The sequence below is a fragment of the Drosophila navojoa genome, chromosome 4 (assembly GCF_054131105.1).
Source record: "Drosophila navojoa isolate 15081-1374.11 chromosome 4, UAZ_NAV_1.0, whole genome shotgun sequence".
In the NCBI taxonomy this organism is placed as follows: domain Eukaryota; kingdom Metazoa; phylum Arthropoda; class Insecta; order Diptera; family Drosophilidae; genus Drosophila; species Drosophila navojoa.
Genome location: NC_142892.1, coordinates 10,979,278 through 11,092,733, shown reverse-complemented (window position 1 = coordinate 11,092,733; position 113,456 = coordinate 10,979,278). Strand labels below are relative to the sequence as shown.

General features: G+C 44.9%; 3 protein-coding genes and 1 long non-coding RNA gene across 9 annotated transcripts; 3 read left to right on the top strand and 1 right to left on the bottom strand.

Annotated features, from left to right (window-relative positions):
• Positions 1 to 274: 274 nt before the first annotated feature.
• Positions 275 to 32,339, top strand: zormin (spectrin and immunoglobulin domain-containing protein zormin). 4 transcript variants are annotated; one of them, XM_030384316.2, is made up of 18 exons: positions 280 to 1,026; positions 8,599 to 8,721; positions 8,786 to 10,093; positions 10,157 to 10,498; positions 11,841 to 12,017; positions 12,088 to 12,861; positions 13,762 to 13,956; positions 14,012 to 15,491; positions 15,558 to 15,718; positions 17,345 to 19,142; positions 20,020 to 20,226; positions 20,290 to 20,453; positions 20,877 to 22,505; positions 22,877 to 24,353; positions 24,647 to 25,090; positions 26,207 to 26,289; positions 26,404 to 26,584; positions 26,718 to 27,060. In XM_030384316.2, exons 1-18 carry the CDS (start codon positions 751 to 753, stop codon positions 26,819 to 26,821), a joined length of 10,923 nt encoding a protein of 3,640 aa, XP_030240176.1. In that variant the 5' UTR covers positions 280 to 750; the 3' UTR covers positions 26,822 to 27,060. The 4 variants fall into 4 exon arrangements, with proteins under 4 accessions (XP_089116256.1, XP_030240176.1, XP_030240178.1 ...); XM_030384317.2 differs by lacking the exon at positions 20,877 to 22,505 and having other exon boundaries at positions 282 to 1,026; XM_030384318.2 differs by lacking the exons at positions 20,877 to 22,505; positions 24,647 to 25,090 and having other exon boundaries at positions 281 to 1,026.
• On the bottom strand, positions 2,441 to 2,983 carry LOC149091394 (uncharacterized). The gene is made up of 2 exons (XR_016196795.1): positions 2,801 to 2,983; positions 2,441 to 2,713 (listed from the first exon to the last, which is right to left on the bottom strand). It is a non-coding gene; the product is annotated as an uncharacterized LOC149091394 (long non-coding RNA).
• A 3,372-nt stretch (positions 32,340 to 35,711) lies between the features above and the next one.
• sls (sallimus) lies at positions 35,712 to 113,065 on the top strand. 3 transcript variants are annotated; one of them, XM_089260128.1, is made up of 35 exons: positions 35,712 to 36,068; positions 38,013 to 39,594; positions 39,659 to 39,888; positions 39,954 to 41,318; positions 41,379 to 44,177; positions 44,235 to 49,793; positions 49,855 to 50,142; positions 50,211 to 50,442; positions 50,507 to 50,678; positions 50,734 to 50,920; positions 51,777 to 52,125; positions 52,195 to 53,506; positions 53,598 to 53,727; positions 57,589 to 62,646; positions 62,869 to 64,104; positions 64,462 to 64,529; positions 64,608 to 64,911; positions 65,257 to 65,331; positions 74,387 to 74,451; positions 78,715 to 80,727; positions 85,414 to 90,787; positions 91,085 to 91,309; positions 91,862 to 99,934; positions 100,550 to 105,910; positions 106,179 to 106,220; positions 106,282 to 106,533; positions 106,648 to 107,616; positions 107,709 to 109,376; positions 109,442 to 109,583; positions 109,643 to 110,658; positions 110,731 to 111,036; positions 111,239 to 111,343; positions 111,410 to 111,604; positions 111,666 to 111,968; positions 112,054 to 113,065. In XM_089260128.1, the coding sequence occupies exons 1-35, from the start codon at positions 35,885 to 35,887 to the stop codon at positions 112,236 to 112,238; spliced, it is 47,424 nt and encodes a 15,807-aa protein (XP_089116254.1). In that variant the 5' UTR covers positions 35,712 to 35,884; the 3' UTR covers positions 112,239 to 113,065. The 3 variants fall into 3 exon arrangements, with proteins under 3 accessions (XP_089116254.1, XP_089116253.1, XP_089116255.1); XM_089260127.1 differs by lacking the exons at positions 74,387 to 74,451; positions 78,715 to 80,727; positions 85,414 to 90,787 and adding an exon at positions 68,564 to 74,230; XM_089260129.1 differs by lacking the exons at positions 74,387 to 74,451; positions 78,715 to 80,727; positions 85,414 to 90,787; positions 91,085 to 91,309; positions 91,862 to 99,934.
• LOC149091393 (titin-like) lies at positions 74,623 to 78,437 on the top strand. The gene is made up of 6 exons (XM_089259223.1): positions 74,623 to 74,688; positions 76,042 to 76,197; positions 76,255 to 76,392; positions 76,438 to 77,823; positions 78,038 to 78,096; positions 78,434 to 78,437. Exons 1-6 carry the CDS (start codon positions 74,623 to 74,625, stop codon positions 78,435 to 78,437), a joined length of 1,809 nt encoding a protein of 602 aa, XP_089115349.1.
• Positions 113,066 to 113,456: the final 391 nt, after the last annotated feature.

Here is a 113,456-nt window from a genome sequence, read left to right as displayed (position 1 = left end):
TCCGCCAAATGTGGGCTATTCAAACAGAGGAAGGCAGCAGAAGCAGCAGCAGCAGCAGCATCTGAGAATTACTCAATATGCGCGTAGTTCTACGTTTTAGTTTGATTTTCAAAAATAGCGCAAATTGAGCATTGTCATCGGGCCGAGCAAAGATCGTTGCGGCGCACGCATCAAAGGCAGCGCTAGAAATTCGCTCGGGCGCATATGCAAAATACAGCTGTATAGGTGTACTCTTATATATTGTATATATATATATTATATATATATAGACATTGTTGTGCTTAGCACACAATAATAAACAGGCAGCGCGAGGCATGAAGTCATAGTCGATCTATTTGCCGTAGTTCTTCGCTCAGAGCGTATTCAGTGTGTTGGGGGGCCGTCAGACGATCGCCAGCATTGATAGCGAGCGCGACAAACGAACAACTCGAGGAAATTCGCGAAAACGAACAACGAAGCAACAAACCAAACCAAACTAAGCTAAACTAAGCCAAACTAACTTAAGCTAAACAAATTTCTTTAAGGGCAATACAATAAATACAAAACGAAAACAAAATGCACAACAACTAAGCGAAAGACGCGCGCTATAATAAATACTTATATATATATCAAATAGAAAACAAAAGAAAACTAAACGGGAAAGATTAAACAACGCCCACGCCTACACAACACAAAACAACTCGAACACGTAGCCACTAAGCCGACAACAACACTCAACACACACACACACACAGAGAGATAGGCCACAACATGGAACGTCGTCAAACGTTAGACTCATCGATGTCTTCACTGTACTCGGCCAGCTCCTCGAATCGCCAGCTCCAGCTACAGCCACAGTCGCAGTCGCAGTCGCAGTCGCACTCGCAGTCACAGTCGCAGCTAGACGCCTTCAATTATTCAGCAACAATGTCATCATCGTCGCCAACGCCGAGCCAGGCCACGACGTCCTCCTCTCTGCGTGCCACCACAATTGGCACCGTTGTCGTACGCTGCGGACCCATACAGCTGGTGATAGCGCTCTTGCAAGTGAGTTGTTGTTCTTGTTGTTGTTGTTCTCGTAGTTGTTGGTGTTGCTGCTGCAACATGAACATTGTTGCAGATACCAATAGATAACTATGTCTTCAAGTAGCAAACGCTGCAATTTATGCAGCTACACTTGGCCGCTAAGTCAAAAGGGCAAATATGTAGATGTTTGTCCTGGCCGTGCCAGGGAGATCTCAGTGGGCTATATAAATAAGATATCAGCATAGTTTATTGCCCCTCCAGGCGATTCTCCTGACCCCAAACAGCGTGAAGATTTTCATGTTCATGTTCTGTCATGTGTTTGTATTTAAGCGAGATGTTTGCTATAGCAGAGCTGATATGATTTTTGCACATCTTTGTTTTAAAGCCTCTTAACTTTTGCTAACATCTATTCTTTTATCTCTCAGTTTGGCAAATGGAACTTTATATATATGACTACGTTTCTTTACTCTTAATTAATTTATTAAATCTGTTTCTGTTTCTCTCCTTTGGAAGCCTTTTATTTATGTATCTCTCTTATTTTAGTCGATTTTTCCATGATGTAGAACTGATGTAATTCCTTTTTTCTCTGTATTTCCCTCTCACTCAAACCTCTCTCCATTAAACTTGTATAGCCCTTAACCTTTCTTTCTTTCTGTTATGTCTCATTAAAGCATTACCTTTTATTCTCTTCCCCTCTCACACTCTCCTTGCCCGATTTGCACCTTATTTTGGTATTCATATTGATAATTTTACATATCACATCGCTAAGCATGCCTCCCTTGCCGAGGCCTATAAGAAACAACTCCGCCACAGCTCCGAAACAATCAAAAGGCAATTCAAATATTTGAGTTTTATTTCGACTAATACCAAAAACTGGTTGCTAAATTGGTTTCAAACCGGCTTCAATATAATTTCCGTGCCAATTAGCACATTGAGCGCCCCACAACGAAAGCAAAAGTTGTTGATAGCACTCGTATGAGCAGAGTGTGTATTTATTTACTTATTATGTCTGTCTCCCTCTCTGTCGCTCTCCCTCTCACACTCAGCTTGTATTTGAAACTAAAACAAAGGGTTCAAGGTTGTCTGACATCAGCGGAGCGAGTGTGCGCGTTCTAACGTGACAAAAGAAATGTATCTGCAAGATACTTTGGCAATTAGGCGCAGCTGCTACCTGCACGAGAACATACAAAATTATATATATGTATATGTATATACATATATATCTGCATGAATAAAAAACAAAAACTTGCTACCCAGAGTGAAAGGGGAGCAGAAGACCAACAACAACCGCAAGAAATCAATGGGAAACTTTAGGGCCTCACATGCGTAGCGAAAACTGAGCCAAAATAAATCTGCGGCCTGAACTTGAGCTGAGTTTCGGAGAGTTTTACGACCCAGGCCAGACAACGCTCGATAATTATGGAAGACGCCAAAGTTTTATGCCACGGGCGTATTTATTTTTTTCGCTGTTCATTCAACTCGTTTAGCCAAAAAGTCATTGAATTTTTTTCATTTTTTTGGCCACTTTGTGCCACTTTTTCGACAACAATTTGAATGGGCTGCTCAAAGCAAACGCTCTGCATGTGTTTAGCATTTGATTTGATTTACACAATTCGATGTGAGTCAGTGGAGGAGCGAGCAGTTTGCTAAGCGCTTTTCAGCACGTTTTCATATTTTGGCAAATACATCCCAAAAAGAATTCTGCGAACTGAAAACAATATGTAAAATCCTAGACCAACACCCACACACGGGCGCTGGCAACAGTTAAATTGAAATTGATTTGTCGAGGACTTACCTGTTGCAGCGCTCGCCAAGTGTTGAAAAAAGAATAAATGGAATAAAAATAAAGAAACGAAAAATGAATTTCTGTTCAGCGGGCAGGTAAACAAATTAGCTGACTTCGAGAACAAAGTCAAAATAAAATTCCAGAAAAAAAAAAAAAACAGATGTGTGTAGTTAGCATAGATCTGTATGTACATGAATAACAAAAGGCGTGGCAGATAGCTTAAAGATACTTTTCGATGAGCTCAGTATTTTTGTTGTTGTTATGTTTGTTATTGTTATGCTGAAAGGAAGCGAGTGTGAGAGAGCCCATGCTGGGGGAGGCGGAAGCACATCCAAAGTTATGGATAGCCTGGGCAACAATAACTATGTTAATAAGTTCGAGTACTTGCGCATATGTCAAAGTTTCAGTTACAGATAAATATTTAACTCTTTCTTCTCGAAGTTTGCGTAAGTTTGATTGCGTTTGCTCAGCAGCAAAGTTTCTGTTGCTGTTGCTGTTGAAGAGCAGCTGTGCTCGACTGAATATTTGAAAAGGCAATTTCTGTCATACAAACACTGTGATGGCAATTGCTAAGATAATAGCAGCTGCTTCCCCTGCCAGCCATCATTCTTGCTGAAATGCTTCCATTGGCCATTTTTGGCCATTTCGAAAATCAGCTGGACTCTCGTATAGTCTCGTATCTCATCGACATGATTTACATTTTATGCTCTGCTCCGTCTAAATCAGCATCTTTTGCTGCGTATCTGCCATCTGAATGATGGCCCAACCCCTGGCCAATGGAGCTCATTTGCTCGAAACACATGTAACTCTTGGGCAACGCATCAATCTCAATGGCTTTAAGAAATTTACGCAAAGGTTTATTATCTTGGTGGGCACTGTTTGTTGTTCTTGCTCTTGTTGTTGTAGTTTTCATGCTCCAAATGAAAACATTTCTATAAAAAAATATTTACAATTGATACAAATTGTTTGCTCTAGGTTTGTTTAGTTTAGTTTCCCAAGTAAATTCCATGGGCCGGTCAGAGATGGACGGCAGCCAATTAGAGGCAGTCGAAACAAAGCAAACAGACCGACCAAGAAACCAACTTCAAAGGGGAACCCAAAGATTTACGTATTCCGCTTAGACTCACTCTAAATAAATAGTTCTCTGAAGCGTGCCGAGCGTGCAGACGCCTCCAGTTGCTCCATAATTGGAACTAATGCGCGAAATTAATTTGGCATTAGCATTGGCTAAGACCATTTGATGGCTATAAACATAGATATATATATGGTATGTGAGAGGAATTGGTGCGCAAAGGCGACCTGCTTTGGGCGCCTGAAGATACTCGAGATCCATTGTGGATTCGCTCTGATTTGCAATTGAAGCGCAGCCATGGACCAGGGCAGCGCCACTAATTGAATTTATGGCAATTTCATTTGTAAAAGTCGCAGCTTTTCACTCATAAATTGCGCCGACATATGAGCAGCGCACACACACACACACACACACATATGCACACATCTATGTCTGTAGCTAAGTTATGTGCCGTCGCTTTGGGCTGGCGTGGGTGAAACGCTGCAGCTGCGCAAAGCACGGACACTCAACCAGAGTCAGAGTCGGAGCTGAAGCTAGAGCTGGAGCTGCAGCTGAAGTCGGGTCTGGCAAAAGAAAGCCGTGTGCCAAGTTAGAGAAATGTTTACGACGCTTGGCAGGCACATAAATTTACGCATGAAAAGCTGCGCATTCCACTCGCACTTGCGACGAGGGCTGGGCTAACCGAAAATCGCGACCAGAGTCACGATTGTCACTGTGATTTATGGCACACCGATCATCACACACCGTGATTTGCCGCCTGATTATGCGCTCAAAACTAAAACCCATAAAAGTCACAGCATGCCACAAAACTCTCTAAGGCGAGCTGTAAAAATTTGCAATTATTGGAAAAAGCAAATATTGCCGAAGATTAAAGTTTATATATATGTATATAGACATTATAGATGAGCAAGAAAATGCCTAATGGAGCTTGCAGTATTACTGTAGTCTAACTGCGGATCGACTTTTGGGCAAGTTCTTATTTTTATCTGTCTGCAGTTTGAATGGTCTATAGCTGGTATTCCTTGTCTTTAATCTATATGGATTTTCCTTTACAAGCAGCAACAGTTTCCATAGTCCTATAGTCTAGCTAGCTATTTATATATATTTAGACATAGTTATTAGCTTTTATTTTATTCTGCTTAAACATTTTGCACGCTTCATTTAACTCGATTAGAGCAGAGAACTGTGTGTGCAGCCCTCGTCTGGCGCAAGAGGTGGCGCTGGACAATGTCAACATGTCCAGTGTTAAAAAGCAGGAGATGTTAAATAATGCAGACACTGCCATTGCCAGCTGGCAGAGACCGGCTTCGCCTCGGCAGCTGCTGGCCATCCCGCCGTCTATTGGCGGAGCTAATGCAGCTAGCTCCTACTTAGCGCAGCTGACAAAACAGTTTTGGCACGCACTGATTGATAATCGAAGGCAGCGGCATAAATTCACCGGCAGCAGCAGCAGCAGTTGGAGCAGGCGAAGCAATCGTGGCATCCCAGCCAATATGCGAGCCCGATCCCTGCATCTGCCAGCCAAGTTATCTGCGGAGCAGAGCAGCTGCCGCAATTACCAGGCACGTTTTCTGCTTTTCGGGTAGATGCGAAATGTATTGCATGTTTACATGAAAACTGATATTTGCCGATAAACGTTCAATGAAAGTCGACGCTCGACGCTCGGCGATGGCTGCTGCAACTGCGGCTTTTGGCTGCTGCTGCGAGTCGTGGTTAGCAATTTGTACAAACAATTATAGAAATTATCTCTCGCCTGGTTGCGAATTAAATTGAAATTTAAATTGCATTCGATTGGAGCGATGCGATTGCAGCGAGAGCCACTCTCTCTCTCACTAGCTCTCTTTTTGTCTCTCTCTCTTTGTGGCTGCTGCTGCCTGGGAACGGGCCAAGTGCGAGAAACAAACACAGCACAGAAATAACTGAAACATATTTGATGTTTATTTTGTTTATTGTGCGCGTATTAATAGAACTCAAAAGTCTGACATCACACGCCAGCGAGGCGAGCTAACCTTTGTTAGATCATTAAGGCTGACACAATGCAAATTAATGGAAAAGGCAAAAAAATAACATAAAACAATGCTTTATGACACAAATCTAGCCTAGCTGAGCGGGTATAGCTGAGGGCGCAATGCTCTGCACATGAACAGCAGTCGATGTTGCAATGTAGAGTATTTACTCTATTAGTTTCAATAGTAAAGTTATGCACTATGGGATACCCTTTCACTGAGTTGACAGCAACTGCGAAGTTTAGCTAAAATCAATCAGAGCTAAAATTCATCAAGTTTACCCTCAGATTTGCCTAGTTTTTTAATGCCAATCAGAATGAATTTGTAAGCAACCAATATACCTCTTCGCTGCCCATTAAAATGATTATTTAAATAAACAATAACAATGTCGCACAAATCATTTGCATATGCGTATTTGCTAAATTTCCGAATTTCTGACAATTCTCACACAGACAATACGCTAATGCTAATGCCCAGGCTAATGCTAATGCGGTTTCTATTTGTTCAAACTCTTATTGCTCTATGCTCTGCAATGGGCAGTGTGTGTGCGGGTCACTGAATGATTGATTTATGGATTTTTAATGGACTCAATTCGATTGATATGCAGCGCATATGCTGGCCAAGTAGAGCAGTCAAGTATTCCACAGAATTGAAGTAGCTCTCCCTATATATATATATATATATATATACTATATTGTTTATCACAATTTAACTTTAGCTTGGGGTTAGATAGTCCATCGGACTCTTTGCAATTTGTGGCTAGTCGCGTGTCGCGAATCGGCAATTGTTTAAATTACAAACGCTTTCCAATGAGAATCCGGCAACGCCCACGCTGCAACGCGTGCAGAGCTGGTTCGAGATGCTCAATCAAATCATCAAAAAGCCGGCCTCTGCGCACTAATAAAAGAGAGAGAGAGAGAGAGAGAGGGACAACAAATAAAAATAAAAGCGCGCAATGATTTCATACAAACGATAACCACGTCAAGGTAATTTTATATCGAAATCGTGTTCTACCCGCTGACACAAAGTATTAATTTGAAAGCCAAAAACGTGTTTGGGGCTAAGCGCCTCAGAAGTGGGCTTAGACGGACGGACAGACTGGACTGGACATACCCGGCTGCCCATGGGAGCTCTTGGGCATTATATCATCGCTGTATCCTATTGACATGATCGTCTTAGACTTCCGTCTCGTTACCGGAGCTCACTTTATAAATGGCCAAAATGCACACACACACACACACACGTACGCAATTTGAATGGCCCGCTGCGTGTGGCACGCTGAAATATGATTCAACCGAAAATGTTGCAATGAATGAAGCGCCGTGCGCAGAGTCGCATACTCGTCTCTCTCTATATGAATATAGTTATGGTCTATGGCTGCCTATAGTGATGTCATGCCATATATGGTTCACATTTCAGTTAGACGACTCTGACGTGATTCGTTGCCCGTTACATCAGCTTGAATTATCCGGCGGAGCCAACAATTTTGCATATTGAAAACTCACTCACGTCCAACTAGCCGAGCTGGAGCTAGAGCTGGAGACAGAGCCCGCGACAGTCGGCCGACTGCCCCTGGGCGCCAATGTTGTAATTTCAGTGTAATAGCACGGTTATTAGTTTTCATTGTAATTGATTGATTACGGTCATTAGTGAGATGGTTGATCTTGAGAGTATGCATTGGGGAACGGCAGCTGTGCGCGCTGTGGGCCCACAGCAAACAAATTAAAGTTCAATTTAATCGACAGCTAAACGATGCGTTCCGCGCCAGATATGGTTAAGCGAGGCAGACACAAAAAAAAAAAAAAAAAACAATAACAATAACAATAACGTCAGACGGCGAGCCCTAGGGGAAAGCGGGCATCAAAACATTTGAGATTGTCGTGAATGTCAAACGAATTGACACCCACGCACGGGGGCTGCTTAAGCATTTGATGGGGCAGACGCTACTGCTAAGACATGCCAGCGAGTGGCTCTCACTGGGCGTAGCAGGAGGGGGCGGTCGGGCGACAGCTGAAATGCTCTCCATGCTCCGCGTCATGTGGCACTTTTTCTTCCAGCAAACTGGAACCGCATAGCTCAGGCCAAATATGTGTGAGCAGCAGCAGCAGCAGCAGGAGGCGGGCAGGCAGCCAGGCTGACTGGCAGGGTATTCCAGCAAGCATATACATATCAACACATGCGCATCCCAACAGGAAAAACTAACGGATGCCATTACCATATAGAGCCACGGCTGACCTTCATTGCAATCACACACACAGACTCCAATAGAGTTGGCTACTGTTGTTATTCTCCCAGTTGTCGCTGCTGTTGTTGTTGTTGTGCATCGATAACTCGACGACTACCAAAATTAGAAGCTGCTGTGCAGCATTGCCGTCGCCTGAGCAGGTTTCGATGTCAACGACTAGTTTCATGAATGAGAACGCAGCATTGGCTGCCACTGAGCGGCAGAAGGCCGTGAACGTGACTCTGAATAATATTTCCAAGAGCCACATTTATGAGGCTAAGGGTTAAGGTTTATATAAATAAAAGCCGAACTCTCATTCGTGAGCTTCTCTTCAATGGCTTTGAATATTCTATGGAAAAGGTCGGCACAGTTCTCTTAAAGACAGCGCGCCCTTCTGAGCGCCTTTCTCTGTGATTTTCATATAGTCAAGGTCTACTTCTACAATGTCGAATAGCTGGCTTGGCTTGCTCTTATAGCTTTTATTTATTTAATAACCAATTCACAGAGTCCCGAAAAGATTTACATCAAGGTTGTGGAACTGGAACCAAAGATCACGGCGCTCGGCGACAATCTGGACGAGTCGCTGCACATGCAAAGAGAGCACGATGAGACGCTGCGCAATCTACAGGTAGCTAGCAAAGCCCAATAAATTAACCCAAATGTATAACAAAGTGTTTCCCATTCTCTCTTAGAACCTGCCTGGGCCCATGGACGAGTTCGTGCAGAAGGCCGACAAACTGCTGGCCAGCAAACGCATCAGCTCGGAGCTAGTCAATGCCATGGCCGACACACTGAACATCATTTGGCAGGACATACTGAATCTGCTGCAGGATCGCCAGCACATTCTGCACCTGTGCACGCAGTTCCACGACAAGATGACGCAGTGCTTCAGGCGCATGGACCAGCTGGAGGGGGCCTGCCACGAGGCAGCGCTGCCCGCTGAGGTGGCTGGCGTCCAGGAGTTCCTCAACAAATTCAAGCAGCTGCGCATCGACATGCTGACCGGCGTCATGGCGGCGCTGAAGGATGGCAACGAGCTGCTGGCCCAGCTGCAGGAGCTGGAGAAGCTGGAGACCCTGGACACACGACCCGAGCACATCAAGCGGGATGCAACGCGCGCCGTGCATCAGGTGCAGCAGTGGCTGGAGGCGCTGCACGATCGTCGCAACGCCCTGGAGCTGGCCTGGCAGACGCGCAAGACCCAGCTGGAGCAGTGCCTGGCCCTGAAGCTGCTGGGCCGAGAGCTGCTCGAGCTGGAGTCGGCCCTGCAGCAGGCCAAGCACGAGCTGAACACCATGTACAGCCTGGGCGAGTGCGAGCACACGGCCAACCAGACGCTGCTCAAGTACCAGGAGTGGAAGCAGCAGGCCCTGCTCCTGCGCGATCGTGCGCTCAAGATCACCCGCGCCAAGGAGAAGGTCCAGGCGCCGGGCTACTTTGCTGGCGATGAGGATTGCGCTCGCGCCTACGCCGTGCTGAGCATCTGCACGGAGCACCTCGATCTGGTGGATCAGCGCGAGCATTGGCTCCAGCAGTCGCGCGACTTCTTTGCCAAGGCGGAGCACACGCTCAGCGTGCTGGAGAAGCTCGAGCTGGAGCTGGCCAGCGTCAAGCTGCCGCCCAACTCGCCCGAAAGCTATGCCATGTTCGCCAAGGTCTCCCGCGACGTGAGCACCTTCACCGAGGAGCCGCTGCGTCTGGGCTATGGCATCCTGGACGAGGTGGGACGCACGCAGCCCGAGACGCAGGGCATCAAGCGCGTGCTGGACGAGCTGGAGAACCGCAAGGCGTACGTCGAGGGCATCTGCGCGAACAGCAGCGAGGATCACCAGCGCGTGCAGCGCGCTCTGAACGAATTCCTGGCGCAGCACAACGAGCTGCTCGCCTGGCTGCGCGCCTCCGGCCAGCTGCAGCTGCAGCAGAGCGTCAACATGGGCCGCAATCTGCATCAGGCCAAACAGTTTCTGCTGCAGCATCACGAGCTGATGCAGGATCTGGAGGTAACTCGAAAAGAAGAAGAAGCTGGAAGAAGCCTTTGCTAATCAATGTCTCTGCTCACACAGATCAAGGGCGAGCTGATTAATCTGCTGCTGGAGTCCATCAAGCAGCACCTGGAGTCGCTCAGCCCACAGCAGCGCTTCGACGTGGACTCGAAGGCCGAGGCGCTGCACAAGCACTGGATTGAGCTGAAGGATCTGGTGCTGAAGCGCGTCGACTACGTCTCCCTGCTCATCGAGTTCTTCGAGCAGGCCAACGAGCTCTCTAGTCAGCTGGACCATCTGCAGCGCCAGCTGCAGCAAACCCCCGACGAGCACAAGCTGCAGTTTCTAGAGGCCACCTGGGCCAACATCGCCGCCAGCTACGCGGAGCTCAAGTCGGCCGGCCAGCGATTCGTCAACCTTAAAGTCTGTATTGCCATCGCCATAAGATTTGCTTATTATTAATATCCATATATATAGTTGGTCGTTTTTGGAATTCTCTAATGTCAGGGCAGGCCTTTGCATGAGTTTCTCTTTCTTCCTCTTGACTAACCGCTGATGTCAGCTGCTGGCAGCTGGCGCGCATTCAGACACTCTGTCACATCCAGAGCAGACAGAGCACATAATATGCTCCAACATGCTGCAGCGCTGGCTATTTTTAGTGCGCACTGCGAATTCGCTAAACAGAAAGCAAAGTACATTGCTCGCTTGCTTTGTTTATGCTGCTGCCCTAACTAAGTAGGCATCAGAGCTATCTCACTTGAGATGAATAACCAAAGAGAAAAAACTAGAGATTATTTCTTGAGTTGGAGAGAAAAGAAATACCAGCAAATAGCAAATAAATAATTTAACTTGCCAAAAGAAAAAATCTGTAAAAATCATGTTAAAAGAAAAGTAATAAATATTTAATATATTATACTTTAGATTCCTAGCATAAATCATATATTTACAGCCCATACAGCATTAGCCTAGATATCTGCAGCGTGGCATAATTCTATTATAAATCTCCCTCGCACCTCTTTAAGATCTCCATCAACAGTTTAATAAGAGTATCTTCCATGGATAGCTAAGAAAATATATAATTCAAGTGCTGATTGCATCTTAGCCGAGTTGTGCAGCAAATGCTTTGTACCTGCCAGCTAGGGCACATAAATTTCCAACAATATGATTTCGGCTGGCTATAGCCACACCATAAACATATATTTTAGAAACGACAAGCCATTTTCCCTCTTACATGCAGTCGATGGAGCCGTGGAGGGGGTGGGGGGAGACGAGGGTAGGCGTGGCATGGTGGTGTTATAGCGCCAGAGTGCGGCAGTCGCATACAAAGATTTGAAATTAGAAAATTCGCTTGGCTGCCAACGCCTCGAGTCGAGTTGAGTCCATAAATAAAAACAGGCAATTTGCGCAGCTCGTCTATAGATAGAGAGGGAAAGAGAGAGAGAGAGGAGAGAGAGGGAGAGAGGGTGAAGGAGGGGCATCGTGGTTCGGGTCTGGTTTGGCCTGGACTCTGGTGCGCCAGAACGCGTCAGACCCTGATCACAGGCAGATGCGTGCCACGTGCCACGCGCTTTCCACGAATTTTCCAACTTGTCAGCCAAGACACTTGAGCAAGAAATTATAGATAGAAAAGGCAAACGCAAAACTAAAATAAAAAGCCAAAAGAAAACGAAAAAAAAAACAAGAATAAGAAGAAGAAGAGTAAAGAAATAGAAACAAACTGAAACTGATTTCATTTTATGCTATTTTTAACGACATCGCTGCGTAGATTGTGGATCCATATCTCGAGACGAAGCCCTCGGTGCAGGCAGTGGAGGAGACACTGAACGGCTTCAGTAAGCGGCAAGTCGACGTGACGAGCAGTCTGGAAAATTGGACAACGACCATTGCGGAAAAGCGCGAAGTAGAATATCTGCTAGAGAAAGTCATGAGCGACAACGAGGAGGTAATGAGGAGACGAACAACAAATGGAAATGAGTTTCTCATTTTTAATGTTTTGCACATTTTCTCATTAGACCGTGGCCAAGAGCACGCAGGTGGACACACAGCTGTATCCGGTGTTCAGCACACCCAGCTTGGACTCCAAGCAGCTGCTGACGAGCACGCGCGAGAAGCTGGGCCTGGTCACCCAGGACATTGAGCGCGCCCAGGAGGAGATCCAGCAGCGCATACAGACCACGCTCAGCATACAGACCAAGGACCAGCAGTCGCTGGCCAAGATCGAGCAGGTGATCAACAACCTGCGCATGCTGAAGGCGAAGCTCGATGGCATCAAGTACGACTATCGCACGCTGCTGGAGAGCGTGCTGCAGTTCCTCGAGAACATCGTGCAGCTGCGCCGCGAGATCGATGCGTATTTCGCCAGCCGACAGCAGTCGGCCGCAACGGGCCCGGCCTCGGCCTCGGGCGTGGAGCGCACCATAGCCGAGCACGAGAAATTCCGCGATCAGTGCATGGATAAATTTAGATCGTTAATCACACAATCCGAACTGCTGATCGATCGTGTGCGCGTATTGGAGCCGCCGGGCGCTCGCGAAATCGACACTGATCGCATTTTGAAGTTGTTGGAGAATCTGCGCATTCACTTCGAGTCGAACAGCAGCGCCACCATGTCCACTCTGGAGCGTCTCGAGAAGATCGAGCAGTTTCGCAGCGACCTGGAGGATATCGATCGCAGTCTGGACAGCGTCAGCAAGCAGCTGCACGATATTAATGGACAGAGTGTGGATAGTCTGGCGGCTGCCAAGACCACGTCGCTGGCATTCGAGTACTTTGAACGTACCATAGAGGTGAGTGAACTCGAGGCGTGTTGTGCGTGAGGAGCTCTCGCCTTCTCCTTCTCGTTCTCCACCTTCATCTTCTTCTTCTACTTGGCTAACAGACAGATTCAGCTGAAAGGTATTTAATACTAACCTCAATCTTATAGTGTTCAATGCCCAGATTTGTGAAATCGACGCCTCATCAGCGACGCTGGGGGCAGACAGCGCATACGTTAGAGGTAGCCATTGCGAAGACCCAGTTGTAAACCATCTGAATGCATGTGGCAAGAGTTTTCCTCACCCATTTCCCCTTTCCCTTTGCCTTTGGTTTTTGCATTTGCTGTCGCCTCATTTTGGGTGGCCAGAGCTCAAAATGCTTTCCGTATGGAAGCAGCCCCGGCACATTCATCAAATTTCCAAATGCGTTGAGACATTTTCGAAAATAAGTACAAATTCAAATACAGCTTTCAAAATGTTGTTGTCGCTGTCAGCGCAGCGTTGAATGGACAGCAGCAGCTGTCGTTAGTTTGTAATTAAAAACTTGAGAAATACATCTTGCAACTAGTGCGGCAGCAATAGATACAGATACAACTACAGCTACAGATACAGATACAGCCACAGCTACACACACATACAGCTAGAGATATGAGTATTTGAATGCTTGGCACTTGGCTGTTTTGAAATTCACTCCTCTTAGCTGCACATTTGCCGTTATAAATTGCTTTTGACGTTCTGATTTTTATGGACTTTCGGCCTGGGCAGCCCATGCAAAAGTATCTATATCGCTGAAGCCCATTTCGGCCTTTCGCCCAGACACTTGTGTTAGCTGCGGCCGCTTAATGGGTTAATTAGAGAATGAACTGTTGTAATGAATGCTATTTGGCAGCCTTTTAAAACGAATTTCCCTCGCCTCTTCTTCCGTTACGCCAGCTGCTCGAGAAGCGCATCGAGAAGTTCACGGAGACCACGCGGCAGCAGCTGCTCATTAGCAATCCCGAGAGCGAATCGTATGTGAAGGACGAGCTGCGCAAGCTCAACGACAAATGGCAAAGCTTCAAGGATCAAGTGAGGCAGAAGCGCAAGAGCCTCAATCAGGCCAACGACTTCTTCGAGGCAGTTGAGAAGGTAAGTCGCCAATCACCCACTCAGATCTCCACTCACGTAATTCTCACATGTGCAGATCGATGCGGAGTACCGGGAGATCAGCTACTTCTACAATAGCGTCTCCAACAAGGTGCCCTATTTGCGCGACGCCGTCGAGGCCTCGAATCTGGTGAATGACATTGAGAAGTATGTGACCAGTCGAGAGCCGGCGCTGCGTGCCAAGCTGGACAGCGCTTCGCAGTGCGCGCACGACATGAACAAGGTATCGACGCTCTACAACGACGTGATGAACATCTTCCAGTCGTTCATCAAGCTGAAGACGGACATCAACACCGTGCAGGAGCGACTCAAGCAGGAGCAGCGTCAGCGCGAGCAGCGGGAGCAGGAGGCGCGCGACCAGGCCGAGCGCGAGAAGGCGATTCGTGAGGCAGAGGCCAGAGAGCGCTTGGCGCGCGAGGAGCAGGCGCGCCTGGAGGCGCAACGTCAGCAGGCGGCCATTGAGCAGGCGCAGCGCGAGCTGGCGGCAAGGCAACTGTCGCTGCGCGAGCAGGCGGTGCGCGAGGAGGAGGCGCGACTGCAGGCAGTGCGCGAGCAGGCGGCCAGGGAGCAGCTGGCCAGGGAGCAAGCAGCGCGCGAGGAGGAGCAACGCATCCAAACGCTGCGCGAGATAGCCAAGCGGGAGGAGGAGCTGCGCTTGCAGGCGCTGCGCGATGAGGAGGCGCGTCTGCATAACAAACGCGAGGAGGAGTTGAGAGTGAAGCGGGAGGAGGAGATCCGCCTGCGGCGCGAAGAGGAAACCAGGCAGCAGCGCGAGGAGGAGGACAGGCAGAGGCGCGAGAACGAGTCGCGCATTCAGCGTGAGGAGATCACGCGGCTGCAGACGCTGCGCGATCAGGTCGACCAGCAGCGCATCGTGACGGAGAACATACGCAAGGATATCCAGGTGAACCAGATCTTCACGGAGCTGCGCTACGCCTCGCCGCTGTTCGTGCGCCCGCTGAAGGATGCGCTGGCCCGCGAGGGCGAGCGCTTCGTCTTCGAGTGCGAGGTCACGGGCACGCCGGAGCCGAGCGTCGAGTGGTTCAAGGACGGCATCAGCATTCAGAGCAATGCGGACTACAAGACCAGCTTCGACAAGGGCATCTGCCGGCTGGTCATCGAGGAGACCTTTGCCGCGGACACGGCTCGCTTCAGCTGCCGCGCCTCCAACCTGGTGGGCACCTGCGACACCAATGCCACGCTGACGGTGCGCGAGAACGCCGCCGAGCTGCAGCTGGTGCCGCCGCGCATCCTGCGCTTCCTGGAGAGCGGCAAGGCCACCGAGGGCACCGCCTTCCAGTTCTCCTGCGTGGTCAGCGGCGTCCCCCTGCCCACCGTGCAGTGGTTCAAGAACGACAAGTGCATCGACGACTCGCCGGACTACGTGATCAGCTACAACAATGGCGAGGCCACGTTGCGGTTCGACGAGGTGTTCCTCGAGGACGACGCCGTCTACACCTGTAGCGCCTCGAACCCCGCCGGCATCGAGCACTGCTCGGCCAGTTTGATCGTAGAACGTAAGTGGGGAACATAGTAAACATCTACAGCTCGGCTCAAATGAACTCACAATCTCGTTTTCGCAGCACTCGAACCCACTGAGCTGCCCTGCTTCAAGATGCCGCTGCAGAACGCCATGGCGCGTGTCGGACAGAAGATCAAGATGGAGGCCCTGGTCACGGGCATACCGCAGCCCGAAATCCGCTGGCTCCACAATGGCAAACCATATCAGCCACGCGACTCAAAAGTGAGTACAAATCGCTGACGACATTTGGGGAAAATTCTACTAGTCAGAAGGGAAAATTTTCACGAAATTCCCATAGCGAAACTTTAAATACTCTCACCAAAAATATTGACAGCTGCCGAGGTGGCTGCTGTTGCAATAACTTCTAGGTCATCTCGTAGTCTATGTGGCTGGCTCTCTCTCCTGGGATGAAATTTTCTTCTTTGGAAATTCCATGCCCAACTGTTACCCTCATTCTGTCTGCCGTCAAATAAATATATGCATATATTTGTGTATTGCGAAAAGAAATGGCACAGCGAACAATTCCCCAATGGCGCGATCCCACAAATTATATTTATATATATATATGGCTTTATGTATAGTATAAACAAACTTTGCTGGAATTGCGAAAATGAGAAAAAAGGCAAAAAATCAGTCTGAAATTTTGCGGTGGGCGAAAATATATGTATAGATGTGAATGAATATGTGATAGTTCCATAGAATATGAAATGAACATGTTTAATTTCTTGATTCGCTTTCGCTGCTGACGTCAGCGTTTAGTTGTGCTGGAGGCCCCCTCACCCCTCACCCCTCACGCCGTTTACTGCAAAAAGCAGAGCAAATCTGTATATGCAGAGATAAACTACAAGATTCAAGGCAAATGTTTTAAAAATAAGCCGACGCATAGTATACACTGCATAGCTATAAATTACAGGCTAAGAAGTCGCTAGCCATATAGCTGCAATAATTTGTTTGGTTTTTTGCTTTTGTCAGTCTGAGATTTTGGCAGCTTCGCGTCGCAGTTGCAACGAGCCGTGTGCTGCGGCGCGAATCCAATTCACCACAGTCGCCTTTCGTGGGCGCTGTCAGCCAATTTGTTTATTGTGGGCGCCGTTATTCGGCACAGCACACGCACACACACACACACACACACACACACACGTCAGGCGTATATACTGCGTGCCTGTTTATATGTATGCTTTAAAAGTTTTCATTTAATTTTTATAGAGATCAACGCTTTTGGCCGAATGCAAAATGATTTCATTGCTTTTAATTGCCTTTTTGACAAACCAAACATGATCTCATTGCAGCGAGCTGATTAAACAATTATCTCGATTCTTTATATACAATTGCGTATCTATAGCATTATTGTTCGATCTCGAGTGGTGCACAACACCTGAACTCGGACGCTTCCTGCAATTTGGTTGCCCAAACAAAAGAACATTTTCCAGTTTCTTTATCAAATAAACAGCACGTCAGACGAATATTATGGGATTTACACCACCCTCCGTCCATCTCACTCGGCCACTAGATTATTATTATTTAGCTGTTGTTGTTGTTGTAGACTCCCGCGCCGGATACGCAGCGCACAGACTTAGGCCGGATCGTACATCCGTGCGCCAAGCATAAATAAGTTTTTGTTTTCGGGCATTGGGATGGGTGTAAAATGAAAATTCGATTGCAAAAAACCATAGAAAAGCACACAAAAACTGGCACAAATTGAAAAGCATTAGCCATTAGCCATAGCCATAGCCATAGCCATACCCGAGGAACTCAACACACGGCCCCGTTGCCAGCGAACTCACCATGTGGTGGGATGCGCGCACTCGACGCTCAACATATCTCAATATTGTTTTGAACGCATTTCAGTACGAAAACGGACGCGTTACGCTCACAATACCGCAAGCCTATCCAAACGACGCCGGATCCTACGTGTTGAGTGCTAAGAACTTGGCTGGCGAAGCTTACAGCAGTTGCAACATTATTGTCAAGGGTCGTCTGCCGAACGAGACGTCCGATTCAGAGATGGCTAGCGATATCGAGCCCATCCGTCCGGCGGTGCATATTCCACTGAAGGACGTCTTCATATTCGAGGGCAAGCCAGTGCGCCTGGACTGCGTGATCGTGGGCCAGCCCGAGCCGGAGGTCATTTGGTATCACAACGAGCGACCCGTCAAGGAGTCGGCCGATGTGCAGCTCCTGTTCCAGGGCGATCGCTGCTCGCTCTTCATACAGGAGGTCTGCCAAGAGGATGGCGGCAGCTACAAGGTGGTTGCCATCAACTCAGCGGGCGAGGCCTCGAGCAGCTGCGAACTGAAGGTGACATCACTGAACACGTCAGAGTCAGCGACGCGACTGCAGGCCGATCGTCAGTCCTTGCCCAGGGAGTCGCTGCCCAAGTTCGAGCGCCTGCTCTCCGATGTGCTCGCCGACGAGGGCGAGCAGGTGGTGCTGGAGGTGCATGTGAATGGCGACCAGCCATTGCGGGCCCAGTGGTACCTGACCAACAAGGAGCTGCAGCTGAACGAGCGCGTCACCACCCAGTCCGATGCCGAGGCTGGCATATTCAAGCTAATTCTGAAGAACGTGGATGCCAGCGACAAAGGCGTCTACACGGTCAAGGTCTCGAACGACGCGGGCGATGCCAAGTGTTTCTCGCATCTCATTGTCAAGTCCGTGAACGCCCCCGAGAACCGTCGCGGCAGTCAATCATCCGTGGAGATCGTCGAGCGACAGCTGTGCCCCGAGTTCAAAGAGCTCTTCAGCGACAAGCAGGCCCACATCGACGAGGTGGTCAAGTTCGAGTGCATTGTGGTGGGCAAGCCGACGCCCAAGGTGCATTGGTTTTTCAACGACCAGCCGGTGCACGGCCACAACTTCCTCGTCTCCACCAGCGGCGATCGTCAGGTGCTGACCATTCAGCAGCTAACACACGACGCCGTTGGCAAGATCAGCTGCACGGCCGAGAATGACGCAGGCAAAGCCACTTGTGTGGCCTTCCTGAATATCATTGGCAGCAGCCCGGTGCCCGCCTCCAGCAACTTGCAGACCATGACCCAGGAGCACAACACCGAATCGTCCCGGGTGACCATCAAGAAGCAGACCTTCACCACCACCTCCACATCGCAGGTGAACTCGTATGAGGGCAACGTGCCGCAGACGGAGGTGCATCACTCGTCGGCCCACATTGATCAGTCGCTCAAGCAGCTGGGACAACAGCGGCCGGAGATCGTGGAGAGCCATCACTACCAGGAGCTGCACAAGAGCAAAGAGATGAGCAGCCCCTCGGTGCAGCAGAAGTCCTTCACGCTCGTTCAGTCCACCAATGGCGGCACAGCTGCCCCGGCCATTGGCATGCCCGAGTCGCCAACAAAATTGCGCAAGGAGATAGCGCCACGCTTCACCACCCCACTGACGGGCAAGATTGTGGATCAGGGCGCCAATGTGAGCATGGAGGCCATCTACGATGGCTATCCCTCGCCCGAGATCAAGGTGGAGAAGAATGGCGATCAACTGTTCGACAATGCGCACACCAAGATATCCAACAAACACAATCGCGTGACCATTGAGCTGAAGGAGGTGGGCGTGGCCGATGCGGGACGCTATGCGGTGACGGCATCCAATGCGGTGGGTCAGTCAACAAGCACAGCGGATCTGGTGGTGAAAAGTAAGTAAAGCTAAGCTATGTTAATGATAACCTATAGCTCTTAAGTGGGGGAGACATGGCACGTAAAAGTTAACAGAAAACTGTTATTGCTCCGCTGTTAACTTTTATGTTCTTTGTTCTTGTTTACATTTAGTGCTAACAAATGATTTTAATTCATTTCGAAATCCTAATGAGCTAGCGAACGTGTAGAACATAAAGAGATTGAGCCTACATATGGGTCAGATCGCATGTCAATATTCCGTACGTCCGTGCGTCCGTCCATGCGCCACATCAATCAGCGGGGAGCATTAAAGTGTCATTGTCGGGGGCGTCAATAGATCTAGAAACGTCAATGCCGCCCGTTTCGCATATTGATGAGTTTTTAGTGGCGTCGCTGTTTTTGTTTATATTCAAATGATTTTTCTAGCCCGCAGGCGAAAAGTTTTTTCTGTTCTTTGCTTCTTACACAGAAAATTCTAAATAATTTTTCAGATTTTTTTTTTTTTTTTGGTGGGTGGGTGGGTTTTGTGGGCTGGGTTGGGGGCATGAAGTGGGCAATAATTATGTAAATTTATCTTGAACACAAGTTTTTGTCGGCGGACTTGTCGTCTTGTGCGGTTGAAATGTGTTCGAAATAATGAAAGAAAAGAAAACGTGTATTTTTACTGGCTGTCTACACGAATTATTCATTATAGCTGATCGTTTGGACGGCTGTGCAAGTAAATTATATTCGCGAGAGATCTTCTGAGATCTCTGTTGCAATGACACACAAAAGCCAATATATATTTTCATTGTGTGTGTTGTGGCTTTCAAATGAAAGTGGCCACAGCGAGCCGCAACATGTGTTGAGCCCCAACGGATTCTTCTAATGAATTTTCGGCTTCTTCTGTTTGTGCAGAGACCGTCTTTCCGCCAGTCTTCGGCCGTCGCTTGCAGGCGCAGGTTAGCAAGAAGGGAGAGCGATTGATTATGGAGGTGGAAGTAACGGGACTGCCAGAGCCCACAGTCACCTGGCTAAAGGACGACAAGCCACTCAAGGATGCTGGCATCTCTGAGCACCGCCTGCTTGCCCAGGGCAACTCGTACAAGCTGATCATCGAGAAAGGTAAAGCGATGAAGTCTCCTTCCAATTAGATCCTCTATCTAGCCCCCCTCTTCCTCCGTGCAGCACAAACAACGGACTCTGGCAAGTATATGGTGAGGGCCACGAATGCTGGCGGCGAGGCCAAGAGCATTGCGGACTGCGCCATCTTGGAGCCGTCGCCGGAACGCATGCAGGAGGTGGTCAAGACCATCGTCTACGAGACGCCGGCCAGTGAATTCAAAACTGAAGTAAGTGTGCATGTGCTCAATATATAAACACGATACTGCATTATCCATCCGATATTGCATTTATCATGACTCTGACTGCAACTCAATCGATCTATCTATCTATCGACCTACCTATCTATCTATCTATCTATCCTCTCAAATATATAACTTTATCGAACTGTCAATCTTTATCTATGAAATTCAATGCTTTACTATATACTATAATATTTCTGCGACTTGTTACGTTCTTGACATGATTTATATATATATATACATTTATTTATTTATAATAAACAAATCTTGTGAATTTCTACTCTCATTGATTTCGACGTTGTTCGTTTCGCTTTGCTCATTACACTCATGTGGTTCTCATGCAACGACATATATACACACATATATAAATATATACACATGTATTTGAATTGACTCGTAACCGAAAACCAGAACCAGAGCCACTTCAACAAAGAGCCCCAATCATATCAGACCAATCAAACCGATGCAACCACTGCCAACGATCTGCATGGCCTGTCCGAGTCGAAAGTTATCACTGAGCATCGTTGCACCACCGAGGCAACGATGCGTCTAGAGCACAAGTCGACATATAATGACCTGCCCGAGTTGAGTCTGCGACCAAAGACACCAACCACCTACACCACCACTGACACCACCACCAATAATACCGCTACCAACAACACTGCCAGCATGGACCAGACCGATACCCAGGCCAGTTATAAGACTGGCGTCACACAAACCCCGCCGCCCGTGCCACCCAAGCCCTGTCCGCCCGTTGTGGGCACGGCTTTTGGCCAGCCGGCGCAGGCGCAGGCGCAGCCACAACCACAACAACCACCGCAGATGCAGACGCAAATCAACACCAGATACGAGAGCAGCAGCAACGAGCACAAAATGTCTTCGTCCTTTGAGTACTTCAAGAAGATCGATGAGGAAACCGTTACACAGCGACCCAAGCCACAGGCCCAGCGACCCTTGGAGACGGTGGTGCGCCAGCCGCAGGCGCAAACGTTGGCCGAAGAGCTGAGAAGCTTGAATCTAATACCCGGAGCACCGCCAGAGTTCTGCTACACGCCCAAGAGCGAGAAGCAGCTGCCCAAGCAGCCGCTCATCACCGAGAAAATCAAGATTTTGGAGGAGGTGCAGCCCAGGACGCCACCACCACAGGGTGGTGTGCCCGTCTTCCCGCCACCTCTCAATCTGCAAAGTGTGCAGCACGAGACAACCCTCACCAAGGAGGTCAAGGTGGAGTACAAGCAGCCCATTGTGCGGCCCGCCGCGGTGCTGGCAACGCCGGCCCAGCAGAACACGCGTTCGCCTTCGCCCAAGCCATCGGCAGAGGGCGTGGCCATGTCTAAGCTGTGGACGCCCAGTGGCCCCACCAGCTACTCCAGCGATGTGGAGCAGAAGTCGGAGCGCCAGATCAGCATCACTAAGCTGCCCACGCCCACGCCCACCAAGGAGCTGAACGCCCCCTTCCTGGTGCAGCAGGTCGCCAAGAACATCTCGCCACCAACTCCGGCACCCGTCACTCGAGTGGTCAACGTTGAACTCGAGCCCGGCACTCCGCCGGAGATTTGCTTTGCGCCCAAGCAAGAGGAAGTGCGTCGTCACTCGCTGGTGGAGAGCATGGAGCAGAAACTGGAACAGAATCTCATCCAGGGTCCCAGCAAGGTGCTGCCCCACTCGGTGCCCACGCTGACGCCCGTCACGCCACCCAAGGCCAATGGCTACCGCCCGCCGCCCCCAGTCATGCCCAGCCGCCTGGGCGCCCACTACGAGAGTGACTACGAGAGCGATCGCTACAAGTACAGCGGCAGCGAGTCCGACGAGCCGGGCAATCGGGCGCGCCAGCAGCAGGCCACCCTAGAGTCGTCGTTCAAGTCGAGTGGCTATGCCGCCGACACGGAGGAGCACTCCAGCTACCGCAAGTCCGAGAGCAGCTTCTATGAGACGAAATCATCGACAGCCACGAACAAGCTGCAGCCGGAGCCACCGGCGCAGCTCTACTTTGCCCCGCCGGCGGCGACACAGCAAACCAGCTACAGTCAGGAGGCGAAGGTTCGCATAGACTTCTCACTGCATACGTGCAATATGTGTTGTTGTTGTCGTTGTCGTTGTTGTTGTTGTTGTCGTTCTTATGTGTAGCACTTGGAACTGGCTGCGTCCTGTTCCCCCGTACACACTCTCTTGTTGTTTGTCCTTGTCTAACCATGTTCATCTCTCGGCCTGCCTCTAACGCTCATCAGCCAAAGCATCTGCCATGCTAACACTGCGTTTCATCAGTTTATAAATACTATTGAACAATTTCAATTATTTAATACAACTCGATTTATTAAATTACTTTGCATTTGCCTGAATATCTAACCTGTTTTCGTTGCTCCTTTGCTGCCCGAACTTTGATCCTTAGTAACCGGCTTTGTCTTTCGCAGAACTACAAGTACACCTCGTCGAGCATGACTAGCAATATGCAGCAGAGCAGCAGCAGCTCCACACACCGCGAGACCAAGTATTCCTCGAGTGCCACGCCCCTGATCACGCCCAGCCCAGTGCCGGCGCAGCGCAAGACGCCCGCCACGGAGTTCAGCGATTACAGCAGCGAGGTGGACGAGCGCTTCCGTTCGGTGTCGCGAGCCAACGAATCCGACTCGGACATCAAGGGCTATCGCGTGGTGTTCCCGCCCACGCCCACGCCGCGCACCAACATCGCCAACGGCCACAAGTCGCCGGTGGTCGTAGTGACGCCCTCTCCCATGGAGTTTGAGCCAACTCCCCCGCAGCTGGGCAGCTTCACGCGTCCCAAGTTCGAGCCGATTGGCAAGGAGATACGCCACGAGATCAGAACCGAGAGCAGCTCCAAGCAGTACTCGAGCAGTCAACAGAAGCAGCAGCAGCAGCAGCAGCCCCAGCAGCAACCGCAGCCTGTCTTCAAGCCCAAGCCGGTGGCAGCCAAGTTCATAGCCGCCACCCAGCAGCAGCAGCAGCCGCTGCCCAGCTCCAGGCCGACCATGTTCTACAATGCGGTTGCGGGCGCGCCAATGCACATGGCCAAGGTGGCCCACGAGACGAAGAATGTGATGCAGATGCACGAGTCCACGGAGAGCTCTCAGCGCGTTGTCAACATGCAGCAGACCAAGCGCGTCATCCACTTTGACAACCAACAGCAACAGCAGCAGCAACAGCAGCAGCCCGCTCTGGAGCCCTTCCCTTACAGCCCGGCCGGCAGCCGCACGCCATCGCGTCAATCGCATCTGCCGCCGCCGGCCACGCCCACCAAGTTCATACCCGGCGAGTATCGGGAGAGCGACTACGAGAGCGAAGTGGAAGGCACACGCATTCAGCCGCTCTGGTCGCCCTACGGCGATGGCCAGACCAAGGGCTATCGACGCGTGGCGCCACCGCAGGCTGGGGCTCGCTCCTGCAGCCTGCCGCGCAGCTACGAGCGCGTGCTCTCGCCCATGGAGTTCGACCGTGGCCCCGAAATGCCAAGCAAGATATTCGTCGATGTGAATACGCTGCGCAAGGAGCAGCGCGGCGGCAGCACTGTGACCACGCAGCATCGCACGCAGTCGCTGAATCGCAACAGCACCATGAGACAGCAGTTCGGCAACCGTTTGCCAGATGGCTCCCAGGATCAGACAGATCTGCAGCAGCAGCAGCAGCAGCGAGCGGGCACCTTGCCGCGGTATGGCTACAGCTCGCTGCAGCAGCAGGCGGAGGGTCAGGGCAAGCGCATGGGCTCCACGTTCCTACAGAAGTCGCATCAGTTCATCGAGGAAGTCAGCCGGGACATGCAGAGCCAGCAGATCGGCTCGAATGGCGGACTGCGTCCAGGGTTCAGGCGTGCGCCGAGCGAGGGCAGCAACCAGCCGCAGGCCTACAGAGATGAGTCGCGCGTCTCGCAGTACGGTGAGTACAGTGAAGCTTCTTTCGTAGACTCTAGATACTAAAACGACTGTAGATATGGGCGAACCAAACCCAACAACAAGTAAACCAAAAAAAAAAAAAAAAAAACACATTGGTTCCATTCAAATTGGTATTGAAAGTTGAGATTGAATATTTTGAAAATTTTGATTTGGATTTTGATTTTGGAGTGCCTTTTCTCGCATCGACCACTAACCGCCCATGAAACCATTAATTTGTATATGCCATCTCTAAGTTCTGTACACACCTCTCCCATTGTCAACAAAACACGTAACCAGGCACCAAATGCGTCGATCCCAATACCGGTTTAATCTATTTCAAATACGACTTCGGCTACGAGTTCGGCATACTCTTTCCCGGCGAGGGCCACAAGTTCGTGAGCAGCCAGTGGAACAGCAAAGGCGCTCCCAGCTCCATCAGCAATGGCCGCCACTCGCCGTATCCTCTGAAGATTGCCGCTGGCAATGAATTGATAATACCCGTGCGCCACGAGCGCACCACCCAACCACCGGGCGCCATGCCGCACGGCTACAGCTCCGACGGCGAGGCGGCGGCGGCGGCGGCGCCACTGCGTCGCACCTATGGGCGTGTCAAGTCGCCCATGGCGCCGCGTTTCGCCCACAAGCGCTACAGCCTGCCCAGCTGCCACAGCATCGACATTCATCTAGATCGCCTGCATGCGCAGGCGCCGCGTCTGCCGCCCGATCAGCTAGTGCGCACAGGTACAGCTGGCAGCAAGCCAAGGCTGTTGGCCTGGCTGGCTGGCCAACTAGCTATCGATGTTGTGAACTAGTCTAGGACAAATTATCATTGTTGTTGTTGCCAGCACAATTTGGTGGCGTTCAGCAGGAGTAGCAGCAGGAGCAGCACTGGCATTTAGATGACTGCTTAAGAGTGTGATGAATATGCGGAATCTAGTGTAGGTTATCCACTAAAAGTGTGTGGAAGCAGGTATAATGTTGCTCAGCTAACATATGTAATAGAAGAATATAATTCCAATAAGAATCCATTTAATTGGACATAGAATACTTATATCTCGTTTAATGTTTTTACAATAGATTAGGCGAGATAGTGGAGCTTTCAATATTTATAGACTGCCGCATAGCTCAACCAGTGGAAAGATATCTGCATTACCAGAAATTTCACATCCATATCAAACGCTAGATGAAAGTTAAGATAAATCAACAATCTAGCAAAGCCTTTAAACAATATTTATAGACTGCCGCATAGCTCATACAGTGGAAAGATATCTGCATTACCAGAAATTTCACACATTTCATTTAAGTTGATGTTCTACTGTCTATCTATACCGAATACCGAATTTATATGCAGATAAAAAGTATCTGAAAGCTTGGATATCTTCAGCATTTGATCCACTTCAAAGATCTATAGATACTCCAGGGTATCTTTTCTCTATCACACTATAGGGCAGATGAATATATGAAAAACTTGCTGCTGATCGCCGCCGAATGCTTAGCTTAGTCCTCAGCAGCTGCCACGTGGCGTATACTTAATATAAGTGCCTTCTTAGCTAACCCCATCAAATTGCATGCTAAACCAAGTCTTGCTCGTTTCGTTTTGTTGCTGCATGCTTTAATTTCTGTTTGTGTCTTGTGCTTAAAGTGAAAATTGTTTAACAAAATTCAAAAGACTAAAAAAAAAGAAAATCAAAGAAAAAACTTGAAAAAAGCAAAAAAAGAAAAATAAGAATATGCTCACAAATGTAAATATTGTTGTGTTGTGTTTTGCCTTGCTGTGTTTTGTGTGTGTTAATCCCACTAATGGATGCTGCTATAAGCGAATTTCTGCAATTTCTAATGGCTGTTCAACCTCATTAGTGCCGGAACTGCCCAATACGGAGCCCGTCAATGCCCATTTGAATCGCGATGAACAGGCACAAAGGCCGCCATTATTCATAACGGTAAGCGAAGTCATTAACCCGACCGGCGGGCTCTGGTCCTCTGAGCCGAGCCGAGGCTGCGCTGAGCTGGGACCCAGTCGCAACTAAACTAAAATCCGGCAATTCCGTTTGCAGCCCCTGAAAGATATAGCAGTGGGCGTGGGCGGCACGGCACGTTTCGAGTGCATTGTGCAGGCGCATCCGCAGCCGCAGGTCAACTGGACCCACAACGGCGGCCATTTGGCGCAGAGCAGCCGGCATATCATTGAGTACCGGAACGGTGTGTGCCGTCTAACACTGCCGCAGGCCTATCCGGGTAAGTTGCCAGCCATTTGCAATTCGACTGTCGGGCGAGCTCATTAATCGCTAAACCTCTCCTATCCACCTGCTGTCGCCTCCGCCTCCACCGTCTCCACCTCCACCACGGCAACTTTTTTGATTCATTGCAGACGACAACGGGAGCTACGTTTGCAGTGCCAGCAATGGGTTGGGTGCGGCCAGCACCAGCGGAACTCTGAACGTTTCGAGCACAAACCGCGGATTTAGATACTAAGATAAACATTTAAATGAGAGATTTACATACATATATATATATATTTATTTATTTATGATTTGTTCATGCCAAAGTTCTACATTTTATTGTGTGTGCGTGTCCCTAATTTTGTTACTTGATTTCGAGTCCTGCGATCGAATGGATCCCAATTTATAGCCCCCGCAGCGCAGTCATGCCGAGGGCGCATAGTATTACTTGTGTTTTTGTCGAAAATTCAAATAAATCAATTGAAAACGAAACCGCAATTTAGTTTTATTTGAAGTCTATCGAGACATGCGCGCTGATCTCTTGCTATTCGAACTCGCGCCAAAAGCGATCTGCGCTGGCGCTCTCTATGGGGAAATGTTGGCAGCCAGTTCGAAAAAGCTGTGCAGCGTGTGCGAAAGCTTTCGAAATGGAATCAGGCACTAGATGGCGCTAGCTGATCGGTGATCTGCAATTCGGGAAGATTATTTTTGATTTATGTGCACCAGATGGATAAATAATACGAATTTCTCGCTTACAGGAAATCATTTTTCAAAATTTACGTTTATATAATTGGGTCTCAAGGCCTGCAAAACAAAGTGTGCGCCATTAATATTTAAGTGCAAATGCCAAGACTAAGTTAATTACATATGAAATTAAAAATATGCATATATATATTTAATATACATATATTATTTTCATTCATGCATTATGAAATGCCTTTTCTGTTGCTTCAGCTTGTCAAATGCTGAGAGAGTGTGATGAAAATTAGGTCAACTAATTTATATGCCAGATGGTTTGCATTTCATTAGAAGATTCAAGTGTTTTTTAAACCCCATTTCTCATATAATAGTATTTCAAAATCTAAATCAGAATTGCCAAAAACAAACAAACCTGTGTGGGTGTCTGCCCGACTGGCTAACTGACTGACGGACAAGCTGTTCTTGTTGTTGCTCGTTTTGCTGTTGGCCTGCTGTTCATAAACGATTTATTTGAATTTCGTACAATGTTTATTTATCTATTTTTCTTCAAATTTTCAAAGTACTCAGCCGTCGCTCTGCACGCTGAATGCTTGCCAAGAATACGAAATGAAACAAACCGCGCAATATGCGAGAAATTTGCACAAAGACAGCCCCAGACATATTAAAGACTCGGGCCAACAGGCCCATGGGGCTGGGCTGGCTGGCTGGCTGGCTGGCTGGCTGGCTGTCAAGGTGCTGCCACACAGCAGCATCAGCAGCATCAGCAAACAACTATTTAGTCCAAAACTAAAGTCCTTGACACTGACCAAACAATACCTGATTATCAGAATCAGAATGGGGCTCTATTTATAGCCAGCTGATTCGAAAAACATTTTGGATGACACACTTTGCTCAGATGCGTGGGCATCCAAGTACCTGCCAAACTATCAATTCTCATGTACTTGGCCAACCTAAGCACCAACAGCAACAATACTACAACAGCAACAACAATCACTTGGATGCTAGTCAAGAAAAACTGAATCATTTATCTATTGCCTGTTGGTGTATCTCTCGATAAATTATTTATAATTGCACGATAATTTCCCCAAATTGAATTTGCAAGTAAGAGAAACGACAGATTTTGGCTGCTGCCTGAAGATTTTCTTTTGTAAATGATTCATAAAATTGCTCGTTTCCTGCGCAACGAGCTGACAACATATTGAATTTATATATCTGTATATCTGTATAATGGCAGCATAAATCGCAAAACGCTTCAGATTTTTGGTGGCCTTGTGCAGCATTCTATTTTATTTATTTACTTATTTTTTATTTTTCTCTCTCTTTTTTGGCACATGCGCCAAAAGAATTCACATGCTGTTCGATATATAAACAGATTATGTTTGGCCAGGCTATACTGAAAATATTTTCTCTTACTCTCTATGCAAATTCTTCGCCTGCTTTCTATTTTGCTATAATATATGATTTACGTCCTGGCGCAGGAAAACTTTTCATCGCTTCGACTGCCACGCGTATGGGTTTTAGTGTTTCGGCATTCTCTTTTTTCCAATTTGTCCACAAAAAATCCGTACGCAAATCCGTTCGTAGATCGAAAGAAAATACGAATATTTGTGTGATGAATATGCCGCAGCTATACAAACACTCGTTTGATGGTTTTGTTTCTCTGATTTTTCTAATTTAATTAGGCAATTTCTAAAAATATCAAAATGAACTCAACGCCAGTCACAGAATAATTTTTGTGCTGCTTCTTCTTATTTTGCTACTTAAAATTTTTCAACATTTTGCCATCATCCACTTCCATAGCAAATTCATCTCATCATTTTTAACATTCAACGTAAAATAAATGTTGACTAAAAAGATTAAGATCGATTGGGTTTTAAAAAATATTTAAAATAATAAATATTATGCAAGTTTTTATTTTGAGCAAGTTTCAGTTAGGACATTCCTTGAATGTTAAGACCAGTATATCTTACTGATATTCTCTTCATGCTACAATTCTTTCCACTGTCTTCGAGCTATAATTACTTTGATCACCTGTTGAGCTGCTCTACAAATCGAACTATAATTTATATAGTAAATCCATTTTCTCAGTCATTCTGTCATCAGTCAGATTAAATATTCTATACATAATATTTCTGTATCATATAAGCTCAGCGATCTGTTCGTTTATACTGCTCGCCTATCCAAACGAACACTCAGTTATAGCTCGATGGGGTCAAGTGATCTGCTTACTCAACAATCATATATATACATATACACATATGTTGCTTAGGGTTCATTGTTCTATATATTTCATCTCCAAGCTGTCTTCTCTTAAGAAATGTCGACTATGAACACTACTCAAGCGATCCACATACTCAGTTCGCATATATATTGGTTCACTGTTCTACATATTACAAATCAAAGGTCTCTTGGGAAATGTCGATTTCATGAACAGCGCCTCAATGAGGATTGCATTTCAAGAGCTAAGCAGAAAAAATTTAATACTAAATGGAAGTCTATTTTATATATACAGCCAAGGGGCTGACGGCTAGTCGGCACTTGTCCTGAATAAATAATAAAATATTTCCGCATGAGTGTGTGTCAACGTGGCGTGTTATAGAGACGACATAAATATACGATTATACATTTGGCTAATGAGCATCAGCCTGAAGCCAAAATATAGATATTATACACATACATATAGTTGGATGGATAAAAGCCAAGAGCATTTGATATTATAAACAGTTGGGCGCATCGTAAAATTGTTTTCCTACATGCTTCGCCCACGAGAAGTGTAATAAAAGCAGAGGCCCCGAAGAATTAGAGAATCTACGCAAATTCAAATGCCAGCTACTCTTAGCACTTCAATTTCCCTAGCACATTAGGCGTTTAGCGAGCAAGTTTAGCAAATTTAATGTGTATATATTTTAATTAGGCACACAGCGACGGCTGACAGCAGACAGCAGAGACAGAGATGCCTCAATATCAAGTCCCAGGCGTGCAACAAATTGAATTACATAAGCCCCTGTTGACAGACTGTCCGATTTACATACGGCAAGAGATAAATGTACTCTGCGGCTCGGTGGCACGCGTTGACCCTGCCAGCTCTCGGTATCCAACTGCCAACAGGCAAAATGTTGGCAACACATTTATTTATACGCACGCTGTAAATTAGCAAACGCAGCGAAATCAAATCAAAACAAATGAACAAATGAATCAACAACAATCGCAAATGCAGCAAACATTCGCACTGTTGCTGCGAATTTCATTTCAATTTGATGGGAAACGAGGCCAAGTTTTTAGCAGCAGCAACATTTCGCGCACGCATTTTGGCATTCAACTCGTAAATATGCCGCTAATTGCTGAAGGAATAAAAATAAAGACAGGCTGCGATCGGATATTTCAGCGCTGGGGTTGTTTCTTCTGTGTTCGGTTTTTATTGCGATATATATTTGTGTTTAGGCAACGCCTAATTGTGTTGGGAATCAAAAGAGCATGCAGTACATGCAGTACATGCAGGCCATAAAAAGCATTTGGGCAAAAACATTTCCGCATATCTAATTTGTGGCTGCTCCACTAATTGCAGATCAGGGCACCCAAACGGAGAGTCTGCTCATAACCGAGGATGAGGAACAACGGCAGCAGTCAGCGAGTCAGCAGGAAGCCAATAAAACGCCGCTACGCAAATCCGCGTCGTTCTCATCCTCGACCACGGCCTCGACCCAATCGCCGGGCAGCTCGTCGCTGGGCTCGGCCACATCGACCATGTCGTTGCGCTCCACAACGCCGCAGCGCGTCAGCTCGACGCGTGCACTGCGCAGCGATACCATCAACACGTTCCAGAAATGGGAAACGACAATTGAGTCGATCAGCTATGTGAGCACGAAAACTGTTTCCATCTCTGACTTTAGCCAGGAGCCGCAGCTGCAGACAAATGGCCAGCAGGTGCAAGCAGGTAAATCCAGCTAAATCAACTCACTAACTGGGCTAAGATCGGTTTAATGGCTTTTTGCACTCGCTTCTTTGTTTTCTAAACTCAAACTCGTAACTCATAAGCTCAATGAAAACAATTTTCACCAAACGATCTGGAAAATCGCTAGCTACAAATTTGGGGCTGGGCTCACAGACACACACAAACACATTAGCCACAATAAATATATGTATCTGTGTGCATATTTCGAATATCTTTTGAGGCACCGCATGTAAAATCACTAAATATAGATTACAACCACACGCACCGCATCGCAGCACATTGCAACTTTCATTTGCTCAGAGCGAGAGACAGAGACGGCACGAGAGAGGGACAGAGAGAGAGAGAGAGAGAGTGAACTACGCCCAACTCTAACTATGCCCTGTCCTACTCCCTCTCTCTCTCTCTCTCGCTCGCCAACTCGCTCACTCTATATCTTAATTGTATAAACAATTGATATGAAAAACGAACGCATTTGGACATTTTATACCTAAATTGCCGCTTGGCATGCAGCTTGCTTGAGGCGCAGCTCGTTGCAGCAAGCAACAGCAGCAGCAACAACAACAACAACATTTCATTTCGTTTCGGTTTTCTGGGTTTGCTGAATGAGTGCGGCGGTCGCAGTAATTTGATGCTTAATACTTATGCTGACTGGCAAACCGAATTAAAACGCGTCGCAGCATCTGTGTGGCAATAAGATACAAAAGTATCTACAAAGAGCATGTGGCGCTTTGCTTGGGGTCGCTCATTCGCTCATTCGCCCATTTGCATTATGCATTCATTTCATTTTCTTTGGTTCTGCATGCGCCATACATACGACATTTCAGCATGTGCTTTCTATGTATATCTTATTAAACTGAACTTAATTGATATGCGACTATTCTTCTTCTTGTTTGCAGTAAATTGAATGCAGTGCTGGTCCTACTCCAATGAGCTGGGCACCGCCTCTCCCCAACACCTTACCCAACACAAACCAACTAACTAAGAGAAACTAAACAGCAATAGCAACGTTAAACTAAGCAATTGCCTTAATTATCTACTTATTATTACTAAAAGTAAAACCAACAGCAACAACAACAAAATGCTATTAATAATACTAATTAAAGTGAAAGATTTATCTGAAGATTTGCAGTTGTCTTCCTTTGTGTGCCAAGCAACATTCTACTGCCATGACATAATTGGGCGAATATTATTTTTTTGCAACTCTTGATAAGATAATATCTGACTGCCTGCCTGACTGACTGGCTGATAGGCTGCTGCTAATCTCAGCTACAGCTGACAAGAGCCAGCGAACTACGAGATACGTTTTGTAGCGCATCGCTGCAATCTCCTGTACTGTTGCTGCTCATCTTGCAGAACCGGCTAACTGATTGTTATTTTCTAGACACTTGGGCAGTGCTGCGTGCGTTTACTTATCGGCCGATGTTCTTAAGACAAAGTTACATGGCTATAAAGATGCATACATATAATGAGACAAGCATACACCGATGCATAGATTTATAGATACACACATAGATTTATGTAAAGATACATAGATACATGGATACATAGATACATAGATATATAGATACATAGATACATAGATACATAGATACATAGATACATAGATACAGAGATACATAGATACATAGATACATACATATAGATACATATATACATTTATATAGATAGATACATACATACGTAGGCATGCTTTCTTATCTCAGCAATAATAGCTTGAAATTGGCTGCTGACGTCTTTAAGACAAAGATAGATAGCTGTATAGCTACAGATACATTTGTATCTCTGCAATGACAGCTGACAGCTACGGCTAGCCGCGCGTTAAGATTTAATTACTATAACTATTTGCTGTTCTCTTAAAGCGTAACTTGTGATTTCATAACTGTGTCCGAGCGCCACATTAACAATTAATCTGTGCAGTAGCTGAAATTATGTACTTACATTCATTGCATTGCCAACCGGGCTGCCTTATAGAGCCCCACTCAATGCGCATCCCATATAAGGTCAAAGCGAACTGAAACGCATTCGAGTTGCAATTTGTAGCAACTGCAAACTTTTTTTCCATTTTGTTTTTGCTTTTCTACGTTTTTAGCCAAAAGAAATAGAAAGTTTATTGCCAAAGGCGACATTTTTGTATTTTTCATTTCAAAATAAAGAAGGAAAAAAAAAAAAAACAAACATCTTGGTCGCTATGATTAAGACACGAAATGAATAATCAAGTTTATATGTAGCAAGGCAGGCATCCAAATCGTATGTATATAAATTTTTAAAATTAGAAAAAAAACCAAATAAATTGTGTGGAAAATTTGAAAAGAAGGTGCAAGAAAAATATTTTGAAAAAATCTATTATAAATATATAATGCATACATTATGCATATACAACTGCAGAAATAATGTGAAATATCGAAACCAATTCCAATATAATGTTTGAACTACATTTAACTTACTTTTTGTGCAGTTACTGGAATTAGATAAATGGAAGACAGTTGAGAGTGCACTTTATCATCCACTTTTGCAGTATCTAGAATTTCTGTAGATTTCTTTTCTGTTCTGCAGCAAAAAACAAAAAAATGTTGAAAAATACGTGTCAAAAATAAATCGTGATATATTTTTAGCCAACTTACTCAAAAGCCGAACACTTGCCGAATCCCAACGATCTGAGATGAATGAGAGAATCGCCGCGATTCTCTGCAAGTCAAATTGCTGTGCGCTTTTGTCAGCCTTTTCTCTGCTAGAGCAGCAGGCGAAACAGCGAACAGAGCACTTTGACTTGGCAGATGAGACCTGGCTAGAAATGAGATCGATGGGACTGAAAGTCGAAGCTATGAGCTGCTACAGTTCACTTGTTCCTCGGCAGATGGAAATTAATTGAACAGCTTACAATCTTTCTAATGTCACTTCTGACACTGAGTCCAACCAGCAGAGCCTGTTTTGAAGATTAACAAATTCTTAGCCGCTGACCCGTTTTCCGGCTAGTGAGCCGAAGACAAAGACAAACGGCCTGCACATAGGCCCACATGCCGACTGTGTAGCGCATCTGCGCTCTCTCAGCATTTTCCACAACAACAATCGGTCGTGGAAAGTGCAAAAATATCTCGTGTGGAGCGAGAGCCGTCGCACACGAAGCTCGTTTGGCTCTCGCTTGGTTCGTGTGCCTTGTGCAGCAGCTATTTGATCGCATTCTCAACGATATTTTGTCATTCTTCGCTCGCACCTCACAAACGATCGACGTCTTGGTTTCAGTCTCGGGGATTATGACTTGAAACAGTTTGAAAATAGATATTATTTAAAGAAAATATATATATATATATATAATAGATATATACGGTACATATATCTATATATATATTCAGCCATAGAGTTCGCATAGAGTTTTTTACGAAATAGTCACAGCATCTACATATAGAACGTCGCAAGGATAACGCAATAAAGTAAGGATTAACGTGCTCTACTAGCATTTCATTTGTGTAAAATCAGTGGAAAATATGAAGAAAATAATGTTCATGAAATCTTTTGGTTTCGTAACCACTTTGAAAATTCCGAAAGAATTTTTCAGTGCGCTAAATATCTAAAAATAATATCCGAACGGTGCTTCGGTCGCGTTCGACGGGTGATTCGGTACACCGCTCGGCACCAGATCGTGGGGTCCGCACCCAATTCAACGAATGGACTGTGAATTCGTGCATACACACAAGCCGAAATGTGCATATAGATATGAATATTCGATCCGCTGCAAAGATATCCTCCATATATATACACATATATGTATATATGTGAGATATAAAAAAAAATATATGCATACATATATACATATATATATTTTATTATATATACATGAGTGCATTATCCTAGCTCATCCTGCCCAGGATTACAGCAAGCGAGGGCTGCGATAATGCACGATATTGTGAAAATCAACACCAAATATACTGTGTAATCATGAAAATCAAAACTGTGCAGAGTTTTTCGCATTGGAAAAACCAGGAAAAAAAGAAAGAGAAATGATAAAAATAGCCCCTGAAAAATAAGTAGATACCACCGACAGCCGACACAGTGTGTATAGGGGACGACGTCTCTCTCTGTATGCGCTGCATGAGTGTGTTTGTGTGTCGCAGTGAAATGTTCGAGTGGCTAAAAATAGTCCGAAATGCCTCAGTGGAGGCTGAGAATATGAATATGAAGAAGGATGGATGGTGTTGGTGATGATAATGATGAAGAAATCTTTTTTAATGTGTATATGTATGTGGATTCGTATTTATAACGAAATCTATATGCAGCTCGATATAAAATGTACAAAAAAATCAAGTTAAAAAAACAAACATATATACATATGTATATGTATCTGTGCGTGTGAGAAAACTCAGAAAGAAATTGGAAAAAGAAAATTTGTCAAATAAAATCATGTTTGCCAAATATCTATTTTGGTGTGATAAATGTTTGAAGTGTACAATTTTAATTAGAATTTTCCTTTCCCATTCTGCTTTGTATTCAATTTCAGCATAACGAAGCGAAAGTATCAGTAAAGAAATATATTTCAATATATTTATATAAAGTGAAGAAGCAAATCAAAGAGAAAAGTGATCTAGAGGTGTTTTTATTTTAGTGCAGTTGACAACTGCATCGATTTGGTTGTCATTTTCAATGATATATAGTGATATATAACGACCTAAAATGCAACGACAAAATCCGAACCCATACCAGCAGCAACAGCTGCAGGAGCAGCACCAACAACAGCAGGTGCAGCAGCAATACTCCACCCAGGAGTACTCGCACTCCACTCAAGAGCAGCACCAGCAAAGGATTAGCCGCACTGAACAACATGTTCAGAGGAGTCAAATCACCACTCAGCAACGAGGTCAGTCCGTCTGCCTGTCTGCGCCCGTTGGCCCAGCTCTGCCCTGCCATGCCACGCCCGAATTGTCTCGTTTACGGACTTCGACAAGCTGTATTGGCCAGTGGGATTCACACCGTGGATTTAGAATCCCCACTGCTCCAATCTCTTGTTACCGAATTTCCATACGATACAGACAATCGCCTTCTCCGCTCATGCCAATATCATTGTAACCTTCACCTAATGCATGCCATGTTAGTTCCATGCTAGATTTATATGTTGATACTGAGGGAATTCTATTTGCAATCGCATCTGTATTTTCTTACTTCTCTTACGTTGCTCTAACATAATTTTAATGCATGAATATGCAGAGAGAGAGAGAGAGAGAGAGAGAGAGAGAGAGAAATAGTTTTCATTTTAACTACTTGACATTTAGCAAACATATATAAATATATATACTTACCTCACTAAAATATGCAACGGAAAGATTTACTGATCGATAAAGTATAAAAGATAGGCAGAATAATTTAAAAAGCATTGAATTCATAAACTATATAATAATATAAGGAACACGTAAACATCTGGATATTTCTTTCCAAAAAATTCTCATGAAAAATATCTTTTGTTTATGTCTGAAATATGATAAATAGCATGCACTTTGTTAGCTGTAAACAGTCTCTTCATATGTGAAAAAATATACATAAATACAGTGGGTACAGAATTTCTAAAAATGTTAGAGATATCGTAAGTTTCTAATAATGTTTACAGATATTAATTGCTACAAGTGGTGTTAGCCCAACAGAGAGTAACCCAGAGATATCGCTGTGGGTCTGTTAGATGTGCACAATAATATAGAAAATTCATAAAATACATGTTGTATACAAATAGTTGTAAAGAAAACTGTTTGCTTCTGCCAGACTATATTTCACATATAAATAGTTAACTAATCCTTTGATCATTCTGATCTGATCATTCATATTCAAAGCAAAATATGATTCATCACAAAATATAAAATTAAAACATTAATTGACTAAGAAATGCTAAATTCATTGGTAATTTTCCATGTATTACTCATCATGTTTGCATGCTTAAAAATATAAATATATATGTTTATAAAATACGACTGCAAGCATACGAATTATTCATTTCCATCTTATATTTCAATACTTATATCTTAATTGATGATCAGCCAAAAATTTGATCTATTTATAAATATTTCCATTCATCTGCCAAAATGCTGTATTGACATACTTATGTAGAGGAAATTATATTCATAATAGAATAATAGTATAAGAGCTCTTATACTGCTCGTCTTGTTTACATTTGACAAGGCTGCATTTCATATGCGATGAAGTGAATAAGATATATAGCACTTAGGCACTCTTATACTCATAGCCGAAGTCCATTTGCCGAACTAGCTGAGAGTGCACACAAAACAAAGAGAGCGAGAGAGAGAGAGAGATTGGTGATAGATAGTACGAGAAGTTCGAGAGCAAGAGCGCATTAACAGCTGATCTATTTTGTTTACATTCACCTGTTTGAATCGGAGAGGCAAACTTAGGTACATATAATTGACACACTTTCGTGCAGCCGAGTGATATACCTACGTATATAAGTTAATATATCCGCATATATATAGTCATATATATATAGACTTTTTATGCGTGCCAACTTCTAAATATAAGTTATCAAAGCTAGAAATACATATATATCCTCGACATTACGCTTTCAAGTTCTTGTTTACATTTCTCAAGTAGAGATGATAAAAACCATTTCATGTAACTTTGATTTTTACTAACATTGTATTTATTTGATTTATTGATAAACTTTTAACAAACATTAAATAACTTAAATTATATTAATATTTATTTATTATTTATTTTTCATTAATATGCCTTTATTAAAGCTCGCTTCACTGCATTTCCTTAGCTGTAATTAACTATACTCACACCCTTATTAATATTACAGTACAACAACATCAAGGCGGTTTCGGAGGCACCTATGTACCGCCCTCGTTGACACACGTTTATGCCCAAGGTGACATCTCACCGCCTGTATTCGAGCAAATCTTTAAGAACGCTCGCTTCGCTCAGGGTGGCAACGCCCTGTTCGAAGGCAGGCTCCGTGGCAACCCGAAGCCATTCGTTACATGGACCCGAAAAGGCGCACCACTTCTCGAGTCGCAAAAGTTCCGGATGAGCTACAACGAGGCCACGGGTGATGTCTCCCTGCTGATCAACCAGATCGGACCCGGCGACGAAGGCGAGTACACGTGTACGGCTCGTAATCAGTACGGCGAGGCCATCTGCAGTGTCTACATTCAACCGGAAGGCGCCCCAATGCCTGCACTGCAGCCCATCCAGAATCTGGAGAAGAACATCTACTCCAATGGTTATTCGTATACGTCCATTGAGGAGGAGTTCCGTGTGGACACGTTTGAGTATAGACTTTTGCGCGAAGTCTCCTTCAGGGAGGCCATAACGCGCCGCTCTGGCTATGAGCAGGACACCCAGCTGTCCCATGAGCTCGACCGTTCTCTTGGCCCTGCGCACGCACCACAATTATCGCAGAAGCCCAGAAACTCCAAGCTCATCGAGGGCTCTGATGCTGTGTTCACAGCCCGCGTTGGCTCCAATCCAAAGCCACGTCTCACCTGGTTCCACAACGGACAGCGTTTGGTCGCCTCGCAAAAGTATGAGATCTCTTATTCGAGTGGCGTTGCCACACTGCGCGTGAAGAACGCCAATGCCAAGGATGGCGGCCACTACACCCTCCTGGCTGAGAATTTGCAGGGCTGCGTCGTCTCGTCCGCTGTGCTGGCCGTCGAGCCGGCCGCTGAGACTGCCTACGAGCCCAAGCCCGTGGACACGATGGCCGAGCAGCTGGAAGTCGGCAAGGCCTTGCCGCCCACTTTTGTGAAGGCCTTCAGCGAACGCGAAGTCACCGAGGGTCGCATGACGCGTTTCGATTGCCGTGTCACCGGCAATCCCTATCCCGAGGTATTCTGGTTTATCAATGGCCGTCAAGTGCGCGACGATGCTTCGCACAAGATTCTGGTCAACGAGTCCGGCAGCCATTCGCTGATGATCACGAACGTGAGCCGCCTGGATGGCGGCTCTGTTCAATGCCTGGCCCGCAACAAGGCTGGTGAGGTGGCCATTGAGGCGCCGCTGCATGTGCTGGAGAAGGAGCAGGTTGTCGCACCACAATTTGTGCAGCGCTTCAGCACGATGACAGTGCGCGAGGGTGAGCCCATCACCATGAGCGCCAATGCCATTGGCACACCCGTGCCGCGCATCACCTGGCAAAAGGATGGAGTACAGATCTCATCAACTGCCGAACGTTTTGTGGGCATCGATGGCGGCGCCACCTGCCTGGAGATACCACAAGTTCGGGCAACTGATGCTGGCTGGTATCAGTGTACCGCACAAAATATTGCCGGTTCCACCGCGAACCGCGCAAGACTCTATGTCGAAGTTCCCAGAGAGCAACCAAGTCAAGAACAAAGGCGTCTTAATCTACCAAGACCAACGAAAGTTATCGAGCCTGAGTAAGATATTTTGAGCTGTTAAACGTTTGGCATTTTGCATTGAACTTCTTTATTCTGATTTTAGGCCAATCCCTGGGCCAGAGATTATTTATTTGCGCCATGTGGAACGCGCCAAGCCCCATCTGCGTCCCGGCGAGGAGGATCGCGTCTATCCTCCGCCACAGTTCATCATACCGCTGCAGAACGTGCAGCAGACTGAAGGTGGTCGAGTCCACATGGAGGCGCGCATCGAACCCGTCGGCGATCCCAGCATGGTCGTCGAGTGGTACCTCAATGGTCGTCCCCTGGCAGCCAGTAAGTTACTCCTGTCCAAATTATTTTTACTTTGTGTCTCATTTCTTGCTCTCTTGCTTTCACAGGTGCCCGCGCCACATCTGTCTTCAAGTTTGGCTTCATTGCTCTGGATTTGCTGAGCATTATGGGCCACGATGCTGGAGAATATATGTGCCGCGTCAGCAATGCCAGCGGCGTGGCTGAGTCGCGCGCCATTTTGTCGGTGGTGCAGCGACCATCCATTGAGCAATCGTCGCAGAATCCGAACAGCTTGCAGTACATCAATCAGCTGGAGGATTACTCTCGTTATCAGCGCCAGGAGAGCTCAGAGGAGTTGATGAATCAAGCTCCACAATTTATACGTCCACTGCGCGACCTTGGTGAGTTCGAGGAGGGCAAGAATGTGCACTTCGAGGCACAGGTGACCCCCGTGAATGATCCCAGCATGCGTGTCGAGTGGTACAAGGACGGCTTGCCAATCACCGCCAGCTCGCGCATCACGGCTATATTCAACTTCGGCTATGTCTCCCTAAACATATTGCACCTACGCGCCGAAGATGCGGGCAACTACACCGTCCGTGCCGTGAATCGCATTGGCGAGGCCATCAGCCAGTCCACCATTCGTGTGCATTCGCGCTCCCAGGTCACCGCCGATCTGGGCATACCCGAGCAGCAGCGTTACATTGAGAAGGTGGAGGAATTGGAGGACTATCGCAAGTCTCAGCAGCGTCGCCACGTTCAGGAGGCACCAGAGGCCATTGCGCCACCCCAATTCAAGACACCAATCCAGAATCAACTGGACCTGCGAGAGCACGCGCATGCGCACTTCGAGGCACGCCTCGAACCCGTTGGCGACTCGACCATGCGCGTGGAGTGGCTCAAGGATGGGCAACCCCTTGAGGCCAGCTCGCGCATAACTACTTACCACAACTTTGGCTACGTCGCGCTGACCATCAAGCAGATAACCATCTACGATGCCGGCACCTACACCTGCCGCGCCTACAACGCCATGGGCCAGGATACAACCACGGCCCAGCTGACGGTCATATCGAAGAACGAGATCGTCTCGGACACGCAGCATCCGGGTGGTCTGCAGAAGATTCAGCATCTGGAGGACTCGTCGCGTTATGGTCGCCGCGAGGAGGAAGAAACCTCCATCACCCAGGCACCACGCTTCCTGGGCCCCCTCAAGGGCACCACCAAGATCTTGGAGGGTCAACGCGCCCACTTTGAGGCTCGTGTCGAGCCACAGAGCGATCTGGGCCTGCGCATCGAATGGTACCACAATGGACGTGCCATCACCGCCGCCAATCGCATCCAGACCTACTACGACTTCGGCTACGTGGCCCTGGACATTTCTCAGGTGCGCGCCGAAGATGCTGGCGTCTACACCGTGGTGGCTAGAAACAAGCTAGGTGAAGCTCAGTTGCAAGCAACGATGGTAGTGGAAAGTAAGTAGAAGAAATGTAAATTTAATTGCTCGTATTATAGCCCAATCCTTTGCATTACAGCTCGTTCCAGCATCGACACATCTAGCATGCACCGCGGCCTTTATGAAAAAACGCAGAATCTGGAGAACAAGCAATTTGTCGAGCCTCAATACGATATTGAGGAGATCTCCAAGTCAAAGCCCGTCTTTGTGCAGCCGCTGACCGATCCAAAGCCCATTCACGATGGCAAGAACATTCATCTGGAGTGCCGTCTCGAGCCCATGGGCGATCCCACAATGCGCGTCGAGTGGTTCCATAACGGACGCCCCGTGACCGTTGGCTCACGTTTCCGCACCTACTACGACTTCGGATTCGTCGCCCTGGACATCATCAAGGCCACGGCAGCCGACTCTGGCGAGTATACCGTGCGCGCCACCAACCACCTGGGCACCGCTCACACCTCTTCATGTGTGCGTGTGATTGATCGCACCGATGTGATTACCGAGACCCAGAACGAGCAGTCGCTGGAGCAGATTCAGCTGCTTGAGGACTCGCGTCGTCGCCACCACCAGGAAGAGGATATCACCATCATGCAGGCGCCTCAATTTACACGCGCGCTGCATAACATCGAGACCGTTGAGGGCACCAACGTGCATCTGGAGTGCCGCCTGCAGCCAGTGGGCGATCCCAGCATGCGCATCGAGTGGTTCGTCAACGGCATGCCGGTAAAGACGGGCCATCGCTTCCGTCCCGCCTACGAGTTTGACTATGTGGCGTTGGACTTGCTTGGCTGCTATGCCATCGACTCGGGCGTCTACACGTGCCAAGCCCGCAACCAACTGGGCGAGGCCGTCACCTCCTGCTCCGTGCGCATTATTGCCAAGAAGGATTTGATTCTGGAGACTCAGAACGAGTCTGGTCTGCAAAAGATTCAATACCTGGAGGACTCCTCACGCTATCGTCGTCATGAGGACGTGGATGAGGTGGTCAATATTCGCCCTCGCTTCCTCACACATCCCAAGAGCCTGACCAACACTCGCGAAGGCGGTCACGCCCACTTTGAGTGCAAAATTGAGCCAGTCACCGATCCCAATCTGAAGGTGGAGTGGTTCAAGAACGGCCGTCCCATTACCGTGGGCCATCGTTTCCGTCCGATTCATGATTTCGGCTATGTGGCCTTAGATATTATTAGCCTGATTGCTGAGGACTCCGGTATTTACACCTGCCGCGCCGTCAATTTGATTGGCTCCGATGAGACTCAGGTGGAGCTGCAATGCCGCAGCGGCGAGCAAATCGTCACAGTTACCCAGAACGAGGCTGGTCTCGAGCAGATTCACTATCTGGAGGATCGCTCGCGCTACAGCCGCCGCGAGGAAGTCGACGAGAGCACCAAGCAGGCGCCAGTGTTTACTACCTCCCTGAAGAATATAGAGATCAAGGAGAATCAGCGTGCGCACTTTGAGTGCCGCTTGATTCCCGTCTCCGATCCTTCGATGCGTGTGGAGTGGTACCACAACAACATGCCTCTGAAATCAGGCTCGCGTTTCACTGAGACCAACAACTTTGGCTTCGTGGCCCTTGATATTATGTCCACCCTGCCCGAAGATGCTGGCACCTACACCTGCCGTGCGTTCAATGCTGTGGGCGAGGCCATAACATCTGCTGTTGCCGTTGTGCACACCAAGAAGTCCATCTATCTGGAGTCTCAGCACGAGACAGCTTTGCCGCGACTGCAGCACCTGGAGGATGGCTCCAAGCGCCAGCGCGTCAGCGTACTGGATGAGTTCGTTACGCAGGCTCCGGTCTTTACCATGCCCGTGCGGGATGTTCGTGTGGCCGAGAATCAGGCTGTGCACTTTGAGGCCCGCCTTATTCCCGTGGGCGATCCCAAGCTCACGGTCGAATGGCTGCGCAACGGTCAGCCCATTGAGGCGTCCAATCGTACCACCACCATGCACGATTTCGGCTACGTGGCTCTGAACATGAAGTACGTGAATCCCGAGGACTCTGGCACCTACACCTGCCGTGCAGTCAACGAGCTGGGTCAGGCAGTCACGTCTGCGTCGCTGATTGTGCAGTCGAAGACTGCCATTCAGATGGAGACGCAGCACGAAGCTGCCATGCACAAGATCCATCAGCTAGAGGATCACAGCAAGTACCAGCGCCGCGAGGAGGAGGAATACACCGTTACGACTGCGCCAATGTTCGTCACCAAGCTGATCGGACCCACCAATCTGGTTGAGGGCCAGAGTGCCCACTACGAGTGCCGCATCGAACCTTACCCAGATCCGAACCTGAAGGTTGAGTGGTTCCACAACGGCAAGCCATTGAGCACTGGCCATCGCTTCCGCACCACCTATGACTTTGGCTTTGCCGCACTCGACATCCTCACCGTCTATGCGGAGGACAGTGGAGAGTACACTTGCCGTGTGACTAACAATCTGGGCGAGGCCATCAGCTCGATTGCACTCAATGTTACCACGCGTTCGTCGATTATTCACGAAACGCAGCATGAGGAGGCTCTGCACAAGATCCAGCATCTGGAGGATACCTCTCGCTTCCAGCGCAAACCTGAAGAAGATCAGTTCCACGCTGAGCGCCCACAGTTTGGACGCCCACTGCGCAATGCCAAGGTCAATGAGGGCACACCCGTGCATCTGGAGGCAACACTGATCCCAGTTAATGACCCCACCATGAGGGTCGAGTGGTACTGCAACGGCAGGCCCATCCAAACGGGTCACCGTTTCAAGACCACCTACGATTTCGGCTTTGTCGCCTTGGACATATTGTACGCCCACGCCGAGGATACCGGCACCTACATGTGCAAGGCCAAGAATGCTGTTGGAGAAGCTGTCACGACTTGTGCTGTAAACGTAACAGGTAAGCTCATAGCTAATCTACATACTTCACCTAATGCTAATGACATTCAACTTGTAGCAAATAAGACACTGGATCTGGATACACTCGATGCCCAGCGGCTGGAGAAGATTCGCCAGCTCGAGAGCTATGCGCCACCCGTAAAGGCCGAGGTGGAGGAGAAGGGACAGAAGCCAATATTCCTCACCCCACTAAGCAATCAGGAGCATCTGAAGGAGGGCGAGCACGCCCACTTGGAGTGTCGCGTTGAGCCCATCAACGATCCCAACCTGAAGATCGAATGGTTCTGCAATGGCAAGCAACTGCCCACCGGACATCGTTATCGCACCACCCACGACTTTGGCTACGTGGCCCTGGACATTTTGTATGTTTATGGCGAGGACACTGGCACCTACATGTGCAAGGCAACCAATCTCCTGGGCGAAGCAGTCAACACCTGCAACGTCCGTGTGCTGAACAGGCGCAGCATGATTCTGGACACCCAGCACCCGGATGCCCTGGAGAAGATTCAGAAGTTGGAGTCCAAGGTTGTCACCACACGCACTGAAGTCGGCGATCATCCAATTGGCCCGCCCCACTTCACCGCAGAGCTGCGCGGCTCCACTGAGATCTATGAAGGCCAAACGGCTCACTTCGAAGCACAAGTGGCGCCAGTGCACGATCCCAACTTGCGCATCGAGTTCTACCATAATGGCAAGCCTCTGCCATCGGCAGCCCGCTTCCACATCACCTTCGACTTTGGTTATGTCTCGCTGGACATTACTCATGCCGTGGCCGAGGATGCTGGCGAGTATTCCGTGCGTGCTGTTAACGCTTTGGGTCAAGCCGTCTCTTCGACCAATCTGCGCGTGATCGCCCGCGGCACCATTATTTCAGACACTCAGCATCCTGAGGGACTGGAGAAGATACGCAAGTTGGAGTCTACGGCACCACACCAGCGCCAGGAGGTCGAAACGCCTGGCACACGCCAGCGACCCATGTTCACACAACCAATTCAAAACATTGATCGCATCAATGAGCACCAGACCGCCCACTTTGAGGCGCGCCTGATCCCAGTGGGCGATCCCAACTTGAAGGTCGAATGGTACCGCAATGAAAAGCTGATCGAAGACAGCTCCAGAATCACGAAGCAGCACGACTTTGGCTTTGTTTCGCTCGATATATCGCACATCCGCAAGGAGGATGAGGGCGTTTACATGTGCCGCGCTGTCAATCCACTTGGTGAGGCCGTCACTACTGCCTCTATGCGTGTGGTTACCGAGGCCACCATCCAAATGGATACCCAGCATCCGGACAGCATTCGTCGTATTCATCAGCTGGAGAAGCCTCTGGCTCCACTGCCCACCGAGCCAGAGCGCCTCTTCGAGAAGCCCATCTTTACGCAGCTACTGACGGGCCCCTCCGAGGTATGGGAGGGCAGCCATGCTCACTTCGAGGCACGTGTGGTGCCCGTTGGTGATCCCTCACTTAAGTTCGAGTGGTTCATTAACGGCGTTGAGCTGCAAATGGGCTCACGTCTGCGCACCACCCACGACTTTGGCTTTGTCACGCTCGACATTGCCGCTGTGGTGCCTGAAGATGCTGGTGTCTACATGTGCCGCGCTTTCAATGCCGCTGGCGAGGCTGTGTCCTCGACTGCCATGAAGGTGAAGACCAGGGCCAACATCGACGGACAGCCCCTGATACCCGAGTCCTGGGAGGCCATTCGTCTAAAGGAGGCCGCAATGAACCGTGTGCCCGAAATGTTTGTGGACTCTACGCCTCAGCAGGCTCCAGTGTTCACGACGCACTTGCAGAGCTACGACAAGTTGCACGAGGGCCAGCATGTGCATCTGGAGGCTCAGGTGGAGCCACGCGCCGATCCTAATCTGCGCATTGAGTGGTTCAAGAACGGCATCTCACTGACAACTGGCTCACGCATACGCAGCACCTTCGACTTTGGACTGGTTACCTTGTCCATCAATGGACTACGCGAGGACGACTCTGCTATTTACACCTGCAAGGCCACCAACCAGGTGGGCGAGGCTGTTTCGACCTCATCGCTTAAAATCGAAGATCGCCATTGGCTACAAGCGGAGTCCTTGCATCCGGACTCATTGCCACGCATTGGCGAGTTGGAGGCGCCAAAGCCTGTTCGTAAGGACGCACCAGAGCCCACATACGAGACTCCTGTTTTTATCACGCATCTGAACAACATCGAGTGCAAGGAGACGGACAGCGTTCGCTTTGAGTGCAACGTGGAGCCAGCTCGTGATCCTACCATGAATATCGAATGGTTCTACAATGGAAAACCGTTGCAAGCAGCTGCCAAATTCAAGTCCATTTACGACTTTGGCTACTGTGCCCTGGACCTGAATAACTCGTATGCCGAGAACAGCGGCATCTACACTTGCAAGGCCACAAACAGCAAGGGCTCGGCTACGACCTCGGGCACATTGAAGTGCACAGGCGGCAAGACTATGTTCCTGGACACTCAACATCCACAGGGCGAGAGCGGACTGGAGGCCGTGCAAGAAACTGAAGAAGCATTGGCCAATCGCTATGCTCAGAAGCCGAGCAAGCCTGAAACTCAATACCCAGCGCCAGTCTGGACCAGGCCGTTGCAGCAGGAGTTCCATCTATCCGAGGCGCAGCCCATCCATTTGGAGGCCAATGTGGAGCCGAAGGAGGATCCAAATCTGTTCATCGAATGGTATTTCAATGGCAAGCTGCTGCAGCATGGCTCACGCTTCAAGATGACCAGCGAATTTGGCTTCGTCACCATGGACATGATTGAGGTGTACTCTAGAGATCAGGGCATCTACACCTGCAAGGCCTACAACAGAGCTGGCGAGGCTTTCACTTCCACCACCATATTCTGCTCAAGCAAGGACAGCATCATTGAAGCCACACAGCATCCCAAGGGTGCTGAGGGTCTGGAACAGATTCAGGACTTGGAGGAATCACTACGCAAGGACGGCAGCAAGCCGGAGCAGCCCGAGCAGGGCATTGCACCACGCTTCACCACCGAATTCGTTAACATTTCTGATGTTGGCGAAGGTGAGTTGGCCCATTTCGAGGCCAATCTCATTCCTGTGGGCGATCAGAGTATGGTCATTGAATGGTTCTTCAATGGCAAAGTTCTTGAGGCCAGCCACCGCGTGCGCACCATCTACGCCTTTGGCACCGTCGCCCTGGAAGTGCTGGGCACCAAGATCGAAGACACCGGCACTTACACCTGCCGTGCCACCAACAAATACGGTTCGGCTGAGATCAGCTGCACCCTGGAATGTGTCGACAAGCCGCGTGGCCAGAAACCACACTTCACGTCGCATATTCAGCCGCTGCAGGGCCTGAAGGATGGCCAGTCCGCTCACTTTGAGTGCACTTTGATTCCGGTTAATGATCCGGATCTCAAGGTCGAGTGGTACCACAATGGCAAACTGCTCCGTCACTCGAATCGCATCAAAACGGTATCCGACTTTGGCTATGTGGTCCTCGATATTGCCTATCTGCAGGATCACGACAGTGGCGAATACGTTTGCCGCGCCTACAACAAGTACGGCGAGGACTTCACTCGCACCACTCTCAACTGTGGTGGTCGCGGTGGCGTGTTCTACGACAGCTTGCAGCCTGATTCTCTCCAAAGAATCCGTGAGCTGGAGTGCCCGCAAGGACAGCAAGCAGACAGTGGAGCTCCAGTGGTTGCCGAGCCACCCAAGTTCATCACACAAATCAGTGATGTCACCAAGCTGGTGGAGGGCCAGAGCGCTCACTTTGAGGCGCGCCTGACGCCCATTACCGATCCCGACCTGGTGGTCGAGTGGTATTTCAATGGCAAGAAGCTGCCTCATGGCCATCGCTTCCGCACTTTCCATGACTTTGGCATTGTCATCCTGGATATTCTGTATTGCTATGAGGAGAACTCTGGTGTTTATGAGTGCCGCGCCTACAACAAATATGGCGAGGATGTCACCCGCGCCAGCCTGAAGTGCGCCTCCAAGGCCAGCCTGATCCTGGACTCGCAGCTGCCACGCGGCATGGAGGGCGGTCTGGAGAAGATTGCCAATCTGGAGTATAGCATGGTGCGTACCCGCGAGGAGACCACCGAGGAGACCAGAGGCAAGGCACCAGTGTTCACTGTGCCCCTGGAGAACATTGACAATCTGCGCGAGGGCGAGAATGCTCACTTTGAGGCTCGCATCACGCCTGCTGATGACCCCAAGCTGAAGGTGGAGTGGTATTGGAATGGCCGTCCATTGAAGGCTGGCTCTCGGTTCCGCACTTTCTGCGACTTTGGCTTTGTTATTCTGGAAATTTCTCCTGTCTATCCGGAGGATTCTGGCGAATACTCGTGCCGTGCCATCAATGAGTATGGCGAGGCAGTGACCAGCGCAACAATGAAGATTCAAGGCAAGCGTAGCATTATTATGGAATCGCAGCTGCCCAAGGGCATGGAAGGCACCATCGATCGCATCGCGGAGCTGGAAGGTCTGGGCTCTCGCAGCACTGAGTTTGTGCCGGAGGACGATACAGGCAAGCCACCCGAGTTTATTACGACGCCATTCGACATGGTCATCGGAGAGAACTCGCTGGCCCACTTCGAGTGTCGCCTGCAGCCCATCAACGATCCGTCCATGCGCGTGGACTGGTTCCACAACGGCAAGGCCTTGTGGGCCGGCTCCCGCATCAAGACCATCAACGACTTTGGCTTTGTCATCCTGGAGATTGCCGGCTGCTATCAGCGCGATACTGGTCTGTATACCTGCAAGGCAACCAACAAGCACGGCGAGGCCACCGTCTCCTGCAAATTGCAGGTCAAGGGTCGCCAGGGCATTGTCATGGAGCCGCAGCTGCCCTCGAACTTCCGCACTGGCACTGAGAGCCTGCAAAAGCTGGAGGAGAGCATGCACAAGCGTGAGGAGATGGTCATCGATGAGGAGCAGCCAAATCCACCCAAGTTCGTTGAGGAGATCAAGGACAACTTGGATGTGCCCGAGGGTGGACCAATTCACTTCGATTGCCGCGTAGAGCCCGTTGGTGATCCAACAATGCGCATCGAATGGTACTACAATGGCCGCGTCATGGCCACTGGTTCCAGAGTGCATCAACTGAACGACTTTGGCTTCATTGCTTTGGATATTGACTACATCTATGCTAGGGACTCTGGCGAGTACACTTGCCGCGCCACCAACAAGTGGGGCAGTGCCACCACCACCGCCAAGGTCACCTGCAAGGGCAAGCACAGCATTGTCTACGACTCACAGCTGCCCGAGGGCATGACTGCCGAGAAGCTGAAGGAATTGGAACGTGGACGCATACCAGAGGCACCCAAGGTTGTTGAAGAACAGTACGGACCACCGAAGTTCATCACCCAGATAGCATCCTGCACAGCCGAGGAGTCTGAGGCTGTCCGATTCGAGTGCCAAGTGGAGCCAAAGACCGATCCCAATCTGCGTGTCGAATGGTATCGCAATGGCAAGCCTTTGCCGTTGGGCCATCGCTACAGGAACGTCTTCGACATGGGCTTCGTCTCGCTGGACATTTTGTATGTGTACAGCGACGACTCTGGTGAATACGTTTGCCGTGCCGTCAACAAGTACGGCGAAGATCGCACCAAGGCCACCGTCTCCTGCAAGAGTAAGTCATCTAGCACACGACTCATATCCATTATATCTAAGCTGTATCGATTTTTTATTAGAATTGCCTACGATTCTGCTGCAAAATCAAGTGCCACGTGGCATGAAGCGCTCGGAAACGCTCACCCAAATGGAGGCCACCATCAAGAAGTACACCTCCGAGGTGCATTTGACCGAGGATGATCTCTTCGATCCCGACCGCAAGCAGCCGCCTCGCTTCGTCACGCAGATCAAGGAGCAGCTCACGCTGACGGAAATGGCTAAGACCAAGTTTGAGTGCCAGTTGGCGCCTGTGGGTGATCCGAACATGAAGGTCGAATGGTTCTTCAATGGCAAGCCCTTGCTCTACAGTAAGTGCCTACAATCGATGAGTAAAACTGTTCCGCATTTATTTATGCTCTTATTTGTGTACTCGCAGAGAACCGCTTCCAGCCCATCTACGACTTTGGCTATGTGGCCATGAACTTCGGCTGGGTGTATCCCGAGGACAGCGGTGAATATGTCTGCCGCGCCACGAACTTGTACGGCATGGATGAGACTCGTGCCATCATCAAGGTGTCCGGCAAGCCGGGCATTGTCTACGACTCCCAGCTGCCTGCCCATATGCAGAGCATCGATCGCATTCGCGAAATGGAAGCTTCCTGGCAAGTGTAAGTCATCTGTGGTTTTAGCTAGGCAAAAGACATTGGATACATTCGTTACCTATTCCCGCAGTGTACCCGAAGAAGCTGACCCCGATGCCAAGCCAAGAACGAAGCCAGTCTTCGTTAGCAAGCTGGAGCCACAGACGGTTGAGGAGGGCGAACCAGCCAGATTCTGTGTGCGTGTCACCGGTCATCCACGTCCTCGTGTCATGTGGCTGATCAACGGCCACACTGTTGTTCATGTAGGTGCACTCTGGCGCATTGAATCGAGTCAGTGATTAATTCTCTCACATGCAGGGCTCGCGTTACAAGCTGACCAACGATGGTATGTTCCATCTTGATATACCCAAGACGCGTCAATACGATACCGGCAAGGTGGAGGTTATAGCGCGCAATTCTGTGGGCGAATCGATTGCTTCGACCGAACTGAATGTTGTCGCACGCTCTGATGACTATCGCAATGTTCTCAAGAACTCACCACGCCGTAAGTCACACGCACATGCACACACACACCCGTACACTTTTGCTACAAACACAGATTGTTATACAATCAGATATATCTAAACAGCTATATGAAATTAACACGATTTTTTAAATGCAGTAGTTCTTAGCTGGCAAAACTAAAAAAGAAACACACAAGTGATATCACATTAAATATCGCATTGTAAATATACATACACATACTTTTTTATATTATATAAATATATATCTTTACATACATAAAAAATGCATTTCCAAGTAGAAGTAGAAGCCAAGTTAATTGCGTTTATAAAGCACATGCCACAAAATAAAAATACAAAACTAGTGCCACTGTATAGGTTAGACAATAGACAACCACAGAATCCCTACCCACAATACACCCAGTTCCCCACTCCGAAAAGTGCTTTCCTTCAATTATCCCATAAGAGCGTCTGATTGTCCACGCAACGAGCCTGCAAAGGAGCGACCCAGCGGAAACTGTGCCCCTCTGGACGCCGTCAATGAGTATCGCCGGATCATGGGTATTTTGGTTGTGCAAGTTGTTAGTGTGTGCGTGTTTTAAAGACTGTCTATTCTAAGCTGTGGCTGATCACTTTCAACTTTTGTCTGTCTTCATAAGCAGTTGAATTCTGAACTTAAAGGAGTTAGCAAACCTCTGTGAACATCATAAAAAAATGTACCATCCATGTGTCATACTTTCGTTTTGCTTATTTAAATTCATGTACTAACACTGAAGCTATACGAATGCAGTTTTACTTAACCAAGCGGCATGCCAATAGTTCGATTCTTTCTTGTGAATAGCTAAACGTAGCCATGCCTACTAGAAAGTGTTTAAAACCGTCAATTTGTTTTGCATATAGCCTGGTACGATTACGAACTAGCGGCCTATCAGAAGGAGCGCCAGGAGAACGAGCTGGAAAAGGTATTCGATGAACGTAAGCAATATTTGTCCGAGCAGAGTGCGCATACGCTGAAGGGCGTGGAGCACCTGAAGCCCAAGCAGTACAAGCCCCAGACACCCGATTGGCAGCAGAACGTCAAGGCCAAGAAGAGCGAGGAGTACTACAACAAGATCCAGGAGCTCGAAACCGAGCAGTTGCTCAAGGAGACCAATTTGCGCAGAGACACCCATCAATATGCCATTCCCGGCGAGAAGGTTGTCAGCAGCTCAGCCGCCAAGGGCATGGCGCACTCCTACGAGGAGAATCTGTAAGTTAACGCAAAGTCATTCAGACGAGTCTATGCATACTCATACCGAAACTCTGCCATTTCTCACAGTCAAGAGCAAACGAGCACCACCCAAGTCAAGGGCGCCCCACCAAAGGGCATAGCCCTGCCGTCGGAGTCGTCGGTGCATGGACGTGAGGTGCACATGAATAAGCAGCAGCAAGTGCAGAAGGAGATCCAAGGTGACTTGGAGATTACACGCAAGATCACTGCCACCGAGACCACCGAAGTGGAGCATAAGGGCACCATTCAAGAGCGCGTTGTCAAGGGCCCAGTCGCACCTTCCAAGCCACCCGTCTTCACCAAAAAGATTCAGCCATGCCGCGTCTTTGAGAATGAGCAGGCCAAATTCGAGGTGGAGTTCGAGGGCGAGCCCATGCCGACCGTGAAGTGGTTCCGTGAGAGCTTCCCCATCCAGAACTCACCTGATCTGCAGATTCACACGTTCAGCGGTAAATCCATATTGATCATACGCCAGGTCTTCATCGAGGACTCGGCTGTGTTTACCTGCGTGGCAGAGAATCGTGGTGGAACTGCCAAGTGCAGCGCCAATTTGGTTGTGGAGGAGCGCAGACGCGCCGGCAAGGGCGGCATACAGCCACCAAGCTTTGTGTCCACCATTCAGAGCACCACCGTGTCCACTGGCCAGCTGGCTCGCTTCGATGCCAAGGTGACCGGCACACGCCCCATGGATGTTTACTGGCTGAAGAACGGCATGAAGATTCAGCCCAGCATCAAGTTCAAGATGCTGGAAGAGGACAACATTCACACTCTGCTGATCATTGAGCCGTTCGCCGAGGACTCTGGCCGCTATGAGTGCGTGGCTGTCAATGCCGCTGGCGAGGCACGCTGCGATGGCGATTGCATTGTTCAATCTCCCACGAAGCCGGAGAAGCCAACAACGCCCGGCAGCGAGAAGCCGCCACACATTGTGGAGCAGCTGAAGAGCCAGTCCGTAGAAGAAGGCAGCAAGGTAATCTTCCGCTGCCGCGTGGATGGCAAGCCCACGCCAACGGCTCGTTGGATGCGTGGCGAGAACTTTGTGAAGCCCTCTCGCTACTTCCAAATGTCGCGCCAAGGCGAATACTATCAGCTGATCATCTCGGAGGCGTTCCCCGAGGACGAGGGCACCTACAAGTGCGTTGCCGAAAACAAACTGGGCAGCATTCAGACCAGCGCCCAGCTCAAAGTGCGTCCCATCGAGAACCTGGATGCACCGCCAACCATTACCGCTCTCAAAGATGTCTCCGTCACCGAGGGCATGCCGGCGCAGTTCAAAACCACTGTCACCGGCAAAGTGAAAGCCACCAGTGTGCAGTGGTTCCGCGAGGGACAACTGATACCGGAAACACCTGACTTCCAGGTAGGCTGACTAGAAATGCGACTAGATTAATCAAATAGTCGCTTGTACTATTGTAGAGCAGTGACTTAATTGAAATTTGATATCGTTGCAGATGATCTTTGATGGCAACAGTGCCGTGCTATTGATTGGCACCACCTACGAGGAGGATTCGGGCATCTTTACCGTGCGTGTGACCTCGTCAACTGGACAGGTCGAGTCATCAGCCAAACTGACTGTTAAAAGTAAGGATTAAACTAAAAGCTAAGCAAAACCAAAACCAGAGTTCGTAAACAGCAAGAAATCAAAACGTAAGCGAACAGTGTTCGAAATCTCCAAAGAATGCTCAAAAGAAAAAAAAACAACACACACATAACGACCAAAAAACTTAAGAAACTTTACGTATATTTTTTACATAACGGATCCCTATACTGACGATGTTTCAGCCCAACTAACTGAGTACTGTCAATGACTAGTCCAAAAAGTTTGAGTGAAGAATACTTAACTGAAAACGAATATTTCGACGGTTTCAATTTTCGTTCCTTTTTCTTTCAAATCAGATTTTTACATTGAATACAACGAACGAGTTCTTTTAATTACTAACCCAATTTCAATATCAATATGTGAACCCAAGCAACAATTAAATGAAAGATGTTTAACACGAAAAGGTAACAAGAAAAAAACCAAAAAAAAAAAAACAAAAGAAATTAAAAACCAACAAAAAAATCAAAGTTTATTTAAAGGAAATTAATATTAATAATAAAAACAATTACAAGTATTTTGCAATATAAATATATTTAGAACATTTTCTTTTTGGCATAGCCAATCATGAGGGAATTGCTTGTCGGTTGTTATAAAATTCAAAAGTCTTGAAATTTGAGTGAAAGTGAAGTGAAAACAGAATTTGTTAGATAAATATAGATACATACATCCAAAGCACTCAGCACTCGCCCCTTTGAGTGAGAATTATAAATAAGGCAGCTTATGTACTTTCATATTGCTCAGAGAATACCCATACAGACTTTAGTTTATATGTATGATACGTCTCAGGCACTTTATAAATATGTTGAGTTCCTCTGTATTTAGGCTACATGCATACAGATATACGGGAGCTATGTGTATAAGAAACATATAGAAACATGTGTCGGAATAGTTGTGGGGCCGTGTGCAAAACGCACATTTGTCCCGCCTCCGCTCGAGCATGAAAGTTTTATTTTTCATTTGAATATTAGCATTAAATATTGTGGATGACACATCTAGCGCGCATACAGCTCGCAGCGTTTGCTGTATCCATGTCCATACTGCCATCGAATACTTGGATTTGAAAATCTAGAAACGAACGTGCGCAAAACTAGCACAGCCCAAGGGGGGGATACGTTGATAATAAGTAAAAAGCAGAACGCCGAAAATATTGAAAGCCATTGCAGACATTGAATTTGTTCAGCTGCCAGCAGCTAGCAGCCAGCAGCCGGCAGTCAGATTATCTAGGTATATGCTCTACTATACTATATACACGCATCTAAATATATATATGTGCTGCGGGCTGTCCATTCTATTTTCAATTTCGTTTTTGGAAAATGGTTGTGCTTTGAAAACTAATTTCCAATAGATTAGCTAGAACAAAAAAGAAATAAGACCAACAACAATTAAAAAGTAGAATCCATTTGATATTTTTAGACCGCAGCGCAGTCTGGATATTTTGTTTGCGGCTACAATGAAAAGCATTTTATGTATTTTTCAAGTAAATCGTGAAATTTATTTCAATTTTCTTTCATTTAAAAATTCGAAAAAAAATAAATGAAAAGCGAAAATATAATATTGGCTTTCAATGTATGAGCACAGATGAAAATAAACTGACATTTAGTTCAGGCAAAAATAAAATAATTAATTACCTACGAGTTGTTTGTTTTGTTGTTGTACCATGTAGACAAGATCTGAGTAGCCGATTTACCCAAGAGATCTATTCAAACACACACACACACACAAATGCACACCAACTAGTGTACGTGTGTTTTATTTGGGTCTGTGTGTTAGTCATTAGACAAGCCAACATGAATAAATGATTCTGTTTATGGTGCAGAAATGGTTTTTAATTAAATTAATCGGTTACGGTAGTTTACTCATCCAATCGCCCTCTGGCGCTGATTCAGATGCTGTTTGCCTTTATTTATAGAAGCCAGCCCACGAATCTTGTATCCAACCGACTATTTAGATCTGCAATCCCTCTGAAATCGAAAAATGCATATTAGTATTGAACATTATTTAATGGAACGATACTTTCAAGTATTACTATCACACTTTGACCATGTACTCGAACTTGAACTCGTGTTCGGACTCGACCTGGACAGACACGGAGATCTACATATATGATATATGATTATTTGACGTTTGATTATGATCGATTTGTATTGTTTATTTAATTTACGTTTATTTATTTTGTAGTGATGTTGCATGAGATTTTATTATTCATTTTTTATTGCTGCTTTTTACTACTAATTCGTTTCGTTCTCATTTCGTCCACTTTCCACAAAACTATTTCACACAATTGAATCAATATTTTCAAATTATTATATTACCGTGTCCAGTGCAAATATTTGCCGCTTATGCCGCCGTAAATTTTGTGGTAAAAAATGCTTTACTAAAAAATTAATCATAAAAACTCATGCGACTTTTGTTTTAAGTTTGATCTACAATACGTTTGAGATACTCGTACTCCTCTGTCAATTAAATAATTTATGTTTATGTTTACGTTTCGTGTTTTAAGTGTTTATCGATCGAGCGATAATCAAATATCCAATTCGATCTTTCAATTCAACAACTCTTTTGTTCTTCCATATCACTCTTGTTGTTTAATTGTATTTCTCATGTATTTAATGCTTAAAACCAATATCGCGTCTTTTAAATAAAAAACAAAGCAAATGCATCATCAACTGATAATCGTTTTTGATAACTTCCAAACTGCCAAACTCCATGCTTGCGCATCCTTTGCCGCTGCTTGCTCGCACCGTTATGGGTAATGTATGTACATTTATATATATGGTATTATTATGGTACTTCGATGTTTTATGTTAACGGTTTACAACACTCGATTGAGGACTGCACTTTGTAAATGAACCACACATTCGCCCCGTGAGGCAATTGGCTACCTTCTGCGCTCGATTGTTGTCTACATCCGAATGAGATCGGTCGAATGCGCCGCGCTGCGCTGGCTGCGCTGCGTTGACTGCGATGCTTACCCCAAAAATACCCCATATCGATACAGCGCACAGCACACTGAGCACCGCCTAAGAATCCGGCCGAGCTGTTTACCCCACCTGGTGACGTAGCCGCCACTAATCATAAATCTATTTCGGGCACCCATTGTAAACACAAGCGATTTAATTGTGCACGCTCTCAAACACAATTGTTCTCGCTGAGCCGGATCATTCCTTTGGGCCCATACTTCGATTGGATGATGAAGCGGCTGTACTTAGCTGATGATAAATGCGTACAGTCATTGAAAATGTGCCAGAAGAGTAGCTGTAGGTTATTGCAAGAATCACAGGTGAGATTCGTCACAGACGAATTGTGAATCATGCGACAGATTCACATCTTTTTCTTTATCAATGTCAAACATTGAGTTAAGATGTGCGTGGCATATTATTTAAGTACCTAATTATTGATTCACGGCCAACATAGATGAGCTGTCCTATGCGATTTGTTTGCCGTGATTTGTGGCTGCCGTGCCCCCTCTTAGGCATCTACATATACCTTTACAGCCAAGCAGAAATATGCGTTCTGCCATGGTATTTGAATTTTCATTTTGCACACTACATTAATATTTTCAAGTTCATTGTTTATACATAGATTGTATATACACACATATATACATATATGCTTGCAAGGTATTTTGATTTATTTTTAATATTGAGTATAGGCACCATGGGGTATATACTCGTATGTCAGAGGTATGTATCAAGTTGCCACACCCTTCAATTAATATCATTCTCAAGGTAAGTGACTAAATCTAAATGTCGAACTCTGTTGTGAACTCTGGAAAATGTCAGGCGATTCTCGATTCCCCCATATACACTACTAACACGTTGACTTCCCCTTTGAACTTCTAGAACGACGTATCTCGGCTTATCAATTGCGTACGATTGATTCTGTCGAAGATGAGTCCTCGTCATCTGGCAGAGAAGATAGTTCACCTGAATCGCCCAACCAGTTCCAGCAGCAACAGCAGCCGGGCGCATATGGTCAATATTTGGGCGTTAATGGGCAGGCACAGCATCAGGGTCGCTCGCGCACTAAGAAGACAAAAGGGCGCAGCAAATCCTTGCAGCCGCCCACTAATATTGTGCCTTGGCGCAAGTCCTCGCGTCCGCACCGTGGACGCTCACTAGACAAGCAGCCATTCCTGCCGGGCTTCAAGCCAGAGCCGATCAAGTCGTGGACCGAAGAGACGATTAGCTTAAAGGCCACGCCCATTGAGAAAAAGAAGCCGATACCCAAGCTAGAAGCCGCAAAGGTTGTCCTCAAGTCCATCAAGTCTGAACGCGATCAGGGCATTATGAGCCTGGGAGCTACTTTGGAGCAGATTATCGCTGGCAAGACCGAAAAGGAGGCCGTGCCTTGGATAACAATGCGTGAGAAGCTAAAGCAGGTGGAGAGTGTGCAACGACAGTTGAGCAAATTTGACCTTGATGAGGTCTATTTGCGACCATTAGAGGGTCAAATCGAAACGGACCATCAGCTGCCACAGCAAGCCCAACTGGAGGAAATGCAACGAACCAAGGAAATTCAACGCCTTAAGAGCATGGAAAGCGTGGAAATCATGGAAATGACTGACCAGATTGATAAGCTCATCACCCAGCAGCAGAATAACAAGGATCTCATTCCATGGAAGGAGATGCGGCAGCAGCTGAAGAGCGTGCAGCGGGTAACCAAGCAAATTGACAAGTTCAAGATTGACGAGGTTGAGCTGCGCCATCTGCAGGCTCAGCAGAGTATCGCTGAAGATTTCCAGAGTGCCACTCAGGACACAGTTGTCATGACCATCGACGATAGCTCCAAGAGCTCAATTTCTAAGATTATGACCCGCGATGAGATTCAGCACTACGAGGACCAGTCGAATATCTACAAGCAGCAGTTCATAACCACTGAAGACGTTAACATAATGCATGTTTCAGAGCGCGAGAAGCTCGAGGCACAGAGGCTGATAAGGGAACAGCAAGCTGTCAACTGGAGACAGCAGCAGCAGCGTCCTCAGCTGCAGCCACTAACCTCTGTCGAGGATACGATCTCACAGACCAGCGAGCGCCAAAAGATTGTGCAGCAGCAGAGCCTTATCGAAGAGAGCCAACGTCAGCAGTTTGTGCAAGTCGAGGACTCTCAGATGATGAGCATTGAGCAGTATGAGCATCAGAAGATGATCAACCAGCGCACTCAAGGGGAGTCCTTCAACTGGCGTCAGCCACGTGAGCCGCAGAAGTTCATTCAGGTTGAGGACTCATCTCTGTTGCATCTACAAGAGCGACAAGATACCCAGGAACAACAGCTTATACAGCCCCAGCCTGGTATGTGGGAGCGTGGTAAGAAAAAGCCACAGCCTATGCAACCCCAAGGTCCTATTCCCCAAGAACAACAGGAACTCGTGGAGAAACCAAAGACATATGAGGAAATGCACGATGAGCTGATTGAACCAGTTCCAATGCATCAGCCAGAGCCAGTGCCAGTTATGTGGGAGCGTGGCAAGAAGAAGCCAGTCCAGCCACAACCGAAGACATTCGAAGAGCTCCATGACGTGCTGGATGAACCTGTTCCGGTGCAGCAGCCGGAGCCTGTTCCTGTCATGTGGGAACGAGGTAAGAAAAAACCAGTTGCTCAAGAAGTTACTGATACTCAACAAATCGTGGAAACATCGCAAGTGGTTGAGCAACAAGTTGTCGAGGAGACTAAGAAAACGGCAGTACGGCGAGTAATACCGCCGCGTGAGCCAGAGCAAAAGGTAGAGCAAGTGACTCTTAAGCCAACTCCACGACCGGCACCTAAACAAGCTCAAAAGTCTGAAGAATTCCAATTGAAACCACTCAAGACTACGCGAACCATTCAACAAACTGTTCAAGAGTCAGTTCAAACGGCCACCGAAGAAACTCAACACATTACGGAGGTGGCACAGATCTCGAAAACACTTGAAGTTGCCGAGGATACTTTGGAAGAAGTAACCACCAAGACCGTGGAGCCTCAGCCGCAGCCAGTAATGTGGGAACGCGGCAAGAAGAAACTGCAACAGCCTACAGCTCAAGAGATACCAAAGTCTCATGAAGTTGCCGTTGATACGCTTGAGGAAGAAACAGCTCCAGCTGTTCAGCCAGAGCCACAGCCTGTTATGTGGGAGCGAGGCAAAAAGAAGCCCCAGCAGCCTAAAGCTCAAGAAATTCCTAAGACTCAAGAAGTCGCTGTTGATACTCTTGAGGAAGAAACAGCTCCAACTGTTGAGCCAGAGCCGCAGCCAGTGATGTGGGAGCGCGGAAAGAAGAAGAAGCCAACTCAAAAATCGGTGGAGGAGATTGCTCCCGAGGTACCAACAAAAACATTTGAGGAGGCAGTCGATGTTCTGCCTGAGGAGCCTAAGGTTGAGGACAAGCCAGAGCCTGTTTTATGGCAACGAGGTAAGAAAAAGCCGAAGCCAACCGAGGAGCAGCATCCAGATGAAGTCGATGCCCAAATCGAAAAGGTTGTTGAGGAGGAGCAACAAGTCGTTGAAGAAAAGCGTAAAATCAAAAAGGTTAAGAAACCTAAGCTTCCACAGGAGCCAGTTGAGCAGCCTGAAGAAGAGGAGATAATTGAAGAGAAAGAAGATATCGTTGAAGAGGAGGAAGTAATAGTGGAAGAAAAGCGTAAGATAAAGAAAACAAAGAAACCAAAGAAAACTGCAGAAGTAACTGAAGAGCCAGAAGAGCCGGAAGAGCCAACGGAAGACATTCCAGAAGAGGAAGTTGTCCAAGAGCAGGAAGAATTGGTTGAGAAAAAGCGTAAAGTGAAAAAGACAAGAAAACCAAAACCAACAGAGGCAGAGCAAGAAGAAGAGGAAGTTGAAGAAGAGATTCCAGAAACACAACCCGAAGCGGTTCCAGAAACCGAAGAACCTTCAGTTAAGGAGCCTACGAAAAAGAAGCCAGTTCCTAAAGTGCAAGAAGTGGAACAAGTTGAAAAGGTTACGCTTAAGCCCGTTCCCAGAAAACAGCATCAACTACCTGAGAAAGAACAAGTTGAAGAAGTGACACTCAAGCCACGTGCAAAGACGTCAACTGTTTCCGAAGCACAACAACCCGAAACAACTGAAACTGAATTTGTTGAGACAGAAAAAATTGTTACATTCGAGGACCAAGTAGTGGACGTAACTAAGAAGCGCGTTAAGAAAAAGAAGCCGAAGACAAAGCCTGAGAGTCAGGAATCTATCGAAGAGCCAATTGAAGAACCTGTTGAAGATATTGAAGAGCAAGAAGAAGAAGAACCAGTAGATATCGAGCCTGTGGAGAATGTGGCCGAGGAACAAGTTATTGAGGAAGCACCAAAGGAAAAGGTTACGAGAGTCAAACCCAAAAAGGAAGAAGTTGTTGAAATGGTTGAAGAAGTTGCTTTGAAACCAGTAACCAGACCAAAGAAACAATTACCTCAAGAGGCAACAATAGAAGAGGTACGTCTAAAGCCTACGAAACGCACAACTACCAAGCCTGAGGAAGTTAAGTTGGAAGAAGTCGACTTGCAACATGTTGAAAAGGTAGAAGAGGAAATCATTCAGGAAGAGAAGCGAAAGGTCAAAAAGGTAAAGAAGCCCAAGCATGAAGAACTTCCTGAAATTCCAGATGCCGAGCCAACCATCTTGGAAGAGGCAGAGCTGATCGACATCGAGAAAGAGCCGAAGCCCGAAGAAGAGAAGCCACAAGTCCCTTGGAAGCGTGGTGAGAAGAAGAAGCCAGTTGCGGAGCCTTTAGAGGAAAAGCAATGGCCAACTGGCAAACGGCGACCTCTGCCCGAAGAACAGCCTGAAGAGGTACAGCTCAAGCCCATTCCAGCCAAACCTGTGGAAACTCCTGCAGCACCTGAAAAGGCAGTTTCTCCACCCGAGCTACAGCCTGAAGAAAAGGTTGAAAGCGAAGATGAGATTTCTGATTTGGAGCCTCTGAAGCTCCCAGAAGAGAAACAACCCAAAGAAAAGGTTAAAAAGGAAAAGAAGAAGAAACCAAAGTTGAAGAAGGCCACGCCATCAGTGGATGAAGTTTCTGAAGAAGTGGCCCAGCCATTTGCAGAGCCAATTGCTGAAGAAGATCAAGTTGAAGAGCTTCCAGTTGATGATGTGAAGGTTGTTGCTGTCTCCGAAGATGTGCAGCCAGAAGAAGAAGTTGTGGTAACTGAGAAAACACCAGAAGCCAAACAAAAGGCACATAAGAAGCGTACAAAACCACTGAAAGAAGTTTCGGTTGAAGGACAACCACAACTGCTGGAAGCAGCTGTTGCCGAAATCGAAAAGGCTGATGAAATTTCCCAAGAGATCTCACAAAAGACTATTACTCTATTGAAGAAGACTGAAGACACAAGACCTCAATTCATAACAACAGAGCAGCTTATTGAACTCGACGTGGAGGACGTAAGACGCGATCTGGAAATGAAAATCACATCGAATATTATTAAGAAGGAGAAACGGCGCGTTGTGCTCGATGACAGCCAGCCTCTGCCCGAATTGGAGCTAATCACGCAGAAACGCATTCAAGAGGGTATTGACAAAGTGGCCGACGAGGAGCTGATCGAGGATCAGCAATTGACTCAGAACTTGGAGGAAACAACAACGTCTGAAGTAATTGGCCAGGAGCGCAAGCTAGTCAAAAAGAAGAAGAAGGAAATCAAGCCACCGCGTATCACAGAGAAGCTCCGACCACGTCAATGTGTTCCCGAAGAGCCCACCATCCTCGAATGCAAAGTTGAAGGCGTACCATTCCCAGAAATCAATTGGTACTTTAACGACATGCTATTGTTTGCATCGGAAAAGTATGAAATCACCGTCGTGGAACAGGTGGCGAAGCTGAAAATCGCGAAGGTCACGCCCAGTGATGTGGGAGTTTACACCTGTGAGGCGAAGAACGAAGCCGGCGTGGCAACAAGTCGTACCAACATAATTTTAGGTAAGTTCAATGCACATTTATCATTTGTTTTATGCAATTATATTCCTGTCTATGTAAGTCACTTGAAAGCTTTCGAGAAAGTTTATTGGTGTCTTAATTATTTTAACCTCTTGGAAGAACCACTTAACAAACTACTTCCATGATTTCATTCCATTTCTATGCCCAAACACAACAACAACAACAACACACTTTATAAATACTTTCTATTCATAATGAATATAGAAAAAGAACAAGGAGTCGCGCCACAATTTACGAAACCACTAAAGATCGAGTTTACAGAGGAAAAGCAGCCCGAGCGGCTTAAGGTAACTGTAACGTGTCAGGTGACTGGCAAACCCAAGCCTCAAGTTAAGTGGTATCGTGGTATTGAGGAGGTGATACCCAGCGAAGCCTTGCAGATGTTTTATGATCAAGAGACTGGCGATGTTGTCTTGGAGGTCATAAATCCGCCACCAAATGAAGCCATTACCTATTCGGTTCAGGCTCAAAATCAATTTGGCCGCGCCATTGGCAATGCTAATATTATGAGCCGCGTTGATGAAGCGCCCAAAGAGATTCTCAAGCCACCCACAGTTACACCGTTGAGTGCGGTTGTGGTTCCAAATGGAGGTACTTTACTGTTCGAGGCCAAATACGATGGCATCCCAAGACCAGAGATCAAATGGCTGCGCAATGGCCGTGAGATTATCGAAAACGAGGAAACCATTATCGAAACCACCGAGACAACGACAACAATCAAGGTTATCAATATGACTCGTAAACGTACAGGAAAGTATGAAGTTTGCGCAAAGAATAAGGTGGGCGAGGCCAAGTCTTCTGGCTCTGTGGTTGTATCTGATCAAACACCCGATAAGCAAATCAGACCACCCAAATTCATTCAGCCACTTGAGCCGAAGTTCTTTGGAGAACATGAAGTTGCAATTCTTGAGGTTGTTGTCGATTCAGAACCGCTCTCATCCTTCCAATGGTTTGTTCACAATGAACCCATTAAGAGCTCGAATGAATGCCGCATTGTTAGCCAGGCCAACAAGTCAACGCTCTTGATTGAGGACTTCCAACCGAAGTTCTCCGGACCATTCACTTGTCGGGCTGAGAACGTTGGCGGCTCGGTCACATCAACAGCAACAGTTAATATGCTGGAGGGCGCACCACAGGAAGAGGCTGTGGAGTTCGAGTCGCCACGCTTCATTGAGGAATTGATTCATCCCATAGATGTAATGGATGGTGAACAGCTGCTATTGACTTGTCGAGTGACGGGCAAGCCTACGCCAAAGGTGGAATGGTATCACAATAAGGAAAAGATAACAGAAACAAAGGCGACGACACTGTCGCAGGATGCGCAAGGAAATTGCCAGCTCCAAATAACGGAAGTTTTCCCTGAAAATCAGGGCCAATATAAATGCGTTGCGACAAATAAGATTGGCAAAAGCGTCACGAAGACAACTGTTAATATTCAAGGTACTTTTGGATGGAATCAATTGATAGTTGATAGTTAACAATAGATACTTAGGAATTGTAGCATACACCATATGCATCGCATTCTACATAGGTTTTTCAATAACTACACTCTTTCCACTATCCTCCTTCTATTTCTACTCTGAATACTATATTTATACCCTGTTTAGTATGTTCTTTATACTAACTCACATCTTGATGCCCTTGCATGTGATACTTGCTAAAAGAGATGTTCCGATTTAAAATATATATTATCAGCTCTCGCAAAAACCTTTTGTAAATAATTTTCCGTTCTTGCGTTTGATAATATACCTGTCCTTGGACAAGCCAATATTTATAAAATTTAAAACATTTTTTTAGCATTTGAATATATCCCCGATTCTGAAATCACTGGACTCACAGGATCTGAGGAGGATCTACTTGATAGAGTAAGCGTGATTGTAGTTAAGGAGCTGCCTAGGTTTTTCTTGACGCTAACTTTTTCATATATGATGCCACCGTTTTAGACTATCTCAATCGACGAACAACCTCCGAAAATTATTAAAAAGCTACCTGCAAAAATCGAACCCAAAGAGGGTGAACAAGCGAAATTGGAAGTTAAGGTTATTGGTAAACCAAAACCAAAAGTCAAATGGCTACGTGACGACGAACAGATATTCGCCTCCGAGGAATATCAAATCGAAAATTTCGAAGATGGGACCTCAGTGTTGGTCATCAATCATGTATATCCCGATGATGTGGGCACAATTAGTTTTGAGGCCTACAATCCGTTGGGAGTAGCAGTAACAACTGCTCTATTCGCAGTCGAAGGTACTGTTATGGTTAATGATGTGTTTATCATACGCTTTTTAATACCATGGAAAAGTCTTGGAATTGTCAGTAAAATTCTCTTTCAGATCTGCAGCAGCAATGCCAAATTCCCTTTTATCCCTATCCCCCTTATAACATATGTCTACAATCCAATTTGATAACATTCCCACTCGTATTCCCTACACAAAAATACTCTTACTACACACCGTGATACACGAAAGGTTAAATAAATCTGAATAGAATTTACAAAACATACAGTTTTCACACAATATCCTCACTGCATTGCTAATGAAACGTTAATAATAATCTACTATTGTCACTTCTACTGTATCGCAACATTAATAGGCATCGTTGGATCAAAGGATTATCGCAAGCCAGAATGGGTGACCCACATGGAAGAGATGCAAGTCGCTCTCAAAGGTATGTATCAGAGAGTTGAATAATAACCGACTTCTACCACTGTTATGTGTATATGTGTTTTAATTTCGTGTTTTTCAACACACAACTGTTTTCCGTACTGTTGTCTTAAATCACAAAACAAAAACAACATTTCACAAAGTCTGTCTCTATTGTATTTGTCCATGTATTATACAATGTTTCGTGCACCAACAACAAAAACAATGTGAATCTGTCGATTTCGTCCAAAGAAGCTTACAAACTATGTGGCTTTGTAATTGTCTCAGCCCTTACAGCTCTAAGGCTTATACACCCCGTATCCCCTCAAAAACGTATCCAAGCCCCATTGACCAAAGTAATCGCCTTTAGAAATAATAGTATAAAATTCTTGTTATCCCTTCTATATACATATATATTTTTTACAGTATCAGTAACTCATGCACAAGTAATTGGTTGTATTCTAAAATGTTTTAAACGAATTCTACTTTTCCAAATTTCTACTAACCCTTATATTCACTTAAATTCCAAGGAAACACTATGACATTCCCCTAGCGCTGCTTGCCCACACATATCTATATGTTGTTATGTGCTAGCTGACATTGTTGCCTGCTTACTCGTTGTACTTGTGTTTATTGAAAGATTTAACCAAAAACAGACAAACAATTTACATATTACTCAAGCAAACTGCATATCTATACCACACTAGGATTAAATACTGACTGTAAGTACAAAACACACATACAGACTAACTTCTGTTGCTTGTAGAGCTTTGTATCTAATACGTAGTTAAATGATGCTATCTTTATGCTTATAGCTGCTAAATGCTCGCCATCGATACTTAATGAAATGCGTGACTGTCGTGCTTCGATTGGGGAAACAGCGAAGTTCTCCGTACAATTTGCAGGCAATCCGCAACCAGGTACTGTATACTGTCTGTAGAGCGCTGCAGTTGGTTGGGGCTGATGGTAGATTGGTTTGCTGGCTTTTGTAGATATTCAGTGGTATTTCAACAATGTTCAACTGAGGGCGTCAGAAAAGTACCGCATGGTAGTGCAGGAATCAGAGGCAACACTTGAAATATTCAAGATAACAAACGATGACTGCGGTTACTACAACTGCAAACTGATCAATGAAATTGGCATGACAATGACGCGCGCTAAGTTCGACATATCCTCCACATCTGCAGTGGCAGAGGAGGTGGAGCAAGTGAAGACAAAGACTGTGAAGAAAAAGACGGCCAAAAAGACATCGAGCACAACGGCCAAGCGAGCCAGTGCATCTGAATCTCAGTCGCTCCATAAAACGGAAATTAAAATAGTGCCATCGAGGGCTGTAGAGACGACTGTGAATATTGTGAAGGTAAAACAGGCTGTGCCCATATTGGTGGAGCACAGTGAAGTCTCGGAAGTGATGCAAGTCAAAGATCGTAAGATAGCTGATGCTGAGCAGCGCAGCAGAATCATTGAAGAAGTTGCAGAAGAGGCAGAAGAAATCGAGTCCGAGGAAGAGGTCCTCGTTGAGAAGAAATACACGTCAAGTAAAACGATTCAGCTAACTGAAACAGTTGAATTAATACGCACAAAAATCACAATGAAAACCATCAAGATTGAAGACATCTATGAGATAAGCCAGCACGAAGAGGTGCAATGGCTGCTCGAGTCCGTCGAGGCCGAGTCGTTTGGCAAAATTGGCGAAGCAGCGCTCAGAGACTTGGCCACCATTGGTGTGCTCTTGCGCTATGGCTGCACTCATTATGAGATCACATACATGTACGAGCAGAACATATTCATATCGCTACAGAAGCCCGAATCGCAGTCAGCTCTCGTTCAGCTCGTGGAGCGTGAAGGGCACGAGGAGCTGATCACGCAAATCCTAAGTGAATCTTCGAACGAAGACGAGACTATATTGGCAGCGACAGTTGGCTTCAAAGCGTTCATACGCATGATACAGACGTACGAAATTACTATAGAGACGGTGATACGAAAGTTTCATAGGGAGGATTTCATCTCTCACGATTGGAAGATATGCGCAAAGGAGGTTTGAATTCTGTTTTGTTTGTTTTTGTTTCGTTCGATGCGGTTACTTAGACAGTTGAAATGGCGTTCTAAATTTTATTTAAATTAAAGAAAATCATTCTCTAATTGGGAACTGACATTTCAACTGGAAAACCTGAAAATGTTTTGTACTTTATAGTCTGAAGCTGTGAGAATATATTCTTCTAGTTTATTGACGATTGATTTTTATAACTTTTTACACGATTTATTGAAATCTAGAGAATAGTAGAGACATCCCAAATAATTGAAAGTCATGAGGCTATAACGCGTGTGAAAATCGGTGAGTAAGCTGCTTATTGTGTATATATGTGAATATTGCTAAAACCATAGAAATATGCTTTAGAACATTTGAATTTTGATCACTGAAAAAGCTATTTTATTTCTTTTTTATTTTCAAAATGTAAAACTGCTTTGTAAAATGCCTGCGCTTATGTGCCAATCCCAACAACAATCTTAATCTAACCCATACGTAGAGGAAACATTTGTCGAGGAACGCACGATAGTTGTCGATGAAGGTTTGAACATAAACACAGATGAACTGTAAAGTCCACAAATAATACCTACCAGTACTGATGTATCCCAATGAACTACTCAACTACAGTTACTACATCAATTTATGACACAGAAAACAAAAAACATATACAAAACAATAATCGATATTGACTTTTCAAATATATAACAATTAAATTTTGTTAAACCAAACGAATCATGTGTATATTCTAAAAAGACGCCTACCTCAAATTATCTCGAATGCCCATTAACCGCTGATAACAACCTACTACTATTATGATTTAATGATTTTCTTTAGCCTGTTGCCATATAAGCTTTCTTTGATATATTGAAAAAGCAATTTTTGATACTTCTACGCACCTGAATACAAATGTAGAAGGGCTTCCTTTTTATTGAATGCTCGGGGTCAAAAAGTGGGCTTGGCTTGAGGTAAGTTTTCACAGAGTTTTTCTTTTGTAATATGTATTGCATATGCTGTTTGTCTGTTTAGCTCTGTTTATGTGTCGCCAAGAACCTAATAAAAAGCAAAAAGTGTTATATTAATCACAAATGCTCATCATATAATTTTAATTATAGAAAAATTGCATTTGCCTTGCTTTTATGCAGTTTATGAACATTGTTAGTGAACTGTCCTTAATAGCACCTGAAAGAGAAACCGACATTGTCATTGTTTAATTACATTACATTCGCAGAAACTACAACCACTAAAGTGGAAAAACAATTCATACAGCAACAACAAGAACAAGAACATGAACAAGCACTAGGTCAACAACAACAATTACAAATTCAGGCTGAACAAACTGTGCATAGAACAACCAAAACTAAAAAGCATAAAAAACATACCGAAATAATACAACAACAACAAATACAACAAAGTATTGAAGAGATTACAAACTATGAGCAAAGAGAAACATTTGCAGAGGAATCAAACACTGAAGCACCAACAATTGAGACACTAGAGCAGATTGAAGAGCTTCTGCCGTATAGCACAAATCTATCCACCCAAAATGTACCAAAAAATACACACGAAACAATTCCAATTTCTGTAACTACAGAACTGTCCACACCGAAACCTGTAGCAGCTCAAGTACACGACGAACTCTTACCACAAAAGACTTTAGCCGTGAATGAGAAATGTTTAGCATTTGATGAGGTAAGTTCTAGCTTGGCTCCGTCTAGTCCGGCGACTAGTGAGCTAATCGAGCAAGTTGAAGTTCACGAAAGACATGCTGCCTCTACTATTGAGACGCACACAAAGGAGACTCCCAAGCAATTGAAATCTTCGAAAATACCAAAGCGCATACAAGCTGAACGTAAAATGAAGGAGTCACGTCCATTGTTAATTGAAGCGCCTAGCATCGAGGATTCCATAGCAGAGCTGGATTCACTCAAAGCTCCTGTTCATCAAGCACATGGGGAAATCGTTTATTCCCATGAGCTCACGTCAGAACAGCAGTCCACTTTGGACAGTGTCGAAAATTTGAAAACCCCAGCAGTTATTACGGAAACCGCGGCATCACACTTGCTTGAAAGTGAAAGTATTATGATCACCGAGTCCTTTAGAGGAGAGACAGTAGATAAGGAACCAGCACAGATTAAGTCCAGCAGCGAGAAAATTTCTCCCATATTCACACCAAGTGTTAGCTTAGGCATTACTGAGTGTCAACCAGAGGACTCTGTAACGAAACTCACAGCTCCAAAGGAGATTCGCACCGTAACGACATCAGTTACAGTCGAAGAGTTTAAGGCATTCAGCACTAGCGAATCTGGAGCGTTAGAGAGTGAAGAAAATATGAGCGCAGTATTTCAACCAACAAAATCTTTAGCAGAGTTATCCGTAAATCCCGAGGTCACACCGATCGTGGTACAGGAAGTCGATATAATGGAGTCCCTAAGCGATGACAAACCATCACCGCAGCATATTAATGAGGCCCAGGCTCTTAAACAATTAGTATTGATGGAGAGCCTTATAAATACAACAGCCGATGCGCGCAGTCCCATTGAAGAGAAGTTACCTGCATTCCGGACAGAGTCCTATGAGGCCAGCTCGAGCTTGGAAACACAATCACATGTTATTACGGAGCAGACCATTTCCAATGAAGATGGCCCAAGGGAATTCGCTTTAGAGAAAATACCAGAAAACATTGCAGCTACGTTAGGCCGAGCCAGCTCTCTCACAGTGGGACAAACTCAGGAAGTGCAGTTAGTCGAAACGACAGAAATGCTAGATAAGAAAACTATAGAGCCTGCTAAGCCCGCGAAGGAATCGTTCACAAAGGCTTTTGGAGCCGCCCTTGGCAATCAGGAAACAGTATATGATACTACTCAGGTAATAGAACCGACAGGCAATGACTTGAACGAAGGTAAAATAAATATCACAGATGCCGAACTGGTTGCAGAAGTGCATGCTCAAACAATAATTGACTCAGAACAGAAACTGATACATGAGCAGCCAGAATCTGCAATGGCTAGGCTGAATTTCATCGAACAGAAGGCATTGGAAGTCAAGCAAGATACGGGTATTGAGAAAGAAACCAGTTTGGTCCCTGTAAAGCCAGTGGACGAGCAAGCCGCTGTAGAAAAACTGATTCCCGCCGAGCTGAAGGCGAGCAGTGTATGGGAAGTGCAACCACAAGTTATGCCTGCTGATATTACAAGTGATAATTACAAACCTGCATCAGCCAGTCCCGTTTTTGAGACAAAAACAGTTGGAGTAACAATCGAGCAGGAATCGCTGAAGAGCACAGATTACCTCGCACCGCAAAATAAGCCCGACCTTAAGTCTGGTAAATTACTAATGAGTGAAAGTAAACAATCGCTAGAGATAACTGCAGTGCAGCTCATTGAGAGCTCCGAAATCATCAAATCAGCACCGCAGCAGCCACAATCAAAAGCTGAGGAGAAAACTGATACACTAACTCATGCTCAACATGATGAGCAAATAGTATTGGAGTCCATTGTGGATTATGCACCTGAAAGCAAGCCGACCGCAGCACTTGCAGATGTTACAATGCCTGCTCAAATTGGAACTAATGTAAGCGAGCAGGCTATACTGGAGACTTTGCAGCCTCATCTGCAGACAGCTGAGCCCCAGCAGCAGGTATCAGCGACAAACTTTGACCTTCTACAACCATTGGAGACCAGTTCACATCTAACTCTAGAACAAGAAACAGCTTTGCAGCCAAATGAACAAAATAGAGTTCAAAATGCAGCTGCAGGACCCCTAAGCGCTTTTCAGGTTGCAGATAAATCAAGTTCTCAGCATATGGAATCCATTCAAGATCTTGGTGAAGAAACGCAGCCCACTCAACAACAAGCGAATGTTAATATTGGAGAGGTATCACTACCTGAATGTGAAATGGTGACACCATTTGATGCTCTAAAAGATTACTTGGCTCCTGCTTTAAATAAATCTTCTATAACTAACGTACAGATCATTGAAAATATCCCTGCTTTGGATACGACGACAGCTACTCCTCATGAAAAAGCTGAAGACATTAAAGAGTCAATTATTATTCAACAAGCTGGACTGACGCCAAAATTAAATGATTTTAACAAAAAATCCCCTATATCGGAGCAGCCGAATGTCTTTTATAATATTTCAGAGCTGCAGGACTTTAATCCAACATTGGAGACTTCTCAGCCTACAATAAGAAGCTTTGATGAAATCCATGTTCAAGAAACAAAACCACTTGAAAAGGAAATTACACTTGCAGCGGACTCTAAGCCGACACAGCAGTCGGTTAAAGTTTCTCTAGATTCAACAACTGGAATTGTGATTAGCCAAAAGGAGAATACTTTCGAGCTGGAACGTGATCTGAAGATCCCAACTACTCCAGTGGAGCAAGCGAACTGTATTTCTTCCGAATCGTTAAAGCTTCCACTAACCGAAGGTGTGCAAGAAAATCAATCAACTGGAGATCTGGCAGAATTTAAGGTTTCTAATAAATTTGCAACATCAAATATCGATACTTTAACGGAATCCACAACCTCTGAGGCAATCATATATGACAATGTCTTAATAACTGAAGTTAAGGATCAGCCTGAATGTGTTAGCTCTCAGTCAATAATTCCCCATGAGCATAAGCTGATAACTGAATGTGTTGTCGTTTCTGAAGTGGAAGAATACGAGAGAATAAAGGAAAAGGAAAGCAAAGCTAAGCCTATTAAGGATATATTTAGCCAACTATCTATAAAAGAAAATCAAAATACTCTAGAGGCTGAATCAGAATTGAAAACAAAACCTTTAGAAGAATTTAATGCAAAGGTGAGCAATGTTCTTTCACCTCTCTGCACCAAAGGGGTTGATGAAATCAAATTGTATGAAACAGTTGTTGAAACGAAGTCTACTGGCCAAAGTAGTGAGCAAGAAGCCGGTATTTCCCATGTAATGGCAAATGTTCCCATAACTAATCTACAACAAGTTATAGAATCAACAGACAAGTTTTTCGCTGAGGGCCAAACTACGTCAATTGCCACCTCAACTGATAATGCCTCACAATTAAAGGCACCTGTAAATACTTCCATACAAACTGTTGAAGACATTAATGAATTCATTCCAAAAGCATACAATGAGAAAACCGCTCAACCCATCTTCGAAGGACATCATTATGAAGTAACTGTAACAGATAGTCAATTTGCCGAGAGTACAGAAGCTATATCGCCAAGTAACGAATCACTTAAAAAGGCAACTGAATCATTGAATGATATATTCAAAGCTACTCCACAATCAGAAGAAGTGAGCATATTTCAAAAGGAATGTATTATTCAACCTACAGAATCACAGGAAATCATGGCCAAGACAAGCTTAAGCGATATTCTTCAACATACAACGACAACTGATGCAATACCTTATGAACTACCACACAAAATTGAGGAAGCTGACTCTAATACTCCAAGGCTTCAAGAACCTCGCTTGGTATCGACGGAGGCCAATAAGCTTAGCGTCCAGCTTGACGATGTCATTTTGCAACGAGAGGATACGTTCTTGGACAGCCACCAAATTAGTTATGGCAAACCTTTCATTGAAGGTACGCAACGTGAAATGCAAATCTCCGAAGTCATCCCTATTGAAAATATTGACGACCTAAGTATTCCAACTATTAGGACAGAAGAATTGTCGAGTAATTTAATAAATCAATCAGAAATCCATAAAACTGTATCCGTGGTCTCTATATACGAAGAAGCAAACGACTTTAAATCTGAGCGTCCAAATGAAAAACACGTAGCGCAACAAATGGAATCTGATACCAAATGTGCTCAAGTTACAACAATACAAGATAGCTTCATTAAAGAAGATAAAATTGCTCCCCTAACAATAATCAAAAATGTTGCTCAAGCTACCAGTGAAGAGAGACAGCCATTGGTAACTGAAGAAATTACTAGTGTAAGCTCCATACTAGAAAGCTACGATCTTAATGTACCAGCAGAAGGAAATGCTTCTTTAATATGTGAAATTGGAAAGCCGACTCCAATTATTACTCAGCAGTTTACCTACGAAGAGTCTCCAAATATAGAGCTTCAGGAGATCACCAAAGTAACGCCAAACATAAATTTGATAGAAAGTTCGACGAATCCAGTTCAGACATCTACTGTAAGCATATACGAAAATATCGAAGGACATGGCGATTTCAAGCCACACAGCGCACAACCGGCGGTCGATATTCTAACAAACCTAAAGGTTTCGGTGGTGGAGGAGATTTCTGTTATATCTTCTATAGATGATTTACCCGATGTGGAGCCTATAGCAGCAACTGCAACTAGAGATAATATACCACATAGGAAACTGCTAGAAACTAAGCAAGAGCTATGTGAAAGTGAATCATTTTTGGAAGACGAGCTCCCTCCTATGATATGTGCGAGCTATACACCTGCTGATGAAAAACTTGCAGCCGTATCTAGTGAACCACATGTTAAAGAAACTATTCTTGAAACAAGCAGCTCTCCTGTTAAGCAGTTATATGCCAAGTCTTCAATAATACCTATCAGCTCTCAGTGTCTCAGTGAACAGGTAGTTACAGAAGAACAAGTCACAACACTACATACAAAAATTCAAACACAGTCCACAAATGCAAAAATAAGTTTTGAATCAACTAATGCAAATCAAGTTGATACATTAAATTTAGAATTAAATAAAAGTGTTCAGCCTACAATCGAGGATACAGAGAGTGCTTTGCAGAGACAAATATTTGCCTCTAATATTACAAATGTTAATTTTCCCAATGGGGCTAAGTTACTAGAAGATGCGCAAATTACGTTAATACCACATACTGACTTAGAAGTAAAGCCTGAGTCAGAAATAGAAAATCTACCAACACTAAGTTCAAATGTAATTAAACATATTGTAAAATCACATTCAGGTAAGTTCTAATAAGGTTAACTTTAAGCAATTCAACAGAAAAAGGCGTATTACTTCCATTAAGATTTGACCCCCACAAGTTACAAAACACATATTACACAAAACAATTCCAAAAAATACATACAAAATAAAGACTAAAAGTTAATTTTTCACACAGATACAAAACAAGCCACAGACACAAAACACACACAACAAAAAACACCAACACAAGAAACACATGAAGTTGATATAACGGAAATTCCTGAAACTATTCAAATTGTTGAAAAGATCACAGAAGATGGCCAGCATACACAGCAAATAGTTCGTACACGATTCATTAAAAAGAAAAAGGGAAAGAAGCAAGAGTTAACAAAAATAGAAACAATCGAAGAGGATGGGAAGCCAACAGAAACTATGGTCTCCGTCGAAGAAGTTTCCATGCAAGAGGAAACTGAAGATATTCGGGAGCTTCCGGAAGAGGTTCGCGTGGTTGAAAGTGTAACTGAGGACGGCAAGCCCAAGAAGAAAAAGATACGCACACGTGTTATCAAAAAGATTAAGGGCGATAAACAAGAGGTCACCAAGATTGAAACCGTCGAAGAAGATGACAAGCAACCCGAAACTACTGTCACAGTGGAAGAAGTTCCAGTTGAAGAAGAACAACCTGAAGAGATTCGAGAGCTTCCAGAAGAAGTTCGTGTGGTTGAAACTGTAACTGAGGACGGCAAGCCCAAGAAGAAGAAGATACGCACACGTGTTATCAAAAAGGTTAAGGGCGATAAACAAGAAGTCACCAAGATTGAAACTGTGGAAGAAGATGATAAACAACCCGAAACTACTGTCACAGTGGAAGAAATTCCAGTTGAAGAAGAACAACCTGAAGAGATTCGAGAGCTTCCAGAAGAAGTTCGTGTGGTTGAAACTGTCGCTGAGGACGGCAAGCCCAAGAAGAAGAAGATACGCACACGTGTTATCAAAAAGGTTAAGGGCGATAAACAAGAGGTCACCAAGATTGAAACCGTCGAAGAAGATGACAAACAACCCGAAACTACTGTCACAGTGGAAGAAGTTCCAGTTGAAGAAGAACAACCTGAAGAGATTCGAGAGCTTCCAGAAGAAGTTCGTGTGGTTGAAACTGTAACCGAGGACGGCAAGCCCAAGAAGAAGAAGATACGCACACGTGTTATCAAAAAGGTTAAGGGCGATAAACAAGAGGTCACCAAGATTGAAACCGTCGAAGAAGATGACAAGCAACCCGAAACTACTGTCACAGTGGAAGAAATTCCAGTGGAAGAGGAACAACCTGAAGAGATTCGAGAGCTTCCAGAAGAAGTTCGTGTGGTTGAAACTGTAATTGAGGACGGCAAGCCCAAGAAGAAGAAGATACGCACACGTGTTATCAAAAAGGTTAAGGGTGATAAGCAAGAGGTCACCAAAATTGAAACCGTCGAAGAAGATGACAAACAACCCGAAACTACTGTCACAGTGGAAGAAGTTCCAGTGGAAGAAGAACAACCTGAAGATATTCGGGAGCTTCCAGAAGAAGTTCGTGTGGTTGAAACTGTAACTGAGGACGGCAAGCCCAAGAAGAAGAAGATACGCACACGTGTTATCAAAAAGGTTAAGGGCGATAAACAAGAGGTCACCAAGATTGAAACTGTGGAAGAAGATGACAAACAGCCCGAAACTACTGTCACAGTGGAAGAACTTCCAGTTGATGAAGAACAACCTGAAGAGATTCGAGAGCTTCCAGAAGAAGTTCGCGTGGTTGAAACTGTAACTGAGGACGGCAAGCCCAAGAAGAAGAAGATACGCACACGTGTTATCAAAAAGGTTAAGGGCGATAAGCAAGAGGTCACCAAAATTGAAACCGTCGAAGAAGATGACAAACAACCCGAAACTACTGTCACAGTGGAAGAAGTTCCAGTTGAAGAAGAGCAACCTGAAGATATTCGGGAGCTGCCAGAAGAAGTTCGTGTGGTTGAATCTGTAACCGAGGACGGCAAGCCCAAGAAGAAGAAGATACGCACACGTGTTATCAAAAAGGTTAAGGGCGATAAACACGAGGTCACCAAAATTGAAACCGTCGAAGAAGATGACAAACAACCCGAAACTACTGTCACAGTGGAAGAAGTTCCAGTGGAAGATGAAAAATCTGAAGAGATTCGAGAGCTTCCAGAAGAAGTTCGCGTGGTTGAAACTGTAACTGAGGACGGCAAGCCCAAGAAGAAGAAGATACGCACACGTGTTATCAAAAAGGTTAAGGGCGATAAACAAGAGGTCACCAAGATTGAAACTGTCGAAGAAGATGATAAACAACCCGAAACTACTGTCACAGTGGAAGAAATTCCAGTGGAAGAGGAACAACCTGAAGAGATTCGAGAGCTTCCAGAAGAAGTTCGTGTGGTTGAAACTGTCACTGAGGACGGCAAGCCCAAGAAGAAGAAGATACGCACACGTGTTATCAAAAAGGTTAAGGGCGATAAACAAGAGGTCACCAAGATTGAAACCATTGAAGAAGATGATAAACAACCCGAAACTACTGTCACAGTGGAAGAAGTTCCAGTTGAAGAAGAACAACCTGAAGAGATTCGAGAGCTTCCAGAAGAAGTTCGTGTGGTTGAAACTGTAACTGAGGACGGCAAGCCCAAGAAGAAGAAGATACGCACACGTGTTATCAAAAAGGTTAAGGGCGATAAACACGAGGTCACCAAAATTGAAACCGTCGAAGAAGATGACAAACAACCCGAAACTACTGTCACAGTGGAAGAAGTTCCAGTGGAAGATGAAAAATCTGAAGAGATTCGAGAGCTTCCAGAAGAAGTTCGCGTGGTTGAAACTGTAACTGAGGACGGCAAGCCCAAGAAGAAGAAGATACGCACACGTGTTATCAAAAAGGTTAAGGGCGATAAACAAGAGGTCACCAAGATTGAAACTGTCGAAGAAGATGATAAACAACCCGAAACTACTGTCACAGTGGAAGAAATTCCAGTTGAAGAGGAACAACCTGAAGAGATTCGAGAGCTTCCAGAAGAAGTTCGTGTGGTTGAAACTGTCACTGAGGACGGCAAGCCCAAGAAGAAGAAGATACGCACACGTGTTATCAAAAAGGTTAAGGGCGATAAACAAGAGGTCACCAAGATTGAAACCATTGAAGAAGATGATAAACAACCCGAAACTACTGTCACAGTGGAAGAAGTTCCAGTTGAAGAAGAACAACCTGAAGAGATTCGAGAGCTTCCAGAAGAAGTTCGTGTGGTTGAAACTGTAACTGAGGACGGCAAGCCCAAGAAGAAGAAGATACGCACACGTGTTATCAAAAAGGTTAAGGGCGATAAACACGAGGTCACCAAAATTGAAACCGTCGAAGAAGATGACAAACAACCCGAAACTACTGTCACAGTGGAAGAAGTTCCACTTGAAGAAGAACAACCTGAAGAGATTCGAGAGCTTCCAGAAGAAGTTCGTGTGGTTGAAACTGTAACTGAGGACGGCAAGCCCAAGAAGAAGAAGATACGCACACGTGTTATCAAAAAGGTTAAAGGCGATAAACACGAGGTCACCAAGATTGAAACCGTCGAAGAAGATGACAAACAACCCGAAACTACTGTCACAGTGGAAGAAGTTCCAGTTGAAGAAGAACAACCTGAAGAGATTCGAGAGCTTCCAGAAGAAGTTCGTGTGGTTGAAACTGTAACTGAGGACGGCAAGCCCAAGAAGAAGAAGATACGCACACGTGTTATCAAAAAGGTTAAGGGCGATAAACAAGAGGTCACCAAGATTGAAACCGTTGAAGAAGATGATAAACAACCCGAAACTACTGTCACAGTGGAAGAAGTTCCAGTGGAAGAAGAAAAATCTGAAGAGATTCGGGAGCTTCCAGAAGAAGTTTGTGTGGTTGAAACTGTAACCGAGGACGGCAAGCCCAAGAAGAAGAAGATACGCACACGTGTTATCAAAAAGGTTAAGGGCGATAAGCAAGAGGTCACCAAGATTGAAACCGTCGAAGAAGATGACAAACAACCCGAAACTACTGTCACAGTGGAAGAAGTTCCAGTTGAAGAAGAACAACCTGAAGAGATTCGAGAGCTTCCAGAAGAAGTTCGCGTGGTTGAAACTGTAACTGAGGACGGCAAGCCCAAGAAGAAGAAGATACGCACACGTGTTATCAAAAAGGTTAAGGGTGATAAGCAAGAAGTCACCAAGATTGAAACCGTTGAAGAAGATGATCAACAACCTGAAACTACTGTCACAGTGGAAGAAGTTCCAGTTGAAGAAGAACAACCTGAAGAGATTCGAGAGCTTCCAGAAGAAGTTCGTGTGGTTGAAACTGTCGCTGAGGACGGCAAGCCCAAGAAGAAGAAGATACGCACACGTGTTATCAAAAAGGTTAAGGGTGATAAACAAGAGGTCACCAAGATTGAAACCGTCGAAGAAGATGACAAACAACCCGAAACTACTGTCACAGTGGAAAAAGTTCCAGTTGATGAAGAACAACCTGAAGAGATTCGAGAGCTTCCAGAAGAAGTTCGCGTGGTTGAAACTGTAACTGAGGACGGCAAGCCCAAGAAGAAGAAGATACGCACACGTGTTATCAAAAAGGTTAAGGGCGATAAACAAGAGGTCACCAAGATTGAAACCGTCGAAGAAGATGACAAACAACCCGAAACTACTGTCACAGTGGAAGAACTTCCAGTTGATGAAGAACAACCTGAAGAGATTCGAGAGCTTCCAGAAGAAGTTCGCGTGGTTGAAACTGTAACTGAGGACGGCAAGCCCAAGAAGAAGAAGATACGCACACGTGTTATCAAAAAGGTTAAGGGCGATAAGCAAGAGGTCACCAAAATTGAAACCGTCGAAGAAGATGACAAACAACCCGAAACTACTGTCACAGTGGAAGAAGTTCCAGTTGAAGAAGAGCAACCTGAAGATATTCGGGAGCTTCCAGAAGAAGTTCGTGTGGTTGAAACTGTAACCGAGGACGGCAAGCCCAAGAAGAAGAAGATACGCACACGTGTTATCAAAAAGGTTAAGGGCGATAAACAAGAGGTCACCAAGATTGAAACTGTGGAAGAAGATGACAAACAGCCCGAAACTACTGTCACAGTGGAAGAAGTTCCAGTTGAAGAAGAACAACCTGAAGAGATTCGAGAGCTTCCAGAAGAAGTTCGTGTGGTTGAAACTGTAACTGAGGACGGCAAGCCCAAGAAGAAGAAGAAACGCACACGTGTTATCAAAAAGGTTAAGGGCGATAAACAAGAGGTCACCAAGATTGAAACCGTCGAAGAAGATGACAAACAGCCCGAAACTACTGTCACAGTGGAAGAACTTCCAGTTGAAGAAGAACAACCTGAAGAGATTCGAGAGCTTCCAGAAGAAGTTCGCGTGGTTGAAACTGTAACTGAGGACGGCAAGCCCAAGAAGAAGAAGATACGCACACGTGTTATCAAAAAGGTTAAGGGCGATAAACAAGAGGTCACCAAGATTGAAACCGTCGAAGAAGATGACAAACAACCCGAAACTACTGTCACAGTGGAAGAAGTTCCACTTGAAGAAGAACAACCTGAAGAGATTCGAGAGCTTCCAGAAGAAGTTCGTGTGGTTGAAACTGTAACCGAGGACGGCAAGCCCAAGAAGAAGAAGATACGCACACGTGTTATCAAAAAGGTTAAGGGCGATAAACAAGAGGTCACCAAGATTGAAACCGTCGAAGAAGATGACAAACAACCCGAAACTACTGTCACAGTGGAAGAAGTTCCAGTTGAAGAAGAACAACCTGAAGATATTCGAGAGCTTCCAGAAGAAGTTCGTGTGGTTGAAACTGTAACTGAGGACGGCAAGCCCAAGAAGAAGAAGATACGCACACGTGTTATCAAAAAGGTTAAGGGCGATAAACAAGAGGTCACCAAGATTGAAACCGTTGAAGAAGATGATCAACAACCTGAAACTACAGTCACAGTGGAAGAAGTTCCAGTGGAAGAGGAACAACCTGAAGAGATTCGAGAGCTTCCAGAAGAAGTTCGCGTGGTTGAAACTGTAACTGAGGACGGCAAGCCCAAGAAGAAGAAGATACGCACACGTGTCATAAAAAAGGTTAAGGGCGATAAACAAGAGGTCACCAAGATTGAAACCGTTGAAGAAGATGATAAACAACCCGAAACTACTGTCACAGTGGAAGAAGTTCCAGTTGAAGAAGAACAACCTGAAGAGATTCGAGAGCTTCCAGAAGAAGTTCGTGTGGTTGAAACTGTAACTGAGGACGGCAAGCCCAAGAAGAAGAAGATACGCACACGTGTTATCAAAAAGGTTAAGGGCGATAAGCAAGAAGTCACCAAGATTGAAACCGTCGAAGAAGATGACAAACAACCCGAAACTACTGTCACAGTGGAAGAAGTTCCAGTTGAAGAAGAACAACCTGAAGAGATTCGAGAGCTTCCAGAAGAAGTTCGTGTGGTTGAAACTGTCACTGAGGACGGCAAGCCCAAGAAGAAGAAGATACGCACACGTGTTATCAAAAAGGTTAAGGGCGATAAACAAGAGGTCACCAAGATTGAAACCGTCGAAGAAGATGACAAACAACCCGAAACTACTGTCTCAGTGGTAGAAATTCCAGTGGAAGAGGAACAACCTGAAGAGATTCGAGAGCTTCCAGAAGAAGTTCGTGTGGTTGAAACTGTAACTGAGGACGGCAAGCCCAAGAAGAAGAAGATACGCACACGTGTTATCAAAAAGGTTAAGGGCGATAAACAAGAGGTCACCAAAATTGAAACCGTCGAAGAAGATGACAAACAACCCGAAACTACTGTCACAGTGGAAGAAGTTCCAGTGGAAGAAGAACAACCTGAAGAGATTCGGGAGCTTCCAGAAGAAGTTCGTGTGGTTGAAACTGTAACTGAGGACGGCAAGCCCAAGAAGAAGAAGATACGCACACGTGTTATCAAAAAGGTTAAGGGCGATAAGCAAGAAGTCACCAAGATTGAAACCGTCGAAGAAGATGACAAACAACCCGAAACTACTGTCACAGTGGAAGAAGTTCCAGTTGAAGAAGAACAACCTGAAGAGATTCGAGAGCTTCCAGAAGAAGTTCGTGTGGTTGAAACTGTCACTGAGGACGGCAAGCCCAAGAAGAAGAAGATACGCACACGTGTTATCAAAAAGGTTAAGGGCGATAAACAAGAGGTCACCAAGATTGAAACCGTCGAAGAAGATGACAAACAACCCGAAACTACTGTCTCAGTGGTAGAAATTCCAGTGGAAGAGGAACAACCTGAAGAGATTCGAGAGCTTCCAGAAGAAGTTCGTGTGGTTGAAACTGTAACTGAGGACGGCAAGCCCAAGAAGAAGAAGATACGCACACGTGTTATCAAAAAGGTTAAGGGCGATAAACAAGAGGTCACCAAAATTGAAACCGTCGAAGAAGATGACAAACAACCCGAAACTACTGTCACAGTGGAAGAAGTTCCAGTGGAAGAAGAACAACCTGAAGAGATTCGGGAGCTTCCAGAAGAAGTTCGTGTGGTTGAAACTGTAACTGAGGACGGCAAGCCCAAGAAGAAGAAGATACGCACACGTGTTATCAAAAAGGTTAAGGGCGATAAACAAGAGGTCACCAAAATTGAAACCGTCGAAGAAGATGACAAACAACCCGAAACTACTGTCACAGTGGAAGAAATTCCAGTGGAAGAAGAACAACCTGAAGATATTCGGGAGCTTCCAGAAGAAGTTCGTGTGGTTGAAACTGTCACTGAGGACGGCAAGCCCAAGAAGAAGAAGATACGCACACGTGTTATCAAAAAGGTTAAGGGCGATAAGCAAGAAGTCACCAAGATTGAAACCGTCGAAGAAGATGACAAACAACTCGAAACTACTGTCACAGTGGAAGAAGTTCCAGTTGAAGAAGAACAACCTGAAGAGATTCGAGAGCTTCCAGAAGAAGTTCGTGTGGTTGAAACTGTCACTGAGGACGGCAAGCCCAAGAAGAAGAAGATACGCACACGTGTTATCAAAAAGGTTAAGGGCGATAAACAAGAGGTCACCAAGATTGAAACCGTCGAAGAAGATGACAAACAACCCGAAACTACTGTCACAGTGGAAGAAATTCCAGTGGAAGAAGAACAACCTGAAGATATTCGGGAGCTTCCAGAAGAAGTTCGTGTGGTTGAAACTGTAACTGAGGACGGCAAGCCCAAGAAGAAGAAGATACGCACACGTGTTATCAAAAAGGTTAAGGGCGATAAACAAGAGGTCACCAAGATTGAAACTGTGGAAGAAGATGACAAACAGCCCGAAACTACTGTCACAGTGGAAGAACTTCCAGTTGATGAAGAACAACCTGAAGAGATTCGAGAGCTTCCAGAAGAAATTCGCGTGGTTGAAACTGTAACCGAGGACGGCAAGCCCAAGAAGAAGAAGATACGCACACGTGTTATCAAAAAGGTTAAGGGCGATAAGCAAGAGGTCACCAAAATTGAAACCGTCGAAGAAGATGACAAACAACCCGAAACTACTGTCACAGTGGAAGAAGTTCCAGTGGAAGAAGAGCAACCTGAAGATATTCGGGAGCTTCCAGAAGAAGTTCGTGTGGTTGAAACTGTAACCGAGGACGGCAAGCCCAAGAAGAAGAAGATACGCACACGTGTTATCAAAAAGGTTAAGGGCGATAAGCAAGAGGTCACCAAGATTGAAACTGTGGAAGAAGATGACAAACAGCCCGAAACTACTGTCACAGTGGAAGAACTTCCAGTTGAAGAAGAACAACCTGAAGAGATTCGAGAGCTTCCAGAAGAAGTTCGTGTGGTTGAAACTGTAACCGAGGACGGCAAGCCCAAGAAGAAGAAGATACGCACACGTGTTATCAAAAAGGTTAAGGGCGATAAACAAGAGGTCACCAAGATTGAAACCGTCGAAGAAGATGACAAACAGCCCGAAACTACTGTCACAGTGGAAGAACTTCCAGTTGAAGAAGAACAACCTGAAGAGATTCGAGAGCTTCCAGAAGAAGTTCGCGTGGTTGAAACTGTAACTGAGGACGGCAAGCCCAAGAAGAAGAAGATACGCACACGTGTTATCAAAAAGGTTAAGGGCGATAAGCAAGAAGTCACCAAAATTGAAACCGTCGAAGAAGATGACAAACAACCCGAAACTACTGTCACAGTGGAAGAAGTTCCAGTTGAAGAAGAACAACCTGAAGAGATTCGAGAGCTTCCAGAAGAAGTTCGTGTGGTTGAAACTGTCACTGAGGACGGCAAGCCCAAGAAGAAGAAGATACGCACACGTGTTATCAAAAAGGTTAAGGGCGATAAGCAAGAAGTCACCAAGATTGAAACCGTCGAAGAAGATGACAAACAACCCGAAACTACTGTCACAGTGGAAGAAGTTCTAGTTGAAGAAGAACAACCTGAAGAGATTCGAGAGCTTCCAGAAGAAGTTCGTGTGGTTGAAACTGTCACTGAGGACGGCAAGCCCAAGAAGAAGAAGATACGCACACGTGTTATCAAAAAGGTTAAGGGCGATAAACAAGAGGTCACCAAGATTGAAACCGTCGAAGAAGATGACAAGCAACCCGAAACTACTGTCACAGTGGAAGAAATTCCAGTGGAAGAGGAACAACCTGAAGAGATTCGAGAGCTTCCAGAAGAAGTTCGTGTGGTTGAAACTGTAACCGAGGACGGCAAGCCCAAGAAGAAGAAGATACGCACACGTGTTATCAAAAAGGTTAAGGGTGATAAGCAAGAGGTCACCAAAATTGAAACCGTAGAAGAAGATGACAAACAACCCGAAACTACTGTCACAGTGGAAGAAGTTCCAGTGGAAGAAGAACAACCTGAAGATATTCGGGAGCTTCCAGAAGAAGTTCGTGTGGTTGAAACTGTAACTGAGGACGGCAAGCCCAAGAAGAAGAAGATACGCACACGTGTTATCAAAAAGGTTAAGGGCGATAAACAAGAGGTCAGCAAGATTGAAACCGTCGAAGAAGATGACAAACAACCCGAAACTACTGTCACAGTGGAAGAAATTCCAGTGGAAGAGGAACAACCTGAAGAGATTCGAGAGCTTCCAGAAGAAGTTCGTGTGGTTGAAACTGTAACTGAGGACGGCAAGCCCAAGAAGAAGAAGATACGCACACGTGTTATCAAAAAGGTTAAGGGCGATAAGCAAGAGGTCACCAAAATTGAAACCGTCGAAGAAGATGACAAACAACCCGAAACTACTGTCACAGTGGAAGAAGTTCCAGTTGAAGAAGAACAACCTGAAGATATTCGGGAGCTGCCAGAAGAAGTTCGTGTGGTTGAAACTGTAACCGAGGACGGCAAGCCCAAGAAGAAGAAGATACGCACACGTGTTATCAAAAAGGTTAAGGGCGATAAACAAGAGGTCACCAAGATTGAAACTGTGGAAGAAGATGACAAACAGCCCGAAACTACTGTCACAGTGGAAGAACTTCCAGTTGAAGAAGAACAACCTGAAGAGATTCGAGAGCTTCCAGAAGAAGTTCGTGTGGTTGAAACTGTAACCGAGGACGGCAAGCCCAAGAAGAAGAAGATACGCACACGTGTTATCAAAAAGGTTAAGGGCGATAAACAAGAGGTCACCAAGATTGAAACCGTCGAAGAAGATGACAAGCAACCCGAAACTACTGTCACAGTGGAAGAAATTCCAGTGGAAGAGGAACAACCTGAAGAGATTCGAGAGCTTCCAGAAGAAGTTCGTGTGGTTGAAACTGTAATTGAGGACGGCAAGCCCAAGAAGAAGAAGATACGCACACGTGTTATCAAAAAGGTTAAGGGTGATAAGCAAGAGGTCACCAAAATTGAAACCGTCGAAGAAGATGACAAACAACCCGAAACTACTGTCACAGTGGAAGAAGTTCCAGTGGAAGAAGAACAACCTGAAGATATTCGGGAGCTTCCAGAAGAAGTTCGTCTGGTTGAAACTGTAACTGAGGACGGCAAGCCCAAGAAGAAGAAGATACGCACACGTGTTATCAAAAAGGTTAAGGGCGATAAACAAGAGGTCACCAAGATTGAAACTGTGGAAGAAGATGACAAACAGCCCGAAACTACTGTCACAGTGGAAGAACTTCCAGTTGATGAAGAACAACCTGAAGAGATTCGAGAGCTTCCAGAAGAAGTTCGCGTGGTTGAAACTGTAACTGAGGACGGCAAGCCCAAGAAGAAGAAGATACGCACACGTGTTATCAAAAAGGTTAAGGGCGATAAGCAAGAGGTCACCAAAATTGAAACCGTCGAAGAAGATGACAAACAACCCGAAACTACTGTCACAGTGGAAGAAGTTCCAGTTGAAGAAGAGCAACCTGAAGATATTCGGGAGCTGCCAGAAGAAGTTCGTGTGGTTGAAACTGTAACCGAGGACGGCAAGCCCAAGAAGAAGAAGATACGCACACGTGTTATCAAAAAGGTTAAGGGCGATAAACAAGAGGTCACCAAGATTGAAACTGTGGAAGAAGATGACAAACAGCCCGAAACTACTGTCACAGTGGAAGAAGTTCCAGTTGAAGAAGAACAACCTGAAGAGATTCGAGAGCTTCCAGAAGAAGTTCGTGTGGTTGAAACTGTAACCGAGGACGGCAAGCCCAAGAAGAAGAAGATACGCACACGTGTTATCAAAAAGGTTAAGGGCGATAAACAAGAGGTCACCAAGATTGAAACCGTCGAAGAAGATGACAAACAACCCGAAACTACTGTCACAGTGGAAGAAGTTCCAGTTGAAGAAGAACAACCTGAAGAGATTCGAGAGCTTCCAGAAGAAGTTCGTGTGGTTGAAACTGTAACTGAGGACGGCAAACCCAAGAAGAAGAAGATACGCACACGTGTTATAAAAAAGGTTAAGGGTGATAAACAAGAGGTCACCAAGATTGAAACCGTCGAAGAAGATGACAAACAACCCGAAACTACTGTCACAGTGGAAGAAATTCCAGTTGAAGAAGAACAACCTGAAGAGATTCGAGAGCTTCCAGAAGAAGTTCGTGTGGTTGAGACTGTAACCGAGGACGGCAAGCCCAAGAAGAAGAAGATACGCACACGTGTTATCAAAAAGGTTAAGGGTGATAAACAAGAGGTCACCAAGATTGAAACCGTCGAAGAAGATGACAAACAACCCGAAACTACTGTCACAGTGGAAGAAGTTCCAGTTGAAGAAGAACAACCTGAAGAGATTCGAGAGCTTCCAGAAGAAGTTCGCGTGGTTGAAACTGTAACTGAGGACGGCAAGCCCAAGAAGAAGAAGATACGCACACGTGTCATAAAAAAGGTTAAGGGCGATAAACAAGAGGTCACCAAGATTGAAACTGTGGAAGAAGATGACAAGCAACCCGAAACTACTGTCACAGTGGAAGAAGTTCCAGTTGAAGAAGAACAACCTGAAGAGATTCGGGAGCTTCCAGAAGAAGTTCGTGTGGTTGAAACTGTAACCGAGGACGGCAAGCCCAAGAAGAAGAAGATACGCACACGTGTCATCAAAAAGGTTAAGGGCGATAAACAAGAGGTCACCAAGATTGAAACCGTCGAAGAAGATGACAAACAACCCGAAACTTCTGTCACAGTGGAAGAAGTTCCAGTTGAAGAAGAACAACCTGAAGAGATTCGAGAGCTTCCAGAAGAAGTTCGTGTGGTTGAAACTGTCACTGAGGACGGCAAGCCCAAGAAGAAGAAGATACGCACACGTGTTATCAAAAAGGTTAAGGGCGATAAGCAAGAAGTCACCAAGATTGAAACTGTGGAAGAAAATGACAAACAACCCGAAACTACTGTCACAGTGGAAGAAGTTCCAGTGGAAGAGGAACAACCTGAAGAGATTCGGGAGCTTCCAGAAGAAGTTCGTGTGGTTGAAACTGTAACTGAGGACGGCAAGCCCAAGAAGAAGAAGATACGCACACGTGTTATCAAAAAGGTTAAGGGCGATAAACAAGAGGTCACCAAGATTGAAACTGTGGAAGAAGATGACAAACAGCCCGAAACTACTGTCACAGTGGAAGAAGTTCCAGTTGAAGAAGAACAACCTGAAGAGATTCGGGAGCTTCCAGAAGAAGTTCGCGTGGTTGAAACTGTCACTGAGGACGGCAAGCCCAAGAAGAAGAAGATACGCACACGTGTTATCAAAAAGGTTAAGGGTGATAAACAAGTGGTCACCAAGATTGAAACCGTCGAAGAAGATGACAAACAACCCGAAACTACTGTCACAGTGGAAGAACTTCCAGTTGATGAAGAACAACCTGAAGAGATTCGAGAGCTTCCAGAAGAAGTTCGCGTGGTTGAAACTGTAACTGAGGACGGCAAGCCCAAGAAGAAGAAGATACGCACACGTGTTATCAAAAAGGTTAAGGGCGATAAACAAGAGGTCACCAAGATTGAAACCGTCGAAGAAGATGACAAACAACCCGAAACTACTGTCACAGTGGAAGAAGTTCCAGTTGAAGAAGAAAAATCTGAAGAGATTCGAGAGATTCCAGAAGAAGTTCGTGTGGTTGAAACTGTAACCGAGGACGGCAAGCCCAAGAAGAAGAAGATACGCACACGTGTCATAAAAAAGGTTAAGGGCGATAAACAAGAGGTCACCAAGATTGAAACCGTCGAAGAAGATGACAAACAACCCGAAACTACTGTCACAGTGGAAGAAGTTCCAGTGGAAGAGGAACAACCTGAAGAGATTCGAGAGCTTCCAGAAGAAGTTCGTGTGGTCGAAACTGTAACTGAGGACGGCAAGCCCAAGAAGAAGAAGATACGCACACGTGTTATCAAAAAGGTTAAGGGTGATAAACAAGAGGTCACCAAAATTGAAACCGTCGAAGAAGATGATAAACAACCCGAAACTACTGTCACAGTGGAAGAAGTTACAGTTGAAGAAGAACAACCTGAAGAGATTCGGGAGCTTCCAGAAGAAGTTCGCGTGGTTGAAACTGTAACTGAGGACGGCAAGCCCAAGAAGAAGAAGATACGCACACGTGTCATAAAAAAGGTTAAGGGCGATAAACAAGAAGTCACCAAGATTGAAACTGTGGAAGAAGATGATAAGCAACCCGAAACTACTGTCACAGTGGAAGAAGTTCCAGTTGAAGAAGAACAACCTGAAGAGATTCGGGAGCTTCCAGAAGAAGTTCGTGTGGTTGAAACTGTAACCGAGGACGGCAAGCCCAAGAAGAAGAAGATACGCACACGTGTCATCAAAAAGGTTAAGGGCGATAAACAAGAAGTCACCAAGATTGAAACTGTCGAAGAAGATGATAAGCAACCCGAAACTACTGTCACAGTGGAAGAAGTTCCAGTTGAAGAAGAACAACCTGAAGAGATTCGGGAGCTTCCAGAAGAAGTTCGTCTGGTTGAAACTGTAACCGAGGACGGCAAGCCCAAGAAGAAGAAGATACGCACACGTGTCATCAAAAAGGTTAAGGGCGATAAACAAGAAGTCACCAAGATTGAAACTGTCGAAGAAGATGATAAGCAACCCGAAACTACTGTCACAGTGGAAGAAGTTCCAGTTGAAGAAGAACAACCTGAAGAGATTCGAGAGCTTCCAGAAGAAGTTCGTGTGGTTGAAACTGTCACTGAGGACGGCAAGCCCAAGAAGAAGAAGATACGCACACGTGTTATCAAAAAGGTTAAGGGCGATAAACAAGAGGTCACCAAGATTGAAACCGTCGAAGAAGATGATCAACAACCTGAAACTACTGTCACAGTGGAAGAAGTTCCAGTGGAAGAGGACCAACCTGAAGAGATTCGGGAGCTGCCAGAAGAAGTTCGTGTGGTTGAAACTGTAACTGAGGACGGCAAGCCCAAAAAGAAAAAGATACGCACACGTGTCATCAAAAAGGTTAAGGGCGATAAACAAGAGGTCACCAAGATTGAAACCGTCGAAGAAGATGACAAACAACCCGAAACTACTGTCACAGTGGAAGAAGTTCCAGTTGAAGAAGAACAACCTGAAGAGATTCGGGAGCTTCCAGAAGAAGTTCGTGTGGTTGAAACTGTAACCGAGGACGGCAAGCCCAAGAAGAAGAAGATACGCACACGTGTTATCAAAAAGGTTAAGGGCGATAAACAAGAAGTCACCAAGATTGAAACTGTCGAAGAAGATGATAAGCAACCCGAAACTACTGTCACAGTGGAAGAAGTTCCAGTGGAAGAAGAACAACCTGAAGAGATTCGGGAGCTTCCAGAAGAAGTTCGTGTGGTTGAAACTGTAACTGAGGACGGCAAGCCCAAAAAGAAAAAGATACGCACACGTGTTATCAAAAAGGTTAAGGGTGATATACAGGAGGTCACCAAAATTGAAACCGTCGAGGAAGATGACAAACAACCCGAAACTACTGTCACAGTGGAAGAAGTTCCAGTGGAAGAAGAACAACATGAAGAGATTCAGGAGCTTCCGGAAGAGGTTCGTGTCGTTGAAACTGAAACTGAGGATGGCAAGCCTAAGAAGAAGAAGATACGCACACGTGTTATCAAAAAGGTTAAAGGAGATAAACAGGAAATCACTAAAATTGAAACTGTAGAAGAAGAGGATAAGAAGCCGCAAACTACTATAACTGTGGAAGAAGCGGACACTCAAAGTCCCTTTGGAGAGAAAATTTTCTTGAAAAAGAGAGTTGTTGTGCACAAGCCAGAGGACGATGTTTCAGTTGTTGAACTACCAGAGAGAAAATCAGTAATTCTTTCTGAAAAAGAAGATGGGACTCCAACTAAAACAGTTATCAAAACTAAAATAATTAAAAAGGTGAAAGGCTCTAACATGGAAGTTACTAAAGTTCAAACAGTAGAGGAATACGAAAAGCCAACCCAGACGAGAGTAACGGTTGAGAACTTCCAAGCGCCTTTCCCGGACCTTCCAGAAGAAACATTCACTGAAGTTGTCGTTTTGCCTGAAGAAACCGTGGAGTCTGAAATTCTGGGCAAAGATGGGGTGCAAAAAGTTCTTAAATCTAAAAAGCGTGTGATAAAGAAGCCAAAAGATAATTTTAAGGAGGAAGTAACAGAAATTGATATTTCTGAACAAGAATCAGGCGAGCCTGTTTTTACAATAACTGTCAATGAACTTCCTTATACTGAGCCTGTTAAGACTGACGGTAAGTCAGTTGAGTTACCCGAACAAATAACTGAAGTCGATGTCATTTCGCCTGACGGAACAAAAAAGAAAAAAATTGTAAAGACCAGAGCATTTAAAACTAAGATTGATGAAAATCACGATGAACTCACTACAGTTAATACTGTCGAAGAAGAAAATACACAGCCAATAACAAGTGTGCATGTTGAAGTTGTTCCAGCTGATGAAACTTCTACAGTGCCAATTCCTATTGAGGAACTTCCAGAAGAGATTGTTTTTACTGAAGAAATTACCGGCAATAAGAAGCCTAGGAAAAAGACAACAAAAACACGAACATTTAAAAAACAAGGTCCTGAGGATGAAGAATATTATCAAATACAAACAGTTGAAGAAGAAGGCAAAGAGCCGTATTCACTTATACGCGTTGTTAGTGATGAAAATATTGCTGATATTATTGATATAAGTAAACTAGATGATGAACAACTTCCCAAACACAAAAAACAAAAGCCACACAAACCTAAGGGTAAGAACACAAGCCACATCACTCTCCATACAACACATTTTACACTAGATTAACAATTGAAGTATACGCAAAATATCATTTATATTTTATGATAGTTAGACGCAATGAGTTAGACACAGTTTATTGTTCATTATTTTTTTTTTTAATTGTGACAGAATTGATAGGGTCCAGATCAGTATTATTTTATATCATTTTAAATTTTACAAACGTATCTAGACTATTAATAATAAATTTTTCTAATCATTCCATATTATTAAAAAAAAATACAAATAAAAAAACATTCTAACATAAACACAGCGGAGAAACAGCAACCCGAACACATTGAAACGGAACACCCAACTTACATAACAACATTTAAGACTGTACAAAACGAAGATGGAGAAACCACAATTCAAACAGAAAGTAAGAGAATTTCTCAAGAGGAAGGCATCGTTGTTGAGGAAGTACTCAGTGACACAGAACCCATATTGGAAGACACCACACAACCAATCATTGAAATTGTTGAAGTCAACGAGCCTACAGGTGATTTTCTTTACATAATTTCTATAACACATATATACAAGTACATGCATATTTCATGTCTATGTACTTTTATACCTGATTCATATGACTAGAAAAAAAAATAATAATAGATATTAATCACAAATACGTGTTCGATAGGTTACGATATTAATTGCCATTGATATGTTTCAAAGTAAATCAAAACAAATTAGCTTCCAATTTAGTAACACAAACAAAATATATACACAAGAACACAAAATTCTGTTTGAAAACTTTTGGCACTATATATATACTAACTTGATTGGCTAGAACACTTTCACATAAGTACATAAGTATTCTAGTACGATATATACTGAGGTTGTAAGTGTACACTTTAAAAAAATAATACAAGCATAAAACGTACATTACAAACATCGATCAACAATTTAGTTAACATTATATGCAAGCATCTTAAACACTTAACTTTTTGAACTACAAAGTTAATGTGTTTTAACGCATTATATAAAATGCAAATATAATCTTAACAAATTAGTTTAGTGCTAACACACAAACACATAATTTTTTCTCAAACAGACCAATACAACAAAGAGTACACTATCACAGAACTCGAAGATGCAAGTGCAGATAACACCGAACAAACACCGACCAGACTTAAGAAACCAAAACAGAAAAAGACACAATTAGAACAATACGAACAGATTGACGAGACAGGGGAAGATGAGGGAGGTTTTGGGGAGCCTGTTGACGAAATTAAGTCGAAGCGTAAGCCAAAGGCTGAAAAATTAGAGGAAGTTGAGGTTGAAAAAACTGCTAATGAAGAACAGGGTACGGAACCAACTAAGAAAAAAGATAAGCCAAAGAAGAAAAAGGTCGTCAAATCAAAACGCGATGAGATGGATGATTATATACAGTTCTTAATCCATCAAGAAATACCAAAAACCGTCTTGCAACCGTATGTACGTACAGAAATGGAACATCCACAAAGAGCTCGCAGAGATTCGTCTATTAAGCCTATGAAATTAACTGCAATGAAAATTGAGAAAATAGAAGTTAAGAAACCTAAAATGGTTGAAATAAGTTCTGTGGTCGAGTTTCCTCAAATGCTCAAGCTCAAAACTCCGAAACAACGTCCGCAAGAAGAAAAGAAAAAGAAATTAAACGAAGCATCCTTTAAGAATAAGAAACTTAAGAGCTGGATAAGATTCATACCTTATTCACCATACTGCTTCCCGTATATAGTTACTGAAATAGAAACTATTCAAGATAATGGTGAACTGTCACGGAATATAGAGGAAGCGGATGAAGTATTGAAGAAGCGGCCAAAGAAATTCAAGCATACTAAGCCTGTAAAAGCAGAACTGGAAGAATTAGATACTGAAACATTTGATGATAAGAAGGAGCCATTAGATGAACCAGCAGATAAATCAAAATACCAACGCGGTAAAAAGGACGCAAAGGAAAAGGATGAAAAGCCGAAGAAATTGAAAATCGGAAAAGGTAAAATTCCAGAAACCGTCGAATCAACTGAAACCGTCGAATTGAAACCAGTGATATTTGATGAGGGTATTGGAGAAACAACTGAAAAACCAAAGGAAAAGCCCAAACAAAAGAAGCCAAGCAAAATGACTAAGCCGTTCATAGAGTCTGATGATAACATCAGATTCAACCCAAGTGATGAGGACACTGAAGAGAAGGAAAACCAACCTACTTTCAAATTCGAAGTAATTGAATTAGAGCCTGAAGAAGTGGAAGATGAGACAAGTGAAAATGTTGTACAACCCGTAAAAGAACCTAAGAGAAAACGTAAGCTAAAGCTTAAAACTGAACTAGAAGAAAATATCATTGAGATTGTTGAAGTTCCTTCAAGTGATAACAATGATAAGCAGTATGAAGTGACTGTGACTAGTTCTGAACTTAAAGAAGAGCAGCCAAACAAAACGAAAATACTTAAGAAGAAAATAAAACGTATGAACAAAGAAGAATTGGATGAGTTTGTAGCAGATCTTAAAGAAGAGCCTGATCAAACATTCTATGAAACTGCAATAACTGATTTCTATGAAGTAAAGCTAACTGAGCTCGAAGCTGAAGAGACCTCTGATGAGATTCTACCTAAAAAGACCCCAAGACGTAAAATTTTGCATAAACATGGAGACAAAGAAGAGCTTCTTGAAATTGTAGAAACTCTTAAATCATCGGACGAGGAGCCATTATACGAGGTTACAATTACATCTCTTGAATCAGAAAAGCAAACTGATACTGAAAATATAGTTGAGAGACCCAAACAACGGACAAGGAAAATGAAAAAGGATGATCTAGATGCATATATACAGCAGCTGATAAATGCAGAGATTCCAACAACTGAGCTAGAAAAATATGAAAAAATTGATATTGATGCAAAACCAAAGAAGCCAAAGAAACATAAATCGAAACAACAAAAGGCCCCTATCGATGAAGGAGAGGCTTTTGAAGTGGGAATTACACAGGAAGAGCCGGCTAAGAAGTTGAAGGTCAAGAAACCGAAGCCTGAGCCTAAAGTCGAAGAAGAAATAATAACTGAGCCAGAAACTGTTATTGAACACGATGAATTCACAATCAGCACGATTGATACACAGCCCGTTGCCCAACAAATTGTTGAAGAGACAACTGACACTATTACACTCGATGTGGACGACATTATAACAGACATTGGTGAGACTCTCCCGATTATTGTTTTGGAGGAACAAACTGAGACTACTCCTGAGTCTACTGAAGAAGCTAACAAGCCGGAAGCCAAAATAGTTAAGCGACGCAAGGTGAAAACTAGGAAGGGCTCCAAGCAGTACGAAATAGAAATTGTGGAAACCCAAGAGCCTGATGATCATGAAGAAGCAAAGGTTACAGTTATAACTACTGAGATCGTGGAAGAATGTACTGATGTACCTAATGAAGACAAACCGGAAAAACCAAAGAAGATTATCAAAAAGGTGAAAAAAGATAAGCTCAAGGAATATATTGTCAAGGTTGTAGATGAAGTATCAACAGAAACTCTTGACCACATTTCTGAAGAGGTATCCACAGTGGAAGAAATAAAGCCTATAGAAGATGATGATATCATATCTTTCAAAACTACTGTTGTTGACGATATTAGCGAAGATGAATTTAAATCTGAAAACGAACTGGTTGATAGACCAACACCGAAGTCACTGGAAAAAAAGAAGAAATCACCTAAGCCAAAGAAAGTTACAATCATTGAAGAACAGCCAGTGCAGATCGAAGACATCGCAGAGCAAGAGAAGACTCCTGTTGATGAGGATGAGCAAATACCGCAGATACAATCCTTCGATAATCATTCAGTTGAAATAACAGAAAGTGCGCCGAAGCCGAAGAAAAAAATACCCAAGAAGAAGTCTGAGATAACAACGCCTGCTCCGATCTCCGAACACACAGTTCGTATTGAGGAATTCGCTCCTGAAACTATAACTGAAGAAGTAATTAATGAGCAAGGAGAGGAGGTAGAGCGCACTACAACTAAGCGAAGACTTAAGAAGAAGGAGGGTCCAAAGGAATATCTAATCGAAGTTGTTGAAACTTACGAAGAAAACAATCCCGAAGCAGAACTCGTTATTCAGACTACTGAAATATTACCTGAATCAGAAACTGAAACCCCTAAAGATCACAAAGTTAAGGTTGTAAAGAAAAAGAAGCCCAAAACTGAAAATTTAGATAATTACATTCAGAAGCTAATAGAGGAAGAAATTCCAAAAACAGAGCTTGAAGTCTATGAAACAGCACAATTAGAGTCATCTCCGGAGACTAAAGAACCGAAGAAGATAAAGAAACACCATAAGAAAATTACCGAAATAATTGATGGGGTGCCACATACAATTCATGAATTTACCATTCAAGAGTTCGAACCAGAAGAAACGAAGCCAATTCCAGAATCCGTTATTGAATTGGTAGAGGAGGATATTTCAGAGTCACAGCCCGAAGATTTGGAGGTTAAACCAACTGAAGAACAGTCAAAGCGTAAGCCGAAGAAGGAAAAGAAGTCGAAGGTGTCAGTGGTCGACCAAGAACCAGTTAGCATTGAAGATATAGCGGAAACTGTTGAAATTACAAAGCTTGTTGAAGATGGAGGTGCTACTAAAGAAGTTCAAGTGAAGAAGCGTAAGATCATTCGCAAACAAGGTCCAAAGCAACACGTTTTTGAAATAACCGAGACATCTACTAATGAAGAGCCCTTGGCTGAAGTCACCATCGTTGATATTACTGAAGATGAAAAGCCAAGCCAATCAGTTAAGGGTCCATCAAAGCCTAAGCCAATCAAATTGCCAACGAAATTAAGGCGCGACGACGTTGAAAGTTATGTAATAAATGTCGTGGAAGAGTTTGTTGAACCGATAGAACATTTTGAGGATATAGGCCAAGTCGAGGAAATTCCTGAAGGAGACTATAAGAAAGTTACTCAAGTTGAAGAAATTCCAGAAGATTTTGTTGAAGAGATTACTGAAGATAAAACTCCTAAAATAAAAACAAAGACAACAAAGCCTAAAAAACCCAAAAAGCCGGAAGATCACACTATTCGCATTGAAGAGCTTGCTCCTGAAACTACAATTGAAGACATTGTAAATGAGGAAGGAGAAGAAGTTAAGCAGGTTAAAACTACAAAGAGACTCAAGAAGAAAGAAGGACCCAAAGAGTATTTGATTGAGATAACCGAAACCTATCAAGAAAACAAGCCAGACGCCGATATTGAAGTAACAACTACTGAGATACCGGTAGAAGAGGAAGCTCAGATAAATGAAGAACAGCCAGCTAAGGTAGTTAAGAAGTTGAAACAGAAGAAGGCCGTAAAGGATGACTTAGATAAATACATTCAAGAACTTATCGAACAGGAAATCACCAAGACGGATTTAGAGCAATATGAGCCCACGGAAATGGAAACAAAACCCAAGCCACAGAAAAAAGTAAAAGCCCATCATAAAAAGAAGGTGGAAATAATTGATGGTCTACCCGTTACTGTTCATGAATACGATGTTTCGGAAATAGAGCCCGGGGTTACAGAAGAAGATATGGAGTCTGTTATATTAGAAAAGCCTGAAGAGTTGCCTTTGGAGTATGATGAGGCAAACAAATACTTAGTAAGTGTACTAGACGAAATCGTAGAACCAATGCAGACCGTTGAAGACATAACAGACGAACCGACAACAAAAGTGAAGAAAGAAAAACCACAGAAAAAGAAAAAGGTTGAGAAAGCTCCAATCGTCTTAGATGAAATAGCTGAAACGACTGAAGTTATACAACAGCCTTCAGAAGATGGTGTAGTGAAAGAAGTTACTGTGAAGAAGCGTAAGGTCACTCATAGAAAGGGCTCCAAGCAAAGCGTATTTGAGATAACAGAAACCACTAGCGATGATCAACCAATGGCAGAAGTGACAGTTGCTGAGTTAACGGAAATTGAGCCATCTGTCACTGAAGAAACGCCAATTGTTGAACAGAAAGTAATAAAGAAAACTAAAAAGCTAAAGAAGGAGGACATACAAGAGTATGTTATCAACGTAATTGACGATTTTGTTCAACAAATACCTGTCGAAACCATTGAAGAAGACGTCAAGGAGATCATCGAAGAGAAAAAGAAGAAGACTAAAAAATCTCCAAAGGAATATAAATATAGCGAAGAAGAAAATTTACCTGAAACGGCTGAAAGACCTGAAGGCGATATGCTTGATCAGTCTGATGATGTCAAACGTGAATCACCAGAAGAATTAACTGATTATACTGTAGACGTTACTGAGTCGGTTCTCCCTGAAGAAAAGAAACCTAAAAAGTCAAAGAAACAGGTTAAGTCAACGCCTGTTGAAGAAATTGGCGATGATAAACATCCAAACTATCTTGTAAAAATGTCTTCAGTCGACGAAGCACAGGTGACTGAACTGCCAGATTCTGAAATTGTTATTTTGGAGTCAGAGGATGTACAGATAACAGAGGAACCCGTTTTCCAAGTAGAAGAAATTGAAACAAATCCAGAAATAGTCGAAGAAACAGACGAGCTTGGCGAAACAAGTAAGAAGGTTGTTAACAAACGAAAGATCAGAAAACAAGTTGGTCCCAAAGAAGAGATAATAGAAATTGTCGAGACTGAAAAGGATGGTATACCTGTATATGAAGTCTCAGTAACTCTTGAAGAGGCCGAAAAAGAAATTGAAGAAACTCTTCCAGAAGAAAAGCCGAAAAAGGTCAAGAAGACTAAAAAAGTTCCCAAGGATGATTTACACGATTATATACAAAAGCTTATAGAACAGGATATTCCAAAATCTGAGTTGGAGAAATACGAAAAAATAGATTTCGATGAACCTGTTAAAATGAAAAAGAAGAAGCCTGTGAAGAAGGTTACAATCACAGAAGAAGAAGTTCCAGATATCTCTGAAAAATTAATTACTGCAGGTCCGGAAGATATAATACAACCATTAGAAAGTCCACTAGACGAATCTCTGGCGATAGTTACGGTTAAAGAATTTGCTGCGCCAACACCAAAAGAAAAATCTTTCGAAATTACAGTTCTTGAAGAATTTGTTGAAAATAAGCCGATTCCAGATGAAGAAGGAGAGATTAAAGTAAAGGAAGTAAAAACAAAGAAAATAAAACACAAAAAGGGCCCAGAAGAGATAGTTCATGATATCACAGTTGTAGAGGATAAGGATACTGGTGAATCTGAAATTACTATTGTAACTTCTACTCCCAACGAAACTGAAGATCAGCACGAAGTAACCGTGAAGCAAAAACGTACAAAGAAAGTGAAAAAGAATGATGTTGATGATTTCATCAGAACAGTTATTGAAGAAGATATACCAAAAGAAGAGCCAACAGATGTTGTTGATGTTACTGAGGAATTAATTCCTGAGCAAGTTCCTGAAAAACCAAAGAAGGTTAAGAAGAAGGAAAAAATACCATTAATTGAGGAAAAGCCAACGCCCGCAGATACAATAGACATTGCTGATAGTCTTCCGGAGGAAACGCCTATTGAGGAGTTTACGATGGATGTAGAAGAAACAACTCCAATCATCGGGTCGGATAAGGAACATGAAATATCTGAAGAGGTAATAGAGCCACGGAAGAAAAAGAAGCCTTCTAAGCAAAAGGTTAAAGTTTCTGAAGAGCAGCCTCAGGAAGACACTGTCGTTGAAGCTTTGGAGGTTAAAGAAAAGGAGACAGATATTGAAGTGCTAGATGTAAAGGAGTATAGTGTTACTCTCTCAGAAGAAGAACCTAAACCTGAGGAGAAAACAGAAAAGAAGCCAAAGAAGATTAAAGAAAAACCAGATCAACCAGACGAATCAGCCTACGAAATCTCTGTAAAAGAAAGCTACATTCAACCGGAAGATCTTCCATCAGTTGTAGAAATAATTGAAAGTGAAACGAAAGCTGAAGAAACCACAGATGCTGCAGGTGAGGTCCATAAGGTCGTTACAACAAAGCGGAAAATTAAACGTCCAAAGGGTGAAAATGACGAAATTGTTGAAATTATTGAGGTAGTTACTGATGACCAGCCTGATGCAGAGATTACCATTGTGGAGTATGAGCCAGTACAACAAACAGACGAAGAAAAGCCCAAGGCGCCGAAAAAGAAAACTAAGAAAGTAAAAAAGGATGATATACATGACTATATACAGAAGCTCATAGACATGGAAACTCCTAAAACTGAACTAGAAAAGTACGAGAAAATTGAGTTCGAGCCATCACCCAAAGAAAAACTCACCGAAACTACAGATATTGACGTGGTAGAGGAATCACCGGCCGAAAAGCCAAAGAAGGATAAAAAGTCTAAGCCGAAAGAGTCAATAAAGGAAGAAGAATCTTTCCCAAAACCATTAGCCGAAGTTAAAGTTATCGAAGAGGATGTGGTGGATGAGCCTAAGGTGGTTGAAGTAGTAGAAATTCAACCAGAGGAAGTACAATACACTGAAACAATCACTGAAGAGGGTCTTCCAGTCCAAGAGAAAACTACTAAGCGAGTATTAAAGAAAAAGGGTCCTAAGGAAGACACCACCTTTAAAATAACAACAGTCGAGAGCGAAAATACTGATACCGTAACTGTAATCGTCGACGAAGAACCCGAAATCACGCCAGAGTCTATTGAAACGAAACCAGATGAGATATTAGAAGAGAAGCCAAAGCCCAAACCTAAGCCAAAGAAGATTGTAAAGAAAGTAAAGAAAGATGACTTAGATGATTATGTTAAGAAACTGATAGAGGAAGAAATACCAAAGACTGAAAAAGAGGTTTATGAAAAAGTTGAAATGCCCGAAAAGTCGAAAGACAAATCCCCTAGAGAAATCTCTTCAGAAGAGATTAAGTTTAGCGAGCCTGAAACACCATTAGCAGTTGTTGATTCAACCAAACCTAAAAAGACCAAGACAACCAAACCAAAATTAGTTGATGTAGTCGAACAGAGACAAGACGAACCAACAGAAGAGACAATTCCTGAGACATTACAAATTACTGAAGACACAACTACTCAAATCGCACACCCCGAGGACACAGCCACTGCACAAATTACACCAAGCGCACAAGATGAAATACCTACTCAAGATGACACTAAAGATACAGTTCAAAAAACAGTTAAGCATAAGAAAGCTAAGCCAGACACAGTAAAAAGCGTTGAAACAAGTAAGTTATTAGCTGAGAGTTTATTGAGGCTTCAAACTTCCACCGCACACGCAGCACCTGCTCCTTTGTCTGTGTCTTTTGCCTATTGTTTATTCCAACGTTGACTTCCACCATTTCGCGCCTACACCTTCCTTTGTTTTACTCTCTCTACTCTCTCTCTCTCTCTCTACTCTCTCTCTCTCTGTCTGTCCCCCCCTCTTTCTTTCTCTTTATTCTCTTAATTTTTTTTGCTCTCCCTCCCTTTTCAGCTAAAAATATATTTTATTATTTATACCCACATAAACACACTTATCCAATATATTATAACACCCAAATGCATGCTCTTATATTAAAAAAAAGTCTACTAAGATTCTTGTTTGCCTCCTCTAAACTGTATTCCATTTATATTTGTAAAATGACTAACTATTCCAAATACTTATATGTTAAGTTATTAAAACATCTAGGAAATTTATTTTATATTGGACAGCGTTCTATTATATTCGTTAAACTGATGTAAATATTTAAATATTGATAAAGCTCAACGATTTGCTTGCATTCTTACGCGAAGGCAATGCACGGATTCATTATATAGCAACAAGAATTGTATATTACTTAAAATACAAATTTCTATAACAGGTGAAGCACCCGAGGCTTATAAGGATTATCACATAAGCATAATTGATGAAGAGCCTGAAGAAAAAGAAGAGCAACCCGAGAAAATTTTGGAAGTTAGAGTGATCGATGAAGTTGCCGAAATTGAAGAGTCTCAACCAATCGTCGAAGAAGAAGAGGAGGATGAGAAGCCGACTACGGAAAGCAATGTGGAGGATGTCACAAAGCCAAAGACAAAGAAAAAGAAGGTGGTGAAAAAGAAGACTAATGAGCACGATGAATTAATACAAAAACTGCTCGAGCAAGAAATCGAGAAAACAGAGTTGGAGAAATATGAGAAGATCGATTTCGATGTTCCCAAGAAACTGAAGCCAGAGTTTGCTAGTCTCGAGCCAATGAAAATTGAAAGAAAGGAGCAGAAGCCAACAAAGGTCACAATTGTTGAGGCCACTGATGTACCCAAGACGGTGAAGCTAAAGCCTGGAAAACGCAAGGAAAAACCAGCAGAAGAACAAACTGTGCAGCTTCCCAAATTCAGACTTAAAACTCGCATGGTTTTGGTTGAGTATCCGCCAGCACCACTCATACCTAAGCTTAGCCATATTGGCGCAGTTAAGCAGAATGGTGATCTTTCACGCAATATTGAAGAAGCAGAGGAACTACTTAAGTTCAAGCCACACAAGACCAAGAAAATTAAGAAGATAAAGGATGACTTGGAGAAGGTTGAGCTTGAAAAGTATGAAAAGTATGTTAGTAGCGAGGAGGAACCTGAAGAAAAGCAGCCCTACCAAAAACCTGAAAAGGTGCCGAAACCAGAAGAAAGTCCCGAAGACGTTAAGCTTAAGATTGGCAAGGGTAAGAAGAAACCGAAAGAAGAAGAATCTCCAGAAAATGTTACACTGAAAAAGATACCACAAAAGCCAAAGGAAGCTGAAGAAGAAATTGAAGCGAAGCCTAAAGAAAAGGCTGAGGTTACAGTCGTGGAGCAACCAAAGGCGCCAAGGGAACAGGATATTCAGGTTGAACCATTTGAGCCCGTTGATTATGAGCACCCTGAATACGTTCCTGAAGAACTTGAGCAAGTCGATCAGCCGGAGAAACCGGAAAAGCAGAAGAAGCCCAGTAAATCCAAATATAAGCCCAAGGAAAAAACAAAGCCTGAGCCGGAAACGATTATTACAGAAATCGTTCCTGGAAAGCCCAAAGAAGAAGAAGAAGTTCCCGAAGCTGAAATTAAGTTCCGCAAGCCTGAAAGTGAAGCGCCCGAAGAAACTGATTCTCAAGTGAAGTTGAAACCATTCAAGAAGACTGTTGAAGAGCCAGTGGTTGAAGATACTACCTCAGAGGCAACGGTTACGGAACCCACGACAGAAGAACAGGTAGTCATACCTCAAGATGAAGTCAAGAAGACGAAGAAATCAAAGCCGAAGCCCAAACAACAACATGAGGAGGAAGTCACAGAAGAGCAGCAACCAGAATTTGAGATATCAGTTAAGGAAGAAGAAGCTATTGCTGAGAAGCCCGAAGATATCGAAAAGCCCAAAGAAGTAAAGGTGAAACAAAAGAAACCGAAAGAAGCTCCAAAGGCTGAAGTTGATATCATCGAGGAACTGCCACAGCCAACTGAAGCTCCTGAAGATATACCTGTGGAGTACAGAATTACCACAACTGTTCTAGAACCAGAAGAAGCGCCAAAGGAACATCAAGTTAAGGTGATTGATTTTGATGAAAAGGAAATAACCACAGAGGAAATTGTGGAAGAAAAGGTTGTGACTAGGAAGAAGAAGCCTAAGCCGGAACAGCCAGAAGAGTTCAAAGTCACTCTTCAGGAGCCACAACAAATACAACCTGAACCCGAAGAAGCAATTGCCGAGGTTGTGCTCCCCGTTCAAAAGCCTCAGCCAGAAGCTGAAGAATTCGAAGTCGAATTAAAGATAACTGAACCACAACATGAGGATCATGAAGTCGTTGTAAAGAAAAAGTCGAAAAAGAAGCCTATTGAAAAGTCAGTGGAGGTTGTCGAAGATGTAGTGAACGTTGTGGAAGCTCAACCGGAGGAGCAAAAAGAAGAAGATATCGTGGTTGTGGAAGAAGAAGAAAAAGTTGAAGAATCACAACCAAAATCATTCGAATTCCAAGTCACTGAAACTGAAGCTCCTCAAAAGAAACCGGCAGAAGTAATTGAGGAAAAACCAAAAGAAAAGGTTAAAAAACCAGCTCCGAAAGTAGAAGAGAAGTTTGACTCTTATGAAATTTCGATTAAGGAATCAGAAGCGGAAAAAGTAATCCAGCAGGAAGAGCAGCCTACCGAGGATATTCCTGACGAAGTAACGTTTACTCCACTGCCAAAGCAACCTGAGCAAGTTGAAGCCGAGTTTGTCATGACAGAACCAAAGCCAACTGAAGAGAGTCATGTAGAAGCTGAAATAAAACCAAAGAAAACAAAGAAGCCAAAGAAAACTGAAGAGGCTATAAGTCAGGATGTAAAGGTTGTTGAAGAAGTGGCAGCTCCAGAAGAAATTGTAGTTGAAGAACAGCAAATTGAAATTGTTGAAAAAGAAACGGTTCCTGTTGAAGAAACACCAAAGGAATATAAAATTCGAGTATCTGATTCACAAATTGAACAACCTGAAGAGCCAACTGCAGCCGAATTTACTGTTAAAAAGGCAAAGCCTTCCATTGCGGCTACCGAAGAACCGGAAGCCGAATTTGTGCTTAAGGAAAGCAAGCCAGTGGAAGAGGTTACCGAGGTAGCAGAAATCAAAACAAAGAAGCCTAAAAAGAAGGCCAAGGAGGTTGCAGCAGAGGAATTAAAGATCCAAATCACCGAAGAAACACCACAAGAAGTTCCAGTAGTGGAAGAAATTGAGGAAGTTGTGGAAGAAATTAAGGAGACTGTTCCTACTGTTGAATATAAGTCGTATGAAATCGGTGTGAAGGAAACTGAAGCTGAAAAGCCCGCTGAAGCGATAGTAGTTGAAGAGCCCTTGGTTGAAGAACCACAAATCGAAGAAGCTGCACCTACTATTGAATACAAGTCATATAAAATAGGTGTGAAAGAATCAGTTGTTGAAAAGCCCATAGAGAAAGCACCTTCAGAAGAGCAATTGGTTGAAGAGCCTATAGCTGAAGAGCCAGAAACCTTTGAAGAGCTCAAAGTCAGAGTGATTGAAGAAACACCTCGTGAAATTGTTGAGGAAGTTCTCGAAGAGAGTGTTAAGGTTCACCGCAAGAAGAAGCCGAAACCAGAAGTAACAGAAGAGCCTGAGGCTCAAGTAAGCATTCCTGCTCCGACATCGGCGGATGAAGTGGAGGCGGTGCAAAGCGTTACTATTGTACCCGAAGTCCCAACCGAAGAGGAAGCTGCTGAGCTAAAGATAACTGTTATTGATGAGGTTTCTGAGCCACAAGAGCTGGTTCATGAGATTGAGGAAATCGAAACAGTTGATGAAGTCCCTGAGCCTGTACCTGAAGAAAAGCCGAAAGACTATCAGTTTAGCATTAAAGAATCTGAGGCACCGAAGGAAACAATCGAGGAATTGCCAGAAGAACAAATAACTATTCCAAAGAAGAAAAAGGTTCAAGAACAAAAAGAAATTGTCGAAGAATTACCGGAAGAGCAATTCACTATTCAAAAGAAGAAAAAGCCTGTACCTGAGGTTGTAGAAGAGCCTGAAGCCGTCTTTGAAATCAAGCAAAAACAACCCGTTGAAGAGGTTACAGAAGAGGCGAAAATTAAGAAGAAGTCGAAGAAACCCGTAAAACAGGATGAAGCAGCTGCAGAGCTAAGTGTCACTGTAATTGAGGAATCTGCACCAGAGCCTGAGGTACTTGAAATTGTTGAAGAAATCGAGGAGAAACCAGCAGAAAAGCCTGAGGAAAAACCAGTTGAGCAGCCCATCGAGTATCAGTTCACAGTCAAGGAAAGCCAACCTGAAGCTCCAGCAGAAGTAGAGACTGAAGATATTCAAGAGGTACAGTTGCCAAAGAAAACGCCAAAGGTTCCTGAAGTGACTGAAGAGCCTGAAGCTGAAGTTACACTCAAACCCAAACCAAAGACAGAAGAAGTACAGGAGGAAGTAAAGGTATCGAAGAAGAAACCCAAGCCTAAGGCTGTCGAGGAGGCTGCTGAAGAGCTGACAGTGAAGGTAATAGAAGAAGTTGCTCCCGAACCAGTAGTTGTCGAACAAGAAGTCGTCGAGGAAGTTGAAATCAAGAAACCAGAAAAGCCAACACCGGAAGAAATAGTTGATGATGCCGTTTTCAAAATTAAGAAACCCAAAGCTCCTGAAGAAGATGAGGAGGTGGTTGCTGAAGTTACTTTGAAGCCAAAGGCACCAAAGGAGGTACAGGAAGAAGACTTCTCAGTAGATGTTAAGTTGCCAACGGAAAAGAAGGTTACAGAGGAAACATCGGACCAAACTGTGCAACTCAAGAAGAAGAAGAAGCCTCAAAAACCAGCAGAAGAAGCTGCAGATGAACTGCAACTTACGCAAACTGTTATTGAGGAGAGACCAGTTGAAATTGAAGAGGAGGAAGTCGTTGAAGAAGCAGTTGTAATACGAAGGAAACCAAAGAAGCCATTCGAACCAACTGTTGAAGACCTCGAAGAAACTGAATTCAGTCTCTCATTCAAAAAGCCACATACTGTTACCGAAGGCGTTGAAGAAGCAGCTACAGTTCTTAAGAAACGACCAGTGAAACCGCAAACCCTCGATGAAGCTGGAGCGGAACTGTCTATAAAGCGACTAGAAGAAGAATACGAAGAGGGCGATGACGTTGAAGAATTTGTGGTTAGCCAAAGGCCCAAACCAAAACAATTGCAAATCACTGATGAAGAAGACCAAGAGTACACTATTAAGAAGCTCAAACGGCGCAAGAAGGTGGATATTCCAGAGTTCACTGATGTTGAGAATGTTACTTTCCGTGCAAAGTCTACGAAGACTAAAGAGGATGTGGATCAAGAGTTTAATATTGCTCTTGACTCTTATGCCGAAGAAGAAGTGTCAATGTCTGGTAAAGTGAAACTCAAGAAACCAATTAAGAAGACCTACTCTGAAGCCACTGATGAGGCCAGAATCAAAATTTTGCAAGACTATGATGATGGTGAAGGTCCAATAATTGAAGAAATCCACGACGACGAGGATACCATCGACGAGGTCGAGGAGCCTGAAGAGTACATGGTTGAAGAGCTGCCTCCAGATGAGGTTGACTTCAAGCTGAAACCTAAGAAGCAGCCCAAGCCACATTATTCAGTCCAAGACGAAGAAGAAGAGCAATTCCTTATTGGCCTTCGGCATGCCAAACGTGATTCAATTACGTATGATGAAGATTCTCTCACATTCAAAAAGAAGCGTAAAGTTGTGCAACAACTTTTCAATGAAGGTAAGTTCTTTTGGCTTACATTAAAACTCAGAAACTTCTAAAAATATCAGGCTGCAATAATTTCTCATTCAATTCAAATCGTGCATCTGCTTATATGGCAATAGCTTAGAAAAATGAGGTAAAACGACCCAACACACATAAATGTTAGTAGCTAACTCATAACTATATTTTGTGGCCAACCATACATGTATATCTAATTCACCAAAGAAAAGCTTTTTTAATACATTATAATATAATATAATAATATAATATTTTTACTACCGAACAGATGGTGCTTCTCTTAACATTACCAGAGAAATGGATGTGGATGGTAAATATTTGATCAATTTTATACACCTTTCAAATATTTAATAACATTTCAATTATTTCAGAATCTCAAGTGGAGAACATCATGTACTCTATCTGCAATTACATTGCCGATAACGACGAAGCCATTAATTTGGTAGAAGGTGAAAAGGTACAGGTCATTGGACGTCATAGCTCCGAGTGGTGGTATGTCAAGAAGAGCATTACCGAAGAAGAAGGTTGGGTGCCGGCCCAATATCTTATGGAGCCCGCGGAGTATGCCCAATATGTACAGAATAAGCTGCACGAGAAGATCGATAAGCTACCTGTATTTGAAAGTAAGTGTGAAATATAAACCTAAATGTTGTTGTATTCTAACAAGGGGTTATTACATTGTCCTGTCACGTTATTAACACTTATCTTAATGTTTTGTGATTTGTGCACTTATTAAGGACCAGGACCGCAAGACAAGCCAATTGCGCCGCGTTTCATTGAAAAGCTGCAACCAATTCATACGCCTGACGGTTATACAGTGCAATTCGAATGCAAGGTCGAAGGTAATCCACGACCGCAAATCGCTTGGTTCCGCGAAACAGCCATTATAAAGCCCTCACAAGACTTCCAAATGTTCTACGATGAGGACAATGTGGCCACACTCATCATTCGTGAAGTCTTCCCCGAAGACGCTGGCAAGTTCACTTGCGTGGCCAAGAATGCCGCTGGCTTCACTTCGAGTACCACAGAATTAATTGTCGAGAGCCCGTTGTCGGATCACGGCTCAGATGCCACGGCACTGTCGCGCAGAAGCATGTCACGTGAGTCTTCCATGGCCGATATTCTAGAGGGCATACCGCCGACATTCTCGCGCAAGCCCAAGGCCCAATATGTCGATGAAGGTACCAATGTAATCTTGGAGTGCCGTCTTGTTGCGGTGCCCGAGCCTGACATCGTTTGGACCTTCAATGGGGAAGACATTGACGAGGAAGAGACTAAGAATGTTCGAATTGTAACCGAATCGGATATGCATATGTATTGCAGTGTGGTGCACATTACAAAGGTTAAGAAATCACAGGAGGGCGTATACGAAGTGATTGCCACAAATCGTGAAGGCGAAGCTCGTTTGCCTATCACACTGAAGGTACGAACATCGGACAAGGAGGCTCCACAAATTCTGGAGCCCCTGCGCAATATGGTTATACGCGAGGGCGAAAGTGTGGTGCTGTCGACACAAATTGTAGGCAATCCAGCGCCAAAGGTAACGTGGTACAAGGATGGCAAGCCCATCAAGAATGCCAAATCAGACAAAGACCTCCACACCCTAACACTGATAACGCCCAAAAAGTCGGAGAAGGGCGAGTACACAGTCAAGGCTGTCAATCCATTGGGCAGTGTAGAAACCACTGCTTATCTTACAATTGAAGGTAAGTTAATTTGTTTCATGTTCAGCGAAAACTGGATATATCATGATTTACTTAAATATTAATAAAATAAAACCGTCTCCATCTCATACTAGAACCGACGAGTGGCAATGCAGAGCCTCCATTATTTGTGGAGCGCTTTGAGGAGCAATCGGTGCCACAAAAGGGCGAGATTCACTTGCCTGCTAAGGTCTCGGGCAATCCTGTGCCCGAGGTACAATGGCTTTTCAACAACAATCCCCTGTTTACCAGTGAGCGAATTCAACAGATCTACGATGGTGAAAATATTGAGCTCATTATCAAGGATGCCAATCCGGAAACTGATTCGGGCGACTACAAGTGCATCGCCAGCAATCCCATTGGCAAAACATCGCACGGTGCGCGTGTGATTGTTGAGGTCGATGAGGTGACCTTTACCAAGAAATTAAAGAAGACCATTACCATTGAGGAGGTGCAGTCTCTGACACTTGAGTGCGAAACCTCGCATGTGGTGTCTACCAAATGGTTCTTCAATGGCAAAGAGCTGAGCGGCATGGATCATCGTGTTGTCGTCGAGGATGGCAAGACGCACAAATTGGTCATCCGGAATACAAACTTACGCGATTCCGGTACTTATGTGTGCAAGGTCAAGAAGCAAGAGACACAATCAACTGTGGAAGTGCTGCAGCGTAAGCCGGACTTCCTTAAGGTGCTAGAGGACTATGAGGTCACCGAAAAGGACACGGCCATTCTGGATGTGGAGCTGACAACCGAAGCCGTGGAGGTCACCTGGTACAAGGATGGCGAGAAAATTACGCCAGAAAACAAAAACTGCGAATTCATCAAGGATGGCAAATCAAGACGCTTGGTAATACGCGATTCCACAATTCACGATGAGGGCGAGTACACGTGCAAGCTGGAGGGCCAGGAGTGCAGCGCAGAGCTGACTGTCATTGAACTGCCACCAGAGATTGTGAAGCACTTGGAGGACGTGAACGTCACCAAGGGCGAGAATGCCGTGTTCGATATTGAGTTGAGCAAGGGCGACGCTCTGGTAAAATGGTTCAAGAACGGCAAGGAAATCAAGTTCAATGAACGCATTCAACTGGCGATTGATGGTAAAAAGCAGTCGTTACGCATTCTTAAGGCTAAGCCTGAAGATGCGGGCGAATATACCATTCAAGTTGGCGACCAGGTCTCCAAGGCAAAACTGACAGTTGAGGAGCCGTTGGTAGACTTTGTACTGCGTTTGCCCGACGTCACGCTGGCCACCAAGACCACAGATGCTGAATTCACTGTTGAGCTCTCCCAGCCCGATGTCGAAGTTACCTGGCATAAGAAGGGAAAACCCATCAAGCCCAACAAGAAGCATGAAGTGTTCGTTGAGGGCACCGTCAGACGCCTGGTCATCCATGATGCCGACGATGATGATGCGGGCGAGATCAGCTGTGTTGCCGAAAACGTCACAAGCAGCAGCAAGCTATGCGTTGAGGAGCTTAAACTGCCGCCCGTGATTACCTCTGACAAGGATCAAACCATCAAAGTGAAGGAGAACGAAGATGCTACATTCACTGTCAAGTACACCGGAGCGCCCACACCCGAGGCCGAGTGGACCTCGCGCAAGGTTGTCATTCCCAAGTCAAAGCGTACCATACCCACAATTGATGAGCAATCCGCAACGCTGACCATCAAGAAGGTTGTCGACGATGACGAGGGCGAGTACACTGTTAAACTTGTGAACCCTGTGGGCGAGGCGGAAGCCAGCCTGCACTTGCTCATTATGCGTAAGTATACAAAATTAATTACAAATTAAGCGATGCGGAAACTGAGACCTGTGTCAAAACTTTAGGTAAACCCACGGCGCCAGGCACGCCACAGCCTCTGGAGGTGATGCACGATTCAATAACGCTTTATTGGAAGGCGCCGGAAGATGATGGCAAATCTGAAATCATAGAATACATTCTGGAGTATCATGATGTGAAAGAAGAAAAGTAAGTTGCATCTTTATGATAAATTATCTGAATTCAAGCTAAACGGACAATTCCAATAGATGGACTGAGATACGCAAGATTAAGGACACAACTTATACCATCAGCAAGCTGAAAATCGATACGGAATACGTGTTCCGCTCGATTGCCGTCAACGAAGTTGGTCCATCCCCGCCCTCTCCCATCTCGTCGCCCATACGCCTGGTGCCCAAGATTGAGACCGAAGCACCCAGCGTACGGGAGCCTCTGCAGGATATTGTCAGCGATCTGAACAAGGAGGTGACCATGTCCTGTGTGTTTGGCGGCATTCCAGAGCCAACTGTCACATGGAAGAAGAATGGTCAAGTGTTCGAGTCAAGTAGCTTGCGCTACGAGAATCGCGTTGCCAAATACACCATTGAAAAGACAACTATTGAGACTGAGGCCACCTACACGTGCGTGGCCACGAACGAGAAGGGCTCCGTGGAGACGTCGTGCAGACTGAAGCTGCAGCAGAAGCCAACCGTTGAAATCGAGGACAAATACTTGTCCCAGAAACTGCGCACTGGCAGCACTCTCACCATTCCGGCAACAGTTCGCGGCTATCCACAGCCGACTGTGACCTGGCACAAGGAGACGGTCGAACAGAAGTCAACCAAGGAAGTCACGATCGAAACCACAGAGACCAGCTCCACGTATACCATTAAGAAGGTGACTCGCGAGCACTCTGGCCGCTACAAGGTGACGGCCAGCAATGAATCGGGCTCCAGCTATGCGGAATGCACGGTTCAAGTGATCGACAAGCCAAGCAGGCCACAGTCGCTGGAGGTTAAGGACGTCAAAAAGGACTCGATCATCCTGGAATGGACGCCACCAGTCGACGACGGCGGCATGGAGATTAAGCAGTATACGCTGGAGAAATGCGACCTACAGAACAAAGTTTGGATGAAGGTTTCTGACTTCGACAAGGACATCAACTCGTATGCCATTCAAAAACTTTCCATGAATGCACAGTACATGTTCCGAGTGGTGGCTGTTAATCCCATTGGCGAATCTGAGCCAACTGAGAGTGAGCCTGTGACCATAACCAAGAAGTTTGGTATGTACTCTACAACAATTTGAACAGAGAGTAAGTTAATAAAAACAAACATTCCCCTCTTCCTATGAACAGAGAAACCAACTCCACCACGTGATCCCACGTCGGTGTCTGGCATGAACGATACTTCGTTCACATTGTCCTGGGAGCCGTCGGAGAGCGACGGTGGCTCCAAGATAATTGAGTACATTGTGGAAATAAGGGAAGAGACTGAAACCGTTTATCGCTCCTTGGGCACTACGACGGGCACTGTAACAAACATTCACGTCGAAAACGTCGTGAGAAACAAGGGCTATCTGTTCCGAATCTACGCCCGGAACGAGGTTGGCACCAGCGACGCGTTCGAGACAACTGAGAAGATTGTCGTTGGACGCAAGATAAGTAAGTGATGGACGCAACTAATAATGATAATTGCTTAATTTGCTTTGCAAACTGCTTTCTCCCTTAACGCGCACTAATGCTTCGCTTTGCAAAAATAATTAAAAAACAGCGAATAACATTGTAAACATGGGTACGTGATAGCTTCCGTGGAATTGCAATCGTATTTTTTGATTAATAATCGTTTTAATGCTTCCCACTCTAGCGCCGCCTTCGCCTCCGCAAAATCTGAGAGCGCCGGATGTGACAAGCCGCAGCGTGACTCTCGATTGGGAGGTGCCAGCCCGCAATGGAGGTTCCGAAATCACAGGTGAGATATAATATCAAATTACCAAATGGAAACAGAAATAGAAGAAATCATTGTGCGTATCCGCAGGCTATTGCGTGGAGAAGCGCTCTTCAACATCGACCAGCTGGACAAAGGTCATCACCCTGGATGCCCATCAGCTGCATTACACCATAGACAATCTGAAGGACAAGTGCGAGTATTGGTTCCGTGTGTCAGCGGAGAACGAGGTTGGATTAGGTGCGCCAGCCGTCACGGAGAGCATATCGCTGAAGACACACGCAAGTAAGTTGAGCTTGGCTAGACAGCTTGGCGCAGCTCTAATTCGTTTCCACTCTTCAACCAGCTGTACCATCGCCACCGACGGCGCCACTGGAGGCCCGAGTGCTAGCGGCCAATGCACACGTATTCGAATGGGGTATACCCGAGTCAGATGGTGGTGCGCCACTGCTCGGCTACCACATCGCCATACGTGACATGAAGAAGTCCATGTGGATTGAGGTCGGTCGGGTGCCAGCCGGGGTGCAGAAATTCCAGATAAGAGACCTGCAGGAGAATCACGAGTACATGATACGCATTCTCGCCAAGAACGAGATTGGCCTGAGTGAGCCGCTCGAATCGGAGGAGCCGTACAAAGTGATGACAGCCGGTATGTAGAAATGTTTATTATCTCACAGATTTACAGCATAGCCAACGCCAACGACAACAACTCCAATAACTCTCATATGATGCAGGTCATGCCAGCCTGCCCGACGAGCCGCGCACAGAGATGAGCACATGCAACACATCCTCCTGGCTGCGGGACCACAACATGGATGCGGACATACACTCGTATGCCCGGGGCAGGCTGCTTCAGCGCGACGAGTACTTCTTCCGGCTCTGGGCGCAAATGCCCAAGAAGAAGAAGGGCTCCAAATAGACAGAGACATGAACGTAAACCAACAGAAATAGCCATGACAAAACGAATGAAACTTTAGGTTAGGTTAAGCTTATTTCAATTGTACTTTAATGAATTCTTGACTTTTTATTTAGCTTTTTTTTGTACTTGTAATACACCCATTGTAAAGGGCATGTAATGTTCGGCATATGCGTCCGGCAACAGCGATGTTCACGAAACTGAGACAGACTGGGGCGAGCGAAGACAAACTTGATGTTTGAGTGCGTGAACGTGGCTGTTGGCCTGTGAGCTCATTGGCCCATTACATAAACTATGAAAGGAATTTGTTTATAATTTGCATAAATTCGTATGACTTCCTGCGCTTTATTTTTGTAAGCTGTGATAAATTTATCAAATTCGAAAGCGTCAAACGATAAAATGCCATGACATTTGCGCCAGGACACGACGCGCATCGGGCACGGGACAGCCAACGGACAGCAACCAACAACCGACATCCAATAGCAACAACAACACTAACACCAACAACAGGAACAGCCACAAGAACACAACGCAAGTGATTCAATATCCTCTAGGGAGACAAACAACAAATGGTGCAATTCGATATGAGTTACGAGTACGCTGTGTCCGTGTGTGTGTGTGTAACTGTCTGTCTGTGTGTGTTTGTGTGTGTTTGCTGTGTTGTGTTGTGCGTCGCGCTGACTGTCCCTTGCCCTTGCCGTGTGCTTGCTGTGTGAGCAAATTTATGACATCCAGAGGGTTACATAACTATACTTCTATACATATATTTTGTGGAAGAGCCCAACATGACTTTAAACTGAGAAAAAAAAGAAAACAAATGAAAAATAAAATGAATATGAATGAATTTTGAACGAACAACTTCAAGTGGTTTAGCTCGGGCCGAGCACAACTTTTGCTCAGTTGAGCACGAAAAATCAACTAATTAATTCATTAGTTAGTTTTGGCCGACTCCAAAGAACAGCCGAAGTTAACGGTAAGTTTGCTCTCGCAAAGTTTTCTATTAAGTTTTTATTCTAAAACTTAAAGTCGACAGCCAAACAATGGCAGCTACCAGCTGCCCAGTCTGACATGCGTGTGCAGGACCTAAAACTAAAGATGGAAGAGAGGGTGTCAGAGAGAGAGAGGGGGGAACGCAGACAGAGAAAGGAGATGTCGACACTAGGCTACAGTTACGCGTCGTTGAACTTGTCTGGTGACATGGGCACAAAGTTTCCACACACA

What these genes read in the sequence shown, in the direction of transcription:
- zormin (XM_030384316.2), top strand. Translation starts at nt 751, where the DNA reads ATGGAACGTCGTCAAACGTTAGACTCATCGATGTCTTCACTGTACTCG. An exon ending in CAAGCTGATCATCGAGAAAG is followed by an intron (nt 20,227 to 20,289) that starts GTAAAGCGATGA and finishes TCCTCCGTGCAG; the next exon opens with CACAAACAACGGACTCTGGC. An exon ending in GTCGCGCGTCTCGCAGTACG is followed by an intron (nt 24,354 to 24,646) that starts GTGAGTACAGTG and finishes ACACGTAACCAG; the next exon opens with GCACCAAATGCGTCGATCCC.
- sls (XM_089260128.1), top strand. Translation starts at nt 35,885, where the DNA reads ATGCAACGACAAAATCCGAACCCATACCAGCAGCAACAGCTGCAGGAG. An exon ending in AGCAACGATGGTAGTGGAAA is followed by an intron (nt 41,319 to 41,378) that starts GTAAGTAGAAGA and finishes TTTGCATTACAG; the next exon opens with CTCGTTCCAGCATCGACACA. An exon ending in ATGGAAGCTTCCTGGCAAGT is followed by an intron (nt 50,443 to 50,506) that starts GTAAGTCATCTG and finishes CTATTCCCGCAG; the next exon opens with TGTACCCGAAGAAGCTGACC.
- LOC149091393 (XM_089259223.1), top strand. Translation starts at nt 74,623, where the DNA reads ATGGTCTCCGTCGAAGAAGTTTCCATGCAAGAGGAAACTGAAGATATT. An exon ending in AAGTTCGTGTGGTTGAATCT is followed by an intron (nt 76,198 to 76,254) that starts GTAACCGAGGAC and finishes GTTATCAAAAAG; the next exon opens with GTTAAGGGCGATAAACACGA. An exon ending in TTCGAGAGCTTCCAGAAGAA is followed by an intron (nt 76,393 to 76,437) that starts GTTCGCGTGGTT and finishes AAGCCCAAGAAG; the next exon opens with AAGAAGATACGCACACGTGT.